This window comes from Lactuca sativa, chromosome 9 (assembly GCF_002870075.4).
Source record: "Lactuca sativa cultivar Salinas chromosome 9, Lsat_Salinas_v11, whole genome shotgun sequence".
NCBI classification, from domain to species: Eukaryota; Viridiplantae; Streptophyta; class Magnoliopsida; order Asterales; family Asteraceae; genus Lactuca; species Lactuca sativa.
Window position 1 is genome coordinate 114,657,641 of NC_056631.2, and position 144,179 is coordinate 114,801,819.

At 36.9% G+C, this 144,179-nt stretch overlaps 2 protein-coding genes and 1 pseudogene across 3 annotated transcripts; all 3 read right to left on the minus strand.

The window, feature by feature from the left end:
* Positions 1 to 52,772: 52,772 nt before the first annotated feature.
* Positions 52,773 to 57,848, minus strand: LOC111914788 (chaperone protein dnaJ 1, mitochondrial). 2 transcript variants are annotated; one of them, XM_023910497.3, is made up of 19 exons: positions 57,603 to 57,848; positions 57,423 to 57,504; positions 57,094 to 57,180; positions 56,893 to 56,984; positions 56,720 to 56,803; positions 56,579 to 56,617; positions 56,353 to 56,466; positions 56,223 to 56,264; positions 56,056 to 56,143; positions 54,975 to 55,039; positions 54,823 to 54,885; positions 54,643 to 54,715; positions 54,414 to 54,502; positions 54,248 to 54,319; positions 53,964 to 54,020; positions 53,788 to 53,836; positions 53,627 to 53,696; positions 53,406 to 53,501; positions 52,773 to 53,216 (listed from the first exon to the last, which is right to left on the minus strand). In XM_023910497.3, the coding sequence occupies exons 1-19, from the start codon at positions 57,657 to 57,659 to the stop codon at positions 53,126 to 53,128; spliced, it is 1,410 nt and encodes a 469-aa protein (XP_023766265.1). In that variant the 5' UTR covers positions 57,660 to 57,848; the 3' UTR covers positions 52,773 to 53,125. The 2 variants fall into 2 exon arrangements, with proteins under 2 accessions (XP_023766265.1, XP_023766266.1); XM_023910498.3 differs by having other exon boundaries at positions 52,773 to 53,252.
* Positions 57,849 to 60,693: 2,845 nt separating this feature from the next.
* Positions 60,694 to 62,083, minus strand: LOC111914783 (uncharacterized). The gene is made up of 3 exons (XM_023910492.2): positions 61,709 to 62,083; positions 61,448 to 61,622; positions 60,694 to 61,289 (listed from the first exon to the last, which is right to left on the minus strand). Exons 1-3 carry the CDS (start codon positions 62,081 to 62,083, stop codon positions 60,694 to 60,696), a joined length of 1,146 nt encoding a protein of 381 aa, XP_023766260.2.
* Positions 62,084 to 63,748: 1,665 nt separating this feature from the next.
* LOC128129088 (uncharacterized) lies at positions 63,749 to 116,180 on the minus strand (annotated as a pseudogene).
* Between the last annotated feature and the right edge of the window lie 27,999 nt (positions 116,181 to 144,179).

Here is a 144,179-nt window from a genome sequence, read left to right on the forward strand (position 1 = left end):
ATTGCCAAGGACTGCTAGGGGAGTCGATGCAATTTGGGTGATTGTGGACAGGTTGACAAAGAGCGCTCACTTCCTTGCTATCAGCGAGAACTCTTCCGCAGAGAAGTTGGCCGAGATGTACGTGAGGGAGGTGGTATCACGGCATGGGGTGCCGATATCGATTGTCTCAGACCGAGATGTGCGTTTCACTTCCAGATTCTGGAAGAAATTTCATGAGGAATTGGGTACTAGGCTGCATTTTAGTACCGCATACCACCCCCAGACTGATGGACAGAGCGAGCGGACGATTCAGACGCTCGAGGATATGCTCCGGGCATGTGTGTTGGATTTCGGTGGGAGTTGGGACACGTATTTGCCCTTGGCAAAGTTTTCTTACAACAACAGCCATCATTCGAGCATTGGTATGCCACCCTTTGAGCTGTTGTATAGGAGGAGGTGTCGGACTCCTATTTGTTGGGGAGAGGTGGGGCAACGAGTGATGGGTAGCACAGAGATTGTGCTTCAGATGACAGAGTAGATACAACGGGTCAGGCAGAGATTTTTGACCGCTCAGAGCCGCCAGAAGAGTTATGCGGATAGACGACGATCCGAGCTCGAGTTCCAGGTCAGTGATTATGTTCTCCTGAAGGTATCCCCTTGTGTCACACCCCCAAACCTAAACGGCGGAAACGTTCGGGGGCGGATGACTTCATGTGGTAGCGTAACAAATGAATACATAGTAAAGAAAGCAATCAACCATCATATATATAATTGAAAGTTTACATTTGTCAAAAGTTACATGTTCAAAACTCAATTACAATATGATGTCAAAAATACGAGATTAAACTGGCGCCGCAGCATCCCTTCATCAAAAGCGAAATGAATACCTGAAATTACTGATTTCCTGGGACATACAAGTAATTTTGAAAGAGTAGATCAGCATTTAAGCTGGTGAATTTCATAAGTATTTAAGTGACAATGTTTGAATGAAATGAAATGTTTTATCTTTGTTTGTTTGTGTTTAGAAAATCCTATATTTTCTACTAGTATAAAAGTATCCTTCACTCAAGACCAATGTTTGTTTCCAAAATGTATGTAAATGTAAAATAACCAATGAGTTTGAAAACCTTGTAAATCAATGCATTTTTAATACCCCTTGTGAGTTTTATAACCATACTATTGACTCTGAATGCCTATACACAACGTTCTTCAGGCGTTGGAATGTTATGACGTTTGTCACCCCAAACGGTGGACTGCAGCTAACAGTCAGGGCGCGGGTTGTCAAGCCCGTATAGATCTATACACAAACACCATGCTCCCCGTCCAAGGGATTCTGGTATATAATACAGGACTTGAAATGTGTACTCGAACGTACATGAAGTTAGTGTCTCACAAATCCGTGGTATAAAAACAGATCTACTTGTTAAAATGTTACGTTTGCTGTTGTATACGAAAGTAAACTTCTTGAAATATGTGTTTCTAGTACATAAGAGTTAGAAATCTGTTCGTAAAACTATACCTATTATAGTTTCCAAAAAGCGTGTCTTGTTTGTTTAGAAATATTGAGAAAAGGAATCATTTGTTTATGAAAGTATAGATTTTTGGTGTAGAGTCTAGGATAGACAAGAAAAATCTAAGAACAGTTTAGTTTATACATGCATTACAACAACATTATATTTTAAAAGGGTAAAATGCTATTGTGACATATGTTATATATATATAAAAGTTCCTTTAAATGTTTATAAATCGCATGTGATTTGAATATATAACAGTATATAAAAGAGTTTCTTTATGTAACACACGATAATACTCGTGTGTTTTACTTGTAATCCCCCCTTGAAAGCATATAAAAGTATTTAGAATAATTAAAAAGGTTGATTAAGGGGTATGAAACTCACTTGAAAGTTTTGGAGATAGCGAGATGGAAAACCGGGCAGAGTTTCGTCTCGGGAAACGGATTTTCCTCGGGATTCTCGGCAATCTCGGGAGTAAAATCGACCTTCGGGACTTGAGCCAAAAAGACCAGAGCTTCGGGTTTGAATGGACACGGAAAACGAGGCAAAGTTGAGAGAGAGAGAAGAGAAATGAACCCTTTCTTTGGAAACCCTCGCATCCTATTTATAGTAAGGCTGGTCTGCCTCGGTACGCGGGGCGTACGCTCGTACGCAGCGCGTACGCGTACATCATGCATGACCGAAGCCTCGACTGCCTCGGTTCGGATGGGACGGGTTGCTGGGTACGCGGGTCGGATGGGACGTCGGGTCGGACGGGTCGGGGCTTCGGACGGGTCGGATGGGTCGGTTTCTTCGGATAGCGCGACGTGGACGATCAGAGGCCAATCCTCTCGGTTACGCGGGGCGTACAGGGGTACGCAGCGCGTACCTCGGAGGAGGATGCTGACTCCCCTTCGGATAATATCCGAATTTTGAATTAAATAAATAATTAATTTATTTAATAAACTTCAAAAATTCATATCTTCTTCATACGAACTCCGTTTTCGATGGTCTTTATATCCTCGCGTAGGTGAGACTACGCTCTACAACTTTTGTTTAGACTCCGTCGGCAAATTCCAAAATGATTTTTTTATTATTTATTAAAAATCCATCGTGTTTAAGGAATTTCTTTGAAAAATCATAACTTCTTTATCTGATGTCGGTTTTTGCCAGACTTTTTACCGCTGGAATACCATTGTCGAGACCTTCGATTCTCGTTTAGGTCATTCCGGCCAAAAGTCGCTCAATTTCCGATTCGAGTTTTTAGTTGTCTGCTGCTAATCCGAACTTGAAAAAATCATAACTTCGCTATATGAAGTCAGATTTGGGCGTTCTTTTCACGTACGATCATGGTTCAAAGACATTTAATCATAGAAGCAAATTAAGTAGAACTTATTTATACATTTTATTATGAAAGTAACTTTTTATTATTCAGAAGTGGTTACAATACTTGACCCATTTTGGTCGTTACAAAGAGTTGAAATATCGGGTTGTCACACCTTGGAAAGGAGTGATTCGATTCAGGAAGAGGGGCAAGCTAGGGCCCCGGTATATTGGGCCATTCAGAGTGATCGCGAGGGTGGGTAGGGTAGCGTATCGCTTGGAGCTACCTATGGAATTGGAGCGGATTCTTAATACCTTCCACGTGTCTCAGTTGAGGAAGTGTATAGCCGACGAGTCGGTGGTAGTGCCGTTAGAGGACATTCAGGTGGATGCGAGCCTGAACTACACGGAGGACCAGTTGCGATTATGGATCGGAAGATCAAGTTTCTGAGGAACAAGGAGGTGCCTCTGGTATAGGTTCAGTCGCAACATCGGAAGGGATCCGAGTTGACCTGGGAGCCAGAGCGTGAGATGCGGGAGCAACATCTGGAGCTATTTCAGGAATGATACTTCGAGGGCGAAGTCAGATTCAAGTGGGGGAGAATTGTAACATCCGGAATTTCAGGTATTATATTTATTCATTTTTATTTTGGGTTTTGTGGAAGAACTTGGCGAGTTGGTGCGTAGACTCGCCGAGTAGAGACGCGATTTCTCACCCGGATTAATGACCGGACTCGACGAGTCGCATAGGTGGACTCGGCGAGTCCGCGCTGTTTAATGAAACCCTAATTTCTCGGGTTTGGGGCCTATTTAAAGAGCCTGATGGCCGTCATTTGTGCTTACCTGACCCCAGAGTGAAACCCTAGTGAGCTTGAGCGTTTGGAGTGAGAGAAAGAGCCATTGTTGACCTTGGAGGTGTTGTCTAGAAAGGGAAAGGAAGCTATAGCCAAGAGGAAGCAAGAGGGTTAGCTTCCTGAAGATCTGAGGTCCAGGACATCACGTTTGAGGTACTATTTTCGAACCATTTTCTGTTGAGGTGATGTTCATGTTGATTTAGGGCTTATTGAGCCCTTTTGTGACTAGATCTAGTGCTCCCTTGGTCCCTTAAGTGAGTTAGGTTCTGGATCTGGACCCTTGGAGGTCTAGAGTGCCTCTTTGTCCAAGCTTTATATGAGTCTATGGAGGTTTTGGGTTGGGATCTTTGTGTTTGAGGTTAAAACACCATTTATAAGTCAATAGAGGTGATATGAACGCCAAGACATAGACTTTACATGGTAAATAAACTTGGAAAGACTGGATCTATGAGTTAGTGGAATAGATCTGACCTCAGAAGGTCGTTTGGGGTTGTGCATGGAATGCACTCGTCGAGTCCATTGGCAGACTCGACGAGTTGGAGCGGGTTGTTCCGTGTTTTCGAACCAGGGGTTGAGTAACCGAGTTGGGTGAGTGACTTGGTGAGTCGGAAGGGATTCAGGGGAGTCGGGTCCCCGTAAGGACTCGGCGAGTTGGGTTGACCGTTGACCATTGACCAGAGTTGACCGGTGTTGACTTAATAGGGTTAGTCAACCCTAGTGGGAAAGTGTTAATTAGAGATGTATTTGTGTTATAGGAGGACTATAGCTCGAGAGATCGAGCACTAGTGATTTCAGGGATTTACAAGTTACCAAGATACGCGAGGTGAGTCTTCTCACTATACTTTACCTTGAGTAGGTAACCAGAGTTATGTGGCAGAGTATTTGAATGCTATATATATGTTATGTGTTGTACTGCATTATTTCTATGTGATTTATGTCGTGCATGTTTATAGAGTTAGAACCGGAAGGTTCACAGAGTTAGAACCAGAGGGTTCACAGAGTAGGGTCCACGGACCCACATACTTATAGCCTCGAGTGGCTAATATGTGTTATGTGTGGTATTTTGGGGAACTCACTAAGCTTTGTGCTTACAGTGTTTGGTGTTATTTGTTTCAGGTACTAGTGAGGATCGCGGGAAGGCACCGGCCTGATCATTACACACACGGGATTTTTATGTTATGAGATCTTGGGATTTTTATATGCTATGAATTTGAGTTTCAAACAATGATGTTTTATGAATAATGAATGAATTGTGTTTGTATAAAATGCGAAAATTGTTTTTGAAATTTACGGTGTTACATGACTTCATCAAAAGAAGCGCTTCTTGGGAGGCAACCCAAGCTCGGTTTGTATATTTTTCATTTTTCTTATAGTTTTTGCATTTTTATTAAGTTTAATGAAAAGCCATAATCATAGTCATCTTAATTTTTAGAATTAGGAAAAAAAATCAAGTGTCAGGTTAAATTTAAAGAGTGGTTGAATTTTTTTTAAAGAATTTTAATGTTTTTGCTAAAAAAAAATCTTAAAACCACGGCGTGGGATTAAGCCCCACGGTGTGGTAAATTAATTTTGCCCGATGATATTTACTCATTTTAAAACTCATGAAGTGAGGTTTAACCCTCACGACGTGAGCTATAAAAAACACAGGGACAAGTTTTAAACACAACTTTGAAACATTTGACTCTCACTTTAAACCACTCGCACGAACGAAAGCAGAGACTGCCCCACACTCGATTTTGACTTCGATTTTCCACTATTTTCCTCCAAGTCCTCTTGATTTCCTCTTCAATTTTGGTAAGATTACTACACTCTAAATTTGTTAATTTTGCTAATTTTTTGCATTTAGGCTAATGTTTGTTCATAATGGAAAATGTTGAAATTAGGGTCGATTTTCAGTAAAATAGCTACTGCATGTGTGATTTTTCAAACATTGCAATACTATCCAACAAAACCATTGGCAAAATTTTGGACTCGTGATACTTGATTATGGTCTGATGGTAGACTTCGTTTGAAGCTCACGACTTGGCTTTCTATCCTACGACGTGAGTTCGGTTCAATCATAATTATGTGATTTTTTCTACTGATTGTTTGATCTTTGTTGCTTCCTTTGGATTTGTTTATTGTTTATTTTATAGAAAATGGCATCAAGAAGAACCAATGAGCAATTTCTAGGAAATTTGTTTGACCTTTACCCATTATATCAACTTCCAGTTAACATGCCTCAAAGTGTGTGGACAAACTTCAAAAACAAGATAGGATGGTTATACTACAGAGAATTCGCTATTTCTCCATGGATTGATTGCGTCAAATTATAAAAAATCGGACTCATGGCAGGAATGACCCCATATTTAACGAAGAAAATTGTTGGGATGGGTTTTCTTTCACTTGTAATGGGTGGAAGAATTTATTTGCTATTAGCGAGTCAATGTTTAAGGAATTATGTGTTCAGTTTTTCGCTTCAGTCACATTTGAAGACGCCACGGTGGATCCTTATTTTGCACGGGCATTAGTTTTTCACCTTGGGGGCGAATATTGGGAGTGCAGTCTAGCGGAATTTTCTTGGAGGATAGGTATTTATGAGCAAGATGAAACAAGGTCTCCAATTTTTTACATCTTTTTAAGGGCGACTGCGTGAGATTATCTTTCGGGGGTTAATGGTTTTGATTTTTGGTCCACAACTGCGAATAGGGCATTCCATTTGAGTGTCTCGCAAGAGACTCACATTCGATCTCCTATTCACCGACTCCTTCATCGTTTGGTTACTTTCTTCATCAACCATAAGAAGCACGGGGACAAGGTTACAAGTGTCAACTTATTCTCTTTATGGTCTATTATTTCTCTGGCTATTTGCTGCAATATTTCATACCATCTTGCTAGCTACTTGGGAAGTGGGGTGGTAACATTACGAGTCGAGAGCCCTACAGCGGCAGGACACTTTATCACTCGATTGGCGAGGTCTTATGGTCCTTTTATGCCTCGCTTGACTCGTACCCTGACATGCACGAATGGAGATGATTTATCCTTGGGTTACTTGGAATACATGCATGTCATTACTAATATGGGTTCACATTGGAGTATTCCCATGGACAATGATGGAGAGCAACTTGGTCAACCCAAAGAGCAGTTAAGAGAAAGGGAGCAAGAGATGGAGTTGGGACCAGTGGAGCGAGAGATGACGGAGATGATTATTGATATTTATCCTTTTTATTTTTAGTCAGTTTATTTTCTTAGTTATTCAAGTGTGTTTTATTTTGTGAGTTTTTATTTTTATTTTGATATGTTTTAAAACTTGTAACCAAATTGTGTGATGATGTTTTCTATTTTCCACAAAATGTTTGTTTTGGTCGCATGATTATTAGAGTATCGATAGCAGGAAAAAAAGACAAGAGAAAGCGAGAGAAGTCATGTATTTTAGAGAAACGAATCAATGTGTGAAGAAATATTAGAGACAAGAGAAAGGTACAGAAAAACAAGGGTCTTTGTGACAACCGTCAAAATTCGAGACAGTTCCAGATTTGAATAAACTTAGTTGCACGTATAGGCATGACACATACTAGACTTGGTAACTAGAAGCTAAGTTATAACCTACTAGAAACTTGGAAAATCGAAGAATAGTGTACTTAGATTTCACATTGGTATGTGAATTCTACAACTACTTAACTGTAATGAATATCCATATTCGGGTCATTCCTTGAATTTAACATCTTTGCATGCATCATGTAAACACATCATGCACTTGACCTAGAAGTAGAAATTAGGTCAAAGTCTTATAGAAACTTAAGTCAAAGTTGAAAACTAGGGCTAGTATACTTGATTCCTTAATTTCTGTAGTGGTGTTGATTATGATGGCATGTGCGGAATTAGAAAAGATATAGTGATTCATCATACAAATTCAAGAACACAAGGAGTAAATAAATCTGTGTAAGCTCTTATTAGATCTAGAAAGATTATACAAATGGGTTTGTATACAATTTCTCTCTCCAGTCTAACACTCCAAATGATTCCTTACATAATGGGAGTCACTCACTTCCTATTTATAGGAAAAGACTCAACCCATTTACACATACAAAGAGGAAAGCCTAAAACATTACATCCAAGCATGACTTTGCACCCTAACATTCTCCCCCTCAAAGTTAGGATTTGATGTCCGACTTTAATCTCCAACGAGCTAGCACGATCAAGACCAAACTCCCCCTCGACGTAACATCGGTCTTCAAATCCGCAAATGAATATTCGACAAACCCAAGAAGCTTCGAATACCCATCATTCTCCCTCTTTTTATAATCAAAAAATGATTATAAAACCCACTAAGGATGAGAAGCGCCCGAGGAATAATCTTCACAATACTCCCCCTTGATGTGTACCAAAAAAATGAATCTCCAAAAATCTTGCACGAAAAAACAATCACGAAAAAGCCACAAAAATTTCCAATTTATGAAAAATTTTGACTTTTTTGAGTGAAAGTTGCAAGATTTTTCAAAATTCGGGTAGAAATTGTCACTTTCTGAAACTTGCATGGACCCGTTGCGTCCAAAACAGCCAAATATGCAAAACTCTCCCGCTTTTTCAAAGCTAGGTAGAAAGCGTCAATTTGCACAAACTGCAGGGACCAGAAATGAACATACTTCAATTTCTCAGAAAATTAGCCCAATTTCGAAGTTGGGTATTTTCTGCCAATATTTCGAAACTGCAGGGGCTAATAGAGAAATTCTGTCATTCTTTGAAAACTTTTGTCACCATTTCGAAATTGGACCATTTGTGCCAAGTCTTCGAAACTTCAGGGGTGATATTCGAAACTTTTGATTTTCTTCTTCAATTTGTTACCCAGTAACCAGGTAACAGACATACGAAGACTTGAACACTTACGAAGACTTTTTCTTTCTCCCCTTCGAAAATAGAAACCCAATAACCATTCGTTCAAATGCCAAACACCTTTGTACCCTTCGAATCTGGACTCCAAACTCTTCGTTTTTCAATTCAGCCGTATACACCCTTCGAAAATTCTTTCATAATCATTCTTCGTTCGTTCATTTCACCAAATCAAACCCAAGAACAACCAACCAGTGACCCTTCATTTTTTATTACTCTTAGATTGTATCAATCATTTCAACAATCGATCCTACAGGAACGGCTTCAATTGATCGACTCCAAACCATCGTCCATACAGGAACCCTTCGTATATTAACGATCAAAATCATCTTTCCAAATCTTCGTTCTCACGTTCTTCGTTTCTTACTGTTCTTCACCAATTCACGGATCAAATAACCAAAACCAAGGCTTCGTTTTTAGAGTTAACAACACAAATCAAGTCGTCTACTCTCCAACCCTTCGAATCAAAATCACAAATCACAGTCTTCGTTTTCCTCAAATCAAACATCACTGAAAATTCATTCCCGAATCTTCTTCAACCCTTCGTTAATTGAGGCCATCGACTTTGAGATATCACATCTCATTTCCAAAACTTCGTATCTAACGATCCAAATTAAGGTCGATTCCAGTTCACCAAACCCACAATCAAAGATCGACATTCAAGTCTTCGAATCTTAACTCAAAACGATACTTATAAACGAACAAACACTTATCCTTCGTTCTTCCTTACCCATTCGAAATCCAATCGACACCAAGAATTAAGCTTTGTTTCACTTTTCACAGTTTGAAACAAAATGAATAACAAATCAATCTGGTCAAATCGATTTCAATTCTTCGAAATTAAAATCCCACTTTCAAATCGATAATCCAAACACAAAGACCTTTCGTTATCAAAATCCAAAGGCATCGACATCACATGAACCTTTCAATTCTTAATCAAAGTGAGAAATCAAATTATAGAACTGATGAAGTTTTGTCTAGAGAGTTTATCAATTCAATCAAGAATATCACCAACTATCGACTCCAAAAATCAAAAACTTAGTCAAAATTGAAATCATAATCGATTGGACTCAAACATCAATAATCGATTGGAGAATCGATTTAACCAAAAATCAATTCCGAACGTGAACAATAACAGATTAGTTCGACTACAATTTCAATTTCAAACAAGTAAGTATGACGCCAACTTCAAACAACTTGAATCGATTATCAATTAGGTCATAATCTCACAAACAAAAGTTGAGTTGCTCATGGAATAAGCCAAATATCGATATTAGACTCCGATTCACATCTGAATCGAAATGGAAAAAAATAATACCTCGTTTTGAGATAATTCTTTTTCAATTGATCAGATAATGAATAAAATTTGGGCTTGAAACTTGGATTGATGAACAGTACTTTGGATTGAAATAATGGGCTCAAACAATTTAATGAACAATACTCGAATTCAGATTTTGTTTTTGGTTGGATTTTGATAAAAAAATATTGGATCAACAATGGGGTTGCAACGGATTAGATCCAACGGAACAAATTGATCAAAATTTGAAAAACGCAAAGCACGAATCGAAATCATGGATGTTTTGGAATCCATTTGAGAATTTGAGATACCTTTTTGACGAATTGAGTTCCGTTTTCAACAAACGAATCAAATTTGGAAGATCTTGGTTCTTTTGTCGGAATGAGAAAATCTCCAAATCGAACATTGTACCACCCACCATGCGAGATGTACAACTTGTTTTTCGTGTTCTTCATCAAACCAAGAACATCTTCAAAAGAACCATCAACACATTTGGGTTTTGACTTCAAATTCAATTCAACACTTGGAGATTGTTGCTTTGGAACCCAAATTTGCTTCACGGATTTTGGCTTCACAACATATGACGATTTTTGTGAGTAAACCCGCTTGTTCTTTCGATTCATCTTCTTCTTCTTTTTCTTTCTCATCTTTTTTCATCTTGAAGACTTGACTTCATGAACAAACCCACTTTCAACAACATGAACATTTTGAGTTTGAATCAAATCTTTTGGAGTTTGATATTTGTGAATTTCTTGAACCACCGGCTTCCGATAAGGAATCATTCCTTCAAACGAATCACAAGAACAAAAAATATCATCGGTTTGAAATCCAATTGAGCAAAAAACTTTTACATCTTGAGAATCAACTTGAACTCCTTTTTCTTGAACATCAAGAACATCACATTGAACTCCTTTTTCTTGAACATCATCATCATCAAGAACACCATCCCGAGCTTCACGACAATTTGCATAATATTCAAGTTTATTGCTTCCATATTTGCATTCGACACGAGAAATTCCTTTTATGACTTCTCCATCTCTTCTATTTCTTCGTCTCTTTTGATATGTTGTAATCAAACGATCAAACAAATGTTTGGTTCGAAAAATTGGACAACTAATTAATTCTCCAACTTCATTCTTTTCTCCATTTACAACAATATCACATTCACTTATTAATCCAACAGTTAAGCTATAAAGAAGATATTCAAATGAGCATTCACTTTGAAAATCATTCCTACGTATCATCCATTTCTCCATGATTACAAGAACTTGAAATTTTCTAGAGAGAGAAAGTGATTTTGAATGGGTTTTCTAAGAGATAAAGTGATACAAACAAGTATTCTAGAGAGAGAAAGTCGAATTATGGATCAAATCAAGGAAAAATTCGACTTCTAGAATACAAAAACACTCTCTAAACACGAAGATCAATGAACAAAAAGAATCACCAAATCAAAATAGCAATCAAGGATCAATTCTTGATGAGATTCAAGAACACCCGCTCTGATACCAATTGTAGTGGTGTTGATTATGATGACATGTGCGGAATTAGAAAAGATCTAGTGATTCATCATACAAATTCAAGAACACAAGGAGTAAATAAATCTGTGTAAGCTCTTATTAGATCTAGAAAGATTATACAAATGGGTTTGTATACAATTTCTCTCTCTAGTCTAACACTCCAAATGTTTCCTTACATAATGGGAGTCACTCACTTCCTATTTATAGGAAAAGACTCAACCCATTTACACATACAAAGAGGAAAGCCTAAAACATTACATCCAAGCATGATTTTGCACCCTAACAATTTCGCTTGAATTTCGGAATCACTACATAGAATGTCAATATTCTGATTTCAATCAAACTATGTAACTTTCTACCAAATATAATTATTTATTTTGAGAATTTTGATTTTTTTTTAAATATTAAACTTAATTCAATATGGTATTACAAATTTTATTTGGTTCAAAACAATCCAAGATATTCTACATCCATTGTGATATTCCAAAATGCCCAAACTTTATGACAAGTGTCAAAATTTTATAAAATAAATGCAAGTTTTATAAAATTTAAACTTCCTCCAAAATTTTATATTATATATAACATCTTTAATTATTTACATATATCACGGAATCTAAATTATATTATGGACAATAATTTATAAACATTAGCTTATTTATGAGTATAGGAGCAAAAATGTCATAAAATTAAATACAAGATTTTATATTTTATAAACATAACCCCCAAACCTTATAAATTATCTAAATAAAAAAATGAATACTAGAAAATACTCCTTCTCTCTTCAAAATCATGTCCACATCTCTTCCCCCAATTCACCTCTTCCATAACCCTAACAATTTTACTTATTCCCTCACTCCACCTCTTTACTTCTCTCTCTCTCTCTCTCTCTCTCTCTAAAAATGTCTCTCTTAATTCTCTCTAAAAAATCGAAAATTTGAAGCAGTTTAACGGGGAGAGATTTTGACATTAAGTTCCTCATGAGTTGATAAGCATCTACGTATTTTGGTGGACGATTTTGGTGGAGTATAATCCTAAAGAGATGACGAGAGATATGAGCTATCTAGAGAGATAGAATATATCTTTTCTCTCTTCTCTTCTCTCCAAACCCCCCCCCCATTCTTTCCCTCTATGAATTAGCTCCAAAACCCACAAAATTTCCAACAAATATCCCTCATTTTACTCAAGAATGTACATCATTTGAAGTTGATCTTTAAGGTAAAATCAATTTCCTTACATTTTGTTCACTTTTCTTTCAAAAATATCAAGTTTTCTTGCATTTTTTCTTCTCCATAAACACTTTTCTTTGAGATTATTCACATGCATGTTCATGCATGTCGAATTTGATGATGATGGTGGTTTGATTTCATCCAAAAACAACATGCATGTTGTTAGAAGGTGAAATCCAATGATCAAAACCTAAATCAAATCCATCAACTTATGTTTTACAAGTTTTAAAGATCCAAAACCATATGCATTCAAGTTTTTCATTTAAAAACAACATTTTGAACAAAATAAGTTCATTCATGGTCTTCAAATCATAATGAATGTGATGACAGCAAGCTTAAAGGCTTGATTGTCAAAATACATTGTTAAGAATCCTCATAAAAGATTTATTCATAAATAAATATCTAGAATTGTTTTTCTTCCCAAATCCAATTTTTCCCAGAATCCAAACAATAGAATAAGAAGATCTCGAAATTTTCAGAAAATAAATCGTTTTTCTCACTTTATTGTAATTTTGGCAAGAAAATAGAGCAATAATTCATATAAAATACTTTTGATGGTTAATAAATTCTGGTAAATTTCGAATATGTGAGTAAAGACTTTTCATGAAGTTTTATGCATTTCTAAGGCTTTTTTTGTTGATTTCTAATTTATTTTTTTAAGAGAAATAAATAGCAAAATATAGTTATGAATGACCAAAGCTACATTTCATAATTTTCGCATCTTCTAGACATCATAAAAACTCCGTGAAACATTTTTCAGGTTTTTCCAAGACAATTTCGTATTTTTCCCGATTTCATGAATTTTTAAGGGATTAAATTCATGAAAAACAGCTACAATTATCCAAAAATTATCAAACTTCATCAGAATATCTTATATTACATATAAATCATAAATAAATAGTTTAGTGAATTTTACCTACTTTTAATAATTTTACACGAATTAATGTTTATTTAAATGATTAAAACAAAGAAAAATAGTTAAACTGTTTGGAAACCAACTTTTATATTTTTCCCAACTTTCATATGTGTAATAACAGTAGAGCAAAATTGTTGGGTAATTTTTGAAACTGTTTTCTATTTATCTCTATTTTGATAGAATAAATACACAAAAATCAGAAAAATCGTGTTAAACTGTTTGAAAATACATTCTATTATTTTTTTTCCAAATTAGATATGTTTCATATCAGTGGTGCACAAAGTTTGGGGAATTTTCTTAAATGATTGAGATTTTTCATGAACTTATATCTATCTAGAGAATTAAATATTGGAAAAATGGTTATACATATCTAAAATCCATGAAAACTTATCTTGAAACCCTTTAATACTGTTAGAACCAAAATTCGAAGTTTGGTAAATTTTATTAATTTTTTAGTATTTGTCATGATTTTATTATTATTCAAGAAATTAAAATGGTGAAAAATAGTTAGACAAATCGAAAATTCAAGAAAATTTATATTGGGATCTTTGACTTCAGTTAGAATTAAAATATAAAGTTTGGAACATTTTGGAATTAAATTGATTTAGTTTGTGAATAATTAATCATTGAAACACCACCTAAAATGTTAAATATTAACATTCCAATAATGGGGATTTCCACTTGAATTTGTTATACAACAAATTGATTCATAGAAATCTAAATTTTACAGAAAAATGTTTGTAACTTATCAATATCAAAATTTTGACACAATATTGGCGTAATTCTATTGTAGAATTTAAGTATGCTAGTGTTAGATTTCGATTAGAGACTCACTAGTGTATACCGTTATTGTAGGAATCGGTAGTGGTACAAGTGGAACTTAGATCAAGGCATCATTTGCATCATCTCAATGCACTATGCGTATTCACACATCCCCCTGTTTTCGGTTATTATGTTTTGGGGTGGAAAAGCATGTCCAAAAACCATCCATTGTCCGTTGTATTTAAATTGATTTGTATCAAACTTGATTGATATCTTATGCTATGTATGTTTATGAAACTTGAAACATGATACCTTATCGTCTTAAGTCCCTTCCCTTCCATTTTACTCCAGCCATTAACTCTTTGAGCCAATGGTCATTATGGATAGCGCTATTAGGAATTGACAACTCCTCACTCGCCCGATTGCTTGAGTGCATGATACCATATTCATCTATGGAACGATAAGCATAGATCTTGATAGGGCATCAGTCATAGGCTTGGTTGTGAACTCATTTTTTGCTCATATACATACAAAGTAGCTTCCTGATTATAGCAACAAACTTTTATTACTAGAAACTTATATACTTGTTTTAGCAATGAAATTGTTTGCTCCTTGTAACAAAGAACTTTGTTTCTCATTATAACAATGACCTTATATCACTAGAAACTTATTACTTGTCTTAGCAATGAACTTGGTTGCTCCTTGTAATAACAAACTTGTTTGCTCCTTGTAGCAATGAACTTGATTGATCATTATAGCAATGAAACTTGTTTACTTGTTTTAGTAACGAACTTTATTTCCCATGAGAATATGAATGTTGCATCTCATTTGGGCAACATACTTTATCTTTCATGATGACAACAAACGTTGTTTATGCAAACTTATTTACACATTTTTGCAATATATTTCTATTTACGAAAACTTCTATCAACACTTCGATTACTATTCATGAAACTAATATTATTTTTAACTTGTGAACTCACCAACTATTTTTATAGTTGACGCTCGTTTTACATGCTTTTTCAGGAATCACCTAGTAAGTGGCACCTAGAGACACATCACTTACAGGATCATTTGCATGTATTATATTTCAAATATATTGTAATTTATTTTGAAAAGTTGTTCAAACTCATTGTAAATTGTAATACTTTAAATACTATGGTTGGTGTTGTCTTTTAACTTTTTCTATGAGACCATTTGTACTGTCGCGCCCCGTGTTTCCACTTTAGCGGGGTGTGACAGAAATGGTATCAAAGCCGAAGGTTATAGAGAATACCGGTTTTCCTTTGGAGAACCATAACTATAGCCAAAAAAATTAATACTTTTTTTTTTAAATACCGAACATACTGCTGGTATAACTAATTCGAGTACGTATTATTGGACTTTAATTATGTATAGCCTGACTAACTATGTTTAATTAAGGAAAATTAATCCAAGGCTGGAAACGGTTATAGTAGAATTATGTTCAAAACAATTTTCAACTTAAACTTTTTAAAAACAATATTTTTCGGTGTGCGTATGGGCATTGCATATTTTAGGCATTCATCTAAGTACACTTAAATACTAAGTGCACTTTTACCATAATGTCTTATTTAGAAATATTCTATTCCCTTATCAAGTGCTAGGCTAACTAGTTAGGTTATATCACTAGCCACTCTAGGAGCAATCTACTGAGTACTGAGAATGAGTATTCCTCGGTAGCTATTGATTTTAGACGTAAGGTAAGCAGCTAGATAGCCACTAGTAATAATCCCATGTTGAAACCAATACCAATATACATTAATACCTCTTCATCGTCTTCGTACTAGCGTTACAACTAGGAAAAGCGTTTCGATACCGACATGGATGACAACTGGAGCATCGCGTTAGATGGTAGACAAGTCGCTACGAGTAGTCACTTGGATACCATTGACGAGCATCCCTGGTATGACTCACAAGGAGGCACGAAAGTTCAGCCCATTGCTACCAATACATGAGACTTCTCTGCTACACTACAAATCTAGCTTTAGGTTGTTTCCATCTTTAGCTTAAAATTTAACATACGATATCTCTTTGACCCAAAACCTTATCTTTGGTGATTTTTACCCTACCATCTTTACTCAGTATTAAAGCAAAAAACCATCCCCTTTACGGTAAAATTAAAAATTCTTAGTTCAAGACCCCCTAGATACACTAGTGATCATCTCGAGTATACAACCATCTTACACTTTCCAAATTACTGACATGTTTCATGCCCAACCTTTAACCTTAAATTTTATTTCCTATTCAAACATCTCACTACTTCGTTGTACGAATCCTTCCTACAAATATCGAATATTCCTTCGAACCTTATTATTTTCATACATTAGTGTGTGCCTTAGCGACATTACTAACATTCTTATCATTATAAATGATTACACCTTCTTACGACATGAGCCAAACGCCAAAACTATAACTAAACCTTTGACCCTTATAAAAGGTCGTGAAACTGCAGTCACTCCACAAATCATTTTACAAAAAATTTTGCATGTCCTTTATCTTGGGGAAAAGCCACCGGTACTCGCCTTATACTCGCATTAGTATTAGGTATGATTAGCTACACAAATCCACTTATTCTTTGCTTCTTAATCTTTCACCAAACCTATTTCACTTCACCAGTTTTATTTACCATCAGTACAGTAATTTGTAACCACTTCATATAACTTATTAGACCTTTCCTAACAATGTAAGCTATATCTCTTGATAAAAGCAACCAACTTAACTTTTGACAACTTGCTTTAACTTAACACTTTTCTTCAAAACACAATTTAACCAAGGTTGGTTTTAACCTTGGTATTTCAATTTCATTCCAAATCCATTTCAATGGATAGATGTGCTTTTTAAGGGTATATAAACCATTTTAAACCTTGCTTACCATTTTGACACGTTTTCGAAAAACTTAGAAACATTTTCTTTTATAAAAGTGTTCGAACCCTATGCTATAAAACTTAAGCACATGACATTGAAGTTCATATTACATGTAAAAGCTTCACTGGATCTTTCAAACCACTTTTCTTTTGGCTCTTTTGACCACTTTCTCATCTAGGCACTGTACTTTACTTAAATGTGTTTTCTTGAAATCCAATATGATATTTCTACAACTTTCTAATTCAAACATGTTTATAAGACATCTCTAATTCCTACATTTATAACATACCGCATTCGTTTATTTTATTTCGAATTAGTTTTATAATCTGTAAAGTTTCTGAAATGTAAAGAATTGTAAAACTTAGTATTCACTTTTAAATTTCAAGTGGCACACTTTTAACAATGTATAATTATTCTTTTAAATATATTGAGTTTACTTTATCCATTTTAACCATTGTTGGACTCTAGCCTAAAAAGTCAAAACTGTGACATTTTCAATTATCAGTTGTAGTGCTTCTTATTTTTCACAAATGGAGTTTAACTTAATAGATAACTCATGAATTTTTAGCAAACCTTAGCAAACACTTTAAAAATTATTCATGTCTATATACTCATTAACATACATCAAAGATTGAAGTTTGAAATATATCTCCACCTAGTTTTAAATCTACCTATATATATTGCTCTTAAAATTTTATCAATAGCAATCATTGCTACTACCTTCGTTTTCTTTCCCCTGAACTTGATTTCTTGATCTCCTTCTGATTTTAGATCTCTCACACCCATAATAATAACATAATACATTGTCTAACTTTGTTTCTATCTATTTTTCTTCTCTTGGTACCATGTTCGTACACATACATACTAGAAGTCTACCCTTTCGTTTTGAGCAATTAATATGTGTGTAGTCGTGAGGCAAAATTTTGATTTAGTCAATTTTGATATATTCAATTACGCCTTTTATCATATAAATTTTGTTTTTATTTTGAAATCTATTGTAAACAAGTAATCCTTATTTATATTTTCTCTTTCGTTCTAAATTCGGAAATTTGATTTAAAGTGCAATTTTCATCGTATTTTATTTACAATTAATACACAAGATGAATACCCTTGTTCTTATTATTTTTCTAAATCCAAAAAATATACGTGAAAGAATACATTATCTTATGTTTCTTCTTTTCTTTAAAAATATAAAAAGTTTTAAATGTTACGATTATCTCTCCTTCAAATGAATCTTTTTGTAGGATCACTAAATAAAGAATGCACTATTTTCAATGATCAATATTTTTACACCTTTCTTAAAATAGCATTCCACTTTGCAATTTTCAGTGAGTTCCTAAACTCTCCAACATATTTTCATAAATATTCTGAGTACTCGTAAACTTGAATTTTTCCTAACTTAAACAATTGGACAATTTTTCAAAAAGTGTAATACAAATATTTCTATACAAATTCCTTTAATGAAAACTTAAACCTTTAACCTTAATTAATCTTTATATTATTTTACTACCCCGTTTAATCGTAACTCATGTATCTTCATTATCTTGGAATTATTACACATTTTGATAATAGTGAGATTACTTATCATTTCTAAACACTCAAAACGCTATCTAGATAATGCGATTTAAAATATCATAAACTTTCACTGCCTTCATTAGAAACAACGACTCTCTAACTATATTCTTCAGTTATGGTTCTATTATAGTAAGAGTACTCGTAGTAGAAATTATAGCTTCTGAAATCCTCGATCGTTTCGTAATTCCTTTTGTAGACGGGAAATAAATAGCCTTTACATTCGAGATGTACCAAAACTTCGTTGCCTACCCTTAATACATATCTTTAGGAACTTACCTTCGATTGCTTCTCTTTCATTTGTGCTACCCCTTCTTATTTAGAATATATCTTTTCCGGATTTAGTAGCCAACTCGGAAGTGAAAAAGTTGTTCCTAATCTCTTCTTCATCAAACGGAGAATTTACACTTAGTGCTGATTTAGAATGCGACTTAAGGATCAATTCGTACTTAGCACTCAATACAGTTGATTCTTTAGAAAAACTTATAATGTTCTTTTAAGTTAGATAGTATCTAACTAGATAATCCTTTTCAACTATGTTGCCATGGTTAGATCATAATTACCATGATTCTAATTCCCCACAATCTAGACGACAGAACTCGAATAGGGAAACACTAACCTACTTATAACTAAAGGATTTGACTCTCCCTTGAGGAGTTAATCCAAGGTTCTCCAAGCCACCACCTCTCCAACTATACAATTGTATTCGGCTGAGTTCTAATAGAATACGTCACGAATTGAATTTTGGGATGAAATTTTTTTAGCTGGGGGAGACTGTGACAACCGTTAAAATTCGAGACAGATCTAGATTTGAATAAACTTAGTTGCACGTATAGGCATGACACATACTATAGTTGGTAACTAGAAGCTAATTTATAACCTATTAGAAATTTGGAAACAAGTAGAATCGAAGAATAATGTACTTAGATTTCACATTGGTATGTGAATTCTACAACTACTTAACTGTAATGACTATCCATATTCGGGTTATTCCTTGAATTGAACATATTTGCATGGATAATGTAGACACATCATGCACTTGACCTAGAAGTAGAAATTAGGTCAAAGTCTCATAGAGACTTAAGTAGTTGTTAGTTCAGGCTTTATGGTTACGTGTGTTATACTCTTATGAGGCAGAGCCAAGCAAACAGGTAACTCATTAAAAGCCAAGTGTAACACCTTATTCCGAATTGACTTCTAGTCTAAGGATGTGGCCCAAATATTGGTCATCATAAGGATTAGGGCTTTTGAAAAGGGTAGGATCTAGGCCCATTTGGGTGCGGGTGATGTATTATAAGTGATTCGAGTGTTCGGTTCATGTTTTGGAGCCAAAGGGAATAGCGATAAAGTGGTAGTTCGAGCTCTTTCTGAATTTTGGATTTTTGTTTAGAAGGTTTTGAGGTGATGATAAGTTTATGGATGCGTAGAGCTTCTCGCCACCTTTCCATGGATATAAGGATCGTCGGAATCGAGCTTATAACAAAGAAGATATGGCTTTTGGAAGTCTCATGGTTTTCAGGATTAGTCGCGTACACGGGGCATACACATAGAGTACGCGGTACGTACTAGTGAAGAAGGCAGTACGTTGGGCGTACCTTGGATTCCATTGGGCGTATTGACCAGGATGGTCGCGAATGTTCTTTGGAGTACGTTGGGCGTACTAGAATTACGATGGGCGTACACCAGTCAGATCAGAACCCTATTTTACGATCTTGGACCCTATTTAAGTACCTTCAGCCTCCATCCCTCCGAACCCTAGAAATCGACCCTTAGCCCCATTTGAGTGATTGTAGAGCTCTAAAAGTGATTTTTGGTGTGATTTGGTGCTAGAAGAGGAAGAAGGATCTTCTTGAAGAGTCATTGTTTGACTTGGAGCTTTTGGATCCAAGCTTTGTGCACTTAGATCAATCTTCTGGAGGTATAAAGTCTCAACCTTGACAACTTTTCCATGTAGATCTAGCTAAGTGGTACATTGTTATGGTTTTTGGTCCCTTTGAGGTGGTTCTTGTGAGTAGAAGTTACTCCAGAACCTTTGAGCCTCTTATTTGGTCCTTACTGAGGTTATGGAGTCATAAAGTTTAGACCTTGAGAGGTATAAACCTTCTATGCATGATTTGGTAGTCATTTGATGAAGTTTGGAACTTAGGTTTTAGATTTAGGCCCCATTGAGTTATGCTAAGTCATAAAGTTGGAAACTTTATGACTTAAGAAGTCCCTTGAAATCAGATCTGGAAGTTTGGACTGATGTCTTAAGGTATTAAGAAGTTCTAAGACATTTTGGGAGTGATTTTGACCTTTTGGAATTCATCCTTGGTGTTTGCGATTCATTAAGCCATGAAAAGGCTTAAAGCATTCGACTTGATGGGTCAAGTCACTTATATTAAGCCATTTTGAGGTTTTGGACGTCTTGGCTTAATGGATTAAGAGCTAGGATTGAGAGTTGGTCAACCGGAGGAGTACGTTAGGCGTACAAGCTTCTACGTGCAGCGTACAAGCCATTAAGCCAGTACACTTAGCGTACAAGCTGAGTCCACCCCGCATACTCAGTAGAATGGGATTTTGGTTTTTGGGCTTCGGTTTAGGCCATCTTCTGGACTTGTTGTTTTGGGCGTTGTTGGGCCATGGACCGGGCCACGAGTGATTTTATTAGCATTTTGGGTTTAAGTGTTTGGATTATTATTGGGCCATAAGAATATGAAGTGTATTGGACAGGAAAGAATGATTGAGCCTCATGGCAAGACTCATGTAGAGCTTTGGGCCCAATTTAGAAAATTAGGCCATTGACTGGATTATGGACATTATGGTGTTGGGCTTTTGTTTGGGTTATGACCTTAGTTCCAAATCATACTGGGCCATGGCTAGAATGGTCATTTTACCCCATGCATGGATTAAGGATTTTGGTATGGGAACCAATTTCTAATTGGGTATATTGATTAACATTGATAGCTCGGGAAGTGGACATGGCAGCAGCAAGGATTTCTTCGAGAAGCTTCTGCATTCGAGGTGAGTTACCTTCCAGTAGCGGTGGGTCTATGGCCATAATGTCGGCCCACTAGTAGGAGTTTTATGATAGATGATTTTCTTGGTGATGTTCATCTAGGTTTGCTATTACCTAATATGTTTGTGTGCTAGCATGATATGTTATATGTGATAGTAGTGGTAGAAGGTGAAATAGTCTTTGTATTTCGGTCGTAAGGACCGACAAGTAAGTCAAGCACCCCAAAACGAATTGACATGGGTAAGTCAGGCATCCTATAACTTCCTGGCAATATATGTGTGTTATATTATTACATGATGGTGGTAGGGGTGAAATAGTCCTCGGTAGTCGGGTGAGATAGACCGACGGGTAAGTCAAGCACCCCAGAATGGCTTGGCTTGGGTAAGTCAGGCACCCCAGAATTGCCTGACAGTATGTTATTGTATGGTGTGTGGTATGATGGGGGGAATTCACTAAGCTTCGTGCTTACAGTTTTCAGTTTTGGTTTCAGGTACTTCGTTTTCAAAGTAAAGGAGCCGGCTTGATCGCAACACATCACACCATGTTTTCCGCACACGAGATCTTTGGGATTACACTTTGATATGGTTTTATGATACTATGTTTTGATTATTGACACTTTTGTTTGACATGATATATTGTTATAAATTTTTTTATATTGATGGTTTTATGTAATAACTTAATTAGAACGAAATTTTTGGCCTGTATTTTTGGGATGTTACACCAAGTTATCCAAAAGTGAACAGTTTATGCTTTGTTGGTTGTTGATTTTTTGTTCATAATTTTTTTATTAGTATTACTAGTCCTTGCTTACTTTTTCTAGTACAATCAGATTTTGATTGAAGATGTTCAAAAGGCTTTAAAAGTATAGGAAAGTCGAAAATTCACCCAACGTGCTGAACAAACTCTTCCTTTGCTTTACAATGTTGTTGATTTGCTATCACTCAAGGTTTTTTTTCTTCTTGTTTGACCTTAGTTTCTTTATTGGCATGTTATTGCTTTGGTGCCTCTGTTGTTTCTTATGTTTAATGTATCAGGCTCTTAGTTTCTTTATTGGCATGTTATTGCTTTGGTGCCTCTGTTGTTTCTTATGTTTAATGTATCAGGCTCTGATCCGTTTGCTCCAAGGGAATGGCAAAAGTTTGGAGGAGTGCTCGGCCATGCTTTGGCAAACTCGAAACCTTAGTCACACACTATATGCTTCCACCTAAGTTTGTCAGCCTTTTTAACATTTGAGGATATTTGGATAAGTGCTATGGGTGAGCAAAAGTAGCTACAAGATGGATTCCACCTAAGTTTGTCAGCCTTTTCAACATTTTCCACCCCACATTCTCTAGATCTAAATCATACCCAATTGTATGGTTATGTCTGCAAATCTGCCTCTTATCTCATGGAAAATGTATAATTCCTGACTCCTTGTATTAGTTTATGTTGCATGGCTCTTGTGATTGCATTACATATGCTGAGTTGATCTACCATCACTTCTTATTTTAGGAACCTCAGTCCAACACTTATTTGTTCTTTGCTGCACATCTTTATTATGATTTGGGTTAAAGACTGTGTGCAAAAGGTTCAATGATCGAGGTACGTGATTTGTTCTCAAATTCTATATATCATAGATGTTTCATTGTCATTCTGTGTCTTTTATTTTCCTAACTTGTAAAGCTAAATTGCCTTGAGGATGTCTGTGGCATTCTATGTTGGGAGGATTTTGTATTCTGTTGTCTTTTTTCATTTTAAAACTCGTGATATATAGATCCTAAAGTTGATGTAGATCCCAATACTAGAATCATAGATGTAGAAAGTTATATTTGGAAGGTTGTGAATGCAAGGTATATACACAATGGAAAGTCTCCTTTTTGCTACTCTGTATAACTGAACTGGAAAAACCTATGCTTCTTTGCCTTTAAATTTTGAAATCTAGAATGATTTAATTTTGTTTGCTTTCTTTCTTGGGTGTTTATGACTTGGTAAATTTCTTGTGGCACTAGATTCTTCTATTCTTTGTAAATTACTCTTTGAGCTTACATGCTTAAATTAATGAAAAGATATCGTTCCTCACGTTAACATTCAAATTGTTTTTTCTTTGATCTCAACTTAAATGCTTGTTTTTGATTCCTTCTTTACTCCCCCTAGCAGTCTCTACCCTTGTGTGGAGGCACGACTATGTAAGTCTTACCTCCTTCGAACCCCATTTATGTGGGATTTACGTTATGTTGTTGTTGTCTTTTGCAAATTTTCACTTCTAATTGGACATTGATTCATTTAGGAGATTTAATAATTCTTTTTGGTTGGTATCTCATAAGCATGTCATGTAGTTAAGAATGCTTTTATATTTTTGGCTAGATATCTTACTATGTCTATAAGAAAATTTCTTGTTGATCTCTATCTTGACAATCATCCTCGTTCGGTGGTGAACTTTTTTCATATGCATCTAAAAGATAACCTTTTCAAATGAGTTATCTCTTTTTATAGGCTTGTTATTATGCAAAGAAACCTTCATTTTGCGTAATGAACTTTTTGGCAAGTATTTTTGTCCCCCAGTTGACTACTGATACATATTATGGACTCAAAGACGGGACTTTTGTTCATCCCGTGAGGGCCACAACAGCATGGCCACGTGATACGTATTCAGTTTACTTAAATGAGTGTTTGTGGACATCATGGGATGTACTGAAAGCCTATTTAGAAAGCAAGCTTCAGGTATAGTTTTTAGTTTCTGACCTTTTTTTCACATTTAGTTCACATTTCTTCTTAATATATTACATGTTTTGTTAATGTATTTCAGTTGGCGACCATGGAAGAAATTATTGGTAATATATCCACTGCATAAACGGAATTACTCGGTGGAAAGGACATCTTTTCCTTCCTATACTTGTTGATTTTTGAATTGGGATTCTCTAATGCTTTAGGTATGCATTTCGTTCACTTTTATGCTCTCTCTGTTATACACTCCATGAAGTGAATGTTGGACATGACTCTTTATATGGGAAACAACAATACTTTTATTAAGACATTTAAGAAGAACTTTACACTTTGAGAGACTACTAGACACTTTTCTTTCTTTAAGGATTTTTTTGGATGGTTTGGAGCAAATGAGCTCTACACCTATTTATAGGCCTCATGGGAAGCTTTTAGGTACTGCAATACACATACTACTTACTAGACAACTCTAGAGCTATCTAACATACTCTATAAGCTTCCATATCTTTGTAGAATGTTCTACCATGTTTTGAAGAGGTCTAGGTTGCTACAATGTCTTCTAGAATGATCCATAATCATCCATGGTCTTCCATGTCGTTCTAAAGGTATTCTAGACTCTTCCGGTATATTCTGGAGTCTTCCACAGTCTTCCATAATGTTCTAGAGCATTCTCGAACAAGCTAAAGTCTTTTAGATAATATTTGTTCTATTGGGCTAGTGATGATCTTTAACACTGAAAAGGATATCCAATTAACATTTTGTTTATTTTTTCAGGAAAATATATTTGGCGCAAGGACATTGGGATTTTGCCAAAACGGAGCTAAAAAAGGCCAAAATATAGCAAATTTCTAGATTGTTGCAGGAAATGCAAGTTGGTTTGGAAAGCTACATACAGCCAGCATCATGGTATGGTTTTAAGCATGCAACCTACTACCTCAAACAAGCTGGAACTTGCTGAAAAAAGTTAAATGGCAATTAGAAGATATCTGAATCAGCGGGAGTGGAAAACAAATTTTGTTAGTGACACACAGAAAGCAAGTAAACAGAAGATAAAATTGTGTAGTGCTCTTTTGAGTTCTGGGCGGGAAACGGGAGAAACTGGTGATGATTTTAGTGATGTGGAGTGCTGACATTGTTTTTCTTCTGAAATCATGAAATACAACTCCATTCAAAATAAAATAAATATGAAATGGGAGTTCATACGCAGACGCATCCTACTTAGACAACTCATCATCGGGCTTGGTATGATAACTTTTTTTTTGAAAACTTAACCTTTTTTTATTTAATATATACCAGGTTTGGATATTTTTTGAACTGACTTTCCCCTCTTTTTAACTGACATGCGCACAGAAAATTTGCACCTTCGTGACAATAGTAAGGAAAATGAAGAAACACGTCCTGAACTACATCAAGTACTCTCCAAGAGCATATCCGTGCTTGGCAGCAAAAACACGTTTTGCTCGGCAAATGTCTTGACTTCCAAAGCTTTCTTGGCTAAGCTCATTAAGAAAGAAATAAAATCAGAGATGTTTACGCTTGAACAAGCATCAGTCATGTGTAACACATGCTAGTTATCATTGAGGAGAATCTTCAACAACATAACAAGGTATGGCTAGACAGACAATTACACAATATGTTTGTTTTTAAGGTTATCTTCTCATGGAATAGCTGTTTTATATCTATATGTTACCAAGTTACATTAGATTAGATATGACAATAATTTTTCATTAAAAGAATCTGAAAGAGTACCCAATCAACTAGGACGGAAACATTGTACATAATTTTTTCATTAAAATATCAACTTGCACTTAATGGGGTTGCATGTCTGCCTTATTAAAGTACTTATAGATTCTTAAATACAAAAGTATTCCCATTGTCAAAGAATGTAACATATAAGACCATTATCTGATGATTTTTCTGAGTACATATTTTTAAGATGAGATGCAAATCAAACTCAATAACTCATATATAAATCCTTAGTGACCCGCTCCTTAAAGGCGTCTGTTCGGTACACATACATCATGCCTTGTTTCTGTATAAACTCTAGTTTTGAAATGAAAACGCATCCATTTTATTATTTATTATTTTTATTTTACTAATGCTCTATATCTTTGTAGGAATGATAAATATGATAAGTTGTTTCTTTCCATAGAGGTTGTTGAGGTCGGCTTAAAATTATGTTTCATACATTGCAACGAGGTTCCTCATCTATTCCAAAAGGTTATTTTCGCTTTACTTTTCTTTTATTGTGAAAAATTAAATTGAAGAGGATCATGAACGAACAACTGGAAAATGCTTGGATTATTGCTTCGGTGAATTATGAATTATATAGAATTCTTGTGGGTTTGACATGCCTAGCTAGCTCTAATGCTTTACGTATATGCCATCTTAGATATTGATGAATGAATACAATGAGCGTATACATTCTAATTATATTTTTTGACCATTGATAATATCACAGGTTTCAAGACTGTTAGCTGTCATGTATATAGTTTCATCGGCTGAAGCCTTTGCTGTCAACATAACCACTGGAGCTTCTTTTCCCACAGATACAATTCAAGCCATACAACATCTTGTGTCTCGTCTTGGATTTCAACTCCAGCCTACACCTAGTGCAACATCTACACAGAGTCCTCAGGCATACTACACAAACAATTCTAGATCTCCTAGTAACAACAGAAACCGAGGTGGGTCTCGTAACCGTGGTGGACGTGGAAATCATAATCAAGGAGGAGGACAACGAAATTCAAATCAGTTCAATTGGGCTTCTAACCAAAACACTGTGTATGGGACTTGTAACAGGTGTGGGATTGGTCATATTCCATCCTAATGCCCAAACCGCGATCCATCCACCATTCAGGGAAAACAACAACCATTCGCAAACTATACGGATAATCGCTCAACCACCACATCTATGTCTTGGCTTCCGAATACAGGCTCTAGCAATCATGTGGCATCGGACATGACAGATTTCACTTCAACCACATCTTACTATGGTGATGACAATCTTCATGTTGGCAATGGTAAGGCTCTTCTTATCTTTCACATTGGTTTTTCAAAACTTAACTCACTTACCAAAACTTTTCACCTAGATGGCTAGACAACATCCTTCATGTCCCTAAGATCAAGAAACATCTTTTTTCTGTCCAAAAATTCTTCCTTGAAAATCATGTTTATTTTGAATTTCACATTTCTTTTTTGTTATCAAGGATTCGAATACTCACATTATCCTCCTCACAAGTCCAAGTGATGATGGCCTTTATTCAATAAAGCTTCCCGCAACTCTTCCACGTCCCAAACTCGCTTTCTCTACAACTCGCGCAAACACAACCACATGGCATCAACGTCTCGGGCATCGTCACTCTCAGCTATTTCAATATATGTTTTCTAAATACTGTTTACCTGTTTCCAATATAAATTTTGATTTTCATTGTAATGCTTGCTCTATTGGCAACTCTTCCAAACTTAATTTGCAATCTTCTTCTTATAAAAGTACTCATGTTTTAGAGCTTGTTTTTTCTGATGTTTGGGGTCTTGCACCCGTGCCCTCCTTTGATGGCCATTCTTACATGTGTTGATCATTTTTCCAAATTCATGTGGTTGTTTCCTTTAAAACGTAAATCTAATGTCTTCAATGTTTTTACACACTTTGTAAAAATGGTTGAACACTAGTTCTTTAATAAACTCAAATCCGTTCATACTGATCGGGGAGGAGAGTTTTGGAAACTATCCGACTTTTTCTCCTCAATCGGTGTCATTCACCGTCTTTCGTGCCCTCATACTAGCGAACAAAATGGAATCGTTGATAGACGTCACTGTCAAGATGTCGAAACCGGCCTCACCCTCATGACACAAGCTCATGTTCCTCAGCGTTTTTGGCACTTTGCCTTTGAAATCATAGTCTACCTCATACATCGTATGCCCTCCCGATCCAACTCCACCATCTCTCTGTTTGAAAGTCTATTTAAACACAAACCCAATTTCTCTTTCCTTCGTGTCTTCGGATGCTAATGTTATCCTCATCTTTGGTCGTATAATTCCAATAAAATGGATTCTTAATATATCTCTTGCATTTTTCTTGGCTATAGCACTCTCCATCACGGCTATCGATGCTTCGACCCTCAATCCGAGCGTATCTACATTGCTCGTCATGTTCGCTTCAATGAACATTCGTTTCCTTTTTCTACACCATCACCCAACTCCTCACCCACCACACCATCAAACCTCTATATCTCATCCTATTCAACCTCCACACCTATTCGTACACCTATCCCCACTACACCCATTGCCATTGCAACTCAAACCTACTCGTAACGCACCTAACCCTTCACATCAAACTTCTGCATTCGATCTCTTTGCCACATCTTAAAACAACGAAAACCAACCCCAAAATAGTCCCACCAGCCCTCAAACCAATCCCACCATCCCCTAAAACAGCCCCGATAGCCCTCAAAATAGTCCCGACAACCCTCCAAACAACCCTGAAACCCAACCCACCAGCACGCAAACCAAACATACTCGTCCTCCCCGGCCTGCTCATCTTCGCCAAAATCCCAAACAAAGCAAACCCTTTGATCCCTCAGCCGTCCACACCACTACTACCTAGAACCCCCCACTTTTACCGAGGCTAACAAAGATTGTCATTAGCGTAAGGCCATGACAGATGAATACTTGGCACTGCTCCGGAATGGCACCTTGTCATTAGTTCCTCATAATCCTGGTTCCAATATTGTAGGTCAAAAATGGGTCTACAAGATCAAGCGAGATCAACGTGGGGACGATTCAGCGCTAAAAAGTGTGTCTTATTGCAAAAGGTTTCAAACAGAAACGTGCATTGATTACATAGAGACATTTAGTCCACTAGTGAAATCCACCACCATCAGAGTTGTACTCTCTCTTGCGGTTACAAAACAATGGCCTCTCCGAAAACTTGATGTCCAAAACGCGTTTTTACATGGTGACCTAAAAGAAACAGTGTATTTAGAACAACCTCAAGGCTTTGTAAACCCTTACAAACCAAGATCATGTGTGCCTTCTCCACAAATCTCTCTATGGTCTTAAGCAGGCACCAAGAGCTTGGTTTCATTGGCTCTCCTCAGCTCTCCTTGCTCTCGGCTTCCAAGGCTCCAAAACAGATCCATCTCTATTTATCTACCCGACTCATGGTACACTCTTTTAGATTCTTTTGTATGTTGATGACATTATTCTGACAAGGAACAACAACAAAGCCATCAATCATGTGATTCAAAGCTTGAGAACCTCCTTTTCTGTTAAAGACATGGGTTTGTGGTCATACTTTATTGGTATTGAGGTAGTTCGGCATGGATCTGACATCGTTCTCTCACAACAAAAATACATACAAGAACGGATGACCAAAGCAAACCTCTCAAAAGCTAATATGGTTCCCTCCCCGTGCACCATTGGTTCCACTCTCTCCATTGGGGACAACGCCCTATTTGATGATCTGGTCAAATACAGACATATGGTTGGCGCCCTTTAGTATGTTACCTCATCTCAGCCTGATATCATCTTTGAAGTCAATGAAGTCTGTCAAATTATGCACTCACCCACCATCAATTAGTGGTCTGCGGTGAAACGGATCCTTTGTTACCTACGTGGTACGTCCAATCATGGTCTCTTCCTATCTTATTCTTTTCCTTCAGTGCTTCATGCCTATACTGATGTCGAGTTCAACTCTGTTAGTGCCTTTTCGGATGCCGATTGGGTTGGTTGCTCGGATGGCCATCAATCCACTGGGGGATTCACGATATACCTTGGTTACAATCTTATTTCATGATCTGCTAGAAAATAGAAGACTGTATCTCGGTCATCCACAAAATCCGAATCTAACGACCCAAAAATTAGGGGTAAAAATTTCATTTTTAATATAACCCAAACATAGATACCATTTATTCCAAACATTCCAAAACATTGTTAATTAAAACATTTATCAGAGTTCATCCCAAAATCATTCGTTGCGGAAAACATGGGTGTGTACACTACGATCAAGCTGAGTCCTTCCTTTCCAAAACAATGATACCTGAAACCATAAACAAAATTGTAAGCACAAAGCTTAGTGAGTTCCCCAGAGCATACCCCATACAATCCATATAATCACATAATCCATATTAGCTATATAAGCTACATATCCACATAAGCCATTTCAATCACATAAGCCATGCATATAATCATATAAGGAAGCCGTGGAAACCTTCCAAGGTCTTACTTTGGGTGTCGTAGCAATCCCCTCATGGTCTTAGCTCACTTTCATGGGAACCCCTAGATGGTCTTCCAAAACTATCAATCAAACCATACATATAAACATATGAGTTAAGCATGCAAACATATAATGATGCCCTGGAAACCCTCCAAGGTCTTGCACTCAAGTGCCTCAGGAACTCCCGAGGTCTTTACTAAGAAGGCCATGGAAACCCTCCAAGGTCTTACACCAAATGCTATGGGAACTCCCATATGGTCTTAGCCTGGAATGCCATGGGAACCCCCACATGGTCTGATATCTCATTGCCTCGGGAACCCCCGAGGTCTTCCATGCAAGCAACACAGAGTCAACTAGCACACCGCATATCACAGAAATACCTAGCATACCACATATCGCATAATAGCTAGCATACCACACAACACATATAACTAATTGTCATGGGAACCCCCACATGGTGTTAGTCTACTGCCTCGGGAACCCCTCGAGTCTTCCATGCAAAGGTCATAGTAGCATATCACATAATCAACTCGCATATCACATATTATAAAATGGCCAGCCTTGGTGCCTTAGACCCATTGGTATGGTGAGGAGACTCGCCTCGCACTACTGAAGTCCCGCAAACAAACTCTAGCTACTGGATGACAAATCCCGAACTGCCAATCATCAAAATAACATCCAATTAGTAATTGGGTTCCAATGCATAACCACAACTCCATACTTAGGGTAAGGAGACTCTCTTACCCCTAACCTAGTTTGGTTCAAAACAAAGGCATAAACTCAAACTCTGAAACCCAAATCCAAATAATCAATCAAGGCCCAACATATGGCCCAATTTGGAAAATTGGGCCCAAACCTCTATATGGGCTTATCTTTAGGCCCAACTATTTATTCTAGTCCAAACAATTGACATTCCGAGGGTCCAATATCTCATAATCTTCAAGGCCCAATTATGGCCCACTTATGGCCTAATTTTCAAAATTGGGCCCAAGCCTTCCCAATGGGCCTTATCCTAAAACCCAATAACTTTCTTAGTCCATAAATATGTTCCCAATTGGCCCACAAAGGCTCACAACAACTTAATCCAATAAATGGCCCAATAAGAACCCAAACCCAATTAGGTTTTTCACATAAAATGATGATTAGGGTTAGGTTTTCCTACTTAACCCATTAAGGACTTAATTCATTAAGTCTGTCACTCCATTAGACCAAACATACCATGTGGTCAGATGTGATTCAAAATTCCAAATCTAGCAGTTCAAACACGGGTCCCGACAAATCCAAAATACACATTTCCAAACTTAGGGTTTTCTAAACCCTAATTAGGGTTTCCAACCCATCACAACCCAATTAGGCCCAAAAGCTAAGTCCTTAGGCCCATTAGGGTTTCATAGGTTGGGCACCACCCACTACCACCTCGGGTAGTGGCGGTCAACGGCGGTTCACGACGTCGGCTACCACCTCATGGTGGTGGTTATGGGTCTAGTCCATTTTGTCCAAGCGTCCCAAACGAAGTCTAAATAAAAACAGAGCACATTGCCGCCCAACACGGCGGCTGGTGGCGGCAAGAGGCGTCAGCCACCACCTTACGGTGGTGGTTATGAGTTTTCTTTTTATTATTCCTACACCGATTACAATTTACAACACAAAATCCTGAATAACACACACACACATAGATAAACACACACAGCCACCCTTGTGGTGGCCGATAGTGGTACAAGGCGGCAAAACAGAAATAGAGGCGGCAACTACCATTGTTGGCAGCCATGGTGGTTTTCTTGTGAACTCCGACCAACAGAAAACATATTCACGCATTCCAACTAACAACAACAACAAACACACATCCCCGATGGAGAAACTCGAATACAGTCGTCCTTTAGGGCGGCTTGCGGCAGTATACCGCGGCGGTCATGACATTTGGCAATAGCTAACCGTGGGACGGCACCACACGAACATGACAACACCTCCAATTGGGCTATCCACGAGAAACTGGCAAAATCCCCAACATAAACGATGCCATAACGGTGGTTTTAGCTTTGACGGGGATGATGATAACTGTTAGGTCTTGAGCGACGGCGGCAATAACAGCGGTTATTGGCAGCAATGCAATAGTGGGACAGTGGTGCTCTGCTTCCCGGCTTCTCTTCTCGTCGGAAATGACAGCAGCAAGGCGGCACGGGTTGCAGTGGCGGATGAAGGATGGGATATAGGGGTGGTGCGGCGTCGGAAACTGAAGAGGGTGGCGGTTGTATGAGGCACTAGGGTTAGGGTTACCGGGAGGGTTATATACCCGGCTCCCTCAAACTTTATTCCATGTTGACACTATCATCCCCCCATTTCCAGATTCATTTTCAAACATAGTCTATAATATACCACTTCAACCCCACCTACTGAAATCCCTTACAAATCATGTCCGAAATTTTACCAAGCAGCCTCTGCTTGACAATTCTTTTTAGGTTAGGTACATAATTTTCCCTTTTAGCCCTAGCCATCCAAAATGCTTTCATATTAAGTCCAAATGATACCAAACACCCCTTGTCTTCTGAAAATCTTTACAAAATAAGTCCCGAAATTACACTTTAACCCCCGAAACTCTAAATTATAACATTCGGCTCCCCAAAACCAACACCCCACTAAATAATACGGATTTAGGGCGACTATGCGTTCTTCATTTTTATATATTTATTTATTTAATAAACAGGATGTTAAACCGAATACAAGGCCTTAGCAGATACGGTTGCTGAAGTAACTTGGCTCGAGACTCTCTTACGAGAACTCTGAGTACCAATCAAATCTGCTCCGAATTTATGGTGTGATAACTTGGGATCCACATATTTATCCGCCAATCGTGTCTTACATGCATGAACAAAGGATTTAGAGGTTGATTTTCACTTTGTCAGAGAAAAGGTTGCTCAAGGGAACTTGTCTGTTCAACACGTTTCTACACAAGACCAAATAGTAGACATGTTCACTAAGTTGCTGCCTTCCGATCGGTTTCTCACGTTGAAGTCCAAACTAAGAGTTCGTCCCCGACCTTAGCTTGAAGGGGAATGTTAGATAAATGCTTATATTATAGGGTCCTTTGGGTAAATGTGTAGTCTATATATACTCTATAATATCCCCCTTTCTGAATACAATACACAATTACCAAGTTTAACTTCCCCCAATTGGTGAATGGTTGTGTCGGTCGTCTTTATTTTTCCCAATAGTGAATCGTCTTGCACTTCTCTTTTGATCGTTTCCCATTGTCTCCATTGCAGCCTTCCCAATCTACTGCTTCATTGGCGATCCCGAATTTAAACACTATTATCAAAGTAGTACTCAGGAAACTCGATCACCTACTTTTGGTATTGAGATTCAGTTACCCTTTTATCTAAAAGAAATTTTAGACTTATAGTTGATCTTTACTCACTACAAAATTTACTTCCCGCCAAACAAGGCCTCCCCTCCACAATGTCAAAAACAATGTTATTAACCTAAGTTGGTAGTTTAGAATCAGATTGTTATTATTATTATTATTATTATTATTATTATTATTATTATTATTATTATTATTATTATTATTATTCTTTAGGGTATCAAAGTGTAATTGTTCTTTTCTTTATATTTGGTTGTAATCTCTCCAAATCAATAACGAAATCAACGATATCAATTCCTTATTCTTGTTATGGTATCAGAGCGTCCTTCCTCTAACCCTAATCCCAGTTGGAGCCGCAACCCTAAAATCCAGATTGCAATTACAGTCCCTATTCCTGCCAATTAACAGCAATCAGGTAATCCTGAGTCCTGAATCACCAATTAGAAACTCATGGCAGCAATAATTTAATTTTTAAATCAGGAGAAAACCATTCACAACTCTCACAAGTTCTCCTTTTCTCTCAAACCGACCAACTATGGCTATTGGAGATCCATGATTGAATCCTTCCTCACCTCTCACAATCTTTTTTGCTATGTTGATGGAACTGTAGCCTGCCCTGAACAAAAGTCACCAATGAATCTGTAACTACTGATAATCCAAGCTATGTTTCGTGGATCTGTAATAATTCCCACATACGTATGCTCATTATCTTAACAGGTTCTGAAGACACCTATCAGCATATTCAGGGAAAAACATCACGTAAGCTATGGTTGTCACTTAAACGGGCTTATGCTCCTATTACTTTATTTCATGAATTTACTCTTAAAAGACAACTTTTGAGAATCACCATGAAGGGTGATGAAAAACCGACTGAATATCTTAGGGCAGAGCTCAAGAATTTGCTACTGCTCTTGCTAACATTGGAGAACCAGTAAAGGACAAAGATCTGGTAATGCTCACCCTTACAGGACTTCGAGAGGAATACAATGGTCTCAAGGCCAACTTATTGGCTCATGTTCCTCCTGTCAGCTTCAATGAATTACATGGCCTTCTATGTGATCATGATTATGTCTTCACAAAAATGATGACTACCACTCCTCAAGCTTTCTTGGCAAATACTTCTTCAGTTACACAATCATCATCAGTTGCTACTCCTTCGGTTCAACAACCAAATATTGATCATCTTCAACAACCACCACAAAGTATTCAATTGATGGCCACTTAGCTGGGTTATCAACTAAACCTCATTCAATCTCCACGGCCTCAAGCTCACTTTGGTTCTCGATCTTTCAATAATAACCGAGGCGGTCGTGGATCTTGTGGCCCTTCTCGTGGCAACTCACGTGGTGGTTTTAATCGCTCTCGGGACAGCAGTGGCACACGATAGTTTTCTTGGGCCTCCACCGAAAACACCGTCTATGGTCATTGCTATAGGTGTGGTATAGGACATTTACCATCTTAGTGTCCGACTCATTCGAACCAGTCTCAACCTGCTTCATAGGCTAACTTTACAACACACTTAGAGGCTGACACATCTTCTGGACCCACTTGGAAGCCCAACATCGGTGCAACTCATCATGCCACTCCAGACCTATCTAGCTTGGATAGATCCGAGGCCTACTATGGTAATGAGTCTTTACTTGTTGGTAACGGTAAATTTATACCCATCTGTCATAGTGGTTCATCTAAAATCTACTCACCAGACAAAACTTTTACCTTATCTAACATTCTTCATGTTCCTCAACTAAAACAAAATCTTTTATATGTTCAAAAATTTTGTCTTGACAACAATGTTTTCTTTGAAGTTCATTCTTCTTATTTTGTTGTGAAGGACGAGTCTACTCGCACTACGCTCCTTTTCGAGTCCCAGTGAGCAGGGTTTGTACTCCATTCACCTTCCACAACTCAAGTCTCTGCCTAAGGTTGCCTTTACTGCTGTCAAAGCCTCTTCAAACATTTGGCATCAATGCTAAGGACATCCTCATGCTCAAGTTTTTTGTTCTATTGTTTCTCATTGTTCCTTACCTGTTTCTGACAAATTATCAAATAATTTATGTTCTTCTTGTCAATGTGGAAAATCATCAAAACTACTCATGCTTATCGTTGTCTTAATTCATCCATTAATCGAATTTACATTGCTTGACATGTTCGCTTCAATGAACATGTCTTTCCTTATCAGCCTTCAGTAACACCTCCACCACCTTCTACTTCTCCTTACATCTCTAATTGTCCCGACCCACCACCCGGTTTTCCATCTGAATCACCACGACCTCCTCAATCTCCTCCACCACAACCTCCACCATCATCACCACAATCTCCACCATCATCATCTCAATGTCCTTCACTAACTAATACCAACTTACCACCTCCACCACCAGCTCATCGGCCTCGACCATCCAACCTTCACCCTAATCCTAAACAACAAGATTGATACAACCCCACTGCCTACACCACCTCCACCTCCACATCTCCTCCCCTTGAACCTACTAGCTTTATCGTTGCTAAAAAGTCTTCAGAATAGCATCAAGCAATGGCTGAAGAGCTATCTGCGCTCCATAGGAATGGCATGTGGACCCTTGTGCCCCTGTCTCTAATGCTAATATTGTTGATTTTATAGAGTGAAAATTGATGAACATGGAAAGATTACCAGGTACAAATCCTATCTCGTGGCAAAAGGCTTTAATCAGCAGCATGGTGTGGACTATCAAGAGATTTTCAGTCCGGTCATCAAGCCCGCCACCATTTGTACGGTTCTCTCTCTAGTTGGCAGCAACAAATGGCCTCTCAGACAGTTAGACATTCAGGCTGCTTTTCTTCATGGTGATCTTGAGGAAACAGTCTATATATGCCAACCTTCGGGCTTTATTGATCAAACCAAACCTGATCACATATGCTTGTTGCATAAATCCTTGCCTGGCCTCAAGCAGGCTCCTCGGGCTTGGTTTACAAAGTTGTCTAATGCGCTTCATCAGTTGGGATTTTATGGGTCCAAAACCGATCCCTCCCTTTTTATACTAAACTCATCCGGCTCTCTTGTCTATCTTCTAGTTTACGTGGATGACATCATCATCACCAGTAACAACTCCATTGTTGTTGCCTCCATCATTCAGAAACTCAATTCTCTCTTTGCACTTAAGGATATGGGTCAACTACACTATTTTTTGGGAGTTGAAGTTGTTCACAAGGGCTCTGACTTGGTTCTTTCCCAATGGAAATATATTCGTGAGATCTTACACCATGTTGGTCTTGCCGAGTGCAATCCAATATCAACTCCTATGAGCACCTCTCACGTGTTGTTACCTGATGATAGCCCTTTACTTGATGATCCCTCTTGTTATAGGCAGACAGTAGGAGCTCTTCAGTATGCTACTCTTTCTCGCCTTGATATTGCCTTTGCAGTTAACAAAGTCTTCCAGTTCATGCACCCTCCTACTGAGAACCATTGGGTCGGTGTCAAACGCATCCTTCGTTATCTTAAGGGCACCATCGACTTGGGATTATGGATTCGACATAATATGGGGTATCAGCTTCAAGCCTTTTTGGATTCCAATTGGCACTCCAATATTCAGGCCTTCTCGGAATCTGACTGGGTAGGGTTGCCCAATCGATCGTCGATCCACATGGGGATTTGCTATCTAATCTCATCTCTTGGTCTGCTCGCAAGCAGAAAATTGTATCTCGATCTTCAACAGAGTCCGAGTACAAGGCTATTGCAAATACTGTTGCTAAATTGATTTGGTTGAAATCTTTGCTTCGATAACTTGGTTTGGTTAGCACGACACCCACACTTTGGTGTGACAATCTCAGTGCAACATATCTCACGGCTAATCCAGTTTTTCACGCTCGTACTAAACATGTTGAAGTTGACTATTTTTTTCTTGAACAAGTATCTTAGGGAAAATTAAATGTCAAGTTCATCTCTACAAATGAAATTGATGATATTTTTACAAAGCCTCTGTCATCTCAGAAGTTTGAGTTTTTGCGTTCCAAATTGCAGATTGCTAACCCCCGTGAACTTGCAGGGGAATATTAACCTAAGTTGGTAGTTTAAAATCATATTGTTATTATTATTATTCTTTAGGGTATCAAAGTGTAATTGTTATTTTCTTTATATTTGGTTGTAATCTCTCCAAATCAATAATGAAATCAACGATATCAATTCATTATTCTTGTTAAATTTCCATCAACTCTTTTTCATAAACAGCTTTTGCCGTGCTCTAATCCCTAATACTCCATATTTGGTTGGCTGTATAATGCTAAGGGGCATTCATTTTGTATCAAGATGGAAACCGGAGGTTTTGCATTGATTATCGGGCATTAAAAAGGGTATTGTTCCCCAACCAAATTTCGATAAAAACCATGTAATTTATCGATCAGGGAATCCGAAATTTGGTTGGGGAACAATACCCTTTTTAATGCCAGATAATCAATGCAAAACCTCTGGTTTCCATCTTTCTTTTTTACTGATAATTATTGGACATGAGAAAGAATCGTTGGTGTGTTTTACCGGTTTCCAACATCTCTTGCACCAATTTTTCAATTTCATCATTTTGGAATTGTGGGTACTGGTAGGGTCTGATATTAATTAGCTCGATTCTATCATTTGGATCTATTCTATGCGTACTTGTCCTCTTGTGTCTTGAAGAACTTCTTTAAAAGTTGAAATTACCTCATTTTATGGTTGTTGGATGTTTGACTAATGCTTTCCCCACTTCCTCAATACTTCATAACTCAATCAAACTTCTTGTCCCGCTTGTCTAATAGCTTTAAACATAGATTTCAAGGATAGTAATGATCTTCCCAAAGTAATATTTTGATTTTCCACATGAATTTCATATCTTGTTCATTTCCATCCCCAAAATCACATCAGAATTTCCTAATTTACTGGGTAGAAATTGTATAGTAATTTCTATGCCTTGAATCCATATTCCCCTTTGCACACCCCTTGACCCCTACCCCCCACCCCCCCCCCCCGGAAGCTTTTGTGCTCATTGTTATATTGTACCCTTCGGTTTAACATATGATTTTTGTCATAATTATGTTTTCAGGGTTCTTTTTGTCCCCGCTCAACTTGTCTCAAGTATGTATTATGGGTTGTCTCCAAGCAAGCAAACAGGTTTTCTACCCCCCCCCCCCCCAAATCTATCCTTGTAGGCTGGCACATGCGTTTGTTGGGAGATTTGAAGATTTCATACAAAATGTATATGTTTTTGAAGGTCTTCCTTGTGTTACCACCACATGTGTCAGCATTCTTAAAGATGATTTTCCTAACCTGCTGCCCAAAGAATGTTGTGTGTGATTAATAATTCAAACCTTTCAATTTGTGAAAGATTAATAATGTGGCATAATCTAAAAAATGATGTGGCATTAGAATAACCGATGCAGATGATCTAAGGACCATATCTTCCTTACATCATGTGAAGTCATAACCCAAAACTTTACCAAATTCAACATACTTTTCCATTGCTTTAATTAAAGATTCCACACTCACTTGTTTATTCATATATTTCAAGTTGTTACCTTTATATATACGACATCGAGAATGTATTTTCCGTAGGATCAGAATAGGAGTGAACTGGTGAGTGAAACTTATAACCATTAAAACCCAGAGAAGTAGACAAAGAGTTGGATCTATTGCAGCTATCAACTTTATCGAAACCATCTCCCTGACCTCTTGCATCACCTATACACTTTACATTTACTCCTACGAAAAAGATTGATCCCTTTTTAACTTCAACTTCTCCTCCGGAAAAGATTGATCCCCATTTAACTTGAACTTCAGCGGGTTCCACCTGAATGGGAGGTGGTGGTGGTGGTGGTGTAGGCAATAGTTTTTTTTTGTCTTTGGGAAAAAGAGTTAAAAAGACTTTTTTTTTATGTCTTTTGTCTTCTATAAAAAAAATTGTCTTTTTCTCAAATGTCTTTCTGCCTGTAGACATAAGAGTTTAAAAAGTATTTTTGCCAAAAGAAACAAAAAGCCACCTTAGCTTATTCTCATGTCTCTGAGATTCCTCTTCATTCTTATCAGATCCATCCGTCAGGTTATTATTTCTGGACACCACATTCCTATCTCCCGAACATGAATATTGCATGATTTCCAATCAATAACAACAATTGGACTTTCGTTAATAAATTATAATACTTGGGTGCCCACACACACATTTCCACTGCATAATTGTTCATCCAAGTCTTTATGAACAAACAACATCTAGCCATACATTCCTGCAAGCTTCTTATACGCAGTGAGAGACCACACATAAAGTGTTAGACTCTGGATCTCTAATCAAACAACACCTTCTTTCACCACAAAAGACGTGGGTGGTGTTTGTTTTTTTGTAGAAGAAGATGCGGACCAAAAGTATTTTTCTATGCCTTCATGCAAGAATTCTTTATACAAAAGATTGTTTGTTTTTAACGAGTCTTTTCAAATGACCAACTTTACTAATATATATATATACACATGAATTTTAAAAAAAAAACACCCAAATTTTGTTTTTTAGCCATTAATTGCAATCATTATAGTTGCAAACGAGGGATTTTTTTTCATTTTATCAACTTCATTTTCATTCTTCAATTTTAATTTGATTTTTTTTATAAAACTCAAAAACACATGCATAAACCTGGTAACCATATCACAAATCACAATTCTAATTACTGTTGATGTTACAAATTAAAGAAGGCTATTCAACAAACTCCTGTCATCACATCAACTTATTGATCAAGTTCACATATAACAATATGTTAGGGTTGAAATGTTGTAAAGAGTCGAAGTGTCTATATTGTAAATTCGTATGTATTTACTAAGGCACATGTTCAGTCGAAACGTGGTGTTGAGTCCTTAGTATTTTTTGTACTTTCAGTATCCTATAAATAGGGTATGAACTTGAGTGTAGGTAAGTGAGTTTTTGAATTTGTATTATCTGTTTTTGTACTCAAGTTTCTAAAAGTAATCAAAGCTGAAACCAGATCAAATTTACATTGGGTGTTCATTCTAAATCATTACTTGAATTACTCTGATTTACATTCGATTACTCGTTACAATTCTTCTTCAATTGGTATCAGAGCGGGTCTTCAATGATCAAAGTGATTTGTTGAAGAACGATTCTCGGTTTGGCAACACTTGTCACAATTGGAGCATTTTTGGTGAGTCTCTCTCTATGATCTCTCTTAATCTTGTTGATTCGTGCGTTGCGTTTTTGATTGTTTGATCGTTTTGTCTTAATGGATCAAAATTCGTTTTCACCTCATTGATTGATCCATTTATTGTTGCTTAGATCAAAAGTTCATAAATAAAATCAAATTCCAAAAAAATTTGAAGTTACTGTTCATCAATCTAATATTGTAGCCAAAATTGATTCTCCATTAATATACATTGATTTGAGTCCAAAATCAATGTTTGTTACTCTTCATGGAATTTTTTTTAGCCCAATCATTTAAGTCTTGTACTGTTCATGTACGCAAGTCTATTATCGTGTATCGATTAAATAGATCTAAAATTGTTGTGCTAAAGAGTATTGATCTTTTACTCTTTTCTGATGACTCTCACATCCAATACAGTCAAATTATAGCAAAATGAAAATCGCTTCAAGTTAATTTTGGAATCAAGATTGGATTTTAGTTGTGTTCACGATGTCCTAATGATGGTCAACTGTTGTCATTCGCATCGAATGTTCTTTTGGGTCAATTTCAAATTTGATTGTTGGAAATCAAAATTGAATTCGGTTGAAATCAATTTGCGGTTAGTTGTCGAAAGTATTTTGCTTACATTACTTCAGTTGAAACCGATTTCAAGGTGATTGGAGTTAATTTTGACTGGTTCTCAGTAATGCTTGTGGTCAAAATCGGTTTTGACGTATTTTGATTTTGAAGTGACGAACACAATTTGTTTATATCGGCTTATATTTCGACTGTTTTGGAATCAATTAAAGTCAAACACTTGAGATTTTGAAGTTTCAGATTCAATTTTGGAATTGAAAAATGTTATTTGTTTTGACTTGACAATCACATCAAATACAACTGTTAATGGCGAAAGAATGCTAGATGCACAAGTGGAGGGGGGCACTTGAATATTTCTTCTCATAGTGAGGGGGATGATCCTTTCGAGGGGGAGAGAAGCAATAGTAATGCTAGTTTTGAGGGGGAGCATCAAAATGAGAATCATGACGATAGAGGACATAGTGAAAATGAAATGATAAATCTTGATCAAAATGATGAATTTCACGAAGTTAATGATAATTTTTCTATTGCAGGATCTGAAAATAAAGAATTATACGAAGATGCACATTTGGATTTTGATCCAGCATATCCACCACTCGAAAAATGGACAAGAGATCATCTGAAAGAACAAGTTATTGGGAATCCTCAAGAAGGTGATATGACAAGAGCTCAAATTTGAGCAAAGAATGAGGTACTAAATGAACATCAAGAGTTTTGTATGTTTAATGTGTTCATTTCAAAAATTGAACCAAAAACCATTAAGGTTGCAATGGAACACTCAGACTAGGTTGTTGCAATGCAATCTGAATTGGCTGAGTTCGAACGAAATAAGGTTTGGAGGTTAATTCCTAAACCTGATAATGTTTCTATTGTCGGATTAAAATGGATTTTCAAAAATAAAACCGACAAGGATGGAAATATTATTCGAAATAAAGTCAGGCTTGTTGTAAAAGGCTATTCATAACAAGAAGGAATAGACTATGAAGAAACTTTCGCCCCTGTCACAAGACTTGAGGCAATTCAAATATTTTTGGCTTATACAGCTCACAAAGATTTTGATGTTTATCAAATGGATGTGAAGTGTGCATTCTTGAATGGAGAGCTGGAAGAAACTGTGTATGTGGAACAACCTCCAAGTTTTACAAATGAAGTACATCCTGATTATTGTTATATTTTAGATAAGGCAGTTCATGGGTTAAAACAAGCACCACGAGCCTAGTATGCAACTCTAACTTCTTTCTTGAAACAATCGAAGTTTAAGCAAGGATCAGTTGACCCCATATTATTTCAAAAGAAAGTTGGGAATCATCTAATGCTTGTTCAAATTTATGTTGATGATATTATTTTTGGCTCAACTGACCCTGCTTTGTCTAAAGAATTCGAAAATTTGATGAAAAGCAAATTTGAGATGAGTATGATGGGAAAAATCAATGATTTTCTTGGGTTGAATATTCGTCAAAACAGAGAAGGAATTTTTATCAACCAAGAAAAATATACCAAGAATTTGCTCGAAAAATTTAGATTGACGAATAGCACAAAGTTACGAGTTCTAATGGCAACTGGCTCTAAGCTGACACATTCGTTAGATAAACCTGTTGTTGACTTAACTCTTTATAGAAAATGATAGGTTTGTTACTTTATCTCACACAAGTAGACCTGATATCATGTTTTTTGTTTGTAATTGTGCTAGGTATCAGTCGAATCCACGAGAACCACATCTCACTGCAGTCAAGAATATTTTTCGTTATCTTAAAGGATTAATTTTTGTTAGGATTGTGGTATCCTTTGAAAACTGGATTTTTCATTCAAGCATTTTCAGATCCTGACTTAGGTGGTTGCAATTTGGATAGGAAAAGCACAAGTGGAGGTTGTCAATTACTAGATGGAAAATTGGTAAGTTGGCAGTCGAAGAAGCAAACATGTGTTTCAATTTCGACTGCAGAAGCAGAATATGTTGGTGCAGCAGCTTGTACTTCACAAATCATTTGGATTCAAAGTCAACTGCGTGAGTATGCAATAAGCATGAAAAAGATTTCATTATATTGTGACTCATAAAGTGCTATACTCATTTGACACAATCCAATTCAACATTCGAAAACTAAACATATTGCACTTCATTATCATTTCATAAAAGATCATGTTGAAGACGGCAATATTGAAGTTCATTTTGTAAAAACTACTGATCAGCTTGCTGATATTTTTACAAAACATTGGATGAAAAATCATTTGTTAGAATTTTGACAGGTTTGGGAATGGTCGAAGGGGAGTCTATTTCAAAAGAATAGCGAAAATTTGACAGCTGTCAAAGTCAAAGGTTATTGTTCATAGTCAACGCTTCGACACGCTTCGTTTTCGTAAATAAGAGCTGAAAATTTCGTGTGTTTGGTACATTCTGAATATTTTTGTTAATTTGTCTTTATTTTCAAAAAATTGAAAAACACAAAAATATTTTCTTTTGTATGTATTTCTTTTCGAAAAATCAAAAATATCAAAAAAGATTTTCTTTTGTTATTTGTCTTAATTTTTAAAAGACATAAAATCACAAAAATATTTTTCTCTCTTTTCAAAAATATAAAAGTCCAAAAAGATTTTTGTTATTTTGTATTTTGTCTTTTCTTTATTAAGTACAGATTTCACGAAGGTTTAACAAGGGTCATGCTTTTGCTTCAAGGGAAAGGTAAAATTTCGACATTTTTGTACTAGTTAGGATGTCCCTAGAAGCATGCTGCTGCATGTTGACCGAAGTCTCCAATGACTCAATGTGTGTTTAACGAAAGCCTTAATGAAAATTTTCTTATGAAAATTTCTTCCCAAATCAGGCTTGTATTCACATTAGTCGCCTGAGCTACCTTACTCTTCTCAAATGAGTTAAGAGTTTTCTGTTTGGTCCGAATAACAGAAGTACAAGTCGTTTCTCAAACCAATCTTTTTCATCCGAAAGTTCCTGCAAGAGCACACACAATGACATATGCCCAAGAGGTCTTTGATCAAACCCATCGAAGACTTAGACATATCAACATTATGTGTTAATGATCTGACATCATGAGACCATGATGAAAATGAAACCCAATTTTCTAAACCTTATTAAGGAATTGATGGGGAACTTTGTTCCAGATTTTAACGAAACATTTGTTTCAGTACCAATTTTCGTAACTCCAAATCATATTCATTTCTTATGAGTGATCTTGATCAAACTATCGAAACCCACGATGTTTGTTACCCAACAGGATTGAGTACAAATATTTTTTTCATGAATATGATTTCCGTGTGAGTTTTATTCGATTTCTATGTCACTTTCAAAATTAATCAACAACTTACTTGTCACTGACTACACTGGTTAAACAGGTAATTTATGTTACAATTACTCACATTATGTTTAGGTTGATATGTAACAAAATTTGTACACCACCCACGAAGTCTTATAAAAGAAGTCCTTCGATACTTCTTTATAAGTATTTGATTGTATTTCACGGGAAACTGCAGAAGCAGTTGATCATTTGTCTTAATGATTAATGAAGAAATCTTTGCCCGGGGCTTAATTGCCTTTGTGTTGAAATATTATTTTTCGACATCACATTTTCCAAAATTTTTGTTAAGCTTGCTTCTCATCTTCTTTCTTTGGCACACTGTACTCACGAAATCCTTTAGGTTCTGAGTAATACTATGACATCCCCATTTTCACGGCCAGAAAAGACCGATTTTGTTTATGCTTTATAAAAATCAGAGTATCTCTTTTAATAAAAACGTTGCGGAATTTGTTCCCAGAAAAAACATGATAATTTCATTATCAAAGCATTTCCGAAGAAATGTATTTTTATTCATTTTAAAACATTTGGGATGTCATCGTCAATACAGAAACATAAGCATAAACAGAACTTACATTCATTTACACTAGTGATCTATATCTCCTTAATCTCTCAGTGTAATGTAACTTCACCTCGTAACCTGTGATACAAGTAAACTGAGTGGGTCAAGTTGGGAAACCTGGTGAGTATATAGGGTTTTCAACCCACAATAATATAAGTATTATGTTTAATCATCAAACAGTTAACCCAATTACCCATCCCTATTATCTTCTTTATTCCTAAGTAACTTCCCTAAGGATTTATCCTAAGGGTCGTCTCCTACATCATATTTACCTCTCATCTCCTTACATCGCATTTCCTTATATGTTTGTTCCTAAGGACTCTCCCTAAGGATCATCTCCTACATCGCATAGACAGTATTGATTCATGGATTACTCCCACAATATGTACCCAACAAGGGTTAGGGAATCATCGCATGAATACATAGTTACAACATCGCCTGAACTCGTAATTCATAGTGAGGGGTTAGATTATCATCGCATGAGTATGTAGTTACAACATCGCCTGAACTAGTAATTCACACCTACAGGTTATGGGCCTGCTGGTGTTTCCACGGGGTTGTCTATAATAGTTTGTGGTCGCCATCTATACTCTGGTAGATGACTACATCTCCAAATTGTTGGACAAGGTTATAGTATCTTTCATCCTACATCACCGATTCATCATCACCTATCTATCCTCACCTAATTATCATCACCTTCCTATCATCACCTATCTCTCCTCATTTTATTTCATCACACATCAACTATTTCATCTACCCATATTTTATCCCAACATATTTGTATATATAAAATAAATATATAGTTTAAATCTTTTAAAACATGTATAAAATCATTCATCCAGCATAGACAGTAAGTATCCAGATAATATGCACACATGGCACGTAAATTATATAAAATACTTCATATCTATGTGTAAGATGAAACTAGCTATGCACTCACCTGGTTAGGTGGTGACTCTGTACTTGGACAGTGCTTTGTTATCTCAAAACAATTTCCATCGGACAAAACCTAGTATCATTACCACTAGAGTTTAGTCTAATATTCACCGAGACTAATTAATAGTCTAGCTATTATTACTATAATATAAACGTTAAATAACACTCTTATATAACTCATAATAATAGCCCAAGTACTTATTATAAGTTCCTAATAACATTACTATATTAAAACATAAGTTATACTAAAGATAGGTTAGGCATAGTTCACTTACAGCGGGTTTTCTCAAAAACCGGGCTTCGCTGGAGCAGTGTTCCCGAGCCAAAAGGCTCTTCTTCTCGGGGCCATCGGGCACTCTGGGGCTTCCGCCTCATGCTAAGGGGTTCCCTAGGCTTTTCGGGGGGGGGGGGGGGGGGGGGGGGGGGGGGTTAGGGCTTAGAGAGAGAGTATAAAGAGAGGAATGAAGGGTTAAGGTGTGAAGAATGAAGGAGAGGGGCGTCTCTATTTATAGGAGGCTGAAGAGGCTCCCACGTCGTGGCCATTTGATGCCCACGTCGTGGCCAGCTGGGTACAGCCAGACACAGCCTGGTGCTGACACGTAGCATCGCACACAGGGTGGAAATCAGTCGATTTTCAAAATTCATAACTTTCGCATACGAGCTCCGTTTTCGACGTTCTTTATATCCAGGCGTAGGTAAAATTTAGATCTACAACTTTTATTTTGACTCCATCGGCTAATTCTCGACCGATCTTAAATTTAACAGTAGGAGGAGATTAGACTGTTAAATGACCGCAAAAAATTCGTAACTCCTTCATACGGACTCCGTTTTCATCTGTGAGTTCCTATTAATGAGATCTTCAACTCTCATTTAGGTCGCGTAAGCCAAAAACCGCTCGAACTAAAATTCGAGTTTCGGGTCGTGCACTATTAAGCCAAATCTTAGAAAAATCATAATTTCCTCATACGAAGTCAGATTTGACCGTTCTTTTTATGGATACTCTCAGGTTAACATATTCTATGACTTTCATTTAGATCACTAAAGCTAAAAGTCACTCTATCATAAATTCACTATTTACATCTTCCCTGTGCCATGTTGGTTCCGTCGCGGAACTTCGACGGGTCATAACTTCTTCGTTATAACTCGGATTTCGGCGCTCTTTATATATACGGAACCCTTGAGACATATTCTACAACTTGGTTAAGATTATTTATTCTAAATAATCTTTTGTCAAAAAGTCGTTTTCGAACCCTGTTATCTTTAAATTGACTAGCCTGGATCTACGGGCGTTACAAATACCAAGTCAGGCTGATGATTTCGAACGTCTGGCACATGACTTCGCTTTTCATCCCAAAAGTGAAAGAGCCTTACTTCCATTCGAAGGTTGGTGACGGTTGCAATTCCATTGGGTGAATCAATACAGGCTGTTTGATGCGACTTCTTGTATTCTTTCCGGTTTTCAAGGAGAAGTGACAATTACTTTTTCACGCATGGCTAATTTATCGGAATAGTGGTGCAATTTTCAAGGTGCCACGTTGGATCTCATTTAATGCATATCCCACTTCAAATTCAAATTCTAGGGTTACATATAAAAAGGAATTCAAGGGTTCTTTATCAGTTTACGCTTTCAAAAGAAATTCCCAAATTGTTAAAGATTTCTCTGAGTGTTCTTCAAAGCTTTCAAAACCCTAATCATGGTTACTCCGACTGATGTTAATGCTCCATCACAAACAATAGAAAAAATTACTTCCCAGCCGATAATGAAGATTCAAGGCACAAATTATCAAGTCGAAGCAAATGTATCACTCTATCCAGATGAATTGAAAATGTTGATAGTTGCTTTGAAAAGTTCTGTTCTTTCTACGTCCATGTTCAACTCGTTTGCAGTTCCTCTATCTTGGCTTTCTCAAGCAGGATCTACTGCAACATATAGCAAAGCTTTGGATGTTATCACGTTTCATATGGTGAATGACAAGAAGGTTCGTTTGACAAAGAAGTTGTTCTGTCAAATTCTGGATATTCCCAACTCTTCACCATACACTGATATTTCGTTTCCACAAATTGTTCATATGTTCAATGAGATGGGTTATCAGCCCCCACTTACCAAGATCAGTGATTTCAAGAAGTCTGGACTTCCGACTATTTGGAATTTTCTCTCTGGAATCTTTCTACGCTGCTTGATTGGTCGCAGTGTTGGGTTAGATAAAGGTCACATGGAAGTTTATGCTATGGTTGCAGGTCTGTATTATGATATTCCTGTGGATTACTCTACACATATGTGGAAGGAGTTTCAGAAGAGTATCGAAAACACGAATGTTGTTCAAGGAATTTCGTGTGCAAGGTATTGGAGTTTGATTCTTCGTCATGTTTATGATAAAGAAGGGATTGAGGTGCCAGCTGAGGAAGAAACTGCTGAATTCTTGAAGTATCATTTTCCAAAGGAGTTTACTGATGATGCTGAGGTGTCTACACACATTGCAAGGATCCCTGATGCAATGTTAAAGCATGTTGATCCAACAAACTTAGTGTTAGTGGAGTATTTGAAAACCATTAATTCTGATATTGAAACTGGGAAGTTGTTGCTAAAAGAAGCAGCAGATCCTTCTAAGAAGTCAAGAAAATCAAAGAAGGATGCAACAACTACTCCTGAGAAACCTGTTCCGGAGTCAAAGAAAACGAAGTCACCAAAGAAACAAACGAAGCTAGAAGAACACGTTTCGACTGTTTTGATCGAGTCAGCAGAGCCTATTATTGATGAACCATCAGGGAGTTCTTATTCGTGAAGTTCCAGTTCATGTTTCTCCTTTATTAAAGAAAAAGAAGAGCTGAAGATATGGCTAAGTATATGTCCAAGAAGAAGAAGATGAAGACACGAAAGCTGGTTATTCAAGAAGAATCTTCTGGAGATGAAGTTATTCTTGAAACACTCGAAGCAACTCTTACAAAAGAAATTCATCTCCTGAGAAGACAATTGTCATACCACTCGAAGTTTTGTTAGCCAAGTCATTTAATGAGGAGGTTCGAACTTCATATATCACTACAAACGTATCTAATACGGATGTAAATGTCAATATGGGTGAAGGAGAATTGAATCAAGATGCTCCAAAATCTACTCAAGGTACTCATGTTATCCTTCCCATCGACCCTGTCACAAGTGCCACTGTTTCATTATCACCATATATAATTCCCAATCCATCTATCACTTCTTCACTCACTTTCACTCAAATACTTAATCAACCATTCACTACATTGTTTTCTTCCCAATCCACTGATCCACCAAAATCGGATGATCCACCCACACCTCTTGAAGAATCTGAAAATGAAGATACAGGATTTGGTGGTACTTTCGCAGATCTTGAATTTGACGAAGAAGAAGATAATTTTCCTAATCACATGCCTATGTCGATGAAGCAGTTTAAGATTTTGAATAAAAAGTTAAATTCAGTTATTCAGTGTCAAGCTGATATGGGGGCAAGTCAGTCAGTTTCAAGCTTGGAAATTGATGGGTTGTTAAAGACATTCGAAGCTAGGATGATTAGTAAAGTTTCTGGAATGATTAAAGATTCGGAATCTCGAATGTTGGAAAAAATGGACCATTCTGATCAGAATAATGAGTTACGTGTGAACTCTCAAGATTCGAAGTTTATGGGGACAATAAAAGAATTAAGACAAGTTGAAAAAGAGCGACATACTTTGTTTATTCTTGATGTGAAGAAGGTTAGAGAAGATGTGAATTTTAAGCTTCAAGAGCTTCGGGAAGAAATGGCAAAAGAGATTGTTAGTGTTCAACAAGACTATGCAGCTCTACATAAGAAGATGGATATTCTCTTTGATGCTGCAACAAAGTATGTTAAAATGTACGAAAGTTTAAGTCCTCAAATTGCTCAACTTTCTACAAGTGATAGTCAAAATTTTGTGGAGGTTATTTCATTGTTAAAGGAATTGAAAGACTTTGTGATCAAGCCTGCTTCATCTTCGATTATTACTCCAAAATTCTTATCTCAGAAGTTTTCTCAATTCGAAGCTGTTTTGCATAAACAGTTGGCTCCCTTGTTCGGGATCTCAAACCTTCTACCAACGGATGCCCCACCTGTTAGCACAGGGGTGCAAGGGGGAGACAAGAAGGTTGGTGAGGCTTCGTATGAAGATGTCAAAAATGTTGGCAAGGTTTCTTTAACAAAGATTATAACAACAAATCTAATTGTTTCATCTGCTGGGTCGGTTAGTTCAACAATTGCTACCACGATGCCGATAACAAAGCCTATTACGAAAGGAATTGTTATTGGTTATTCTGCTGAAAGAGGTAGTAGTTCGAAGCCGAAGGAAGCTATTGATATTTCTTCAGACAAAGACAGGGAAAACAATTGTGGTTGAAAAATCTAAAGAGGAGAAGAAAGTTGAAGCAGAAGTTGAAATGGAGAAGTTAAGAGCTATTTAGAGCATAATGAGCCTTCGTGCAAATGATCCTCCTGGAATGAATAAGGGAGATCTTGTGAAACATTACAATTATGAAACAATTGAAGCGAAAGTGGCTTATAATCACATGTATGCTTTTGAGAAGAAGCCAAAACAAAGTTATGTGGTTACAAACGCAGATATGGGCCAACTTGATTTTCCAGTAAATGAGATGATGTTCATAATGCCTCGATTCAAGATTGCTGAAAATTTCAAAAATGAAGATGAGTATACTTACATGAAACTTAGGTTTCATGCTGTTCTTGGGAAAGCTCCAGAGGAGATTTGGTCTTTATTGAAGATAAATAGGGTGATCAGTATTAAGAAGGATGCTTTGTTTGAGAACATGATGTAGAATTTTCATTTCTATGTTACAAGGGCGAATGGTCAAGCGTGTGATTTCTCTGTGACTGATTTTCCCTTGATGAATTTGTATGATCTTATACAAGTTGCTTTGCTTTTGAAAGATAAAGATGATTCGTATCTTCGAGAAACTGGCCCAGAAGGTTTTAAGCTTGGTCTTGCTCACATCAAGATATTCATAGATAACTACTATGAACGTTTGGCATTAACTGATGTGGAGTTGGCTACTACAAATGGGTTAGAAGTGAAAGTTCCTATGGAACCAACAAAGAATCAAGTTGAGTTAAAGAAGTATGCTGATGGGGAAATATACTTGAAACCATTTTGGTTAGTCTTCATTGGAAAGGATAAAAGTGGGAAGAATAAAAGATGTTTGTTCGAAGCATCTGAAGTGGAAAGGTATACCACATCCCAGTATACGAACTTCATTGTTCGTATGAATAATTGTTCGAAGAACAATCAAGGGGATAAGAAAGAGATGAAGAAGATATTATCTTGGTATACTGAGATTCAAAGGGTAATGCTTTTTGCTATTCAAATTATCACGAATTGAGAAGTTCGACTCGTTTACAAAGGAGGAGATTGTTAGGGTCGAAATGTTGTAAAGAGTCGAAGAGTCCATATTGTAATTTCGTATGTATTTACTAAGGCACATGTTCAATCGAAACGTAGTGTTGAGTCCTTAGTATTTTTTGTACTTTCAGTATCCTGTAAATAGGGTATGAACTTGAGTGTAGGTAAGTGAGTTTTTGAACTTGTATTATTTGTTTTTGTACTCAAGTTTCTGAAAGTAATCAAAGTTGAAACCATATCATATTTACATTGGGTGTTCACTCTAAATCATTACTTGAATTACTCTGATTTACATTCGATTACTCGTTACAATTCTTCTTCACAATAAACACAAGCAAAAGACATGTTACAGATTGAAAAGGCTATACAAAAATTTCTTCAAAATAATGGTAAAAATATAACTTTAACTTGGAAATTAACAAAAGAAGAAGTTGCAATCATAAACATAAATTGTTTGCAATTTAGACAGTAATAAACAAACTAATGTGTGAGACTTGAAAAAAAAACAAGAAAATTTTGTTCTTGACCATTTTAGGTACAACCAAACAAGCATTACTTACAAATTACACAACAAATAATTAATGTCATTCTCGAGAATGGTATTTACCCCATTGATCTGATCTGTTTGAAGTTTGAACAATCTTTGGAGAGTTCTAGATAAAAATCACAACTGAACTTGCACAACGTACAATCCTACAAAGCTTTGATTTGATTGGTTTTTGTATAATGAAATTAACAGAATCTGAGTACAATGTACTGAAATGGAAAGCTAACACAACTATTGTGAATTAGTAGATTAGCAACAAGACTGATAAAATCAATCAATTACCCATATCAGAACTTAAGATCGTGAACATAGATAACAAGAAATGTTGATTCACAAAGCAGAAAACAATAATGGGGAAAGATTTGGGGGAAATTCGTATTAAAAGAGAAAATCACAGAACATACTGAACAATAGCAAAGTGGGGTTTTTCAACCGTTATACTCAAGAACACCTATAAAGTACAATCCATTACAGCATTGTTGCTTCAGTTAGTTCATCTTTATTGTCCATCCATCACCTACCTACCCATAGTCTATTAGACCAAAAATGTGAAATAATCAAAAAGACAACTCACAGTTAAAACAAAATCTACAGTTTTCTTCAAGGGATGAAAACACAATCCAGTGTGTGTTTGTGTGTATCTATCTGTACAGCTCATGAAAGTGCCAGGCTGGCAATCCGGTCCCACTTGAATATTGAGTTTATGAGCGGAGGAACAGAAGAATGAGAAGTAAAGCCGATAACTCAAGCATGAATTTTGGGGTTGACATGTGTCCAATCATACGAAGCCACCTGTAAGTTCAACCAGTAGATAGCTGCTCATCAAGCCTGTTTAATCATTCCAGAATGTTCATCACATTCCTGATTACTTTCCACAATGTTTAATTAAGTATCCAAAATAATATAATCCTCAAAGGCTCAATTATGACATATTAAGTAAATCTTGAGGACCATTTTGAAAATATCCCAAAAATAAAATACCAGTTTCCATCACGTGACATGTTGTGTGTGTGTTCCATTTCCATTTCTTCCTTGGCAAATTCTTCAAGTATAGCACGTTGACGATCATTCACTACCCTGTAATTTTAATAGAATTAAATGTTAAAATAAGAATTTAGATCTCTTTCAAAAAAAATAACCATTTAGCTTTTAAAAAAAATTATTACAAGAGTAGAAATTCAGAGATTCATTTAATGACTTACATAGGAAAATTAATGCGGAAACGTACATATTGGTCTCCATGATCTACAAAAAGACCTTTCCTTGGCATTCCTGGAATAATTATTAACACAAAAAACATATACATATTTATGTATATATGTTTATATAGGGGTGAAATTTGGTAAGAAAATAAAATTTCTACCTTTGCCTCTTAGTATTGACAGCTGTCCATGCTGGACCCCTTTGGGTATCTGCAAAAAAATAAATAAATAAACGCAAATATATGAAGTGAAAAGTAGAAAGATACACAACAGAAAAGGGAAATAAAATTGCTCATTACGTTACAATTAAAAAAAATAAATAAATAAATAAACTCACTTTTACTTGTGTTTTTCCGTTCAAAGTTGGTACCTCAACCATACCACCAATAATCGCCTGTCAAATATTTAAAATTTAATCATTTTGAATATATGAAAACATAATATTTTTTGGAATTTTTAGTCTGTTCTTTTTTATAACACATACAACAAGTATCTTCTTCATGTTTTCATGTTTTTTAAACTTCAACAACTCTATGTATTAGATTTGATATTTTTATTGTTTTATACAACCAAAAAATAAAAAAATAAAAATAAAAAATTCTGGAATCATTGAGTTGTTACCTGAGTGAAGCCAATATTTGAATCCACATATAAATCGGCTCCATCTCTCTGAAAAACAGGGTCTTCAGCAACCTAAATCACAACAATAAAACAAAAATTGGAATCTGAAAAATCATAATTTAATAATTTATCACATGTTTTATAATATTTATAAATTATAATTTACCTTCAGTTTTATAATCAAGGTTCCAGGTTGACTTCGTTTTCCAACATTACCAGCTCTTGGAACAGATATTATATCACCAGAGTCTACACCTGATCCACACAAAAAATATAAAAACTATGGAAAAGACCTAATTGCCCTTCCTAACTAAACCCACATTTTAAAAAATGAAAGTACATTGCTGTTTAATTCTTTTAGGACTTTTTTTTATGATGATTCGATTAACACCAACCTGCAGGAATGGGAATTTTGACCTCTTTGACTACCTCAACAACCCCTGATCCTCCACATGATCTACAATATTCCTGTAGAAAATGATTAAATTAATTAAAAAATCATTTATTTAATTTCTATAGATTTAGAATTTTGGAAAAAGTCATAATAAAGGTCAAACGAATTGTAGAAGTCAAACCTTGATTATATGGCCTGACCCTTTACAGGTGTTGCATCTAGCCATGAATGGAGGAATGAAAACCTAAAAAGAATAATTCAACATGAAATTTCTTCTTCATGGCATATTTAACATTTTAAAAAAATGAATAAATAAATAAATAAAACACTTACTGTTCCAGTGCCCTCACAAGTTGGACAACTTTTTGCCTTGGCATTAACAGGGTAACCATGCCCAACTGCAATTTTTTTTAAAAAAAAAAAGAAAAAAGAAAAAAGAAAAGTTGGAATAGAATTCCATTAGACACACAATTAATTAAATCTTCATTAACCATCAACACAAAACATTTGAAGCTAAATACATATATTGTATACATACATACATGCATGCATGGTTACATACATACATACATGTGCATATATATATGAGTATGTGTATGGTGAATTTGTATAAGACAAAATAAGTGTTAATCTTGTAAAAGTCCTTATATTTTGTGTTTTTTTTTAAGATTAAACCTCAGCTTTGGTTTTTTTTCATGAAAAAGACCTTGCATTTTTTCATTTTTTCCAATCTGGCCCTTTTAGTTATTTTCTCTAAATAAAAGTTCTAAAATGTGAGGGTTTTTTAGGAAAAACTAAAAAAGTTGAGGATTTATTTGGAAACATTTAGAAGATTGAGGGTTTTTTCGAAAAAAAAAAAAGACAAAGTTAATGGTTTTTTCGGAAAAAATGAAAAAATATAAGGTCTTTTTCGTGAAAAAAAATTAAAATGAGCTTTAATCTGAAAAAAAAAAAAAAAAAAAAAAAAAAAAAAAAAAAAAACAACAACAACACACACACACAAAATAAAAGGTCTTTTTTGAGATTAACCCAAAAAAGGTGTAAAATGTGAGGGTTTTGTTAGGAAAAACTAAGAAAGTGGAGGATCTATTTGGAAACATTTAGAAGATTGAGGGTTTTTTTTCAGAAAAAAAAAAAAAAAAAAAAGACAAAGTTGATGATAAAGATGAGGTTTAATCTGAAAAAAAAAAAAACACAAAATATAAAATCTTTTATGAGATTAACCCAAAAAATAATTAGCAATGTCCCCAAAATACAAAGAAAATTGTTATTTCTTGCAAAGTTGTAACAGAAAGAAAAAAAAAAGTAGGATGCTATGATGCAAAAATAAATGAAAATAAACTGTTATTTCTTGTATTTACTATTTAGCCCTTCAATTTTTGTAGTAAAATCTTCAAAGGATAAAAGTACTCACGACAAGAATCACAAAGAATGTTAGCATCAAATGATAGGTGCTTTGTGCACCCTCTTGCAGCCTCCATAAATGAAATTGACACCTCAACCTAAAATATTAACAACAATATATAAATTATTAGATGAAATTAAAAAGACAAAAATGGACATTTAGCGTGTAAATAAAACCTGAACATCACTAGTAACATTATCTGTCTCCTCTTCAAAAATCTGTAAGCATTCAAAACTTACAAATGTTATAAAAATTTGAATATGATTATATGATAAGTGATAACAAATTTCATATATCAAGGAATACCTCAGAAAATATCTTTTGGAAAGAATCAGAAAAGTCAGTACTTTTATAAGCACGTTTGAATCCTCTAGAAGAATACCCTGTGTCATTCCTACCTTTGAAAGATTGTTGTTTCATCTGTGATTATTGACATAATTGTAAGATAACATTTTTTGTTATTTGTGTAGTTTATTAGTAAGTAGAAACACAAGTTTTTCAATCATAAATAAACCAAAAAAGAAAATGTTACCTCATCATATTCGGCTCTCCTTTCGGAATCTTGCAAAATCTGTAATTGGGAAAATGTTCAAAACAAAAATATAATTACAAACTTAGTTGTGATCATTGTCATAAGAAAGGATTTAAAATCAAATTTCAATAAGAATTACACCTCGTAAGCTTCTCTGATCTCTTGAAACTTTCTCTTTGCTGATGGATTGTTTTTATTTGCATCTGGATGATACTTCTTTGCTAGCTACAAATCATAAAAAAATAAGTCAAAAGTCAACAATAGGTTAAAGTTTGGAATAGAAATATATAACCCTGAATCTAGGAATTACTTACAGCATGAAAAGCTTTCTTGATATCATCTCTACTAGCATTCTGAGGAACACCTAGAACTTGGTAGTAATCTCCTTCTTTTGAACTATGAAATTCTGAAGAGTTTAGAAATTTGTAGTTCTAGAATAAGTAAACTATACATGTATAATAGGAATATGCTTAATGAGTATTCGAAAAGACTGGAAAAATATCTTGAGATGAAACCTGTAGCATGAATACAACGCTTCAATAGTAGCATTCTCATATTGGCAAAGTCTGTAGGCTTTCTAGCCAATCCAATATTGTAGAAATCTGACAAATAAATCAAAAGTTTTGACAATCACAAGTTTATTTATCGAATATCATCCTGAAACAACCTTATTTAGTCTTTTGGCAATCACAATTAGGGTTTCTAATTATAACTATGAGTATCACATTACATTGCAATGCTCCAAACACAATAACGAATGCAATTTCCAAATCGATAGTATACGGTTTACATTATTACGTTCACAATCAATATAGCCACAGTGTGCAAAAGCCCTGACACGTACCTCGACTATGAACAATCCGATGACGACCCTTTAAAGCTTCATGACCGCATACGGATTCCACTGGAAGCAAATGCCGACGATACTGAAACAGAACAGCAATCAAATTGCGTAGAAAAAAGCTGAATATATCAAATATCGTTATTGGGAAAAACATATTTTCGAGTTTATGATTAAAAATACCAGAAATGTTTGCAAAATCGATTTTGGCTGATTTCTTAGCCAGCTGAATCCGCTCATTTGGAGACTATACTTCTAAATTCATACAAACAATTATCGCCGACAATCAGACGCCGGAGAGCCGGTTGTTTTGCTCACCTTTTTTCTTTTTGGGTTGTCTTCGTCCTTTTTGGTTGCCTTGCGCAGTTGCGCTACCCTGTCCTGCCCTTCTGCTGTTAGAGTAGCAGTGCTCATAAACGGTGTCGTTATGTTTAGTGATTTCTTTTTACTCAAGGTTTATGCATAGGGGTTATTGTTATTCAATAAAAAGACAAAATTGCAAAAGTAGTCCATGTGGTATGTAATTTTTTTGGGTTTTAGTCTAAATCATTATTTTTTTGGATTGATGGTCCTTTTGAGGTAGTTTGCTTGTGATTTTGGTTCTTCGATAAATTGAAAAGACTAAATTGCCCTTATTATATTTATTTTCCACTTTTTTTTCTATAAATATTTATATATAAAAAATAAAAATAAGGGGCCCACATACTCTCTCTCTCTTTCTCCCCCCCCCCCCCCCCCCTCTTGAATTGTGTTGCTGGCATTAAAGAGTAAAAAAATCTTTCTCCTTCCTCCATTTTTCCTGTCGATCATAATACTCATCCAAAGACCCCCAATTCGGTGTTGCTTTCGTTCAACATCCTTCTCCGATCTACAGAGGAATGAAGTCCTTCCTCCTCCTACATGTGTTGTTCTTGATCGGGCCAAAAAAGAAAGAAGTTGCCAGAGCAACCCTTCGATGTCGGCTCGCCTCCTAGTGAGTTGCTAAACCACCACCGGACCACTCCTATTTTTTATTAAATTCGTGTTTCTCCTTTCACGATCAGACGAGGATCGAAGATCCTCCCTCGATTTCTACCTTCGTTCTTCTTCATGATCGGTCAAAGATCGGAGACCCTTTCCCTTCGATGCCACAGTCGTCGACAACGGCTTTCTTCAGGCTCTTCCTCTCCTCGCGATTTCCCAGCCACCACCGGAGGTGCTTCGTATTTGTGTTCTTTTTCTTTCCCTTCCCAATCTGTTGAAAAAGATGATCAATTCTCCAAAATGAGGATGTTGCAAGATCTGGGAGGTTAAATAGAGCGAATTCTTTCATATGAGCTGAGCCGATGTTGAAGAAAGCTAAGCAGATAAGGATTTGTAGATTGGGGAGGAGGAATAGTACTGGTGATGATGTTCTTCCCAAAACGATAAACATAGTCAAAATGGATGGTAGTGGTGAACGGTGATGGTGAAGATAAGGGGGGTGGAAACTGTTGGTGGCGAATGATGGCGGCTTATGTGTTTATGAATCTTGATTGCGTTTTCTACATGTAGGAATTGAGCATTTTTTATGGGAGAAATTAGGTTTTTTGGAAGGAGAGAATATGGTGAAAGGGGGAAGAAGATGAAGAACAAAGTTGTATGTGTTTTTGGTTATAATCCATCGAGAGAGAGAGAGGTAGGCCCCAAATTAGGTAATTATTTTATTTTTCATTTAAAAATTAAATAGAAAAAGCATAAAAATATATATCAGAAGGGCATAATAGTCTTTTCAGTTTGCTGAGGGACCAAAAACGCAAAGAAACTAGCTTAAAAGGACCACCAATCCAAAAAAGTCGTGGTTTGGACTAAAACCCCAAAAATTTGCATACCACAGGGACCATTTTTGTAGTTTTGTCTAACAAAAATAGGAAATGTTATGTCGAAATGATAAGTTGTTGTAAAAAGAAGACTTAATTGCAAAAATGGTCCCTGTGGTATGCAATTTTTTGGGATTTTGGTCCAAACCACGAGTTTTTTGGTTTTGTGGTCCTTTTGGACTGGTTTGTTTGTGAGAATGGTCCTTGTACTTAACATCTGTTACAAAGAATCTGTTAACCCCCTCATGTGCCTTGCACGTGAGGGTATTTTTGTCTTTTTTACTTATAGGGACCATTTTTACATATGGAAAAATAAAACATCCTTTATATATCGTTTTCTTTTCCCAGCTTCTTCCCCAACAAATCTTCTTCCCCAACGTTCTTAACTATTCTTCCCCAACGGCTATTTTCTTCCATTTCTCCTTCCTGACTTGCAATCAAACAATGGTGGTTTGCTTTTGTGGAAAGCTTGCTTTGGTGAAAACGTCTTGGACACCACTGAATCCCGGAAGGAGGTTTTATGCTTGCCCTACTAAGGATTCTATTTGTGGGTTTATCGGGTAGGTTGACCCGCCTATGTGTGCTAGGAGTAAAACCATCATACCTGGTCTTCTAAGAAACATAAATACGTTGGAGGAAAGATGTAATGGGCTGGTAAGAAGTATCAACATGTTATAGGAACATCGCAATGGACTTTTGAGTAGGAACAACATGTTGGAGGCAAGGTGTGATGCATTCAAAGATGAAGGTTTCAAGTTGAAGATGTATTTATGTGAAAGCTGGTTTATGTTTGTGATTGTTATCTTTAGTATTTGGTCTATGTAAGGGATAGGGTTAGACAAATGTGGGGATTTTTGTTGATCAAGTGATGCAGGGTAAAAATGGTATAATTTTGTTGTAATTTGACTTCATCATGTTTGTAATGAATTCCAATGTTGTTAATGATATAAATGATATTCAAGTGTGAAAATGTGTTCAAAATGTGTATCAATTGTCAAATATAAGCACATAAATAGAACCAAAATGTAACAAAAGTACATTACCAAAATACGTGCCATAAATTGACCAAAATGCACATTCCATTAACCACATGAAAGGAACCAAAAACCATTACCAAGTTAAGCATACAAGTGTCTATGCACCATACATAACCACATCATCAAACCATAACTAAAGTTTTCAAAAACAAACAGTTTTTAACAACAAGCAACTAAATAGTCATTGCACCACAACAAACAACCAAAATCACTTCTTAGATTGATTCCCATCTTGCCCTTTACAGGTCCTAGAGTTGTGTCCCTTATTCTTGCATTTGTTACAAGTAACACTGATATGTTTCCTTGATAGCTTCTACACTCCATCATTTGTTGGCCCTTGGGAATGTTCTCCCTGCATCTCATTGACTCCATCACCTTGACTTGCCTTCTGCCTTTTGCTTAACCTTTCACCCTCACTTTGTCTTCTTTTTTCTTAGGCCTTCCCACCTGAGTGCGATGTGGAGGAGGGATTAGCTTTGTTGGACAATTACTTTTAGGCCACATGGATCTCCCTTTAATTGGTTCCACCTTAAATGAATAAGCTTTTTGCCATGTCTCTAGCCAATACACCTTGTGTACCCACTTGTAAATGTCAAGCTCAGCCTCAGGGTCTTTGCTTATTTCATTCAGAGTTGTAATTGCATGCCTGCAAGGTATTCCCATTAATTCCCATTTTCTGCAAGTGCAGGTTTGGTTCCTAACATCCACCATATGCTGATCTTGCAATGCTCCAGCGACTTGATACTTGTTTTCCCCATTCCACCTAGCAATATATTGTGAAGCACCTTTTTTCCTTGCATCTAGGATGTATGTTGTTGTAGGTGTTAGTGGACCTTTAACCTTCTTCACTGCCTTCATGACATTGCATATCCTCTTCATTAGATACTCCCTAATGAACTCTAAACATGAAATTACAGGTTTGTCCCTGCCTTTCTCTATCTTCCCATTAAACACTTCACACATGTTTGAAATCAACACATCAGAAACAAATCTTCCTGCACATTACAATAACATACAATTAATGCTGATAAATAACTGAAACACATAATCATTACCATATGCAAACATATACAATTACCTGAGAAATGACTCCTTGCCTAATGTACAGGAGGAATCTGCTTCAACCATTAACATGCCTCCTTATCATACTCACTAAACTCCTTCATCAAATGCTTAAACTTAGGAATGGTGGTTGCTGATGCACACCTCCATAAATCGTCCATGTACTCAGTTTGCCCCCACTTCTTTCTCATATTGTCATGAATATGTCTAATACAATACCTATGCTCACCATTGTGAAACAATTGATCAACTGCAATTTGTAATCCCTACATGACTCAACAGAAAATAATTAGAATTAATTTCTTGGTAAAAAAACACAATCTAAATGATCAATTAATGAACTGTAATTTACCTTTTGCCTGTCACTTATGAAAGTATAGTTTGAGTTGCTCCCAAGCTCCAAGTCATCCCCAAGGTTTTCTAAAAACCACTTCCAGCTAGCTGTGTTTTCGGACTCAACAATTGCATAGGCCAAGGGATAAATTCCATTGTTGGAATCTAGACCAACTGCTGTAAGAACCTGACCAGGGAATGGGCCTTTCATGAAGGCACCATCCAAACCTACTAAGTCTATAATACATGCTTTGAAACCTTTTTTCAGTGGACCCAAGCATACATAAATCCTTCTAAACTGCCTTGTTGGGGATGCAGGGTTGCCATTAGGACACACATCTATTTTGACTGTTGTGTCTGGGTTTGTAGCTTGAAGTTCAAGAGCATAGTCCATCAACAATTCAAACTATTTTGTGTAGTCCCCAGTTACATGCTTTCTTGCCATATCTTTTGCCCTAAACACCTTATCCATCGAAATACCCACCTGGTAGGTCTTTTGAAAGTGATCTTGTATGGCTCTCAAAGGAATCTTTGGATCCGCCTCAACTTGATCTATGATTTTCTTGCAGATTAAAGAAGCAGTACAAGCTTTGAGTTTTCTTGTTTGTAAGCATGTATGAGTTTGGTTTAAGGTCCTTATAAACCAATCAGATTCGGGGTTTGACCTAGATTCATGTATATACCAACCACATGTTTCTTTTTGTGTCTTTACTTCTTTGCCCTTGCTTTTTGAAGTGGTAGGTTGAGTCCCCACTTGACCTTTATTGATGACAGGTACAACTCCTCTGCACTGTGCCATAAGCCTTTGATTGTCATTTCTTTTAAAGAGTAGATTCCTTCTTGTTTCTAGTGCATGCACATCAATTAACTCCTTTAATTCTTTTTTACTTTTAAACTTTTGACCCACTGAGAATGACTGTATATATACTGACCCAAGGCTGCACCTTTTTTCTTTTCCCAAATTTTTTATAAGAGCTCTTCTTTCTCTGTCTTGGTTTGATCCTTCATCCAATGATTCGAACTCCTCATTGTTGATCACTTCCATATCTTTAGGTTCATGACCATCATTAATACATGCTCCTTCAACATCACTTTCAACATTTAGAAAGAAGTCTGTCATGTCCACATCAACATCTTCTATATTGTTCTCCTCATCCATTATGTCATCCACTTTATCTTCATTTTCTGATTGTTTCCCATCATGATCATCACCTTCATCCTTTTCATACTCTTCATCACTCTCTTCAGATTCATCATTCCCTTCATACTCTTCAACATCCTCATCACTTCCAATTAAATTTTCCATAAGGTTATAAAAAAGCTCATTATATTGTTCATCATCATTAATAGGTGGGGTGTTGTAGCATCCATCAATATGGTCATTATCATGAACCCCAATCATCTCATCCCCTACATTAGCAATATTTCAAGTAAATGGATAGTAGCATCCTTCAACAACAGTTGCAACCTCATGAACCTCCTTAACACCCTCATTAGTGTTTTCCTTCTCTTTTAAATCATCAATATCCTCTAAATTAAGTCTCTTGCTACAAGAACCTTCCTCTCTTTTTGAATTCCCAACTCTACCCCTTCTATACTCTGGTGAGAATGCATCGCTTTTACTCCCAAAAAGAATCAAAGACATGTACTCACCAATTGTCTCATCATTGACATGGTTCATATTTCTCAATGGAGATTCTACATGAACTTCAACCTCATATTCAACCCCTTGATTATCATTTTCTGGTAATTCCTCAATGACAACTTTACCCTTTGCATTTGGAGACATGAAGTATGTGAGTAGATTTGTCTTCCCATGTTCTGTGTACACCTCAATCAACTTGTTATTTCGAATAAATTTAGAAAGATTGATAACATCCTGATCATTACCTAAAGCTCTAAGACAACATTGAAAGTCACCATTGGGTATCCTAAAATGATAGTATATCATTGGGGATTCATCAGTCAATTCAATCATCTGTAGGTCTGGGTAACCTAGGTCAAGCATTATGGCATCAAGTTCATGTACAGAAAACTCATCTATGTCCACATAATCAACTTAACGCACTTCACCTCCAGTATACTTTATGTCAGGTAACTTAGTAAACTTCCCACCATGATGAAGCTTAATACTAAACCATGTGGGTGCACCCGCTACAAGTCAAAATTGTACATGATAACAAAGTCAAAATTTGGCGGATTTTAGTATAAATCAAGGGTAAAATAAAAAATAGGAATGTTTAAGAAAACAGAGCAACTTACCATATAAGTGTTGGGTTAGTGTCTAAGTCCATAACTATTTTGGTATGTACTTGACCCGATGGTGCATGGTCCTTTTGGGTTGCCTTCACCAAAGCAACTTGATAGGATGAGTTATGGAGAAAAAGGATTAAATATGATTTATTAATATATTATGAGAATAATATATTAAAGGAGAAATCATATTGTTTAATTAATATTAGTCAATAATTAATTGGTAATTAGTTTTGTGACTAAATGAGATTAATTAAACTTAAGGGACTGGAATTGTAATTATAAGATAATTCCAGTTTGGGCCATGGATTGCCTTATATTAAGGAGTGGATGAATTCTATAGGGAAACCCATGAGGAAATCGTCCAAGGCCTTAAGGAAAGGAGTCCATGGGTTGCTTAGGGCTTAAGCATCCAAATTAGGGTTTCCTTGTTAAGATAACCCGAATAACCTCCTATATATAGATCCTTTATGACCCAAAAACGTGGCTAAGCATCCTTCTAGGGTTTCACACGTTTTAGGGCAGCCTCCATCCTCTCTCCTCTTCATCCTTTTGTTCTTGGTGTTTGTGAACCATTAGAGGAGTGACATTTGTGACTCTAAGCTTTCTAAAGTCAATACAAGGAGATTGTTATTGCTATATAACAATCAAGGTATGATCTAAACCCTAATTATATGTTATATTGGTTATCATATTCTAGATCTAGGGTTTATAGTCTTGGATAACTTGCATGTACAATAGAGAAACCTAGATCCAAGCATTAGGGTTTGTATGAGCACATAGGATGTTCTTATGACTAAAACCCATCAGTGGTATCAGAGCCTTGATTGGTTTCTATTTTATTGATGCCTTGTATGTTGAAAAAATTCATTTTTTGTAGTTCTGCTTGCTGAACTCGCTGAGTCTCTAGATGAACTCGCCGAGTCCATGCTGACTCGACGAGTCGGCTGGTCAGAAGGAGGGAAAACCGGGATTTCTTGTTGTTTTTGCTTAAGGATAGTTTCCTTATCATATTAGATCAATATAAATCCGATTTTTGGATATATATGACTATATTCTTGATCTAATTGAAGATATTTATCAATTAATAAAATATTTGTTTCCTTATGTGATAATTGATTAATTATTTTGATTAAATTGGTAAATTGTTTTGCAAGAAATCATTAAATAAATCAAATATGGATAATTATGTGATTAATTGTTAATTTAGATTATTTGTTATTTGATCCTTGTATTATGAAAAAATTCATATTTTCCCCCTTTAGGTTCTATAGTTTAAATTTGAACTCAAAAGTTTTAGTTTTGAAATTTAAATAGTTGAAACCCTGATGTTTTGAAATGGTTCAAAACTTGCCCTCAAGTTTTGGAATTTAAATTTTTATTAATAGTTTAATTTTGATGTATATTTAAATTCTAAACCCTAATATTTTGAAATGTTTCAAAACTTGCCCTCAAGTTTTGGAATTTAAGAGTTTATTAAAGGTTTAATTAGGAATGTTAAATTCTAAAACCCTAGTATTGTTTTTGAAAAGTTCAAATCACACCCTTATGGTTTTATTAATTAATTAAGGTGTATAATTAAAAGAGGTTTAATAATTCCATAAAAGTTTTGGTTTACAATTTAATTAAATTAAAAGTATGATTATTAAATTTGACCACCTAGTATTTTAAAAGTTGTAAAATACACCCTATACTATGTATAACATTAAAAGTCTAACATTATATATATGTATGAGTAAAGGTCAGTCTTACCGTCAGTAGGCCTCATTCACGAAGCTAGTCTATAAGGGGTGTTTAAGGAAATTGCCTATAAAATGACGATTGAATGGGTATCCACTTTTACCCACCGCACTCTTGACTAGTGGAGAGTCGTTAGCCGAACGGGTAGGATAGGACGAAACCATCCATTATAAGTATAATGAATTACAAAAGTAACTAAATGTTTTACAAATTCCCAATCTTAGTTGCTTAGGCAAAAGTGAATTGATGCAATTCCATGAAATTACACTTTGTGCCCTTGAGAAGACATTAGTGGAGCGTGTGTGGTTTACCGGCACACTAAATGGTTCTAAGCAAAGGTAGCAAAGGGTGACTCAATGTTTGTCATAGTTCGGTGGAGCGTGTGTGGTTTACCGGCACATCGAATAGGTGACTGTAACATGTGGGGGCACCATGTAGTTTGCATGGTTATTCACACCCGCTTTGTGATCCTCGGCATCCCAGTCAAAAACAAGAGGGGCATATCGAGATTTAAACATGCCATTGAAATGTTCAATGAATCTCATAGGATCTAGGAGTTTTCATAGATTTAAAACTTCAATTTCTTTTTCGTTTTTCATGGTGGAAATTAGTGAATCGTCATTCACTTACCTTCAAACGTTCTGCAATTTGGGTTACGACATCCCTCTCCTGAGTTGTAGCATATTGTGTTGGGTCCTAGCCTTAGTATCTCATTTGGGTGATTTACTAAGGACTCAATCAATCAACTAACTTGAATTTGTTTTCTCCCGTTTTGTAGATGTCAAAGTTCGACAACTATGGTCTTCCCAAATCCCGTGGAACAAGCATTCCACATGAAGATGGTATTCCACGATTCGATCGAGGAACAAGAAATCATGCTTCACTTCCTCCACCTCCTCCAATTGTTCTCCCTAACCCACAAGATCGAAGAATTGAAAGGTTCAATATCACTAAAGCCCTATTGGAAATGAAACATGAAGATGGTAAACCCGTGTGTGCCCACGTTCTAGGAATGAAATCACACATTGATAGGTTGATAATGTTGGGTGTGTCATTCCCGGATGAGTTGGCTGTGAATTGGGTTTTGCAGTCACTTCCTGAATCATATAATGAGTTCAAAAGAAAGTATTATATGATGGATCATGACGATAACCTCATTGACGTAACTTACATGCTCATTGCTGTTGAATCAGAAATGATTTGGCAAAGCAACAGAGCGTATTTGTTGGGAAAGTCAACCGACCATGCTTCCGAGGACGTTCTAGGAGAACTGACCTGCATTTGCTGCCAAGAGAAAGGGCGTTGGATACAAGTCTGCCCAAAGAGCCTGAAGAGTCCAAAAGATGGGAGAGTCAAAGAGTATGGTTGCGCTTCAGGTAAAATCCACTATCTAACTCCGTCAAGTTCCTATTCATTGATTCTTGATACATGATGTGATAAGATTGCATTTGAATGTTTTGCAGGATCGGTGAAAAGAAAGGAAGCTTGGTAAGAGAGCAAGAAGAATCTAATCACAAAGAAATGGATCTAGATCGCATGGACTTGAAGATTAGATTTTGAGCTTAGATAGTTATGATAGAGTTGTTATGAATTTTCTTTTTGAAATACATAGTTTTCAATGGATTTTGCATTGTAAGGACAAATGTTTTCCGCTGCTTTTATAAATAAAATAAATTTTGGTTTGACTTATTTATTTGTTTATTTCCTTGCAATGAAATCGTTATGAAAATTGATGTTTGTATATTTCTACAACGAGTGGATATGATTCTTATTTATGATGTTTATGGAAAAGTCGAGAATTTACCAAATAGGGTGAGTTTCTCATCGCCCAAGTTTCAAATGGAAAGAAATTTGGAATCACGCAACTTGGTTGCACGAAGAATGAGAAATTTCATATTTGGAAATTAGACTAATTCATTGACAAAGTGTCAAGTGAAGGACTAGGAGATCGAGTACACAAAGTTGTGTGTTGGTCAAAGTCCACCATAAGAGTAACAAGATATTCGTCTTGGTTTACTACAAGTTTATTAAATATGATTATACTTATAAGATTAAGTGTAATTTGGAATTGATTAAAAAGGTTTAAATCAATAGCAAAACGAATAAGAAGAATAAAGTAGGCAGAAAGATAAAAGTTTCTCCATTCTAAGAAGAAGGGAGAGTACCTTTTATGCTTTATGATAGGTCTTAATGATTAAGAACCATATCTCAATTGATCCTCTAAGAGAGTCTTAGTACAATTGTATGTCTAAGAAGAGGATTCAAGAATTGAAGAAATGGTTAAATCAAGAAGTCAATCATACTTCGTTCCAAAACAAGTCTTAGAGTTAAGATTGCGACATTGAGTGATAAGTATTAAGAAGGTTTATAGCATTCATCAAATATGGAAAAGTTGTGATGTCTTGGATAAGACAAAGACCAACTAGGACCAATTTATGAAGTGTTTTGATAAAAACTACACTAACTCTCGAATATTTGGTTGTCAAGAAATGTTTATTGACAAGAGAATCTTATATATCAAGGAGTCAGTGGGAGTCTTAATGGTCTTGAAAGGTTTCAAGAACAAATCAATATAGACCTTATCGATCATCACTAGTGATGAGATTAAAACTTAATCTTGTAGACCGATTAGATCTTAAACATGTGAATAAATATTTAAACAGTAAGAACGAATGCAAAATAAAGAATAACTCAACGATGAATCAAACGTGTCGAATGATTAAAACAAAATCCTCAGAAGAGCTCAATTAAGAACATCAACTGTAGAGGATTAGTAGGTTATAAGAACGATAAAGAAATATGTAAATACTATCGTTATGCTCTAGATCAATCGTTCAATCATTATTATTAACCTAATATGCATGCAAGCATATACTTATATAATAAACAAAATGGGCTCTCGGTTGGACAGGCCCAAACCGGAATACAAATTAAATAAACAAATAGCCGAGCCCAAAGACGCAATCTTCAAAAGAATCTTCAACCCAACAATCTCCCCCTTTGCGTCAATTGGAGCGAGATCTTCATTTGTTACTTGGGCCAGCAACGGAGGTAGGTACCTTCTTCTTCACGATGTTAAACAGACGAGAAATAAGAGCCAGAATCGTCTGCCTAAACCTGATGTACCATTGGATCATGTCGTTGAAGTACTTAACATCATCCGCTGTATTCTCTTTACACCTTTGAATGATCGACAACACGTGCTCTAGACAAGCAGTGGTGTAAAGATGTTTGTCAGCTAAAGCGAAGAGACATTTCTGTCCTTCAGCTCTAGTGAACATAACCGAATTACGTCTCGGGTCGATCTTGCCCATCATCATCTGATTGAGATCACTGGCCGATCCCACAGGAGCTATCTTTGGTTTCTTCTTGAAGACAGTAGCAACCTCCTGATCCATAAGGGCTACCTCCATGATATAATAGACAATCATCCTCTTGATATGGTCTATAATCGGACCATATTCAGCTTCGTTTGTCAAGAGGATGTTATGCAGAACAATCCAATCATGAGGATTTAAGTTCGGTAGATCTGCCAGGGAGATATGATGTGCAGTTCTCGCAGACCCTCGAATCACCTTGAACCGAACGTTTATGAACCTTCCTTCGGTGTAAGGCTTCAGTACCCGAACGTTCACTATCTTCTGGGCACTCCAAGTTTGATACTGAGGACGAGCAGCCTTCAGATAAAATTCGATCAACTCCCTATCCACCTCAGGGTTTGGATGAGGGACTTCAAAAATGTTAGAGAAGGCGTGGAAGATAAACGCCTTTCGAGTCAACGGCATGTTGAACTGCGAATCGACAGAATTGTAGCAGTCGAACGAAATCACCGGCTCGAGCCATAAGATGCTGGGAGTATCTATGGCCTCTTTAATCAAGCGCTCCCGAGTCCAGGCAGGGAAGAGAGTCTTCCTGCTCTCGAGGAGATCGTGGGCTTCCTTCTGCTTGCGTTCGGCTTCTTCAGCCTCTCGCGCCACACGATTAACATCTTCATCCACATTGCGATTGTTTTTGCGTTTCAACATGTCAGCAATGGTTTCATCATCTTCATCTTCATCTTCTTCCTCAGCTATGTGTTTCCCTTTATCCTTCACACCCGAAACCGAAGCTTGAGCAGTCGGAGTTGGTTCGGTTGTGTGAGTAGCTTTGGAGGAAGGAGGTGGTTTCGATCCGGTCTTCTTCTCTTCTCCCCCTTGTTTCGGATTGGACACGAAACTAGGTAAGCCTTCTATTTTGCTGAGAAGGTCCATGGCAGGAGAAAGCTTTTCAGCGAGGGTACGCCTCACCGAATGGTTTAAAATCGGATCGTGTGCTTCTAGGATGTTTGATAAGGCAGCGTGGACATCCGAAACACATGTCTTGATGACCTCCCTTTCGGATCGAAGAGCTTCCAGCTGTTGTTGAGAGTTTGAAAGCTGCGTGCTCTTGACCTTGAGGGCGGTGGTTTTGCTTGCCAGAACGTCCATCAAAGAGTTTTCAGCTGCAAGATCCTCTTGTAGCTTAGCAAGGCATTCATTGATGGAGGCACGAAGGGCCGAGTTGTCGTCGCTTATTGATTGGCGAAGTGTAGCGAACGAAGTCAACTCCGTTGAGACGAACTTTGCCAATTGCTGAACAATCAGTTCCAAAGTTGTCTTGGTAGAATCCGCACTCTCCTGTAATGACTTCAACAGTGAAGAGGCGTCGGAGAATAGTTTATCGACTTTTTCGGTCGCAGCCTCACATGCTTTTGTGGAGGCGTCTATGGCGGCAGTGGTTGAGGCTACCGAATCATGCTGAGCCCTGGAGAAGGCATCAACAATCTTCTGAAGTGCAGCTTCAGATAGAGAGGACTGTTGGTTGGAAGATGAGGCGAGAAGTAAGTCAACCTTCTCGTTGAGCTCCTTAAGATGCTTCTTTGTCACTAGAGCATCATCCTCTTCATCACTCTGAACCTGAAACGGACTAAAATAGACCGAATCGAAGGTCATGTTGTCACCGCCAAGAAACGGGTTATCTCCATCCGAGGCATGATCTGGAGATGGTGGGAGTGGTGAAGCTGGGGGTGTTGTGGGTTTTGTGAATTCATGTTGAGTGTGGGGTGGGGTAGTTTCGGGTGGTGGTTGAGTATGGGTAGGTTCGGTTGTATGCTGGGTTTCGGTTTGAGGTGGTTCGGTTACGGGTGGTGTTTCGGTTGTAGTGGTATGAACCCCCGTATCAGATACGTTGGTTGTAACCTTTGAAGTGGTTGTGGTGGTATCTGTGAAAATGGGTGGTGGTATAGGGAAAGAGGTTGGAGGAATAGTGGTAGTGGGGGTTATGGTGGGAATGGAAGTAGGAATGGTTTGAGGAGGTGAAGGAATGGGTGAGTTATGAAGTTCCATCTCTGGTGTAGGTGAGCGAGGTGGTGTGTTGCCTCTTTGAGGGGTTTCACCTCCTTGAGAGCCGTCCGAACCCGAACTCTCGTTTTCTGAGTCACTCGAAGAAGAGGGAATAACAAGCTTGCGCTTCGGTTGAGTCTTCCTCCTCTTCGGCTGCGGGGACTGAGCAGGTTTCGTCTGTTTCCTCTTCTTGGGAGAAGGACCTTTAGCAGCTTTGGTCGCTTGCTTCCCTTTGTCCGCCTTTTTGCCCCTGTTCACCAGTTTGTCAGCATCATGGATGGACTTCAGCATTTTCGGTGTGAGTTCCCTAGGTCCAGTTGCCCTGAACTCCTTGATTGTCCGGATTAGCCTGCTGTCAGAGGGAACGTCGCCATACATTGTCTCCGGAATAGAGCCAATGAACGAGAATTTGGATGCATCTGAGACGATGATCTTCTTGGTATGAAACGTACCGATTGAAGACATCGATGCACCATCAGCAGTGGGAATATCAAACTTGTCCATTGCCCACTTTGTGATTAGAGTCCAGAACCGGGCATACGACACCTCAGAATGTCATGATGAAGAAGAAAGGCTCTGGATGAGCTATTGCCAGAGAACCAGCCCAAAATCTAAGTTGATCCCGTTGTAAACTGCATACATGATCGACAAGAAAAGTCGACTAGCACCGTCGGATCCTAAGCTTCGTTCCGACAAGCCCTTGAAGAGGACTGTGAACATGTCGTTCCACTGTGGCGGCAAGCATGACTTCTTGAACTTTGCGACGGAGGTGAGGACCTCCGTGTACCCCATATTGTAAAACATGCAATACAGATGCCCAACCGGAATCGTCTCCGGATTAATTCTCGATGGGTCAGTAGCCAACCCTAACATTGTGCAGAAACGTTGTCGAGAAATGGAAGTCTTGTGATCAGCAACCTCGAAGAACACCCGCTCGACTGCTTTGTCGTAATAGGCAGTCGCATAAACCTGCGAGAGAGTCGTCATGGGCACAGACTCAATCCTGGAGAGAGCCGGAGCGATTTGGGAGTACTTCAGGCACTCGATGATCGGCGACATGTAAGAGTCGTACGCTAGAGGGTTGAGATCGATCACCAGGCATTGTTGAGGACGAATAGGAAGGATGTGTGAGGTAGCATGGACTGAGGATGATTCCGCCATTGTTGAAGGTAGTAGAAGAAGAAGATGAATAGTGAAGCTTTTGGGAGTTTTTGCTCTCTAGAAAATCCGGAAGCAGTAAAAAGGTAAATGAGAGTGTAGACTGCCTTTTATAGTGAGGGAATGGAGAGAGAAAAATCGTTTCAAATCTTCTATATGATGATCACGTAGGAGAGAGAGTGTCAGATTCCTAGGATCACGTCACCCAACAAGCGCCGTTTCAGAAGAAAACCGTTTCAAATCCTCACGCACCTTTAAGTGCCAGAGGGATGTCGCTTGGATTTCGCACACGCGTCCATGATGTCAGTAAAAGTATGGGCGTTTCAAATCCACACACGCCCCTTTTTACCGTCGTTTGAAATTTAATCCTTTTAACTCCCGCCGAGTCAGCAACCTTTCATCTTATCTTTTAAAAGCGCATCTTTTGAATAAACTGCCCACGTGGAGGATTGTTGACCCCGTCTTAATTATTAACCACCAATGCAATAAATCAGCCCGAAATTAATTAGTAACGGAATTTTGGAAAATCAAAGATTTTCGTGCAAAGAGTGTAAAAAGAAAAGAAATAAAGCAAGTCTTTTTAGGATTTTCTGTGATGTCAATAATGACACGAAACTGATGATCCCGGGCACGAATCTCTTCCTTCAAGGTCAAGAGAGACCTCAAAGTGTTAATGTGGATTCCCGTTGAATTACGATCAATCACTTTTTAAGAAATGTTGAAAGGCTTCTTTTAATTAGGCTAAGTAAAGGTGGCTTTCGCTTTGATTCAGCAATTCTAATCTTGAAATAAGAAGGAAAGTGAACAAAGTACTTGTGAGACCGGTGTAGTCTGTTGAACAAGTAGGTAGGAATTTATTTTAAATTGGCTTGGAAAAATATAAAATCTCAGATGAAAAAATTAAAAACTGGATCCCTGGGGAAAAAATGTTATGGTGTTTAACAATTTCATAGGAATCACTCAAAATAAAATTTGAGATTTCATGAAGGTACATTCGTCAATTCTTTGGTGAAAACTTGAGCAAATTAATTGTTCACCGTCAATTTAGATTTGGTGTTGAATTTTGGGTTTCACTCAGCTCGTAGTGACACGAAACTAAGATCATAAACACAGATGTTGTGTAACCATAAACATCAGTGGTAATTTCTGAGAGTCTCAAGGGTTACGTTGATGAAACGAATGGAATGGAGAAGTGTAATGGAGATGGTGTAAGAAAACATAGTACCTCTGCTGCGAAATAAAGGACCAAGCAGAAAACTCTTATCTCATGTGAGAAGAAAGTGAGGTAGCTCACGATTAGAATAAATGTGTTAGCCTTATTGGGAAGACAAGGTTTGTATATACCAGGTCATGAAGGCTATTATTCAAAATCTTATGAGGCTTGGGACACATACAGCAGCATGCTTCTAGGGACACTTAAGTAATTCATCAATTATATCCCCATAAACGAACGAACACACAACAAGAAAAATAAAAAATATTTTTGGAGTTTTTGAGATTTATTAAAGAAGATAAAAGAAAAAAATAGTAAGAAAAAAAAATTAAGAAATAAAAAAAATAAGACTTAGAAAGAGTAAAAAAAACTTTGGAAAAATTTGAAAAACCGAACCCGAACGTTCGGTTGGTTTCGGTTGGAAAATTTTGAAAAACCGAACCCGAGCGTTCGGTTGGTTTCGGTTCCAGAAAATTTTGAAAAACCGAACCCGAGCGTTCGGTTGGTTTCGGTTCCAGAAAATTTTGAAAAACCGAACCCGAGCGTCCGGTTGGTTTCGGTTCAACAAAATTTTGAAAAACCGAACCCGAACCTTCGGTAGGTTTCGGTTTTGGAAAATTTTAAGAAACCAAGGAATTTAGACAGGCAATTGGAAAATACTTTTAAAGCAAAAAAAATTTGTACAAGAAATATACAACATAGAAAAACTACCGTTGAAGTGATGAGCGAGTCAGATGGTTTAACCGAACCTGAACGTTCGATTGATTTCGCTTCTTACGTTTGAGGTTGAGAGGTAGTGTGAGGTACTGACTCTGATTCCATCATACCTAGCCCTTGCAATATTCTGTTGAATGATGCTTCAGGAAGAGCTTTGGTAAAGACGTCAGCCAGTTGATCAGTGGTTCTTACGAAGTGAACTTCGACGTTTCCATCTTCCACGTGATCTTTGATGAAGTGATACCTCAGTGCTATGTGTTTGGTTTTAGAGTGTTGCACTGGGTTATGACAAATCCTAATTGCACTTTTAGAGTCACAATTTAGTGGGATCTTCTTCATATTGAGTCCATAGTCTCGAAGTTGACTCTGGATCCAAATTACTTATGAGGTGCAGGATGCAACGACTATGTATTCCGCTTCGGCAGTAGACAACGACACACACGTTTGTTTCTTGGATTGCCAGCTGACCAACTTCCCGTCAAGAAATTGACAGCCACCAGTAGTGCTTTTTCTGTCGAGTCCACATCCTCCAATGTCAGCATCAGAATAGGCTTGAACGAAGAAGCCTGAGTTGGAAGGATACCATAGACCTAAGGAGGCAGTTCGCTTCAGATAGCGTAGAATGTTCTTCACTGCAAGCATGTGAGGTTCGCGTGGGTTTGCCTAAAATCGAGCACAATAACACACAGAAAACATGATGTCAGGCCTGCTAGCAGTAAGATACATTAGTGAGCCTATCATTTGACGATAGAGCGTGATATCGACAGCCAGTTTGTCTAGGGATGGAGTTAGCTTGGTGCCGAATGCCATTGGGACTTTGACTTTGGAGTCTCCCATCATACCAAACTTTGCTAGGAGAGTCTTCATGTAAGCTTCCTGATTGATAAAAATGCCTTCAGGTCCCTGTCTAATATTTAAACCAAGGAAAAAGTTAATAGGACCCATTGAGCTCATTTCAAATTTAGTCTCCATCAGCTTTCTGAATTCAGCTGTTAGGCTGGGATTCGTTGAGCCAAAGATGATGTCATCGACATAAATTTGAACTATCATAAGGTGGTTACCTTCCTTTTTGCGAAAGAAGGTTGGGTCAACCGAACCTTGTTTGAACTTAGACATCTTTAAGAATTTAGTTAGCGTTTCATACCAGGCTCTCGGAGCCTGTTTGAGGCCATAGACAGCTTTATCCAGAATGTAGCAATGATTTGGATATTTTTCGTTCACAAACCCAGGAGGTTGCTCCACATACACCGTTTCTTTGAGTTCTCCATTTAGAAATGCACATTTGACGTCCATTTGGAAAACTTCAAAGTTTTTGTGGGCAGCGTAAGCCATAAATATTCTAACTGATTCCAGCCTAGCTACGGGAGCGAAAGTCTCTTCATAATCAATTCCTTCCTCCTGACAGTATCCCTTTACTACCAGACGAGCTTTGTTCCTTATAACATTCCCTTCCTTGTCCATTTTGTTCCTAAAGACCCATTTGAGACCAACAACCGAAGCATCTGGAGGAGTTGGAATGAGGCGCCAGACTTTGTTCCTTTCAAATTCGTTCAGTTCGTCTTGCATTGCTTGAACCCAATCATAGTGATCGAGGGCAGTGTTAACTGTCTTCGGTTCAACTTTTGATACGAATGAGTTAAACATACAAAACTCAACCTTTGAAAATAAGGATGTCTGTTTTGCCTTCAGTTGTGATCGGGTCAGAACCTTTTCAGAGACATCACCAACCACTTGAGAGATAGGATGATCTCTGGTCCATTTGGTAAGAGGAGGGTAGTTTGGATCAAAGGTGGGATCTAGTTCAGCATTGATCATTTCTTCTGGCTCGGATTGGCTATCGTAGTCAAGCGTCATATCATCATGCTCCCCCTCTATTGATGAGCTTTGAGAAACTTGAGGTTCAGAGGTTTCTTGTGATGCTGGACTTGCAGGCGTTGGTGCACCTTCGGTTGGTAAAGCACTTTCGGTTGGAGAAGCACTTTCGGTTGCAGTTGTAGAGCTTGGCTCCCCCTCGATATGTGAGCTTGGCTCCCCCTCGACTGAAGCATCGTTGGATGGAGGTTCATCAGAAGTCGATCCTCCTTCATTCATTCTCCTGTTAGCTTCTTCGACAATTTGCTGCATGTGGTCTACCTTGTTGTCTGCTGCACCTGCTTCTGTGAGAGAAGCTTTCTCTGGTACGTCAAAGAGCTCCAGAAATTTCTCGTATAGATTAGCGATCGAGACTGTGACTTGGCCAGTTTGAGGAAAGATTTCCCCTGCGGTGTCTTCTTTGGCTTGAATCTTTTTGACATAGCTGTCGTCAAAGGTCACGTAATATGTCTCTTCAATTTTTCTCGAACGCTTGTTTAGGATTCTGTATGCTTTGGATGTGAGAGAGTAGCCCAGAAAGATTCCCTCGTCGGCTTTGACATCGAACTTGTTGCAGTGCTCTTTAGAGTTAAAGATGAAACACCGTGAGCCGAACACATGGAAAAATTTCACATTGGGCTTCCGGTTGTTTAGTATCTCATAAGGTGTGAGCGTGAATCGCTTGCTGAGATAGGACATGTTCTGTGTAAAACAAGCAGTAGAAATAGCATCAGCCCAAAAATAAAGAGGTAAGGAAGCGAAACTTCGCATAGTTCGGGCAGCTTCACACAAAGATCGGTTTCGTCTTTCGACAATTCTATTCTGTTGAGGTGTGTAGGGAGCTGAGAAGTTGTGACTTATTCCCTTTTCTGCTAGAAATTCTTCAAATTCCCTGTTCTTGAATTCCAGACCGTTGTCGCTCCTGATGTTGCGAACGACCTTTTTGAGCTGTACTTCAATCTGCTTGATAAACATTTTCAGCTTATGAGTCGCTTCAGATTTGAGCTTTAGAAAGAACACCCATGTAAATCGTGAAAAGTCATCAACAATAACAAGAATATACTTGCTACCATCGATGCTTTTGATAGATGAAGGACCACACAAATCAATATGAAGTAATTCGAGTGGTTCAACAACTTTTGTGTTGATTACAGATGGATGACTTTGACGACTCTGCTTCCCCATTTCGCATGCAGCACACAAATGATCTCTATCGAACTTGAGCAATGGAAGACCTCTAACATGACCTCTAGTGACAAGTCGGTTGATATCTTTAAAGTTGAGATGAGAGAGTCTTCGGTGCCACAACCAACTTTCGTCAGATTGAGCTTTTGATAGCAAGCATATAGCTGGGTTTCCTTTGATGGGTTTAAGGTTTAGAGGAAACATTTCACCCTTTCACTCCTACTTGAGAATTACTTTCTTTGTCTTTTTCTGAATAATTTCAGAACCTTCATCATCGAATGAGAATTTGAGACCTGTACCTCCAACAAGCTGAGATACACTGATGAGGTTGTGTTGGAGTCCTTCCACATATGCCACCTTCCTTATAGTAAAGTCACCATTTGTTATCATCCCGTATCCCTTTATGGTGCCGAAAGAATTATTTCCAAACTTGAAATTGCCACCATTTGCAAGAGATCTGTATTCCCTGAGCTCCTCTTTCCTCCCTGTCATGTGACGTGAGCAGCCATTATCGATGTACCATTCTTCGTCGAACTGCTCGTCACTTATAACCTGCAAAAATTAAGCAGATTTAGGAACCCAAAGTTTCTTGGGTCCACGTGAGCTTTTCATGGGAACATGAACAGTAAGAGAGATGTCAACAAGATATGTTCGTTTTATAAGTGTTGTTTCATCTTTCTTTTTAATGGTAAAAACTTTTATTTTATTAGGATTGGGTGTGTTCGGTTTAGACTCTGGTTTGGATGCATCAACCTTCTGTTTGCCTTTTTGTTCGGCTGACGAATGAGATTTTTGGGAATGAACAGAATGAGCTTTAGAGCTAGATGGAGATGAATTGGAAGAATTAGAAGAATTAGATGAATGAGAAGGAGTGGGTTTAGATTGAGAGAACTTCTTGGCTGGAGACTCTAGGTGACCCTTTTGCTTTTGATCATTGGAGGGACTGACCTTAGAGTTTTGATCTCTTTTGACTTCAGAACCGAACCTTTGCTTTCGGTTGGAATCGTTCTTTGAACCGAACCTTTGCTTTCGGTTGAAGTCATTCTCAGAACCGAACCTTTGCTTTCGGTTGGTATTCTCTTGTGAACCGAACCTTGGCTTTCGGTTGTTGTGGCTCTCAGGCTTTCCGACAGGATTGTTTTCATACTTCAAATTCTTGTCTTGATGTGAGAAGTATGCATTCTGGGATTGCCAGAATTGCCTCCTTTCAGAGAGATTCTTCCTGTATATTTGGTTCCTTTCACGTTTCTTATTCCTCATCTGCTTCGGTTGATGATGAATATTGGCTTTCCTTTTCGGTTTCTCCTTAGCAGGTTCACTTTGAGCTGTGGGAGTTTCACTTTGAACTGAGGAACTAGAAGGAACGTCTTATTTTGCCGAACTTTCATTCTCCTGAGGAATGTCTTTCGTACCACTGGTGCTTGGCTCATCGAAATTATCTGGCTTATTCAAGGGTTCAGGTATGTATCTACCTTTACTCATCCAAGATGTTCTTTCTGATAAGCCTACCGTTTCGTTTGCATTATCTATTGGAGCTGACCAGAAGTACTCATCACAGCCATCAGCATTGTCTTCGTTTACAATAGTTGTGAGTTCAGCCGTCTGATGTTCGGTTACTCCAGTGACCTTGTACACTTGATTTGGAGTGGTCTGGACCTTTTGATATACAACCGCTTTTTCTACTAAGATCGGGGACTTTTGTTGGGACAATCGAGCGAACTCTACTGAATTTTCAGAAATTAGATTCTTGTGGTTTTCAGGTTCGCTTTTTATAAATTCTGAGCAGTCAACCGTGTCCTCTACAGAAATTTCACTCATGTTGTCGTCCTCGTTAAGCTCAGATGCATTTTCAACATCAATTTTGTTTTCTGAGCTTACGTTGGCGTTTAAAGAGTCAAATTTTTGGATGGTTTCGGTTCTCAGTTTAAGTCTATCATTTTCATCCAAAAGGTTTTTAAGCATGTCCTTGTGGTCCTTGGATTTAATGAAGGACTCAATTTTGTCCAGTCCATACATGTAGGTCGGATTGACATCATCAGATGATATCACACTCTCACAGTTTTAAGCTTCGGCATCAATTTCATCCTCCTTGAACTCCAGGAAGGGCAAAATCATGCGATGGATCTTTTGGCCTATTTCACAGTCTAAGTGAAGCTGAGTAATATTAGAATAAAGACGTTTTGCAATTAAACAAAAAACATTCCGCTGTTTTAACAACTTTAAATTGTCTCTTTGTAAATAAATGTTTTCGTCTTTAATTTTAACTAATTCAGACTCCTTCAACTCGATCCACATGCGCCGCTCCTCACTCTTCGAAGACACCCTGCTTAATTGATCAGTTAGGTTAGAATTGGTGACTCGAGTTTGAGTTAAGCTACTATCTAGATGAGAAATTCTTGTATTAACATTTTTTAGTTCTTTCTCATATGAGGATTGTGGTACTTTAAATGAAATGAAAACCGATTGTACCTTCTTTATCAGTTCATCAAGCTCATTGAACTGCTGGCTGAGTGGTTTGGCCGTAAAGCACATGTCCTCCTGCCCCTTCGGTTCATTGCTTCCACCATCAGTGTTGTATCCCCTCATCTGAGATACATTAGACACAATGAAGCATCTTCCTCCACTGCTCTCCTCCTTTGCCACATAAGCCTTTCCATGAGTAGGCTTCCTTACTTCATCGTCTTCTGAGTCGGTAGACCAAACTTCCACTCTACCGAACTCGTCATCAGCAACCGAACCCTGCACAATAAGAGCATTCATAGAAGGGTTAGCGGTAGATTTCTTCTTCCTCATCTCATCGAGCCTTTTCTGCAGCACAGCTTCCTCATCCTTTTCATCATCCTTTCCAGCCATCTTTTTAAGGACACAATCTTTAGCATAGTGGTTTTTCCCACCACAGTAGTAACAGCTTACTCCAGAATCACCATCCACCTTCGGTTCCTTCTTGGGCTCTTCAACCTTTGGTTCATTGTTAACTTTTTCTGAACTATAACTCCCCTGCCAGTTTCGGTTTTTGTTGTTGGGGAATCTCTTCTTTATGAACCTCTTGGGGTTAGACACCATCATAGCATAATCCTCAGATGTAAGGTCATACTCCTCCAAGTTGAAGTCTTCATCCTCCATCACAACTTTACTTTTTGACAGGAGGGCTAGAGAACCTAGGCTTGAAACAACATTCTTTTCCTGCAGTACAATCTTCTCCTGGGACTTAAGAATGTAACCTTCTGCTCGATAAGCTTCCTTTCGATGTCATGCTTGATCATCCTGCTGAGGAGATGATTGAAGCGATCGAACGTCTGGGTCACAGTTTCTTCGGCTCCTTGCCTGAATTCTCCAAACTCAGATAAGAGCAAGGTTTGGATAGAATGTTCAAGATCCTCGTCTGTAGAATACAGTTCGCGAAGTCTATCCCAAACTTCCTTTGCTGTTGTGCATGAGCTGACCAACCTGAAGGTGTCGGACTGAAGGGCGAATCTTATCAATCTTAACGCCTTGATATTACACTGGAATTTATCCTTTTCATCTTGTGCAATATCTTTGACATCCTTCAGCAGATCGTTATATTCCTTTTGAGTTTTAACAACTCTTGATGTTGCAGAATGAGAAAAAGGTCCATTAATTATTGCTTCCCATATGAGGTATCCATTATCCTCAGATCCTATAACGTAGTCTTCAAAGTGATGCGCCCAGACTTCATAATCATGGGTATATAGGATTGGAATCTTCGTCGTCGAACCAATGCTGTTGGAAATATTGATGGGGTTTGATTGCGACTCGTCCATTATGATCGAAAAACCTGTTTAAAAGATCAGACTTGTAATAACTCAGATTAGGGCAAAACAATAAATATCAAGATATGTCAATAATGAGATGACGGCTCAATAAATATCAGTAATTGCGGAAAAACCCTAATTGAAACCTTTTCACAGAAAAGATGTGTATCGATTACACATCCTCCTGCTCTGATACCAATTGATGAGATTAAAACTTAATCTTGTAGACCGATTAGATCTTAAACAGGTGAATAAATATTTAAACAGTAAGAACGAATGCAAAATAAAGAATAACTCAACGATGAATCAAACGTGTCGAATGATTAAAACAAAATCCTCAGAAGAGCTCGATTAAGAACATCAACTGTAGAGGATTAGTAGGTTACAAGAACGATAAAGAAATCTGTAAATACTATCGTTATACTCTAGATCAATCGTTCAATCATTATTATTAACCTAATATGCATGCAAGCATATACTTATATAATAAACAAAATGGGCTCTCGGTTGGACAGGCCCAAACCGGAATACAAATTAAATAAACAAATAGCCGAGCCCAAAGACGCAATCTTCAAAAGAATCTTCAACCCAACAACTAGCACATGAGTTGAGGTTTACAACCTATCGTGTTGACATTATTTTGTTTATGCGCTGTTCCAATTGAGTTAATTATGCATGTGAGTCCTATGAGTTCTCATTTGAATATATAAAAGACAAGGACCTTGATCAATGAAAAGTACATTGATAGGAAAAGGTGAGCTGCTTAACTACTTAGAAGACATGGTGGGTAGCTGTGCTATCATAAGGCAAGAAATCAAGATTAAGAAAGTCCGATCCATATGAGTTTGAATTTGTCGTAAACCTTGGTTTTGACAAATTCACATGGATAGGAACACATACACCATTAAAATCTAAGTGTCATAAGATTTCCTCCTTCATGAAAATGATTGTAAGGAAATGCTTTCAATAAGAAAGATTTTAAGAAGATAGTGATTGTAAAATTGCATTCTCGAATTCGATCATGGTTACGGTATCCCTTTCCATAATTTGAATTGTGAGGTTTGGCAATTAGTCTTAATAGTTTAGACATACATATGAACTATCTAAGGCAAAAGTGTATAAGTTCAAGAAGCCTTGATAAAAGATTATCAAAGCACTAAGTATTAGAAACATGAACTTAAGAAATTCAATAAGCATTGTTTTTCTGAAAGTTAAATTGTTTCTGAATACATGTCAAAGCTAGTGGGAGCATAAGTGTTATGTTTATAATAATCATCATGATAGTGGGAGCATAAATGTTATGATTGTATGATTATTAAGGCACGTATTGCAAGTTGGCAATATTAATTATAGAAAACAAGAGTTATACCTTGCAAAGTCGTAAGGGTTGTAAAGTTGTTTTGCTATATTTAAGGGAGAGAATATTATGCTTCGTTTCAAATCTAAAGGCTTAGGTTGTGGAATGTTAATATTTTAGTCAAAGGTATATAGTGTGTTCTTAAAATTTCGATTATGATTACGGCATTCCTCTTCACAATTCGAATTTTGAGAACATTGCAAATAAAATATTATGGCAGAAGATTGATGAAGTATCAAATCTTTATGTAAGACATTATGCATTGTGTCCCATCCGCTTCAGGTATAGGATCGATTGCAAATGCTATAATATTTGACCATTCTAAAATTTTCCAAATGTCTAGCGCATTTAGAGGGAAAAGGGACAAGAATCGGTTTTGACTAAATAATTAAACAACTATCAAAGGACAATCCAAAGTTCGCCAAGGATTGGTCGCTTGTGAGTAGTTGGAAGTATAGTATTGGAAAATTTGGAAATGTTTCCATATTAGATGGACCATATCGACATTATTATGAATAGATAAGATTCTATTAAGAATGAGATGTCATATGGAAAATATGGAAACGTGTCCATATTAGGAATTGAATATTGAAAAATCTATGACTAGATTAGAAACTTTTATGCAATAGGATGTTCAAAGGAATGTACTTTGAGTGAGAGACATCATATCTAAGGAATTGTATTGTAACAATCTCCGATAGAGGTTTTATAAGTCTTTGTGACTTTGGTGGAGTGACATTACGAAAGGATCATTGCATAAAATGTTAGAATCTAATATATTCTATCATTGGCAAGAATTTGATATTCTTTTACTTATGGAAAGGGATTAGGAGTTGTGAAATGAGTATGATTGGAAATGTGTTCAATGTGATCTATTTCACAAAGTAAGAACCATAGGTAAACATTGTGTGCATGCTAGGAGCATGGGACAAGTGTTGTAATTCAAGTAAGAAGTTGATTAACCGAAACGACAAATAATGAGTAATCGATATGGTGATAAATAAAAGGTGTTTTATTTATGCTCAAAAGGTTGAGGCCATATGGGATTAGTATTATTCTTGTGTTTCACTTTGCATGTTTTGACTTCCTGAATAATTTAATTGGTTGAGAACAGTAAAATTATTCGAACGGGACACAGTCGTTCATATGTTGGAAGTAGGTATGAATAAAGACTGTCGTGAATTGGTGTTTGGATTGTCTAAAAAAGTATTAGACATAAGCAAATGTTTGCTGCAACGTTCATGAGTGCTTATGAATATGAATTTGAGCATTGGATTAAACCCACGCTCACTTGGATCACTCCATGGATTGTGTCACGAGTGATTGGTGAGACGATAACATCTTATATTCTTGAAACCGAGATGTGTGAGTTGTATCTTGCAAATCGGTTGCACATTGATAATATGTAAACGCACCAGTAACTTGGTGTTATAAAACATGTTGTTGTGTGTGATTCGGTGAGTGAGTGCAAGCAAGCATTGAATCAAAGTTTATCCGTTTCTTTTATCCAAAGAAGGATAAAAGCGATAGCTTTGGGCCCCTTGATGATTTAGTGATGACAAACGTAAATGCTCGGCCGGGCTAGGGCTAATTTGATTTGTTCAATTAGTCAGTCGTCATGAATCGGAAATCGAGAAATAGTACAAAGAGAATGATTAGAAATCATGTCTCATAAGATATCTAGAATGGAGGAATATATGATCCCTTATCTAAGGACACGCGTATCTGATAGGATCAGAGTTGACAGCGGCGTTGGAAAGCTACAATTGCAGATCAGGATCTGAAGTCATACGCATAATAGTTATTAGACTTATCCAAGTGGGAGACTGTTGGATTAGTGTCTAAGTCCATACCTATTTTGGTATGTACTTGACCCGATGGTACATGGTCCTTTTGGGTTGCCTTCACCAAAGCAACTTGATAGGATGAGTTATGGAGAGAAAGGATTAAATATGATTTATTAATATATTATGAGAATAACATATTAAAGGAGAAATCATACTGTTTAATTAATATTAGTCAATAATTAATTGGTAATTAGTTTTGTGACTAAAAGAGATTAATTAAACTTAAGGGACTGGAATTGTAATTATAAGATAATTGCAATTTGGGCCATGGATTGCCTTATATTAAGGAGTGGACGAATTCTATGGGGAAACCCATGAGGAAATCGTCCAAGGCCTTAAGGAAAGGAGTCCATGGGTTGCTTAGGGCTTAAGCATCCAAATTAGGGTTTCCTTGTTAAGATAACCCTAATAGCCTCCTATATATAGATCCCTTATGACCCAAAAACGTGGCTAAGCATCCTTCTAGGGTTTCACACGTTTTAGGGCAGCCTCCATCCTCTCTCCTCTTCATCCTTTTGCTCTTGGTGTTTGGGAACCATTAGAGGATTGACATTTGTGACTCTAGGCTTTCTAAAGTCAATACAAGGAGGAATTGGGATTGTTATTGCTATATAACAATCAAGGTATGATCTAAACCCTATTATATGTTATATTGGTTATCATATTTTAGATCTAGGGTTTATAGTCTTGGATAACTTGCATGTACAATAGAGAAACCTAGATCCAAGCATTAGGGTTTGTATGAGCACATAGGATGTTCTTATGACTAAAACCCATCAATAAGGATGATACGTCGACAACTTCATTTTTTGGTCTGATCTGCCACATTATGTACACCATTTCGACTTTAACGTATGACCTTGTCTCCTTTTGCTTCGATTAGGTTCTTTGGATAACGAAGGATGTTTTTTTGCTGGTTTAATGGAGCAGAAGGAAGAAGGAGGGAGGTGGGGAGTTGACCGGTGTTTCGGATTGTAAATGAGGGATAAAAGGTAGAAGGAAGAGTTGACATTCGTATGCAAAAATGGTCCCTATAAGTAAAAAGACAGAAATACCCTCACGTGCAAGGCACATGAGGGGGTTAACGGATTCTTTTTAACAATTGTTAAGTATAGGGACCATTCTCACAAACAAACTAGTCCAAAAGGACCACAAAACCAAAAAACTCGTGGTTTGGACCAAAACCCCCAAAAAAATGCATACCACAGGGACCATTTTTGCAATTTTGTCTAAAAAGAATGGAAAATGATGTAACCGTCGTATCGTCGTATTGTGTATTTCAATTCAATTTTACCGGTTTAGTTTCTAAAGTTTTGTTCTTACCTTTTAAGGGAATAAACTGTTTTTTGTCAGATCGATTTGATCACTTTTACTTTTGACAAAATGAAGGGGTAACCCAGTTACCCCTTTGCAAAATAGACATTGACCCATTTTCCTTATCATTGACTTTGGAAAGTTAAAAAATTTCCAAAGACTCGGTGTTGTTCTTCATCTTCTTCAACGTAAATGGGCAAACTTGAAGGAGTTCCTTCAACCAACTGTCTTATCCTAACCACCGGAGACACTCTGGAGAAGTTTATCAACTGGGTCATCAGTGGTGAAGCCTCCGACGCTTCAAAATAGTCCCAAAATCCTTGATCCAGGATGCTACTTGTAGAATTCTTTGAAAAGATTTCAATCTTTTGGAAATCAAAAATCGAATCAACAAATAGGTGTTGAAGAAGTTGGTTTGTTGTCCATCTTTCTTCAAAATTTGTTCGCAAACCCTTATTCAATAAATATTTAGTTTCCATCGATAACCATGTCGGAAACAATGGCACATCGCCGGAATACCTAATTATGTATAAAGCATACACCGCAAATCAACACCTGGAGTGATGGAATCAAGACGTTGGTACAGTGGTTCACAATTACTTCATGGAGCACCGTTGAAGTCAATTTTCGCAGTGAAGTTACAAAGGTCCAAACATGTTACTGAAAAAGGCCACTCCTTGCTTCCAGAGTAAGTGGAGCGATTGACAAGAGCAAGATACCCATTCAAAGTATTGTTAGTGGGAGAGAGAACCCAAGTGAGTAGAGTAACAGATTAGGAATACATACATCTGGTATGTCTTTGGCCCGCTGACAGGTAGTGTTTTTGGTGGCGTAGTTGCAAAGAATGAACCATAATCCCCTAAACCGGACCTTAGTACCCAAAATCGAGAAATACAGTTAAGTAGCTTTGCCTTCAAATTCTAATCAATTTTAAAGGAAACCAAAATGTGGAAGAAGGTAAGAAGCCTATGTGAATGTGTTTCAGGCACTTCTCAGGATCCACACTGAGCCGTGAGACTGTAGGGTCTTCATCGAGACGCATGGGACCGGAGGATCCATGCCGAGTTATAGCCATGAGAGGCTTATTATTTGTGTATGAGGTATTTTGGGGAACTCACTAAGCTTTATGCTTACTGTGTTGTGTGATATGTGTTTCAGGTACTTCTTAGGATCACGGGAAGGCGTCGACTTGATTGTACACACCAATTTCGAGACTATGTGGATTCTGGGATAGTGATGTTTTTATGTGGATTTGTGTTGACACTTGTGATGGGTTTTGGCCATAAGAACATCTTATGTGCTCATGAAAACCCTAATGCTTGGATCTAGTTTTCTTTATTGTACATGCAATTCATCCAAGACTTTAAACCCTAGATCTAGCACACTATTAATCATATTAACATAAGAATGGGTTTTAGATCTTACCTTGATTGTTATGTAGAAATAACAATCTCAAATCCTCCTTGTAATGGCTTTAGAAAGCTTAGAGTCACAAATGTCACTCCTCTAATGGCTCACAAACACCAAGAGCAAGAGGATGAAGAATGATAAGAGAGGAGGCACCCAAAACCGTGTAGAAACCCTAAGGAATCAGTTGGCCACGTTTTTGGTGCCCTAGGGGTCCTTAAATAGTGAGGCTATTAGGGTTATTTAACAAGGAAACCCTAATTTGATTGCTTAGGCCCTAAGCAACCCATGGACTCCCTCCTTAGAGGCCTTGGACGATTTCTAATGGGGTTTCCCATAGAGTTCGTCCACTCCATCATCTATGGAGTCCATTAGCTCAATATTCAACTATCACACAATTGACAGTTCTAGTCCCTTTTATTTAATTAATGTCTTTTAGCCACAAAATTAATTCTTATTAACTCTTGACTAATATTAATTAAACAATATGATTTCTCCTTTAATATATTATTCTCATAATATATTAATAAATCATAATTAATCCTCTCTCTCCATAATTCATCCTATCAAGTTGCTTTGGTGAAGGCAACCCAAAAGGACCATGCACCATCGGGTCAAGTAGATACCAAAATAGTTATGGACTTAGACACTAATCCAACAGTCTCCCACTTGGATAAGTCTAATAACTATTATGCGTATGACTTTGGATCCTGATCTGCAATCGTAGCTTTCAAAAACCGCTGTCAACTTTAATATTATCAGATATGCGTCCTTTAGATAAGGGATCATATATTCCTCCATTCTAGATATCGTATAGACTGAGACATGGATTTAAATCATTCTCTCTTTCTATGTGTTGTTTCCCAATTTCCGATTTATGACAACTAACAACAGACTACAATTGAACACATCAAATTAGTCATGGCTTGGCCAAGCACTTAGTGTCATCACTAAATCATCGAGGGGCCCACAGATATCGCTTTCATCCTACTTTGGATAAAAGGAATGGATAGACTTTGATTCAATGCTTGTTTGCACTCACTCACCGAATCACACACAACAACATGTTTTATAACACCAAGTTACTGGTGCGTTTACATATTATCATTGTGCAACCGATTTGCAAGATACAACTCACACATCTCGGTTTCAAGAATATAAGATGTTGTCGTCTAACCAATCACTCGTGACACAATCCATGGAGTGATCCAAGTGAGCGCGGGTTTAATCCAATGCTCAAATTCATATTCATAAGCACTCATGAACGTTGCAGCAAACATTTGCTTATGTCTAATACTTTTTTAGACAATCCAAACACCAATTCACGACAGTCTTTATTCATACCTACTTCCAACATATGAACGACTGTGGCCCGTTCAAATAATTTTACTGTTCTCAACCAATTAAATTATTCAGGAAGTCAAAACATGCAAAGTGAAACACAAGAATAATACTAATCCCATATGGCCTCAACCCTTTGAGCATAAATAAAACACCTTTTATTTATCACCATATCGATTACTCATTATTTGTCATTTCGGTTAATCAACTTCTTACTTGAATTACAACACTTGTCCCATGCTCCTAGCATGCACACAATGTTTACCTATGGTTCTTACTTTGTGAAATAGATCAAATGAACAGATTTCTAATCATACCCATTTCACAACTCCCAATCCTTATCATAAGTATAAGAATATCAAATTCTTGTTACTTATGCTAGATTCTAACATTTTATGAAATGATTCTTTCGTAAAGTCATAGCTCAAAATCATCAAGACTTGGCTAATCTCTATCATAAATAATTCTATAGATATGATGTCTCTCACTCAAAGTACATTCCTTTGAACATCCTTCTTGCATAATAGTTTCTAATCTAGATATAAATTCTCAATATTCAACTCCCAATATGGAAACATTTCCATATTTGCCATAAGACAACTCATTCTTAATAGAATCTTATCTATTTATAATAATGTCGATATGGTCCATCCAATACAATACTTCCAACTACTCATAAGCGACCAATCCTCAGCGAACTTTGGATCGTCCTTTGATAGTTGTTTAATTATGTTTGTCAAAACCGATTCTTGTCCTTTTTCCCTCAAAATGCGCTAGACATTTGGAAAATTTCAGAATGGTCAAATATTATAGCATTTGCAATCGATCCTATACCCGAAGCGTATGGGACACGATGCATAATGTCTTACATAAAGATCTGATACTTTATCAATCTTCTGCCATAATATTTTATGTGCCACATTCTCACAATTCGAACTATGCCATAATCATAATCGAAATTTGAGAACACACTATGTATCCTTGACTAAATTTATTAACATTCCACAACCTAAGTCTTTAGATTTGAAATGAAGCATAATATTCTCTCCCTTAATTATAGCAAAACAACTATTCAACCCTTATGACTTTGCAAAGTATAACTCTTGTTTTTTATAATTAATATTGCTAACTTGCAATACTTGCCTTAATAATCATACAAGCACAACATTTATGCTCCCACTATCATGATGATTATTATCATATAAGCATAACACTTATGCTCCCATTAGCTTTGACATGATAATCCTTTATCTAAGCTCCGTAAACTTATAAACCTTTGCCTTAGATAGCTCATATGTGTGTCTAAACAATTCAGACTAATTGCCAAATCTCACAATTCGAATCATGGAAAGGGATACCGTAACCATAATCGAATTCGAGAATACAATTTCACAATCACTATCTTCTTAAAATCTCTCTTAGTGAAAGCATTTCCTCACCGTCATCTTCATGAAGGAGGAAATCTTATGACACTTAGATTTTAATGGTGTATGTGTTCCTATCTATGCGAATTTGTACAAAAACAAAGTTTGCGACAAATCCAAACTCTTATGGACCGAACTTTCTCAATCTTGATCTCTTGCCTTATGGTAACACGGCTGCGCACCATGTCTTCTAAGTAGTTAAGCAGCTCACACTTTCCTATCAATGTACTTTTCATTGATCAAGGTCCTTGACTTTTATGTATTCAAATGAGAACTCATAGGACTCACATGCATAATTAACTCAATCGGAACGACACAGAAACAAGATAGTGTCAACATGATAGGTTGTAAACCTCAAGTCGTGTGCTAGTGATGATGGATAAGGTTTATTCTTGATTAGTTCTTGAAACATTTCAAGACCATTAAGACTCCCACTGACTCCTTGACATATAAGATTCTCTTGTCAATAAACATTTCTCGACAAACAAATATTCAAGAGTTAGTGTAGCTTTTATCAAGACAAAACACTTCACAAAATTGGTCCTAGTTGGTCTTTGTCTTATCCAAGACATCATAACTTTCCACATTTGATGAATGTTATAAACCTTCTTAAGACTTGTCACTCAATGTCATAATCTTAACTCTAAGACTTGGTTTTGGAACGAAGTATGATTGACTTCTTGATTTAACCATTTCTTCAATTCTTGATTCCTCTTCTCAGACATACAATTGCACTAAGACTCACTTAGAGGATCAATAGATATATGGTTCTTAATCATTAAGACCTATCATAAAACATAATAAAGGTACTCTCCCTTCTTCTTAGAATAAATAAACTTTTATCTTTCTGCCTACTTGATTCTTCTTATTCGTTCTGCTATTTATTTAAACTCTTTCAAATCAACTCGGAATTAAACTTAATCTTATAAGTATAATCATATCCACTAAACCTTTAGTAAATCATGACGAATGTCTTTGTCACTCTTGTGGTGGACTTGATCAACACACAACCTTGTGTACTTGATCTCCTAGTCCTTCACTTGACACTTTGTCAACGAATTAGTCTAATTTCCAAATATGAAACTTCTCATTCATCATGCAATACTTGTTGTATGATTCCAAGTTTCTATCCAATTGAAACTTGGACGATGCGAAGCTTTCCTTATTTGGTAAATTCTTGACCTTTCCACAAATAACATAATTAAGAATGAAATCCATTATTGCTAATAATAGAAACTTACAACCATCATTTTTTCATACACGCCATTGCTAGGATAAATAATAATATAAAATCAAATTTTATTTTATTGAGGAAAAATTTGTCCTTACAATGCAATTCAATCGAAAAACTATGTTAATTCATATTTCTTAGCAATCTATTCTAACTCCAAGTAGTAGCTGAAATTATAATCTTCAAACAATACGATCGAAATCCATTTCTTCACGATTAGATTCTGCTCACTTCTTTCCTTAAGTTTCCTTTCCTTTCTTCGATTCTACAAAACATCAATTGTAATCTTATCACATCATGTGTCAAGAATCTAGAATAGGAACTTAAAAGAGTTAGTTAATGGATTTTACCTAAAGCAGAGCCATACGTTTTGACTCTCCCATCTCTTAGATCTCTTAGGTAAATAGGGCAACTTCGTCTCCAATGCCCCTTCTCTTGGCAATAAAAGCAAATTGACTCTTTTGGAATAGCACATGTAACTACTTCTGACTTTGCCTTTCTCTTATGATCAAACTTTTCGATCATTACATGCCTTTCGTTGCCATTTTCTACATCCATAGAGGTCTGGAAGACAGATCCACCAATCAACTTTGCTTTTCCATTGCGCCAAATCATTGTTGATTCAGCAGCAATAAGCATATAGGTGAGATCGATGAGGGTTACGTCATGGTTCATCATATAGTACTTTCTTACGAACTCACTATATGAGTCAGGAAGTGACTGAAGAACCCAGTCAACAGCCAGCTCCTCACAGACAACGGATCCCAACATTCTTAACCTATCAATGTGTGACTTCATCTCTAGGATGTGTGTACACACTGACTTTCCTTCTTCATGTTTACTTGCCAAAAGGGCTTGAGTGAGTTTGAACTTTTCAATCTTTTGAACTTGTAGGTTAGGGAGAATAATAGGAGGAGGTGGAGGAAGTGAAACATGATCTCGTGTTCCTCGATCGAATCGTGGAATATCATCTTCATGTGAAAAGCTTGTTCCACGGGATTTGGGAAGACCATAGTTGTCATACTTTGACATTTACAAAACGGGAGGAAAAATAAATTCAAGTTAGTTGATTGATTGAGTCCTTAATAAATCACCCAAATGAGATATTAAGGCTAGGACCCAACACAATACTCTACAACCTAGAAAAGGGATGCCGTAATCTAGTTGCAGAATATTTGAAGGTAAGTGAATGATGATTCACTAATTTTCACCATGAAAAAACGAAAAAGAAATTTACGTTTTAAATTTATTGAAAATTCCTAGATCTTTTGAGATTCATTGAACTTTTCAATGGCATGTTTAAATCTCGATATGCCCCTCTAGTTTGTGACTGGGATACCGAGGATCACAAAGCGGGTGTGAATAACCATGCAAACTTACATGGTGCCCCCACATGTTACAGTCATCTATTCGATCTGCCGGTTAGCCACACACGCTCCACCGAACTATGACAAACATTGAGTCACCCCTTGCTACCTTTTCTTGGAACCATTTAGTGTGCCGGTTAACCACACACGCTCCACTAACGTCTTCGCAAGGGCACAAAGTGTAATTTCATGGAATTGCATCAATTCACTTTTGCCTAAAGTAACTAAGATTGGGAATGTTATGAAAACATTTAGTTACTTTTGTACTTCATTATACTTATAATGGAAGGTTTCTGTCCTATCCTACCCGTTCGACTAACGACCCTCCACTAGTCAAGAGTGCGGTGGGTAAGAGTGGATACCCATTCAATCGCCATTTTATAGGCAATTTCCTTAAACACCCTTTATAGACCAGCTTCATGAATGAGGCCTACTAACGGTAAGACTGACTTTTACTCATACATATATATAATGTTAGACTTTTAATGTTATATATATAGTATAGGGTGTATTTTACACTTTTAAAATACTAGGTGGTCTAATTTAATAAATTACACTTTCAATTTAACTAAATGTGAACCTAAACTTTATGGATTTATTAAATCTCCTTTAATTATACACCTTAATCAATTAATAAAACCATAAGGGTGTGATTTGAACTTTTCAAAACAATACTAGGGTTTTAGAATTTAACATTTCTAAATTAAACTTTTAATCAACTTTTAAATTCCAAAACTTGAGGGCAAGTTTTGAAACATTTCAAAACATCAAGGATCAAATAGCAAATAATTTAAATTAAACAATTAATTTAATGATTATCTAAATTTGACCAAATTTCAATTTCTTGCAAGATAAGTTATCCAATTAATTAAAATAATCAATATTTAATCATATAAGGAGGTTATTATCTAATCAATTGGTAAATATCTTTTGTTTAATCAAGGCTATACTCAAATATAAGATAAAATTCGAATATTAAAGACCCAAAACAATTAAGGCAAGTATCCTCAAGCAAAACAGCAAGAAATCCCGAAACTACCTCCTTCTGACGCTCGAACTCGCCGAGTTGGAGCAACTCGCCAAGTCCACATTGGAACTCGCTGAGTTCATCAGACAGGGGGCCAAAAAATCGATTTTTGAAGCTTGAACAAATAACCAAGGCATCAATACAATAGAAACGAATCAAGTCTCTGATACCACTTATGGGTTTTGGCCATAAGAACATCTTATGTGCTCATGCAAACCCTAATGCTTGGATCTATATTTCTCTATTGTACATGCAATTCATCCAAGAATTTAAACCCTAGATCTAGCAAACTATTAATCATATTAACATAAGAATGGGGTTTAGATCTTACCTTGATTGTTATGTAGCAATAACAATCTCAAATCCTCATTGTAATGGGTTTAGAAAGCTTAGAGTCACAAATGTCACTCCTCTAATGGCTCACAAACACCAAGAGCAAGAGGATGAAGAATGATAAGAGAGGAGGCACCCAAAACCGTGTAGAAACCCTAAGGAATCAGTTGGCCACGTTTTTGGTGCCCTAGGGGTCCTTAAATAGTGAGGCTATTAGGGTTATTTAACAAGGAAACCCTAATTTAATTGCTTAGGCCCTAGGCAACCCATGGACTCCCTCCTTAGAGGCCTTGGACGATTTCTAATGGAGTTTCCCATAGAGTTCGTCCACTCCATCATCTATGGAGTCCATTAGCTCAATATTCAACTATCACACAATTGACAGTTCTAGTCCTTTTTATTTAATTAATGTCTTTTAGCCACAAAATTAATTCTTATTAATTCTTGACTAATATTAATTAAACAATATGATTTTCCTTTAATATATTATTCTCATAATATATTAATAAATCATAATTAATCCTCTCTCTCCATAATTCATCCTATCAAGTTGCTTTGGTGAAGGCAACCCAAAAGGACCATGCACCATCGGGTCAAGTACATACCAAAATAGTTATGGACTTAGACACTAATCCAACAACTTGAACAATTATGTTTGTAAGATATACATTATGAGTTTTTATGTGATTTTAAAAATGAAAATTTTGGTTTGAAAATTTATGTTGTTACAAGTTGGTATCACAACCTTGGTTTGAGGGATTCGGGTGTACCTTTGGGTATGTCTGAACTCAAACTGAGGATTTGAGAAAAATTTTCAAAAGAAATTATTTTTCTAAAATGAGAAAGAATTTTAAGAGAAAACGATTTGGAGCAGTGTGTACAATCAGCCAGAGCCCGAACGGTGATTTCCTAAAATACCCCTACTTATTTGTGTTATGAGATATTAGTGATGCATGCTAGATGGTAGGCTAAGTAATTAATATTTAGGGCTAGAGTAGTCTGATTTGTGATGTCTTAGCCTAGGAGTCGTTGCTATCTATTATGTGCTTGAGTAGGTGCTGAGTAAGAGTATCTAGCAGGAATCACTTAGAGAAAGTTTTAAGTTAATAGATAATCTAGGAGAGATACCTAGATGAGCATATAAGAGGTCTACTGAGAGAGTAGTCTATTATTCGTAAGAGTTAGAGTACTTGTGAACTGGGATCCTAGGAGGAGGACTTGGGGTGACTACAGGTTGGTGTGGAAGGTAGTATTGGGCCCGTACTACTGAAAGCACCGGATCTGTATACAACCCAAGTAAGAATCCTTAGCATACTAAGGAACAAGTAGGGACGGGTGATCGAGTGTGAGTATACTCGAGCGAGTCTCTGATAATTTTTTTTCGTGTCGTGTTTTAGAGACATCATGGTGGGTACATGCCATAACCCCGGGAGCAGTGGTGCTAGTGATGAAGAGATCCGCATGATCATCCATGATGAGGTGGTTGTTGCCATTCGAGAGGCGATGTCGGAGATGTTTGGATTTATTAAAACCCCTCACGTTCGACAGTACCAAACGTCTGGCTCGAACATTGGTGGACCATGGGATCCGTTAAGGCATAATGGCCCCCGTTCCTGAGTCAACCAAAGGAAGTAATGATAAACAAAAATTGAAGAGCAGGAAGAAAAGACAATCAACACAAGAGCCCTCTGATGGACAACAGAGGGGTGTGGCCTATGCTGCCACGACCCCAGCCACTCCAGCACCCAACAATCATTATGCTGGAACCCTCCCTAAATGTAATAAGTGAAACTTTCATCATACCGGAAGGTGTTGGAAGATGTATTGCAAGAACTGCCTCAGAAGGGAACACACCATTCGTTTCGTTAGGGCACCGACATGACCAATCTCTCAGGTCCCCTTTGGGGAAGTGAGCCAGATCTGCTACGAATGTTGCGAAATGGGGAACTATAGGAGAGATTGTCCATTGGTCAGAAACCCCGGTGAAGAGGGAAGAGTGTTGATGATCACCGCAGGAGAGTCTACCCCGGAACCACCTGAGAACAACAGTATGTCTCGTAAATAAAAATTTCATTAAAGATTTAATTTTTATTAATATTGAAACTTGGGAAATTTTAAAAACTAGTTATAAATAACTCACTCGTCCGAACAAGTCACAACATTTATAAGAGAACTAAAGATTCGCACAGGTGAGTTATGATGGTTTAGTACGTACATCAGGGTTATGCATAGCTAAGACTTTGCCGACTTAGAATGAGTGATTCCGCCTTACTTCCTGTTCCTTGTCTGGTTGTGGATTTAGGGCAGAGTCACTCAGTCGACTGTCTTATTTATCTTAATTATACGTAACTTGTATACGTCAAACGATCATAATGGTACTGAGAAGGGTCATAATATAAAGTATCATCACTAGTTATCAAAGCACTTTCACTACCAGTACTATCTTTTTGCGGTGCGTTTTGCGGCAATGGTAATATCAAGAAAGCACTAAAAAGTATACATAGAATGCACTATCGCTCTAACAAACGTTTCTTTCAAATCGACCTAACATTTGTCTCTATAAGGAGTTTCGACGTTGTCATGGATTGGCGTGGTCCTCACCATACCAATTTCATGTGCTCTGAAAACTCTTCATTGTAACCGACCGACTAATGAAATCCTCGTCACTTGTAACGACAAACCCGACATAGGCCTCAAAACCATCTCTCGTATTCTAAACTCCGACATACCCAAGTGAAGAGCACTTTACCCTCCGAAACCTTCCCTAAATATTCCCAACAGACCTTTTTGGAAATACCACTTGTGCAGCAATTCCTGTTCAAGCATAGAGGCTAGGGACAGATACGATTAGCCTATCAATGTTAAGCGTATATGCGAGGGTGGTATATAATTAAGATTCTATGGACTTAGGATGTGTGTTTCTGCCCTATCTCCTGTTCCTTGTCTGGTTGTGGACTTGGGTGCAGAGTCACCCATCCCATCGTCTTATTAATCTTAATTATATACGACTCGTATGCCCAAGACGATGATAGACGAACCAAGTATGAGTCCTACCAGGAAGTTCAGGTAAAAAGCGGCTCAGAACTATGAATGGACATCCTATCAGTTGGATAAAAAAAAGTCAAGCAAGTCAAACCCACACATTTGCTACCGATTAGAACAACATGCCCAACAGTGAAGATCCGCTGGCTTGTCCAGCGAGGATCATAATTCACTTGAGGACGGGAAGATCTTATACATCAGAAGTACCCACCTCTCTTCTTTGTCCATAACTAACCACTCATGATTTGAATTTCAGGACGAAATTCCCTCTATCGGGGGGATGATGTGACAAATCGAGCCTTTCCCGTCAATTTTAGTCAGGTTCCGTTAAATAAATTTTGGATTTTATTTAGTTCCATCAAATTCTTATGGTTTGGAAAATCATTTAAGTTATATATAATTGAATTTTATATATGAGTCGGAACCAAAATCGCGAGAAAACCCGAGTTACTTCGAAAATCAGTGAATCCGGCCTGACCGGGGTTCACGGCCGTAAACCCGATTACGACTGTAAACCCGATTACGACCGTAAACCCGATCAAAGCCACAAACCCATTCACGGCTGGTGGACCCCACCACCGACCATACCCCTCAGCCTACATATACGTGACCCCTACACTCATTTATACTTTTCTGGCCGCGAACATCCTTTCTCTCTCTAAAAATCATCACCCAAAAACACAAGAAAACACAAGATTTTTCTTCATCTATCACTCTAACCGCCTTAAGACACATTTTGGAGCATCAAACACCCACTTTTCGTCGACTCAACATCGTGTTCTTGAGTTCACGACCATAAACCCTTCAAATCTTCATAAGTTGGTCCATGAACCCTTCAAATCTTCAAAGACCGTGAACCTTTCAAGGGTAGTGAACAGTTCACAGTCATAAACAGTTCACAGCCATAAACAGTTCATAGTCGTAATCCCCTTCACGGCCACAAACCTTCCCAAGTTGGAATTTTGGCTGTAAACCCACTTTTTCCACTTCGATCGAGTCTCCGTAATAGTCCAAACCCAAAAGCAAGTGTTTTCTAACACTTTGATTAATGGTCTCGCTAATTTAGATGCAATTATGTGTTTAATTATATTAGGATTCCATTAGCTTTGTGTACAACAGACTCGAGGGACATCATATATAGTCTCGTGGTCTGGCACGCACACGCAACCAGCAGTGAGTTCATACCCCTATATTTTCCAAGCTTTTAATGTTTTAAGGGGGGGGGGGGGGGGGGAGGATACAAGTAAAACACATGAAAATGGTATTTTAAAATATAATTTGGTTTATTATATTTTCTTATCGTAACACACATTTGAACGTAGAACTTGTTAAACATGACGGACATTATTACTACTAGACTTACGAACAATTTCACAATCACTTAAGATACATGTTAATAACAAAAGGAGTTTTTCATAATATTATTCATGAATTCGTTGAGAGAACTACATTGTGAGACACGACTTCTAGGAAGTCTACTCCTTAGGAACCAGAGTCTTCTGGAGGGAGAGCGTGAGTTTGTGTATAGATCTATACGAGACTGATAATACCACACCCTGACTATTAGCTACAGTCAACCGAGGGTGACAAACGTCATTTCATTTTGCAACATCCGAAGTATGTCGTAGTGCTTATCGTCCATTAGTATGGTTATAAGAACTCACATGAGAAACAACGATTCGTTCACAAAATAATGAACTTAACAATCAGTCATTGGGGTTAATAACTAGGGGATTGCTTAGTATATACATCAGGGTCATATGAAATTAACATCCGACATGCAGTGGGATGTGTGACTTCCACCTTATTCCATGTTCCTTGTTTGGTTGTGGGTTTAGGGCAGAATTACCCAATCGACTGTCTGTTCGATCTAGATTTCTATAACTCGTACGTACTAAGATTCACAGGAGGGTATTAACAACGTTTTCAGTATATAGAACAATACACTTTCGGCTAGCCCTATTTTAAGTATTAAAACTACTATACATTACTGGTGGTAGCCAAGGTCTTTCAAACAGAACAATGCTTAAACATCATGAGTATGGAAGGTACTTGTACTCTTCAAATTTTGGAACAGTTAAGATAACAGCTTACACTTAAGGAAAATATAGGATTTTCTGGGATAAACATCAGTACTTTATAAACAATCGATATATTATTCTAACGAGTATTCATTATTAATTCTATAATTCCTTAGTTTATGCATCCGAGTTACGTATGAAGAATATCCGATAGACCACGAAATGTGTGGATTCTGCCTCATTTCCTGTTCCTTGTTTGGTTGTGGGCTTAGGGCAGATCCACACAATTAACTGTCTATTCGATATTGGTTTATACATAGCTAGTATGAACTATGTAATTATAGGATGAAGTGGTATTATCGTACTTTCACTAAGAAAATATTGGATTTTCTTGAGGAACACTTTCAACAGATTACAAATGACAAATACCGTTAACTTTGTAAGTACATAGTGAATAATTCAGGGTTATGTACATAGGGACCCGACAACCAGTGGAACGTGTGGTTTCCGCTCCTTTCCCTATTCCTTGTTTTGTTGTGGGCCCGGGGCGGAACCACACAATCGATTGTTTGTTCGATCTGGATTGTATATGATTTGTATACACTAAGTACTCGTAGAAGGAACTGGTATGAATCTTTTTACTCAACATTCATTACATCAGAAATTATAAGGTTTTCTGGAGAAACATAATGTACTTTTCAAGAACATAGAACCGTTTTCTTAAACAAAACGCTTATGAACTCACCAGCTTAATGTTGATACTCTTTCAAAACCTCCTTGTATTCTCAGGGCACTAGTAGACAAGTACATGCTCAGGGTTCAAAAAGATGGAGCATAGTAGCTTCGAGTCTTTACTTGTCATTTACTTTTTGAGTCAGTCATATATGATTCGAAAACCATGTAAACTTTATTCTATTAAGATAAAACTTCAAAAATGGTCCCTATGGTTTCTGAAAATATCAAGTTTAGTCCCTAAGTTCTAAAAACCTCACGGATCGTCCCTGTGGTTTCAAAACTTTTAACAAATAGTCCTTTTCGTTAACTACGTTAGCTTTTGGCCGTTAAGTGAAGGGCATTTTGGTCATTTCCCTACTACATGACCATTTATGAAGTTTTGTCTTATTTAATATATATATATATATATATATATATATATATATATATATATATATATATATATATATTTATTTATATAATATAAAGGGGGCCCACACACCTCTGTGTGTGTGTGTGAGTCTTCCTAAAAAGAACACACCATTTTAAAAAACTTTGAAGCAAAATTATCAAAGTAAATTGATTCGAACTCTAATTTCATATACAAACTTAAACATCTCTCTCTACCATGTTCATCTTAATCTGATCATCATCTTCATTATGGAGAAGCCGTGAAACAAGAAACAGCCAGCTTGGGGTGTGAACAAATTAATGTTATTAGGGAATTTCCACAAATAGTTGGTGTGCAACTTAAGAAAATCACCATGAAATCCTTGTTTTTACTTCTAATTGAAATCCAAATTGGAGTTGAACTCAATACATACAGATGTATAATCAAAGAAATTGAAAATATACACATAAACTCACCTTCTCTCTCAATCCTAATCCATGAAATCCTCCTGATTCCAATAACTATTGCACCAGAACCAGGACCTAAATACACCCACAAACCTTCATTCAATTCTTGACTCTGCTTGATCACATCTTCCCAGCAGATCGATTATCAACTCGGTTTCAGGACTTGGAATCAGATCCCTTCTTCGACACTCATAACCAAATCCCCCATAAAGAGTAAAGATCACCCAAGTAAGCTCTTAATTTCAAAACAGTGTTATGTTTGGAGTCGTTGAGGGTTAGTAATGGTTTTGGGTTTTCTAAAGCATCTTCGATCAGCCAATTAAGTTCTCTGTGTAAACTTTCAGAGTCTAGTCCGTTATCTGAATCTATGAAAGATGAACCGACAGATGACACTAAGGTTTTCGCCCAATTCGGCCATTGTTGCAGGTCGGATAAGGTTTCGTTGAAGGTGGGTGGTCGGAGAAATAAGGGGGGGGGGTTAGAGTTTAAGGCACTGGGTGCATGGTAAACAAAAACTGATGAAGAAGGAAATAGAGCGATTGAGGGTTGTTGATGTGAATGTAGTTGAGAGAGAAGAGTGTCGTGCTAAGCTTGAGAGCTTCAAAACCCATATGAAATCAAGCTTGTGGAAATATGAATTTATGCGGGGGTTGCTTCAAATCGAAAAAGGATGCTCTCTTTCTGTGTATGAAGAGTGAGAACTGAGTGATGTTTTGGAGTTTATGATGAAGTGAAGGAGGGAGGAGATCAAAAGGGTGTGTTCTTTTTAGGAAGAAGACATACAGAGAGAGAGATAGATAGATAGAGAGAGAGATGGGTGGGTGGGCCCCCTTTATATTATATATATATATATATATATATATATATATATTTAAATAAGACAAAACTTCATAAATGGTCCCTGTAGTAGTTAAATGACCAAAATGCCCTTCACTTAGCGGCCAAAAGTTAACGGAGTTAACGAAAATGACTATTTGTTAAAAGTTTTGAAACCACAGGGACGATCCGTGAGGTTTTTTGAACTTGGGGACTAAACTTGATATTTTTGAAAACCACAGGGACCATTTTTGAAGTTTTGTCTTCTATTAATACAATGGTTGTTGTTGCTTTGATTACTATTATTCAATTGTTGTGATACTATACATGACGTCCTTAGCCCCTGAATGTTTCCGCCGTTCGGTTTGGGGGTGTGTCATACTTATATTGTGTTGTGTATATGTACTTTTCTTGTGAGTTATGTACCTGCTTTGGTGTTGTTTGACTATGGTGCGAGTCGATCTTTAGTGCCCTTAGCTTTTAGTCGCCACATCAGTATCCGACGTGAGGCGTTCAGTCAACCTCTGAGAGTTTCTATAGCCGACGAGCATGCGGTTTTTGCTACTGATGTATTCTGAGGGTGTATACTAGAGATTTTTGGTGTTGAGTTCCCGATAGATCTAGTGCCGATCGCGATGGGTGATGTCTGTGTCATAGTGGACATGTACTGGTTGAGTCGGTTTGGAGCACTGATCGACTGCGAGCGTCAGATGGTGACCATACGAGATCCTAGTGGGGAGGGTGCTTACAGTGTATGGTGAGGGTAGCCGATTTGGATCCGCCTTCTACTCTGCTGCCAGAGCGAGACAGAGTCTACAACAGGGTTGTATGGACTTTTTGTCATACATGATAGATACGCGGGTTGCTACAGAGAGGCCGAGTTCTATCACCGAGATTTCGATATTGTGTGAGTTTCCAGATGTTTTTCCCTGGGAGTTACTGAGTGTGCCTCCCGAGAGGCAGGTGGAGTTCCGAATTGATTTGGTTTCGGGAACGGCGCCTATTGCCAAGGCACCTTATCGCCTTGCGCCACCAAAGATGCAGGAGTTATCCTCACAGCTCCAGGAGATGCTGAGGAAGGTTTTTATTAGACCAAATAGCTCATCGTGGAGAGTGTCGATCATTTTTGTCAAGAAAAAAGGATGGTTCAGACTGGATGTGTATTGATTACCGGGAGTTGAACAAGTTGACGGTCAAGAACCGTTATCAACTACTGAGGATCGACGATGTGTTCGATCAGTTACAGGTTGTGTCTTGGTTTTCCAAGATTGATTTGAGATCCGAATATCATCAGATGAGAGTGTGCGAGGAGGATATCCAGAAGACGACCTTTAGGACTCGTTATGGAAACTAGGAGTTTGTGGTGATACCTTTCGGACTCACCAACGCACCGGCAACGTTTATGGACCTCATGAAATGGGCGTGCATGCCTATGTCAGATAGATAAGTGATCGTGTTCATCGACGATATTCTGGTGTATTCGAGATCCAAAGAGCAGCATGAGGAGCATCTTAGAGAGATCCTGTAACGCCCGTAGATCAGGGCTAGTCAATTTAGAGACGATAAGCGTCAAAAATGACTTTTTTATGAAAGATTATTTAGAATGAGTGATCTTAACTAAGTTATAGTATATGTTACAAGGATTCCGTACATATAAAGAATGCCGAAATCTGAGTTATAACGAAGAAGTTATGATCTGTCAAAGTTTCGCGACAGAACCGGCACGACACAGCACGGCGTAAAAAGTGAATTTACGTTAGAGCGATATTTAGCCTTAGCGATCTAAACAAAAGTCGTAGAATATGTTAAACCGTGAGCGTGCATAAAAAGAACGTCCAAATCTAAGTTCGTATGAGGAAGTTATGATATTTCTAAGTTTCGACTTAGCGGTATGCAGCCCGAATACTCGATTTGAGATCAAGCGGTTTTTAGCCGAAACAATCTAAACAAGAATAGAAGATCTCGTTAATAGTAGTGAAATGATAAAAAGATAGGCGAGATGTCTGGAGTACTGAGCTGGTGGAAGTTACTGGCTGGTTCCTTGCCCAAGGGGGAAGCTAGCAAGATGTCTTGGGAAGAGTTTGTGGTGCAACTGGAAATACAATACTACTCTGAGCAGGATCTTCTGGAAATCAACAATGAGTTCTAGAATCTAAAAAAGGGAATATTGAGCGTCACTGAATACGCTACAAGCTTTACGGACAAGATGAAGCTTATTCCATACCTAATTCCAACGGAACTTTCCAAGGTCAACAAGTTTGCCAATGGATTACCAGTGGACTTTGGTCTGATAGTTAAACAAGCAACCACTCTGAAAGCCGCCATCTGGGCAGCCAAAAATGTTGAGACCCAAATAAAAGAAAAGGGTCTGGAGAGAGCTGAAGTTGGAGAGAAAAGGAAACATGAAGGATCTTCAATGATCAACAAAGAAACAAAATTCTCGAAATCTGGAGTAAGAGATGAAGCTAAGTGGTGTGAGAAGTGTAAAAAGAAACACTTCAGGAAGTGTAACGAGGAGACGACCTGCTACAAATGTGGGAAGACAGGGCATTTCGCCAACAAATGCGCATCTAACAAAAAGGTGTGCTACGGATGTAACGAAGAAGGGCATATTTCTAGAGACTGCCCAAAGAAAAATGCATCGCCACAACCAAGGGCATTCCACATGCTCCTCGATGAACCAGAAAACGATGGGAGGATTAAAAGATGAAGACTTCATATTAATATATAAAGTTTGTATCAGGAAGCATAGCCTGTTAGAGGCACAATATAGGGTGAACTTGAACTTTTGTGTAATAGTTTCAAGAATTAATATAAACCATGCTTTTGTTATCTGATGTGTTGAATGATTATATGATTTATGTATGGTGACTTGGTTAACTGCGAGACAATACTTGGGACGAGTATGAGTAGGTGTGAATGGTAGTAGAGATCTATACTACCGGAAGCACATGACTCACACTTAGATCATGGGAAGTCGCAAGGTTACCAAGAAGCTAGTAATTGATTCCATTTTATTCAAGTATGTCATTACCATTGTTTCGGTAATGAATAGTAAGATGGTTGTTATTCCGACCCTAGTGGTCATATCAATTGAGTCCGACTACGATGAGAGGTGATCGGGACATGACCCATCGGTCTGTTACAATAGATAAAGGAAAGTATTTATCCTAAGAAGAAGAAGGAGTCCACAATAAGGACTTATTTGGTAATTCGGAAGTTATGATTGAAAGTACAGCATAGTACGAAAAATAGATGCAAGATTTGGATGTTGTCTGTAGTCAAGAAAGCCATAGAGTTAAACACTCTTTCAAGGAAACATAGAAGTTACAATTATTACCTAGGATGAAGAAATAACGTGTGGAATCATTATGCAAGCCCTATTTCGTTGATGATTCTGGGACGTAATCATCCTAAGGGGGAGATATTGTAACGCCCGTAGATCAGGGCTAGTCAATTTAGAGACGATAAGCGTCAAAAATGACTTTTTCATGAAAGATTATTTAGAATGAGTAATCTTAACTAAGTTATAGTATATGTCACAAGGATTCCGTACATATAAAGAACGCCGAAATCCGAGTTATAACGAATAAGTTATGACCTGTCGAAGTTTCGCGACAGAACCGGCACGACACAGCGCGACGTAAAAAGTGAATCTACGTTAGAGCGATATTTAGCCTTAGCGATCTAAACAAAAGTCGTAGAATACATTAAACCATGAGCGTGCATAAAAAGAACGTCCAAATCTGACTTCGTATGAGGAAGTTATGATTTTTCTAAGTTTTGACTTAGCGGTATGCAGCCCAAATACTCGATTTGACATGGAGTGGTTTTTAGCCGAAACAATCTAAACAAGAATCGAAGATCTCGTTAATAGTAGTGAAACGATAAAAAGATAGGTGAAAACGGACGTCAAATGAAGAAGTTACGAATTTATAACGGAATTTTCCTGTCCCGACCTACTAAAGGTAGAGAATAATAAAAAAATTCAAAATTAGCCGACAGAGTCTAAACAAAAGTTGTAGAGCATAGTCTCACCTACGCGGGGATATAAAGAACGTCTAAAACGGAGCTCGTATGAGGGAGATATGAATTTTTGAAGTTTATTAAATAAATTCGATATTAAATTTAAATATAAATTTCCGATATTATCCAAAGGGGGGGAGTCAGCGAGCTTATCCAAGTTACGCCCAGCGTAACCTTAATTACGCCCAGCGTAATCGGTGGTTCAACCCCTATAAAAGCGATGCGAGGGCAGCCGAGTTCTTTGCTCATTTCTTCCCTTACTCTCGTGTTTTTGCATCGTTTTTCGTGCAAGAAATATCCCGAAGCCCCGGTATCATTCCCGAGCCCCGAAGCAAGTCCCGAGGCCCCGTAGATCCCGAGAAGTGAAATTCCCGAGCCAAAGCTCTGCCTGCAAGGAGCCCGGTTTTTGTAAAGATCTTCCAGATCTACCGAAGAATACTACTTTTACAAGCTGTAGTGCTGTCCGATCATCTTCTGATCGGGTGAGTGTATAGTTACTTTATGCTAACACATAAATATAAAGTATTAGCTATGAAATACATGCTATGTGTTATATATTATTTGTCTATTTGAGATGGGCTTTGAATTGATGTTTTTATACGGGTGTTAAATGATTTAAATTGCGTTTGTATTTATATCTACAAAAATGTTGGGTAGAACATTGGTAGATGGAATAGTTGGTGATGATGTGACGTCGTGCCTATTGAGTAAGCCTTGGTGATGATGCGACTTCGTGCCTATTTGATAAAACTTGGTGACGATGTGACTTCGTGCCTGTTGTGTAAACCCTAGTGATTATGCGACGTAGTGCCTATTGTGTAAACCTTGGTGACTATGAGACGTAGTGCCTATTGTATGAACCCTGGTGACTATGTGACGTAGTGACAGTTGTATAAACCGTGGTAGCAAATGGACTTTGTGCCAGTTCCTTAGGTAAATCCTTAGGAATGAATGAAGGATAGTTGGTTCTTAGGGTAAACCCTTGAGAAAATAAAGGAGATATGGGAATGGGTATTTGGGTTGATTGTTTGACAATTGAATATAATAAATGTATTATTCTGGGTTGAAAACCCTATATGCTCACCAGGCTCCCAAGCCTGACCCACTCAATTTTCTTTCCATTACAGGTAATGACACAAGAGTATAAGTTGGTGGACCTGACGAGAGATTTTGGATTATAGAACAGTAGTTATAAATAACTGTTGTAAGGTGTATTTTATATTGTTTATGCTTTTGGTCTGTATCGGAACATGACATCCCGAGATTTTGTTATTTAATTAAAATACATTTCTTTAAGAAATGCTTTGATAAATTTTATTTTATCATATTTTATTTTGGGAGCAAATTCCGCAACTCTTTTAATCAAAGGATTACTCTAATTTTATAAAAACAAAGCATAAACAAATTGGTCTTTTCTGGCCGTAAAATTTGGGGATGTCACAGATCCTTGGAGTATTGAGGGTGGAAAGGCTTTACGCCAAATTCTCCAAGTGTGATTTCTGGTTACGAGAGGTCCAGTTCCTGGGACACCTCATTAATCAGAATGGGATATTGGTCGACCTGGCCAAGATTAAGGCAGTTATGAGATGGGAGGTGCCGAGATCCCCGACAGAGATCAAGAATTTTCTGGGTTTGGCCGGCTACTATCGGAGATTTATTATAGATTTCTCCAAGATTGTCTTCCCTCTCACCAGATTGACCCGGAAGGGTGTTACTTTTGCTTGGGGGCCCAAACAGTAGGCATCATTTGAGACCATTCGCCAAAATTTTGCGAAGCTCCTATATTAGCCCTTCCCGAGGGGGTGGAGGACTTTATAGTTTATTGTGATGCTTCGATAATCGGGATAGGTGCAGTGTTGGTGCAGAGGGGCACATGATAGCGTATGCATCGAGACAGTTGAAGCCTCCTGAGACGAGGTATCCCACCCATGATTTGGAGTTTGAGGTAGTATTCTTCGCCCTCAAGATCTGGTGCCACTATATGTATGGGGTCCGGTGTACCATATATATGGACCACAAGATCCTGAAGTACCTCATGGATCAGCCTAACCTGAATATGAGGCAGAGGAGGTGGTTGGAAGTAGTGAAGGACTATGACTGCGAGGTCTTATATCATCCGGGCAAAGCTAATGTGGTAGCTGACGCCCTGAGCCATAGAGCAGCGAGTGCTCCGATTAGAGATGTGTGCATGAGGATGACAGTGATGAATCCAGTCTTAGATACCATTCAAGAGGCCTAGGTGGAGACCGTGAGACCGGAGAACCGCAAGAGAGAGCGGGTGATTGGACAGGTCTCCGAATTTGAGATAGATAGTTGTGGGCTTATGACTTTCCGAGGGTGGATTTGGGTTCCCTATACAGGCGGAGCTCGGCATATACTGATGGAGGAGGCACATAGATCGAGATTCTCGATCCATCCGGGGGCCACTAATATGTATTTGGACCTGAAGAGAGATTATTGGTGGCCCTGTATGAAGAGTGACGTGACATGGGTAGTTGAGAGGTGCTTCACCTATCGTCAGGTTAAGGCAGAGCATCAGTGACCGCATGGCCCATTACAACCTCTAGAGATTCCTTAGTGGAAGTGGGAGCAGATTTCGATGGATTTTATCACCAAGCTACCGAGGACTGCACGTGGGGTTGATGCAATATGGGTGATTGTAGACCAGTTGACGAAGAGTGCTCACTTCCTTTCCATCAGTGAGAGCTCTTCTGCAGAGAAACTGGCTGAGATTTATGTGTGAGAGGTGGTAGCACAGCGTGGGGTACCGACCTCGATAGTGTCGGATCGAGATGTTCATTTTACTTCCAGGTTTTAGAAGAAGTTTCATGAGGAGCTTGGTACCCGATTGCATTTCAGAACCGCATACCACTCGCAGGTAGACGGGCAGAGTGAGCGGACGATTCAGACGCTCGAGGATATGCTACATGCATGTGTCATGGACTTCAGAGGAAGTTGACTTCAGAGGAAGTTGGGACACCTATTTTCCCTTGGATGAGTTTTTTTACAACAACAGCCACCATTCCAGTATTGGCATGCCTCCCTTTGAGCTCTTATATGGGAGGAAGTGTCGGACTCCCATCTGTTGGGGAGAAGTAGGGAAATGAGTGATGGGTGGTACTAAGTTAGTGCTAAGGATGACTGAGTAGATTCAGTAGGTCAGACAGAGGTTACTGACAGCCCATAGTCGCCAGAAGAGTTATGCAGATCGGCAACGATCCGAGCTAGAGTTTCAGGTTGGAGATTTTGTCCTCCTGAAGGTATCCCCATGGAAAAGGGTGATCCGATTTAGGAAACGGGGAAAGTTGGGTCCCCAATACATTGGTCCTTTCAGAGCGATCGCCATAGTGGGTAAGGTAGCTTACCGGCTGGAGCTACTTGCAGAGTTGAGTCAGATTCATAACGCCTTCCACGTGTCTCAGTTGAGGAAGTGTTTAGACGATGAGACAACGGTGGTACCATTATAGGATATTCAGGTGGATGCAAGCCTAAATTATATTGAGAGGACGATAGCGATCTTGGATCAGAAGGTGAAGGTTCTGAGGAACAAAGAGGTGCCTCTGGTTCAGGTCCAGTGGCAACATCGGAATGGATCCGAGTGGACTTGGGAGTCGGAGTCCGAGATGCGCGAGCAGTATCCAGAGTTATTTCTGGAGCATGACTTCGAGGGAGAAGTCTGATTCTAGTGGGGGAGAATTGTAACATCCTAGGATTAGGTATACTTTATAAACCCTTGTTCTTTTGGTAATTGTCAAGTTTGGCCTTATACGGAAAAATGTGGTAAATAAGTACGTTGGGTGTATGTGAGTGTACGCTCAGCGTACTCATGTGCGTGTTTTTGACGTGGAAGCCACCTAGTATGCTGGGTGTACCAGAGGGTACACTGGGAATTAGAGGCCTAGAGTGAAAACCTTAATTTAGGGTGTGTCCCTATTTAAAGGACATGATGGTTTCATTTCTAGCCACCATTCCCAGACATCAACCCTTTCAAACCCTAAATTCTCGTCCCTTGAGCTTGTTTGTCCATTTGTGAGCTATTGAGTGTTCTTGTGTTTATTTGGTGTGAAGAAGGAGCTTTGAAGATAAAGGAGTGGGAGTCCAGGATTTGGATCTAAGCTTATCTGTGGTTGGAGCATCAGTTAAAGTTATAAAGCTCAAAGCTTTCTCACCCTTTTGATTTTTGCATCATCTTAATTCATTTTAGGGTTTTGGTCTCAAAGTTGGATGCTTTATGAGATATGGAGCTCCAGAGTTTATTATCAGCTCCTTTGAGTGTTTTGAGTGGTGTAGAGTCATAAAAATCGAGACTTGGACGTTTAAATCAACCCATGCATGAGATATGAGCATTATTGAGAATAAAGAGTGAGAGTTTTGGTGTTTGTGATTTTATCAGCCATGCAAAGGCTTAAAGTCGCAGACTTTATGGAGTATGAGCCTTTAGGATGTCCAGATCTGAGATTTAAGCTAAGGTCTTAACGGATTAAGACCAAACGAGTAAGAAGAGCAAAACTGGGACGTACGCTGAGCGTAATCCCAGTACAAGTAGCATAGGGTTGAGAATCCTCAATGCGTGCATGGAAAAGGAGTACGCCCAACGTAGAGGGCTTGTACGCGCAGCGTACGCGTTGTCGTTGACTTTTAGGGTTTGGTCAATTTGTGGACTATTAAGGCCATGGAAGGGTAGAATAGTCTTTTATCCTTTTGTAAGCTTGTAGAAGGATTACTCTAGCTTCTTTGAGAGCCGTTATTAATTAGAAATAATTATCGGTGCGTTAGGCGGAGGCTAGACCGGGATTTAAGTTCGAGGTTATCCGATTTCTTACGAGGTGAGTCTTCTCACTATACTTACCTGAGTGGTAACACCGAGTGACCGAAGGGTCTTACTTGAGTTATCAACTAGAGGGTCCTATGTGCTTATGTTGAGTTATGTGATATTGTGCATTCTTGTCTTTGTGATATAAGCTATGTTATTTTATGTTTTATTGAGACCAGACCGGAGGGTCCAACCGAGTTGTGAGACTGGAGGGTCTTCACTAAGATATAGGACTGCAGGGTCCAACCCGAGTTGTGAGACCGAAGGGTCCTCACTGAGACACATGACCGGAGGGTCCACACTGAGCCGTGAGACTGGAGGGTCTTCACCGAGACGCATGAGACCGGAGGTTCCATGCCGAGTTATAGCCATGTGAGGCTTATTATTTGAGTTTGAGATATTTTGGGGAACTCACTAAGCTTTATGCTTACCGTGCTGTGTGATATGTGTTTCAGGTACTTCTCAGGATCGCGGGAAGGTGTCGGCTTGATTGTACACACTGATTTCGAGACTATATGGATTCTGGGATAGTGATGTTTTTATGTGGATTTGTGTTGACACTTGAACAATTATGTTTTTGAGATATACATTATGAGTTTTTATGTGATTTTAAAAATGAAAAATTTGGTTTGAAAATTTACGTTCTTACATTCCAGGTGAAATTGAAGTTGGCTTGTCCATTTGGAATCCATCTAGATAATCAATTTAATTTTAATTTTTTTAAAACTAAAAAAAGTTTAATAAACCGTAAATGTTGGAATGAGCTTCTTCATTAACCTGCAACACCACCATCCGTTTTCCCAATACCATTGTTCTTAGAAAATTGTCTCTGAAAGTTTATAATCATCAATGTTACCCTCTTCACCCAAATCTCATTCAATTGGTTTTTTGGATTTTCGATTGGGGCTATTTTCTCTGTAGTTTACGACTGAACCTATTGAAGATAAGAAGATCTTACCCGATTGCATCCAAAAAAATTTGATTTCTTTTGCGATAAACTGGTGGATGAATTCTTCTGCTTGTAGTAACTGGACTAAGGTGACATGAGATCATCATTGTTCATCGATAATAGCTCTTCCTTTACATGCGCTTAGTTTTCATGGCCCTATACCTCTAAACACTCTCAGCCAACTATCAAACCTTCAGATCTTGAGTTTAAGATCTAATGGATTATCATATCCTTTTCCATCTAATTTCTCCAATCTAACAAACTTAACATCTCTACATCTTCAATACAATAACTTCTCTGGTCCATTACCATTGAATTTATCCGTCAGGGATAATGTCTCTATTTTTAATCTCTCCAACAATGGTTTCATCAGAAGCATTTCTCCTTCCATTTCAAGTGTGACTCGCCTCATAGTTTTGAGTTTTGCTAACAACTCACTCTCCGGTGAATCCCCTATTTTTGTATATCGAGTTTACATATTATAGATTGTCTAACAATTTTTTCACTTGAACCCAACCTTGATCACTCAAAAGATTTCCTATGTCATCTTTTCTTAGAAATAACATCGCACGTGATTCTGATTCATTATCACTTCCTGTTCTTTCTCCTCAAAAGAAACCCTCAAAACTAGGTGAATTTTCAATACTTAGGATCGTGATTGGGTGTTTTGTTTTAGTGCTAGTACTACTGGATTTGGTGGTGGTTGTTTGACATTTGAAGAAAGAAGCTAGAAATCAGGATTTGTAGAGAACATATAAGAATCGAAAAGGCAAGGAGAACTTGTGATCGAGAAGCATTGGAAAGGAAAAATAGGAACCTGGTTGTCTTTGAGAGGAGTAACCTGACATTCAATTTGGAGGATCTTTTTAGAGCTTTTGTAGAGGCTTTGGGTAAGGGTACTTTCAGTATAATTTATAAAGTAGGGGCAAAGATAAATGAATAAATGACGATGAATAGGAACAAATGATGAAAAGTAAAGTGTCCTTAAAAGATATAAACAAATCTAATTTAAAATGCCACATCATAAAAGTGATCGTCTCTACCTGTATTCGCTCATGTAATGGTGTAATTGATAGGTAAATTTTAACTTTGATGGTCTATTGTGCAAAAAAAGAAAAAAGAAAAAAAAAAGCAAAAAGAAAAAAAACTTAAGTGATTAAATGTATAAATTGGTCAAACTTTTTTGTGCTACAGTTGCTAAAACCTAAAGTATAATCGATTAACTAAAGGGAAAATAACTGAATAGGACAATCTTTATTGTTTTTTGTAATAAGTCCTTTAACTTGTTGTTTTGTACACATTCAGTCCTTATGACCGACTACTCTAGGTTAAGTTCTCAGTTTGTATACATTTAGTACTTAATGTTTTTTTTGTTGCAAAATAAGTCCTTTTTTTTTTGTACACATTCAGTTGTTATGATCGGTTTTCTTCAGGTTTTTGCTTATATGGCATTCTACATGGGACAATCATTAATAATGTATTTTCGCACGTTGCTTGTCCCTCACTTATATTAGTAAGCTAATCCATGTATCCGTCAAATAATGTTGGTTCCCTAGTTTTCTCTAAGAATAAGATGTCTTCGGCTTCGGTTTCATTTATATACGTACCAGACAATGAGATTCTTTATGATTTCTTTCTCCCAACTTAAATTTGCACTTCGAAGACAAAACAACACCATGGAAAAAAGTTTAGTATCTTCCCTAATTTCCCTTGGGATGTTCATTTTGACCATTTTTCAACAAATAGGTTTTTTTTTTATTTCAAAATGACCCTGAATTTTGAAGATGAGTTTGCAGTTGTTAAAGAGGAGGTTTCATGTCTCAACCACCTTGAATCATAAAAATACTAAAATTGTAACACCCTAAAAATCATAGGTAAAAATACATTTTTAAGTCAATCAAAACCATCAAGTATTCATATCAAACCATCCAAAAGTATGTCAAAGTGAAAATAGTTATCAGAGTACAATCCCAAAATCATAAAAATGTGAAAAACGAGTGGATGCATTGGGATCAAGCTGGGCTCTTCCCCTTCAAATTGGAAGTACCAAAAACATAAACTTAAACCGTAAGTACAAGGCTTAGTGAGTTTCCCCAAAATACCACAAACCATACATATAATGGACCACGTCCGACATCTGTCGGGCCTTTCCTGGTATTGGGCCCCGCCCAACAGACACTCATTAGGACTCGCCTGGCATCAGGCCCTGCTCGATATACAAACAAAAACATACGATACATGTAAGAGTCACACAGATAGCTAGAATTCTAATAACCATAATCAATTGGCTGATATTTGTGCCTTCGACCCTCTAAAACACTGTGAGAAGACTCACCTCAATTAAATGACGAACATACACACATACAAGCTGCTGCGACGATGGATCCTCAACTGAACACATTCAAACTAACTCTAATAAATAATCAGGGTAATAACCCATAGAAAATGGCCCAGATTATCATCTAACATGCTAAGGGTAAAAGACCATTTTACCTTTTTCTCAATTGACCCATCTAACCATGGTTCATGCCCATAAAGACCCAAGGCCTAAATATAGGTCCAAAGATCTTTTGGTGAGTATGCTAGTAGTACCACCCTCTTAAGCCCGACATACAAGCTTTAGGAGTGAATGAGGAATGAGGTTGGCTCGCATTATGCTGAGTATACGCCAACTTACGCCCAACATACTTCCTTGACGACTAACACTCACATTAAGCACTTAATTCCTTAAGTCCAAATGTCCATATCGCATATTTCGCTCTTGGGAAACATCTTAAATGATAAAGTCATCAACTTGATGTCTTTGCATGGCTCAAAGAGGCCCAACACCCATTTTTAACATTCTAACTCCATATTATGAACATCAACTCTTGCATGCTTGAGTTAAATCCATCAAGATGCCATTTTATGAACAAGGAACCTCAAAAAAAAATCAAAATATACTATTCTAAGCTTCTAGAGTAACTTATACTCACATGAATCAACCCAAGGGACCAAAATATGCGAAAAACCCTAACTAGCCTAGATCTAAACAAAGAATCACCAAGATTGAGACTTTATACCTTCTGGAAGATGATGAAGGTGAATAGATTCTAGATCCACAAGATTCAAGCCAACAAAGTCTTCTCCAAAAGGTCCTTCTTTCTTCAGGATGCACCAAAAACACACCAAAATATACAAAATGCTCAATACTCTCTAAAAAGGGATTAGGGTTTCATTAGAATTGCTTTGGGACAAATGAGATTGATGATAGAAGATGCATTGAGGTTATAAGGTGCTTAAATAAGGTCCAAACCCTAAATTTTAGGGATTGCCCTTGACTCGAGTACGCCTAGCGTATGCTAGTTATGCCTAGCATACCAGGAGAAAAACCCCATGTACAATAATCATCAAGGTACGCCCAGCGTACCTTAATTACGCCCAATGTAACAGGAAACCATGTAAAATAAATAAACACTTAGAACTTTAAGAAATTTACCTAGAAACCGGGCATTACAAAAACCCTAGAACGATTAGGGTTCTGTCGCGAGGATTAAAGAAATGCATCACGAACTTCTATTAATTTGTGTATCGCTACTAAATTAACAAACTGGATCCCTGATAAACTCTCATGTCAATAATTGCTTAAAATTTTCATTGCGTGTACTCGAAAAGGACTATAATATTAATAGTAATATTACCGACTGTTATGAATGTGGACATTATTTCCAACAATTAAAACCATTATGGATACTGTATTTTCTTTACCAGATGTAATGTAATTGGTATTGATATTGAATAAGGTTTGCATTGGCATTAAATATAGTTCGTATTATACTATAATAGTTACTAATATCAAAAGTACAATGCTATTACCAACACAAAGACAAGAAACACATTATTCCACTTCCCATACGAGCCACGTATGAGAACGACTTATTAATGATTGTACCACATAGGGATCATGTGAGAAAAACCTGATGAAACTTTTCATAAGGACTAAATGTATACAAAAACAACAATGACTTATTTTGCAAAAAAAATAACATTAAGGGCTAAATGTGTAAAAACTAAGAACTTAACCTGGAGTAGTCTATCATAAGGACTAAATGTGTACAAAAACAATAAGTTCAAGGGTTTTTTTTACAAAAAAACGTAATTGTGAAATATTTGTTGAAGGTTTCAAATATAGAGTTAAAATACAAACCGATAAGAACTATCTAAGGCCTTAATGATAATAAATGATTAATTAAATCTTACATGGTATGATTTTCTTTCTAATCAGTAGAAATGTCCTCCTTTTATTTATTTGGTATAACACCTAGAACACTATCAATTGTACCTTTGGTATAAACACCAACTAACTAGTAGATATAACATTTTCGTCACAAGATTATATTATAAATGTTTTATGGGTTTAAAGCCTATGTTGGACCAAAGCTTTTAAACCCAAAATCTACTAAATACATATTTGTATATAATACTCTAAAGGTGGATTAGATTATTATAAGAAAACCCACCAAGAATAAGTTTTTCTTATTCCTATGATAGCTGAGTTAGCAGAAAGCAAACTTCTAATGACAAAGAAAGTGGCCGTAATACCATAGTTGTATGTTGTTATCGGAGTATGGTGGCAGCCTTAGTGGCTGTAATACTATCATTGGATAATTACAAGTTAATGGTAGCCTTAATTGCCCTGCTATTGTACTTGTGCATGGTTATGTTGTACTGGTAACCTGTGTGGCCATAATACCATTGAGAAAATATTGTATATACATAGTGGTAGCCCATATAGCCGTAATACTATGGGGGAATAGTTATCAAAAGATAATAGTAGCTTTAGTGGTTATAAGTCTACTTGTAACGCCCCATTTATTAAATTAATTAATTAATTAATTAATGAACGTATAGTAGCCCTAAAATCAATAATTATATAGTAAGGTGTTGGTCTCGAGGAGTTAACTATCATAATTTTAGAAGGCGAGGATTAAAGTGTAAAATCCGGATTTAATTTGTAAGTATTATTGAAGGCAGGGATTAAATGGGAATTTATGGGACTTCATTTGAAGAGATTTTGGAGGATAGGGGCTGTTTGGTAAATTTTGTACCTAAGTTTTAATGGAATTTAATGCTAAGGGTTTAAATGGTAAATATTGGATTTATTTTGAAAAAAATGGAGAAAGGAGGGACTACTTTTGGCATTATGGAAACTAGTTAAGGGGATCGGGGTATTTAAACCCGTCACCCCTAGTACCAACCCTAATCCTAAACACTCTCACAGCCGCCACCCTTATGCCTCTCTCTTCCAGCCGCCGCACCACCCATTTACTTCCACCTCCGGCACCACCAGTCATCGAAACACCACCATCGGACATCGTGAGCAACCGAAAGAGAACTGTCGGAGTCGGAGCCTTGAACGCGGACGCATGGGTGGAGAATGATGGGAGCCGGTGGTTTATTTCCTCTCGTGCTCCGTCGCCGCCATTCTTCTCCTACTCTTTCCCCGACCGCCATCATGGAGCCTCAGCCGTCGCTGCCGTTCATGACCCTCCAAACGCCGCTGCCCGGTTCCATTGAAGACAAAGCTGCTGCTAGGTGTTAGGCTCCTGTTACTGTTGTGAATTGCCGCTAGCCGCCACTTTATCACCACCATCAGCCGCCATGGCAGTAGGTGATCGGTGGGAAGGCTCGTTTGTGGTACGAACGTCATTATTGCTGTTGTTGATGTTCTTGCCCAAGCCGTTGTTGCCGCTAGTGTGCTGTTATCGTCTTTCGCCCCATAGATGTCGCTATCGCCATTTTTTTTTCTGCCACCTTGGACCACCGTGTGTAGGTGGCTATGGATAGATATTGGTGTGTACATGTTTATTTTCTGATGGAGTATAGTATGAAGTGTATATGTGTGAGTTTTGTGTGGCTGGAAAATCAAGAACAACCACTGCTACCATCTACCACTGCCGGCCACCACAAGGTGGTTGTGTGTGTGTGTTTAGCTTAGCTTAGCTTAGTGTGTGTGTGTGTGTGTTATTTGAGATGTTGCATTGTATGATGTTATCGGTAAAGGAATAATTGAAGAAATTCAAAACCCACCACCGTAGGGCGGTGGCTGTCGCCTCCTGCCGCCATCGTGTCGGGTGGCGGTGTGCCTCGTTTGTATTGTGACTTGTTTGAGATGTTTGGACAAGGGACTAAAACCCTAATGGGCCTAATAAACCCTTATGGGCCTAATGAACCCTAATTGATCAAAAGACCTAGCTATTGGGTCTATTGGGCTAAGATGGGGTTGGAGACCCTAATTAGGGTTTAGAAAACCCTAATATTGGATTTATGGGATTTGGATTTACCGGGACCCACTTTTGGGCCATTGGAATGAGGTTGTGTATTAACCCAATCACACCATATGAGTTATTTAGTAAAGTGATGGACTTAATGGATTAAGTCCTAAATGGGTTAAGTGTGAAATACTTAACCCTAATTGTCATTTTATGTGAAACCCTAATTTCATTTGGGTTTATTGTTGGGCCTTTCTATTGGGCTTTGATGATTGGATTTATTGTTGGGCCTTTCTATTGGTCCTTGATGATTGGGTTATTGGTGGGCCATCCATGAATAATCATATGGACTGGAATATGTTGATGGGCTTAGGGTATGGCCCATATGAGGATTTGGGCCCAATTTGGAAAATTGGGCCATAGATGGGCCATAGTTTGGGCCTTAATGATTATATGATATTGGGCCATTAGAATGTCAATTGTTGGACTGGAATAAATGGTTGGGCCTTAGAGTGAGACCATGTAAAGGTTTGGGTCCAATTTGGAAAATTGGGCCATATGTTGGGCTTTGACTCATAGTTGACTGTTGGGCCTTGGGCTTGGATCAAGCTAAGATTAGGGTAAAGCAGTCTTTTACCCCATGCATGGACTTATGATTATGTATCGGAACCCAATTATTAATGTTGGGTTTTGAGCATTCTAACACTCCTAAGGTGTTCATGCAACCCTAAATACCTTGGATCTATGTTTTCCTTATTATACATGCAAATATAAACTTTCCAAGGTACTACCTATAACTAGCATACAATTTTCATATACAACATAAGAATCTAGTTAGGATTGTTGGAATAGTGTCTAAGGCTGCAACTATATTAGGCAAGTATTTGACCCGGTTGTGCATGGTCCTTTTGGATTGCCTTCACCATAACAACTTGACAGGATGATTTGTAATGAGAGAAGAAATATTATTAATATAGTATTATTATTTGATTAATATAAGTCATAAATTAATTAGGAATTAATTTGGTGACTTAAAGAGATTAATTGAATAAAGGGGCATAAACTGTCAATTGTATGATAGTTGTACTTTGGGCTATAATCCCTTATGGATAAGGGGGGACGGTTTTGGGGCTTTGAATAGACCTTGAAATCGTCCAAGGCTTATCATTAGGGTATTGGATTTCTTAGGGCCTAAGTTATCCAATTAGGGTTTAAGGGTGAAACCCTAGGAGACTTACAAGTATAAATAGACCCAAGGGGTCAAGGAAATCGGCACTCTTACCTTTGGAAGAACCCTGGCCGATTTCTAGCTCCTCTCTCCTCTCTCTATAATCATCCTCTTGCTAGTTGGTGTTTGTAAGCCATTAGAGGAGTGACAATTGTGACTCTAAGCTCTAAGGACAAGAAGATTCAAGCAAGCAAGTTAAGGTAATCTTCTAGATCTATTTTTCTTATGTTATTACCTAGATCTATTGTTCAAAAGTCTTGGATACAATGCATGTTCAATTAGAGAAACCTAGATCCAAGCATTAGGGTTTGTATGTGCACATAGGAATGTTCATATGGCTAAAACCCATCAAGGATAACATACCTTATTGTAGAGCTTGAAGTCTTGATGTATCTAGCCTTAAGAGCTTAGCCCCAATAGTGTGGAAGCCTCAAGTGGAATCACAACACACCATGGACGAAGGATAAACTTGAGAGAGAATTCCATGCACCCAAAAACACCATGAACTCCAAGAATAATCTTGTAGGCGTTTTTTTAGGTTAAGAGCATCCATGTATATGTTGGATTTCAAGGGTCATGGGTATAAACCAAATCCATACCCATGGGTTTTATGATCCATGGTTTATGTGGCCCAACTCTTTATGTATCCATACATAAACTTGGTCCAACATGGATCATAAGCCCAACACATATAAATATAACTAATTAACATAATTAGTCCTCATAGATTTAATTAGTCTCTTTTGATCACTAAATTAATTCCAAATTAATTCTTGATCAATACTAATTAACTCATATGATTTCATATTAATATATTATATCTTATAATATATTAATAAATCATATATAACATCTTCTCTCAAAAGTCCATCCTAACAAATTGTCCTGATGATATGCAACCCAAATGGACCATGCTACTCTCGGGTCAAGTACATACCAATAATAGTTATGGGCTTAGACATCTAATCCAACAGTCTCCCACTTGGATAAGTCTAAAACTATTATTACAAGTATGACTTCATAACCTGACTAGCAATCATAGCTCTTAAAGCTGCTGTCGAACTCTGACAAAATCAAATGACGCTACCATTAGATATGTGATCATATATTCCTCCATTCTAGATATCATATGGACTAAGACATGGATTATAATCATTCTCTCAGTCCATTTGTTGTTTCTTGATTTTCGATTTATGATGAACGACTAATTGAACAAATCAAATCAGTCCCGGCTTGGCCAAGCACTTAGGTTTGTCATCACTAACTCATCGAGGGGCCCACAGATATCGCTTTTATCCTTATGAGGCAAAAGGAATGGATAAAGTTCAACTCATATGCTTGTACTAACTATTTGTTGAATCATACACAAAGGCACGTTTTATAACATCAAGTTACTGATGCGTTTACGTACAATCAATGTATAACCAACTCATAGTCAACAACTCATATCTCTAGGTTTGAAGAATATAAGATATTATCATCTCATGATTCACTCGTGATAAAATCCATGAAGTGATTCAAATGAGCATGGGTTTAATCCAATACTCAGAACTTATGAGCACTCATGAATGTGGTAGCAACCATTGCTATGTCTAATGCACCTTAGACAAATCTTACAAGCCAAATTCATGACAGTCTTGATTCATATCTACTTCCAACATATGACCGACTGTGGATGGTTTGAATAACTTAGTCACAGGAAGAACAACCTCGTTATTCTGGAAGTCAAAACATGCAAAGTGAAACACAAGAATAATACAAATCTTATATGGCCCAACACTTTGAGTGTAAATAAAAACACCTTTTATCTAAGCACCATATGGATTACTCATTATTTATGTTTCGATTTATCAACTTTATACTTGAATTGAAAACAATAGTCATGCCATGGTCCAAGCATGCCCACTATGTTTGTCCAAACAATAGTCATGCCATACACCAAGTATGCATACTATGTTTGTCTATGATCTTTACTTTGTGATAGATCAATCGAACATAATTCCAATGATTCTATTTCACAATCCCAAATCCTTATAGTAAATGTAAGAATGCCAAACTCTTGCCATTTACTATAATTTGTTAGATTCTAAACTTATATGCCATGATCCCTTTGCAATGACTATGCACAAAAGTCACAAAGACTTGGCAACAGACATTTACAAAGTATTCCAATGGAGAGCAATTCCATGGAAACAAAGTCTTCAATTCAAAGCACATTCCTTTAGACATCCTTCTTTGCATTAAGTACTCTAATCTTACACATATTCAAAGAATAACTTCCACCTATGGAAACATTTCCATATTCCCATTTTGACTATCACTTCTGATCAAGAGTTGCCTCTTTTCAGAATATGTCAATATGGTCCTAGCTCTATACTTCCAGTTGTCCACGAGCAACCAATCTTTGGTAAACCTCAGATCGTGCTCGAAAATTGTTTAATCATTTTAGTCATATTCGGTTCTATTCCTTTTTCCCACTTAATGCCCTAAGCATTTGGAAAATTTAGAACGGATAAATATTATAACATATGTAATCGATCCTATACCCGAATCATATGGGATACGATTCATGCTATAAAATTTTAATTTGCCATGTTCTCAAAATTCGAACTATGAAGAGGGATGCCGTAGTCATAAACGAATTCTTAGAACGCAACATATATAGAATTTCCTTATGTTGAACCATTCCAACATAACATTCATATATATCCTTGACTAAAGTTGATTAAAATCTCAATCTAAACTTGTAGAATTGGAATGAAGTATAAAATCCTCTCCCTTAATTATAGTAAAACAACTTTTCAAAGCGAATTGAACCTTTTGTTTTCTATAATTAACATTGCTAACTTGCAATTCTTAACATAATAATCATGCTCCCACTAGCATAATGATTATTATCTTACTAGCATAACACTTATGCTCCCACTAGCTTTGACATGTACCCTGAATCAACTAGACTTCTAGAAATCAATACTTAATTGACTTTCTTACCAAAGTTCAGTTTTCTGATACGAGATGCTTTGATAAGACTTTATCAAAATCATACACCTTTCCTTAGATAGCTCACATGTGTGTCTAAACAATTTTAGAACTATGAAAAGGGATGCCGTAATCATAGTCTCAATTGTTTAGACCTTTGCCATTTCTCACAAGTATGTTAGTGTGCCGGTTAACCACACGCACTTCACTAATGACTTTGAGAATGCAAATATCGCAATTGCTATCTACTTAAAATCTACTTAGTGAAAGAGTTTCCTCACCATCATTTTCATGAATCGGAGAGAAACCTTATGACACTTAGATTTTTTATGGTGTAAGTGTTCCTATCCATGTGAATTTGTAATAACCTAAATCACAAGAATATGTCAACACGATAGGTTACAAACCTCAAGTCGTGGGCTAGTGATTAACAATACTCTTGATTAGTTCTTGAAACCATCTCAAGATCTTTTAAGACTCCCACTGTCCTTTTGACATATAGGATTCTCTTGTCAAGAACCATTCCTTGACAAAACAAATATTCAAGAGTTAGTGTGGATTCTTATCAAGATAGATACTTCACACAATTGATCTTAGTTGGTCTTTGTCTTATCCAAAACATCACAACATACCAATCGCAAATGTACAAGAGTAAGAAACATGTTACTCTACATTTGAAAAGTGTTAGAAACCTTTTTTAAAATTATATCACTCAAGTTACAATCTTAGAGTATGACTCTAAGACTTGATTTTGGAACAAAGCATGATTTATCTTTTGATTTAACCATTTCAACGATTCACGATTCCTCTCCTTAGCCAAACAAATGCACTAAGCTGTCCTTAGAGGATCAATTGTGATATGGTTCCATAATCACTAAGATAATCATAAAACAAGATACTCAAGTACTCTCCCATCTCTTCAGATTGGAGAAACTTTTATCTTTCTACCTAATTTGATTATTCTTATTCATTCTGTTAATCATTGAAACCTTTCCAATGTTTCAGAATTACACTTAAACTTGTAAGCATAACCATATTTACTAAACTTTAGTAAATCATAATGAATAACCTTATTAGCCTTTGTAGTGGACCTGACCAGCGCACAACCTAATGTACCCGATCCTTTAGTCCTTCACTTGACTCACATGTACATGTGAACAAGGAATTAGTCTTAGTTTACAAAAGATGAAAATTTTCATTCATCATATGATGCAAGTTGCATGATTCCAAGTTTCTATCCAACTGAAACTTGGGTGATGAGAACCTTTCCTTATTTGGTAAATTATGACACTACCACAAATGGAAAAATCAAATTCATTTTCCAACATTGCTATCAAATGGAATCATATAAACAACAATTTTTCACAAATGCCATTTTAAGGATACTTAAAATAAATAAAATCAAAACTTTTCTTTTATTTTAAAACTTGCAGAAAACATATCCTTACAATGCAATTACATATGAAAACCATTTTGTTATCTATTCCTAAGCAATCTATCATAACTCTTTAAGCAACAGCTCAAAATTCTGATCACCGAACCATGCGATCGAAATCCATCTATTCGTGATCAGAATCAACTTACTCTTTCTTTAAGCTTCCTTACTTTTCTTTGATTCTACAAAACATCAAAATGTAATTACATTACATCATGTATTAAGAATCTCCAAATAACAACTTAATAGAGTTAGATAGTGGACTTTACCTGAAGTAGAGTCAAACCTTTTTGACTTTACCATCCTTATGATCTTTTAGGTAAAATTGGTAGCTTCGCAACCAATGTACCTTCTTTTGGCAATAGAAACATATGGACTCTTTGGAAATGGTACACTTGATTGTCAAGACTAAGGCATTCTCTTTACCATTAGGTCAAGTGACTTGACCATGGTGGATCCCTTTCCATTGGGAAGAGAAAGCTTTTCTGGACTTCCAATGTCACTATTGGCAATGTCCAGCTAGGTTCGGGAAGTAGATCTTCCAATCTAATTTACTTTATTAATGCCCCAAATCATAGTTGATTTAGCATTATCAAGCAAATAGGTAAGATCACTAAGGGTCATGTCATGATCTGTCATCAGGGAGTGACTGAAGAACTAAGTCAACAGTCAGCTGACTTTGACACCCGACTCTCCCGGCTTGCCAATAGGGATTGAGTAACTTAGAATTTTCAAGTATTTGAACTTGTGGGATAGGGAGAATAATAAGAGGAGGTGGAGGAAGTGAAGCATGATTTTCCAGTCCCATTAATGCACAACAAAGGGATTGATCTTTCACCTTGATTGCCATTTGGGATATCATCTTCATTAGGAAAGCTTGTTCCTAAGGATTTAGGAAGACCATAGATGTCTTAACAAGACATCTATAATGGGAGAAATTCAAGTTTAGTTTATTTAAAGTCCTTAACATAACACCCAATATGAAATATTAAGTCTAGGACCCAACAAAATATTTTATAACTTGGAAGAGGGATGCCGTAATCCAAGCTATAGAATATTTGAAGGTAAGTAAATGACGATTTACCAATTTCCACCATGAAGAACGAAATTATTCATTAAGTTTTAATTGGATTTGAAACTCCTAGATCTTTTGAGATACATTGAACTTTCAATGGCATGTTTGAATCTCGATTGTGCCCTCTCAAGTTTGTGACTGGGATGTCGAGGATCACAAACAAGGTGTGAATAACCATGGAAATTGACTTGGTACCCTTAATTGTATCACCTAATCGATGTGTCGGTTAACTACACACGCTCCACCAATCTATGATAAAACTCAATTCACCCTTTGCCATACATTGTCCGTCCTATGTTAGTGTTCCGGTTAACCACACATGCTCCACTAACGACTTAACAAAGGTGCAAAGTGTAATTTCATGGGTTAGCACCATCTCACATTTTACTAAGTAACTAAGATTGGGAATTTATAAGCATTTAGTTACTTAGTATTCATCATTATATTTTTAATGAAAGGAGAATTATAGTCCTTTCCTACCCGTTCGGCTAACGACCCTCCACCAGTCAAGGAAGCGGTGGGTGAGAGTGAACACCCATTAAACTGCCATTTTATAGGCAGTAACCTTATACCCTCCTTAGAGACCGACTTCGTGAATGAGGCCTACTAATGGTAAGATTGACTTTATCTTATACATATCTCTATAATTAACATTATAATAATAGTATAAGGGTGTATTTTAAACATTTAAAATACATGGTGGTTTAATCTATTAATTAAACTATACTATTAATTTAATTAAACTTAAACCATGTATTTATGGAATTATTAACTCTTTTAATTAAACACTTTAATTAATTTAATGAAGTCCATAAAGCTTGAACTTTAACTTTTGAAATTCTAGGGTTTGGAATTAAAGTGTACATGGGGGGTGACTTTACAAATTCCAAAACTTGAGGGCAAGTTTTGAAACTTTTCAAAACTCTTCAATTTCATAACATATGAGTTTAATATAGGTTGGGAAAATGACTTACTAAGGTAATTAACTTTTCTGTATGTTCACGTCTGGGTAACTATCTTTTTTTATACACATCTAGGTAACAAACTTGTTGGAAGTGTTCACATATGACCATTATGACCTGCTATAGCAGGTTACATCCTAGATGTGAACACTTTCAACAAATTTGTTACCTAGATGTGTACAAAAAAAATAGTTACCTAAATATGAACAAAACGAAAAGTAAGAGTAAATTACACGAATGGTCCCTGTGGTTTGTGGAAATTTGTGTTTTTGGTCCTTAACTTATTTTTTTTTAACTTGGATGGTTCCTACTATTTATTTTTGCTGCGCGTTGGGTCTTGTCTTACCTAAAAAGACTATTATGCCCTTATTAATTTATTTTTTAATTAACTTTCTTATTTATGTATTTATTTTTTATATATTTAAAAAAATTAATAGACCTCATATATCTGTATCTCCTCACAATCCCATCTCTTATTCTCCTCAACTTCTATTTATTTTCCATCTTTAGTAATATCGACATCTTCACCATCTTTTTTTTCGGTCCTTCTACTGTCTCTTCATCTTTAGTGGGTTGTGGTGTTGATTCGACGGAGGTGAAGGAACGAAAAAAAGTGATGGTGAAGATGTCGATATCACTAGAGATGAAAAATAAATAGAAGTTGAGGATGATGGGAAATGGGATGGTGATGAGATACAAATATGTGGGGTCTATTAATTTTTTTAATATATAAAAATATAAATACATAAATAAGAAAGTTAATTAAAAAATAAATTAATAAGGGCACAATAGTCTTTTTAGATAAGACAGTGACCAAACGTGCAACAAAAATAAACAGTAGGGACAATCCGAGTTAAAAAAAAATTAGGGACCAAAAACACAAATTCCCCCAAACCATAGGGACCATTCGTGTAATTTACTCTTACTTTTCGTTTTGTTCATATTTAGGTAACTATTTTTTTTGTACACATCTAGGTAACGAACTTGTTGAAAGTGTTCACATCTAGGATGTAACCTGCTACAGCAGGTCATAATGGTCATATGTGAACACTTCCAACAAGTTTGTTACCTAGATGTGTACAAAAAAAAGATAGTTACCCAGATGTGAACATACGGAAAAGTTAATTATCTTGGTAAGTCATTTTCCCAATATAGGTTTTTAAAACTTTTAATGAACAGACTCTTTGAAATCCATAACTTGAGGACAAGTTATGGAGGTCATAAAACAATTTATGGAGAAAAGACTTTTCAAGTTCATAACCTATGTTTTTAATAAAATTCGTTAATGAGACTTTTCAAGTAACTTGAGGACAAGTTACAGAAACACATTTTATGAATAAATTTTAGATCAATTTGGATCAAAAACAACTATCACAAACATATCTAGGAATATTCATAATCTTGATTAAACTCATATGAACAAGACAATTCAAATCAAACAATTTCCATGTAATTAGCCTAAACATTAAACTAATACAAAATATGAAACTTTTGACAATTATTTTTAAAATTGGATTAGAATGAACATTACGACATCAAAAACAGGTTTATAGGTTCAAAAACAGCTTAGGGTAACGATTCTAGTCCAATTCCAGCCTTAAAAGTCGAAAATATGTTGTCTGGGGGTCCTACTCGTCGAGTGTATGAACCTACTTGACGAGTAGGATGCGTTTCTTCATGGACTCGGCGACTTCATCAGTGGAATCGGCGAGTCCAGTACCCAGATAACACAAAAATCGATTTTTTCAGCATTTTTCAGCACTTTGCATCAAGTATAATTGAAAACAAGCCTAGGCTCTGATACCACTGTTGGGTTTTGAGCATTCTAACACTCCTAAGGTGTTCATGCAACCCTAAATAACTTGGATCTATGTTTTCTTTATTATACATGCAAATATAAACTTTCCAAGGTACTACCTATAACTAGCATACAATTGTCATATACAACATAAGAATCTAGTTAAGATAACATACCTTATTGTGGAGCTTGAAGTCTTGATGTATCTAGCCTTAAGATCTTAGCCCCAATAGTGTGGAAGCCTTAAGTGGAATCACAACACACCATGGAAGAAGGATAAACTTGAGAGATAATTCCATGCACCCAAAAACACCATGAACTCCAAGAATAATCTTGTAGGCGTTTTTTTAGGTTAAGAGCATCTATTTATATGTTGGATTTCAATGCTCATGGGTATAAACCAAATCCATACCCATGGGTTTTATGATCCATGGTTCATGTGGCCCAACTCTTTATGTATCCATACATAAACTTGGTCCAACATGGATCACAAGCCCAACACATAAAAATATAACTAATTAACATAATTAGTCCCCATAGATTTAATTGGTCTCTTTTGATCACTAAATTAATTCCAAATTAATTCTTTATCAATACTAATTAAATCATATGATTTCATATTAATATATTATATCTTATAATATATTAATAAATCATATATAACATCTTCTCTCAAAAGTCCATCCTAATAAATTGTCCTGATGACATGCAACCCAAATGGACCATGCTACTCTCGGGTCAAGTACATACCAATAATAGTTATGGGCTTAGACATCTAATCCAACAATTAATTGGGTGTTATTTTGAAGTTGAGAATTCGGGAACTTGTCATCCAACAGCTGGGGTTGGGTCTGCGGGACTTTTACAGTTTGAGATGAGTTACCTTCCAGTAGATGTGGGTCTAAGGCACCAAGGCCGACCCACTAGTAGTTGATCATAGTTAAGATGATTGTCTTTGTGATAATTGTTTGGTTTGCTACTACCAGTTGTGTTCTATGTGCCGGTATGATATGCTATATGTGATAGTGGTAGTAGGAGGGGAATAGTCCCCCGATTCAGTCATTAGGACCGAAGGGTAGGTCAGACACCCCAAATATGTCTGACAACATGATTATGATATATTATTATGTGATAGTGGTAGGGGTAAAATAGTCCCCATGACCGGGTGAGATAGACCGGTGGGTAGGCAGGCACCCCAGAATGGCTGACATGGGTAGGTCAGCACCCCAGAGTGGCTTGACATGGGTAGGTCAACACCCCAGAATGGCTTGACATGGGTAGGTCGGGCACCCCAAAATTTCCCGACAGTATGTATGATTATATGGTGTGTGGTATGATAGGGGAACCCACTAAGATTTGTGCTTACAGTTTTTAGTTTTGGTTTCAGGTACTTGTTTTCAAAGGAAAGGAGCCGACTTGATCGCAACGCATCATACTAAGTTTTCGGCACATGAGATCTTTGGGGATACACTTTGAAATTTTTTCATGATAACATTTTTGACCATTGACACTTTGGTTTTGACATGAGATGTTATTATGAATGTTTTATTACTTATGGTTTCATAATAACTTATTTAAAAATGAATTTTTTGGCCTTAAATTTTGGGATGTTACACTACTACACTGAGTTAATGGTTAAAACAACTTAAATATTATCTATAAACATATTCATTGGGAAATCTATGTAATAGCACTAAATTCGAGTGTTTAATTAAAAGGCATTTGGAGATTGTATTGAATTATTGTGTGTTGATATACTTAGCTGTGTAACTATTTTAAATCTTGTTGTTAAGGTTACTCACTAAGGTTTTTGTAGCTTGCTATATATATATATATATATATATATATATATATATATATATATATATATATATATATATATATATATTTGTATGCCTTCTAGGTTCAGGTAGACTAAATAGAGAAATACCAATTTTCATAGTGTATTGGATCCTTGCATTGTTATATTTTGTATGATATTTTTTGATAACTTTTTGTATCGATTTCTTAATACAAATATATACTTGTTAACTTTATGATTTAAAAGAAATTTTTTATGTACTTTATTAAAAATTGGGTGTTACACAAACAAGTATAACAACTGAAAAAACTGTTGGATTAGTGTGTAAGCCCGTAACCATATTTGGTAAGTACTTGACTCGGTTGTGCATGGTCCTTTTGAGTTGCCTTCACCAAAACAACTTGACTAGAGAAATAATAGAGAAAGATTTTATCATGGTTTATTAATATATTATATGAATAATATATTAAAAGAGAAATCATATTTATTTAGTTAACATTGGTCAAGAATTAATTAAGAATTGATTTTGTGATTAAAAGAAGTTAACTAAACAAGGGGGGTTGAACGGTAATTATGTGATAGTTGCAAAGTAGGGCAAAGGATGCCCTATGGGATAGGGTGGATGAATTTAAGGGGATAAGTCCTTAGAATTCGTCCATGATAAGGTTTCGAGGTTTATGCTTTGGACTGCTTGGTGGGCAAGTAATCAGATAAAGATAAGGACTGAAACCCTAATCCCTACACCTATATAAAGACCCCTTGGCATAAGAAATTAGGCCACTTGATACCTAGGGTTCCTATAGCCGAATTTCATACCTCTCCTCTCACTCTCTCTCTCTCTCTTGCCTCTCCATTTGCTCTTGGTATTTGTGAGCCTTTAGACGTACTACACTTGTGGTACTTACTTTCAAAGACAAAAGATTTAAGATACAAGTTGTTATTATAATATCACAACAAGAGGTATGTAATTCATTCTCCTTTACGATTTTAAAATTTCCTAGAAGCATGTTAGGTTTCTTTTGTGTTCATAATCTTGTGTATCTAATAGTGAAAACATAGATCCGTACCAAGGGTTGCATGCACGCATATGATTGTTTGTATAAAACCCATCAGTGGTATCAGAGCGTATGATTTTGTTTTCAGTTAGTTTATACAAAAGTATGAATTTGACATATTAAGGTTTATAGCCAATAAACCCTAAAGGCTTGATTTTCGAAATTAGGGTTCATAAACCCAAGATTTCGAAATTTTGATAGGGTTTTCCAAACCCTTTACTTAGCCTCCAAGATTTTGAATTTTAGGGTTATCCAACCCTAGGATTTCGAAATTGCTGCCTCCCCAAGATAAGATCCCTAAATCGATTTTTTCAGCATTTTTCAGCACTTTGCATCAAGTGTAATTGAAAACAAGCCTAGGCTCTGATACCACTGTTGGGTTTTGAGCATTCTAACACTCCTAAGGTGTTCATGCAACCCTAAATACCTTGGATCTACGTTTTCTCTATTATACATGCAAATATAAACTTTCCAAGGTACTACCTATAACTAGCATACAATTGTCATATACAACATAAGAATCTAGTTAAGATAACATACCTTATTGTGGAGCTTGAAGTCTTGATGTATCTAGCCTTAAGAGCTTAGCCCCAATAGTGTGGAAGCCTTAAGAGGAATCACAACACACCATGGAAGAAAGATAAACTAGAGAGATAATTCCATGCACCCAAAAACACCATGAACTCAAAGAATAATCTTATAGGCGTTTTTTTAGGTTAAGAGCATCTATTTTTATGTTGGATTTCAAGGGTCATGGGTATAAACCAAATCCATACCCATGGGTTTTATGATCCATGGTTCATGTGGCCCAACTCTTTATGTATCCATACATAAACTTGGTCCAACATGGATCATAAGCCCAACACATATAAATATAACAAATTAACATAATTAGTCCCCATAGATTTAATTGGTCTCTTTTGATCACTAAATTAATTCCAAATTAATTCTTTATCAATACTAATTAAATCATATGATATCATATTAATATATTATATCTTATAATATATTAATAAATCATATATAACATCTTCTCTCAAAAGTCCATCCTAATAAATTGTCCTGATGACATGCAACCCAAATGGACCATGCTACTCTCGGGTCAAGTACATACCAATAATAGTTATGGGCTTAGACATCTAATCCAACAATTAATTGGGTGTTATTTTGAAGTTGAGAATTCGGGAACCTGTCATCCAGCAGCTGCGGTTGGGTCTGCGGGACTTCTACAGTTTGAGATGAGTTACCTTCCAGTAGATGTGGGTCTAAGGCACCAAGCCCGACCCACTAGTAGTTGATCATAGTTGAGATGATTGTCTTTGTGATAATTGTTTGGTTTGCTACTACCAGTTGTGTTCTATGTGCCGGTATGATATGCTATATGTGATAGTGGTAGTAGGAGGGGAATAGTCCCCCGATTCAGTCATTAGGACCGAAGGGTAGGTCAGACACCCCAAATATGTCTGACAACATGATTATGATATGTTATTATGTGATAGTGGTAGGGGTAAAATAGTCCCTATGACCGGGTGAGATAGACCGGTGGGTAGGCAGGCACCCCAGAATGGCCTAACACGGGTAGGTCAGCACCCCAAAGTGGCTTGACATGGGTAGGTCAACACCCCAGAATGGCTTGACATGGGTAGGTCGGGCACCCCAAAATTTCCCGACAGTATGTATGATTATATGGTGTGTGGTATGATAGGGGAACCCACTAAGATTTGTGCTTACAGTTTTTAGTTTTGGTTTCAGGTACTTGTTTTCAAAGGAAAGGAGCCGGCTTTATCGCAACGCATCATACTAAGTTTTCCGCACATGAGATCTTTGGGGATACACTTTGAAATTATTTCATGATAACATTTTTGACCATTGACACTTTGGTTTTGACATGAGATGTTATTATGAATGTTTTATTACTTATGGTTTCATAATAACTTATTTAAAAATGAAATTTTTGGCCTTAAATTTTGGGATGTTACACTACTACACTGAGTTAATGGTTAAAACAACTTAAATATTATCTATAAACATATTCATTGGGAAATTTATGTAATAGCACTAAATTGGAGTGTTTAATTAAAAGGCATTTGGAGATTGTATTGAATTATTGTGTGTTGATATATTTAGCTGTGTAACTATTTTAAATCTTGTTGTTAAGGTTACTCACTAAGGTTTTTGTAGCTTGCTATATATATATATATATATATATATATATATATATATATATATATATATATATATATATATATATATATATATATATATATATTTTTTGTATTCCTTCTAGGTTCAGGTAGACTAAATAGAGAAATACTAATTTTCATAGTGTATTGGATCCTTGCATTGTTATATTTTGTATGATATTTTTTGATAACTTTTTGTATCGATTTCTTAATACAAATATATACTTGTTAACTTTATGATTTAAAAGAAATTTTTTATGTACTTTATTAAAAATTGGGTGTTACACAAACAAGTATAACAACTGAAAAAACTGTTGGATTAGTGTGTAAGCCCGTAACCATATTTGGTAAGTACTTGACTCGGTTGTGCATGGTCCTTTTGAGTTGCCTTCACCAAAACAACTTGACTAGAGAAATAATAGAGAAAGATTTTATTATGGTTTATTAATATATTATATGAATAATATATTAAAAGAGAAATCATATTTATTTAGTTAACATTGGTCAAGAATTAATTAAGAATTGATTTTGTGATTAAAAGAAGTTAACTAAACAAGGGGGGTTGAACGGTAATTATGTGATAGTTGCAAAGTAGGGCAAAGGATGCCCTATGGGATAGGGTGGATGAATTTAAGGGGATAAGTCCTTAGAATTCGTCCATGATAAGGTTTCGAGGTTTATGCTTTGGACTGCTTGGTGGGCAAGTAATCAGATAAAGATAAGGACTGAAACCCTAATCCCTACACCTATATAAAGACCCCTTGGCATAAGAAATTAGGCCACTTGATACCTAGGGTTCCTATAGCCGAATTTCATACCTCTCCTCTCACTCTCTCTCTCTCTCTTGCCTCTCCATTTGCTCTTGGTATTTGTGAGCCTTTAGACGTACTACACTTGTGGTACTTACTTTCAAAGACAAAAGATTTAAGATACAAGTTGTTATTATAATATCACAACAAGAGGTATGTAATTCATTCTCCTTTACGATTTTAAAATTTCCTAGAAGCATGTTAGGTTTCTTTTGTGTTCATAATCTTGTGTATCTAATAGTGAAAACATAGATCCGTACCAAGGGTTGCATGCACGCATATGATTGTTTGTATAAAACCCATCAGTGGTATCAGAGCGTATGATTTTGTTTTCAGTTAGTTTATACAAAAGTATGAATTTGACATATTAAGGTTTATAGCCAATAAACCCTAAAGGCTTGATTTTCGAAATTAGGGTTCATAAACCCAAGATTTCGAAATTTTGATAGGGTTTTCCAAACCCTTTACTTAGCCTCCAAGATTTTGAATTTTAGGGTTATCCAACCCTAGGATTTCGAAATTGCTGCCTCCCCAAGATAAGATCCCTAAATCGATTTTTTCAGCATTTTTCAGCACTTTGCATCAAGTGTAATTGAAAACAAGCCTAGGCTCTGATACCACTGTTGGGTTTTGAGCATTCTAACACTCCTAAGGTGTTCATGCAACCCTAAATACCTTGGATCTACGTTTTCTCTATTATACATGCAAATATAAACTTTCCAAGGTACTACCTATAACTAGCATACAATTGTCATATACAACATAAGAATCTAGTTAAGATAACATACCTTATTGTGGAGCTTGAAGTCTTGATGTATCTAGCCTTAAGAGCTTAGCCCCAATAGTGTGGAAGCCTTAAGAGGAATCACAACACACCATGGAAGAAAGATAAACTAGAGAGATAATTCCATGCACCCAAAAACACCATGAACTCAAAGAATAATCTTATAGGCGTTTTTTTAGGTTAAGAGCATCTATTTTTATGTTGGATTTCAAGGGTCATGGGTATAAACCAAATCCATACCCATGGGTTTTATGATCCATGGTTCATGTGGCCCAACTCTTTATGTATCCATACATAAACTTGGTCCAACATGGATCATAAGCCCAACACATATAAATATAACAAATTAACATAATTAGTCCCCATAGATTTAATTGGTCTCTTTTGATCACTAAATTAATTCCAAATTAATTCTTTATCAATACTAATTAAATCATATGATATCATATTAATATATTATATCTTATAATATATTAATAAATCATATATAACATCTTCTCTCAAAAGTCCATCCTAATAAATTGTCCTGATGACATGCAACCCAAATGGACCATGCTACTCTCGGGTCAAGTACATACCAATAATAGTTATGGGCTTAGACATCTAATCCAACAATTAATTGGGTGTTATTTTGAAGTTGAGAATTCGGGAACCTGTCATCCAGCAGCTGCGGTTGGGTCTGCGGGACTTCTACAGTTTGAGATGAGTTACCTTCCAGTAGATGTGGGTCTAAGGCACCAAGCCCGACCCACTAGTAGTTGATCATAGTTGAGATGATTGTCTTTGTGATAATTGTTTGGTTTGCTACTACCAGTTGTGTTCTATGTGCCGGTATGATATGCTATATGTGATAGTGGTAGTAGGAGGGGAATAGTCCCCCGATTCAGTCATTAGGACCGAAGGGTAGGTCAGACACCCCAAATATGTCTGACAACATGATTATGATATGTTATTATGTGATAGTGGTAGGGGTAAAATAGTCCCTATGACCGGGTGAGATAGACCGGTGGGTAGGCAGGCACCCCAGAATGGCCTAACACGGGTAGGTCAGCACCCCAAAGTGGCTTGACATGGGTAGGTCAACACCCCAGAATGGCTTGACATGGGTAGGTCGGGCACCCCAAAATTTCCCGACAGTATGTATGATTATATGGTGTGTGGTATGATAGGGGAACCCACTAAGATTTGTGCTTACAGTTTTTAGTTTTGGTTTCAGGTACTTGTTTTCAAAGGAAAGGAGCCGGCTTTATCGCAACGCATCATACTAAGTTTTCCGCACATGAGATCTTTGGGGATACACTTTGAAATTATTTCATGATAACATTTTTGACCATTGACACTTTGGTTTTGACATGAGATGTTATTATGAATGTTTTATTACTTATGGTTTCATAATAACTTATTTAAAAATGAAATTTTTGGCCTTAAATTTTGGGATGTTACACTACTACACTGAGTTAATGGTTAAAACAACTTAAATATTATCTATAAACATATTCATTGGGAAATTTATGTAATAGCACTAAATTGGAGTGTTTAATTAAAAGGCATTTGGAGATTGTATTGAATTATTGTGTGTTGATATATTTAGCTGTGTAACTATTTTAAATCTTGTTGTTAAGGTTACTCACTAAGGTTTTTGTAGCTTGCTATATATATATATATATATATATATATATATATATATATATATATATATATATATATATATATATATTTTTTGTATTCCTTCTAGGTTCAGGTAGACTAAATAGAGAAATACTAATTTTCATAGTGTATTGGATCCTTGCATTGTTATATTTTGTATGATATTTTTTGATAACTTTTTGTATCGATTTCTTAATACAAATATATACTTGTTAACTTTATGATTTAAAAGAAATTTTTTATGTACTTTATTAAAAATTGGGTGTTACACAAACAAGTATAACAACTGAAAAAACTGTTGGATTAGTGTGTAAGCCCGTAACCATATTTGGTAAGTACTTGACTCGGTTGTGCATGGTCCTTTTGAGTTGCCTTCACCAAAACAACTTGACTAGAGAAATAATAGAGAAAGATTTTATTATGGTTTATTAATATATTATATGAATAATATATTAAAAGAGAAATCATATTTATTTAGTTAACATTGGTCAAGAATTAATTAAGAATTGATTTTGTGATTAAAAGAAGTTAACTAAACAAGGGGGGTTGAACGGTAATTATGTGATAGTTGCAAAGTAGGGCAAAGGATGCCCTATGGGATAGGGTGGATGAATTTAAGGGGATAAGTCCTTAGAATTCGTCCATGATAAGGTTTCGAGGTTTATGCTTTGGACTGCTTGGTGGGCAAGTAATCAGATAAAGATAAGGACTGAAACCCTAATCCCTACACCTATATAAAGACCCCTTGGCATAAGAAATTAGGCCACTTGATACCTAGGGTTCCTATAGCCGAATTTCATACCTCTCCTCTCACTCTCTCTCTCTCTCTTGCCTCTCCATTTGCTCTTGGTATTTGTGAGCCTTTAGACGTACTACACTTGTGGTACTTACTTTCAAAGACAAAAGATTTAAGATACAAGTTGTTATTATAATATCACAACAAGAGGTATGTAATTCATTCTCCTTTACGATTTTAAAATTTCCTAGAAGCATGTTAGGTTTCTTTTGTGTTCATAATCTTGTGTATCTAATAGTGAAAACATAGATCCGTACCAAGGGTTGCATGCACGCATATGATTGTTTGTATAAAACCCATCAGTGGTATCAGAGCGTATGATTTTGTTTTCAGTTAGTTTATACAAAAGTATGAATTTGACATATTAAGGTTTATAGCCAATAAACCCTAAAGGCTTGATTTTCGAAATTAGGGTTCATAAACCCAAGATTTCGAAATTTTGATAGGGTTTTCCAAACCCTTTACTTAGCCTCCAAGATTTTGAATTTTAGGGTTATCCAACCCTAGGATTTCGAAATTGCTGCCTCCCCAAGATAAGATCCCTAAATCGATTTTTTCAGCATTTTTCAGCACTTTGCATCAAGTGTAATTGAAAACAAGCCTAGGCTCTGATACCACTGTTGGGTTTTGAGCATTCTAACACTCCTAAGGTGTTCATGCAACCCTAAATACCTTGGATCTATGTTTTCTCTATTATACATGCAAATATAAACTTTCCAAGGTACTACCTATAACTAGCATACAATTGTCATATACAACATAAGAATCTAGTTAAGATAACATACCTTATTGTGGAGCTTGAAGTCTTGATGTATCTAGCCTTAAGAGCTTAGCCCCAATAGTGTGGAAGCCTTAAGAGGAATCACAACACACCATGGAAGAAAGATAAACTAGAGAGATAATTCCATGCACCCAAAAACACCATGAACTCAAAGAATAATCTTATAGGCGTTTTTTTAGGTTAAGAGCATCTATTTTTATGTTGGATTTCAAGGGTCATGGGTATAAACCAAATCCATACCCATGGGTTTTATGATCCATGGTTCATGTGGCCCAACTCTTTATGTATCCATACATAAACTTGGTCCAACATGGATCATAAGCCCAACACATATAAATATAACAAATTAACATAATTAGTCCCCATAGATTTAATTGGTCTCTTTTGATCACTAAATTAATTCCAAATTAATTCTTTATCAATACTAATTAAATCATATGATATCATATTAATATATTATATCTTATAATATATTAATAAATCATATATAACATCTTCTCTCAAAAGTCCATCCTAATAAATTGTCCTGATGACATGCAACCCAAATGGACCATGCTACTCTCGGGTCAAGTACATACCAATAATAGTTATGGGCTTAGACATCTAATCCAACAATTAATTGGGTGTTATTTTGAAGTTGAGAATTCGGGAACCTGTCATCCAGCAGCTGCGAATGGGTCTGCGGGACTTCTACAGTTTGAGATGAGTTACCTTCCAGTAGATGTGGGTCTAAGGCACCAAGCCCGACCCACTAGTAGTTGATCATAGTTGAGATGATTGTCTTTGTGATAATTGTTTGGTTTGCTACTACCAGTTGTGTTCTATGTGCCGGTATGATATGCTATATGTGATAGTGGTAGTAGGAGGGGAATAGTCCCCCGATTCAGTCATTAGGACCGAAGGGTAGGTCAGACACCCCAAATATGTCTGACAACATGATTATGATATGTTATTATGTGATAGTGGTAGGGGTAAAATAGTCCCTATGACCGGGTGAGATAGACCGGTGGGTAGGCAGGCACCCCAGAATGGCCTAACACGGGTAGGTCAGCACCCCAAAGTGGCTTGACATGGGTAGGTCAACACCCCAGAATGGCTTGACATGGGTAGGTCGGGCACCCCAAAATTTCCCGACAGTATGTATGATTATATGGTGTGTGGTATGATAGGGGAACCCACTAAGATTTGTACTTACAGTTTTTAGTTTTGGTTTCAGGTACTTGTTTTCAAAGGAAAGGAGCCGGCTTGATCGCAACGCATCATACTAAGTTTTCCGCACATGAGATCTTTGGGGATACACTTTGAAATTATTTCATGATAACATTTTTGACCATTGACACTTTGGTTTTGACATGAGATGTTATTATGAATGTTTTATTACTTATGGTTTCATAATAACTTATTTAAAAATGAAATTTTTGGCCTTAAATTTTGGGATGTTACACTACTACACTGAGTTAATGGTTAAAACAACTTAAATATTATCTATAAACATATTCATTGGGAAATTTATGTAATAGCACTAAATTGGAGTGTTTAATTAAAAGGCATTTGGAGATTGTATTGAATTATTGTGTGTTGATATATTTAGCTGTGTAACTATTTTAAATCTTGTTGTTAAGGTTACTCACTAAGGTTTTTGTAGCTTGATATATATATATATATATATATATATATATATATATATATATATATATATATATATTTTTTTTTTTTTTTTTTTGTATTCCTTCTAGGTTCAGGTAGACTAAATAGAGAAATACCAATTTTCATAGTGCATTGGATCCTTGCATTGTTATATTTTGGATGATAGTTTTTGATAACTTTTTGTATCGATTTCTTAATACAAATATATACTGGTTAAGTTTATGATTTAAAAGAAATTTTTATGTACTTTATTAAAAATTGGGTGTTACACAAACAAGTATAACAACTGAAAAAACTGTTGGATTAGTGTGTAAGCCCGTAACCATATTTGGTAAGTACTTGACTCGGTTGTGCATGGTCCTTTTGAGTTGCCTTCACCAAAACAACTTGACTAGATAAATAATAGAGAAAGAGGTTATTATGGTTTATTAATATATTATATGAATAATATATTAAAAGAGAAATCATATTTATTTAGTTAACATTGGTCAAGAATTAATTAAGAATTGATTTTGTGATTAAAAGAAGTTAACTAAACAAGGGGGGTTGAATGGTAATTATGTGATAGTTGCAAAGTAGGGCAAAGGATGCCCTATCGGATAGGGTGGATGTATTTAAGGGGATAAGTCCTTAGAATTCGTCCATGATAAGGTTTCGAGGTTTATGCTTTGGACTGCTTGGTGGGCAAGTAATCAGATAAAGATAAGGACTAAAACCCTAATCCCTACACCTATATAAAGACCCCTTGGCATAAGAAATTAGGCCACTTGATACCTAGGGTTCCTATAGCCGAATTTCATACCTCTCCTCTTTCTCTCTCTCTCTCTCTCTCTCTCTCTCTTGCCTCTCTATTTGCTCTTGGTATTTGTGAGCCTTTAGAGGTACTACACTTGTGGTACTTACTTTCAAAGACAAAAGATTTAAGATACAAGTTGTTATTATAATATCACAACAAGGGGTATGTAATTCATTCTCCTTTATGATTTTAAAATTTCCTAGAAGCATGTTAGGTTTCTTTTGTGTTCATAATGCTGTGTATCTAATAGTGAAAACATAGATCCGTATCAAGGGTTACATGCACGCATATGATTGTTTGTATAAAACCCATCAGTGGTATCAGAACGTATGATTTTGTTTTCAATTAGTTTATACAAAAGTATGAATTTGACATATTAAGGTTTATAGGCAATAAACCCTAAAGGCTTGATTTTCGAAATTAGGGTTCATAAACCCAAGATTTCAAAATTTTTATAGGGTTTTCCAAACCCTTTACTTAGCCTCCAAGATTTTGAATTTTAGGGTTATCCAACCCTAGGATTTCGAAATTGCTGCCTCCCCAAGATAAGATCCCTAAATCGATTTTTTCAGCATTTTTCAGCACTTTGCATCAAGTGTAATTGAAAACAAGCCTAGGCTCTGATACCACTGTTGGGTTTTGAGCATTCTAACACTCCTAAGGTGTTCATGCAACCCTAAATACCTTGGATCTATGTTTTCTCTATTATACATGCAAATATAAACTTTCCAAGGTACTACCTATAACTAGCATACAATTGTCATATACAACATAAGAATCTAGTTAAGATAACATACCTTATTGTGGAGCTTGAAGTCTTGATGTATCTAGCCTTAAGAGCTTAGCCCCAATAGTGTGTAAGCCTTAAGAGGAATCACAACACACCATGGAAGAAGGATAAACTAGAGAGATAATTCCATGCCCCCAAAAACACCATGAACTCCAAGAATAATCTTATAGGCGTTTTTTTAGGTTAAGAGCATCTATTTTTATGTTGGATTTCAAGGGTCATGGGTATAAACCAAATTTATACCCATGGGTTTTATGATCCATGGTTCATGTGGCCCAACTCTTTATGTATCCATACATAAACTTGGTCCAACATGGATCATAAGCCCAACACATATAAATATAACTAATTAACATAATTAGTCCCCATAGATTTAATTGGTCTCTTTTGATCACTAAATTAATTCCAAATTAATTCTTTATCAATACTAATTAAATCATATGATTTCATATTAATATATTATATCTTATAATATATTAATAAATCATATATAACATCTTCTCTCAAAAGTCCATCCTAACAAATTGTCTTGATGATATGCAACCCAAATGGACCATGCTACTCCCAGGTCAAGTACATACCAATAAAACTTATGGGCATAAAAATCTAATCCAACAATTAAATGGGTGTTATATTTAAGTTGAGAATTCGGGAACCTGTCATCCAGCAGCTGGGGTTGGGTCTGCGGGACTTCAAAAGTTTGAGATGAGTTACCTTCCAGTAGATGTGGGTCTAAGGAACCAAGGCCGACCCACTAGTAGTTGATCATAGTTGAGATGATTGTCTTTGTGATGATTGTTTGGTTTGCTACCACCAGTTGTGTTCTATGTGCCGGTATGATATGCTATATGTGATAGTGGTAGTAGGAGGGGAATAGTCCCCCGATTCAGTCATTAGGACCGAAGGGTAGGTTAGACACCCCAAATATGTCTGACAACATGATTATGATATGTTATTATGTGATAGTGGTAGGGGTAAAATAGTCCCCCTGACCGGGTGAGATAGACCGGTGGGTAGGCAGGCACCCCAGAATGGCCTGACACAGGTAGGTCAGTACCCCAGAGTGGCTTGACATGGGTAGGTCAACACCCCAGAATGGCTTGACATGGGTAGGTCGGGCACCCCAAAATTTCCCGACAATATGTATGATTCTATGATGTGTGGTATGATAGGGGAACCCACTAAGATTTGTGCTTACAGTTTTTAGTTTTGGTTTCAGGTACTTGTTTTCAAAGGAAAGGAGTTGGCTTGATCGCAACGCATCATACTAAGTTTTCCGCACATGAGATCTTTGGGGTTACACTTTGATATTATTTCATGATAACATTTTTGACCATTTACACTTTGGTTTTGACATGAGATGTTATTATGAATGTTTTATTACTTATGGTTTCATAATAACTTATTTAAAAATGAAATTTTTAGCCTTAAATTTTGGGATGTTACACTAATACACTGATTTAATGGATGAAACAACTTAAATATTATCTATAAACATAATCATTGGGAAATTTATGTAATAGCACTAAATTCGAGTGTTTAATTAAAAGGCACTTGGAGATTGTATTGAATTCTTGTGTGTTGATATATTTAGCTGTGTAACTATTTTAAATCTCGTTGTTAAGGTTACTCACTAAGGTTTTTGTAGCTTGCTATATATATTTTTGTGTGCCTTCTAGGTTCAGGTAGACTAAATAGAGAAATACCAATTTTCATAGTGCATTGGATCCTTGCATTGTTATATTTTGTATAACTTTTTGTATCGATTTGTTAATACAAATATATACTGGTTAAGTTTATGATTTAAAAGAAATTTTTTTATGTACTTTATTAAAAATTGGGTGTTACACAAACAAGTATAAAAACTGAAAAAACTGTTCGATTAGTGTCTAAGCCCGTAACCATATTTGGTAAGTACTTGACTCGGTTATGCATGGTACTTTTGAGTTGCCTTCATCAAAACAACTTGACTGGAGAAATAATAGAGAAACAGGTTATTATGGTTTATTAATATATTATATGAATAATATATTAAAATAGAAATCATATATACTTAGTTAACATTGGTCAAGAACTAATTAAGAATTGATTTTGTGATTAAAAGAAGTTAACTAAACTAGGGGGCTGAACTATAATTATGTGATAGTTTCAAAGTAGGGCCAATGATGCCCTATGGGATAAGGTGGATGAATTTAAGGGGATAAGTCCTTAGAATTCGTCCATGATAAGGTTTCGAGGTTTATCCTTTGGACTGCTTGGTGGGCAAGTAATCAGATAAGGATAAGGACTGCAACCCTAATCCCTACACCTATATAAAGACCTCTTGGCATAAGAAATTAGGCCACTTGATACCTAGGGTTCCTAGAGCCGAATTTCATACATGTCCTCTCTCTCTCTCTCTCTCTCTCTCTGTTACCTCTCCATTTGCTCTTGGTGTTTGTGAGCCATTAGAGGTACTACACTTGTGGTACATGCTTTCAAAGACAAGAAGATTTAAGATACAAGTTGTTATTATAATATAACAACAAGAGGTATGCAATTAATTCTCCTTTATGATTTTCAAAATTACCTAGAAGCATGTTAGGTTTCTTTTGTGTTCATAATGTTGTGTATCTAATAGTGAAAACATAGATCCGTATCAAGGGTTGCATGCACACATATGATTGTTTCTATAAAACCCATCAGTGGTATCAGAGCGTATGATTTTGTTTTCAATTAGTTTATACAAAAGTATGAATTTGACATATTAAGGTTTATAGGCAATAAACCCTAAAGGCTTGATTTTCGAAATTAGGGTTCATAAACCCAAGATTTCGAAATTTTGATAGGGTTTTCCAAACCCTTTACATAGCCTCCAAGATTTTGAATTTTAGGGTTATCCAACCCTAGGATTTCAAAATTGCCGCCTCCCCAAGATAAGATCCCTAAATCAATTTTTTCAGCCTTTTTCAACACTTTGCATCAAGTATAATTGAAAACAAGCCTGGGCTCTGATACCACTGTTGGGTTTTGAGCATTCTAACACTCCTAAGGTGTTCATGCAACCCTAAGTACCTCGGATCTATGTTTTCTCTATTATACATGGAAATATAAACTTTCCAAGGTACTACCTATAACTAGCATACAATTGTCATATACAACATAAGAATCTAGTTAAGATAACATACCTTATTGTGGAGCTTGAAGTCTTGATGTATCTAGCCTTAAGAGCTTAGCCCCAATAGTGTGGAAGCCTTAAGTGGAATCACAACACACCATGGAAGAAGGATAAACTAGAGAGATAATTCCATGCACCCAAAAACACTATGAGCTCCAAGAATAATCTTATAGGCATTTTTTTAGGTTAATAGCATCTATTTATATGTTGGATTTCAAGGGTCATGGGTATAAACCAAATCCATACCCATGGGCTTTATGATCCATGGTTCATGTGGCCCAACTCTTTATGTATCCATACATAAACTTGGTCCAACATGGATCATAAGCCCAACACATAAAAATATAACTAATTAACATAATTAGTCCCCATAGATTTAATTGGTCTCTTTTGATCACTAAATTAATTCCAAATTAATTCTTTATCAATACTAATTAAATCATATGATTTCATATTAATATATTATATCTTATAATGTATTAATAAATCATATATAACATCTTCTCTCAAAAGTCCATCCTAACAAATTGTCCTGATGATATGCAACCTAAATGGACCATGCTACTCTCGGGTCAAGTACATACCAATAATAGTTATGGGCTTAGACATCTAATCCAACAATTAATTGGGTGTTATTTTGAAGTTGAGAATTCGGGAACATGTCATCCAGCAGCTGGGGTTGGGTCTGCGGGACTTCAACAGTTTGAGATGAGTTACCTTCTAGTAGATGTGGGTCTAAGGCACCAAGGCCAACCCACTAGTAGTTGATCATAGTTGAGATGATTGTCTTTGTGATAATTGTTTGGTTTGCTACTACCAGTTGTGTTCTATGTGCCGGTATGATATGCTATATGTGATAGTGGTAGTAGGAGGGGAATAGTCCCCCGATTCAGTCATTAGGACCAAAGGGTAGGTCAGACACCCGAAATATGTCTGACAACATCATTATGATATGTTATTATGTGATAGTGGTAGAGGTAAAATAGTTCCCATGACCGGGTGAGATAGAACGGTGGGTAGGCAGGCACCCCAGAATGGCCTGACACGGGTAGGTCAGCACCCCAAAGTGGCTTGACATGGGTAGGTCAACACCCCAGAATGGCTTGACATGGGTAGGTCGGGCACCCCAATATTGCCCGACAGTATGTATGATTATATGGTGTGTGGTATGATAGGGGAACCCACTAAGATTTGTACTTACAGTTTTTAGTTTTGGTTTCAGGTACTTGTTTTCAAAGGAAAGGAGCCGGCTTGATCGCAACGCATCATACTAAGTTTTCCGCACATGAGATCTTTGGGGATACACTTTGATATTATTTCATGATAACATTTTTGACCATTGACACTTTGGTTTTGACATGAGATGTTATTATGAATGT

Coding starts and splice junctions, on each gene's coding strand:
- LOC111914788 (XM_023910497.3), bottom strand. CDS start 57,659: ATGAGCGGATTCAGCTGGCTAAGAAATCAGCCAAAATCGATTTTGCAA. Junction 54,503..54,642: donor CAAAATTCCCATTCCTGCAG/GTTGGTGTTAAT, acceptor TGTGTGGATCAG/GTGTAGACTCTGGTGATATA. Junction 54,320..54,413: donor CCTTGATTATAAAACTGAAG/GTAAATTATAAT, acceptor GTTGTGATTTAG/GTTGCTGAAGACCCTGTTTT.
- LOC111914783 (XM_023910492.2), bottom strand. CDS start 62,083: ATGGACTATGCTCTTGAACTTCAAGCTACAAACCCAGACACAACAGTC. Junction 61,623..61,708: donor TCATAAGTGACAGGCAAAAG/GTAAATTACAGT, acceptor TGAGTCATGTAG/GGATTACAAATTGCAGTTGA. Junction 61,290..61,447: donor GCATTTGATGAAGGAGTTTA/GTGAGTATGATA, acceptor TGTAATGTGCAG/GAAGATTTGTTTCTGATGTG.